Source organism: Rhineura floridana, chromosome 5, assembly GCF_030035675.1.
Source record: "Rhineura floridana isolate rRhiFlo1 chromosome 5, rRhiFlo1.hap2, whole genome shotgun sequence".
Classification (NCBI taxonomy): domain Eukaryota; kingdom Metazoa; phylum Chordata; class Lepidosauria; order Squamata; family Rhineuridae; genus Rhineura; species Rhineura floridana.
The window spans coordinates 52,693,132-52,837,310 of record NC_084484.1 but is presented as its reverse complement, the minus strand read 5'-3'; the positions used below and the strand labels follow the sequence as shown (position 1 = coordinate 52,837,310).

General features: G+C 41.4%; 5 protein-coding genes across 7 annotated transcripts; 2 read left to right on the top strand and 3 right to left on the bottom strand.

Annotated features, from left to right (window-relative positions):
- Window positions 1-33,869: 33,869 nt before the first annotated feature.
- On the bottom strand, window positions 33,870-44,308 carry CHAMP1 (chromosome alignment maintaining phosphoprotein 1). The gene is made up of 2 exons (XM_061626731.1): window positions 44,073-44,308; window positions 33,870-38,224 (listed from the first exon to the last, which is right to left on the bottom strand). The coding sequence occupies exon 2, from the start codon at window positions 38,196-38,198 to the stop codon at window positions 34,977-34,979; it is 3,222 nt and encodes a 1,073-aa protein (XP_061482715.1). The 5' UTR covers window positions 38,199-38,224; window positions 44,073-44,308; the 3' UTR covers window positions 33,870-34,976.
- On the top strand, window positions 43,867-77,448 carry LOC133384887 (F-box only protein 36-like). Its single transcript, XM_061626735.1, has 6 exons — window positions 43,867-43,922; window positions 51,120-51,270; window positions 51,399-51,599; window positions 66,997-67,105; window positions 75,862-76,034; window positions 76,318-77,448. The coding sequence occupies exons 2-6, from the start codon at window positions 51,154-51,156 to the stop codon at window positions 76,474-76,476; spliced, it is 759 nt and encodes a 252-aa protein (XP_061482719.1). The 5' UTR covers window positions 43,867-43,922; window positions 51,120-51,153; the 3' UTR covers window positions 76,477-77,448.
- A 2,428-nt stretch (window positions 77,449-79,876) lies between these two features.
- UPF3A (UPF3A regulator of nonsense mediated mRNA decay) lies at window positions 79,877-94,801 on the bottom strand. Of its 2 annotated transcripts, none has more exons than XM_061629388.1 (10): window positions 94,503-94,801; window positions 93,738-93,844; window positions 91,566-91,672; window positions 90,388-90,486; window positions 90,179-90,289; window positions 87,305-87,360; window positions 87,052-87,210; window positions 84,527-84,684; window positions 83,119-83,413; window positions 79,877-81,442 (listed from the first exon to the last, which is right to left on the bottom strand). In XM_061629388.1, exons 1-10 carry the CDS (start codon window positions 94,659-94,661, stop codon window positions 81,269-81,271), a joined length of 1,425 nt encoding a protein of 474 aa, XP_061485372.1. In that variant the 5' UTR covers window positions 94,662-94,801; the 3' UTR covers window positions 79,877-81,268. The 2 variants fall into 2 exon arrangements, with proteins under 2 accessions (XP_061485372.1, XP_061485373.1); XM_061629389.1 differs by having other exon boundaries at window positions 81,287-81,442; window positions 83,175-83,413.
- A 7,767-nt stretch (window positions 94,802-102,568) lies between these two features.
- On the bottom strand, window positions 102,569-131,930 carry CDC16 (cell division cycle 16). 2 transcript variants are annotated; one of them, XM_061626727.1, is made up of 18 exons: window positions 131,671-131,930; window positions 129,261-129,315; window positions 128,125-128,222; window positions 127,401-127,439; window positions 126,088-126,228; window positions 125,341-125,500; window positions 123,830-123,924; window positions 117,598-117,731; window positions 112,875-112,954; window positions 109,697-109,746; window positions 108,891-108,964; window positions 108,517-108,642; window positions 107,984-108,136; window positions 106,855-106,918; window positions 105,523-105,584; window positions 104,570-104,705; window positions 104,352-104,442; window positions 102,569-103,357 (listed from the first exon to the last, which is right to left on the bottom strand). In XM_061626727.1, the coding sequence occupies exons 1-18, from the start codon at window positions 131,716-131,718 to the stop codon at window positions 103,092-103,094; spliced, it is 1,872 nt and encodes a 623-aa protein (XP_061482711.1). In that variant the 5' UTR covers window positions 131,719-131,930; the 3' UTR covers window positions 102,569-103,091. The 2 variants fall into 2 exon arrangements, with proteins under 2 accessions (XP_061482711.1, XP_061482713.1); XM_061626729.1 differs by lacking the exon at window positions 131,671-131,930 and adding an exon at window positions 130,944-131,047 and having other exon boundaries at window positions 102,580-103,357.
- A 6,724-nt stretch (window positions 131,931-138,654) lies between these two features.
- LOC133384883 (claudin-34-like) lies at window positions 138,655-143,757 on the top strand. The gene is made up of 2 exons (XM_061626730.1): window positions 138,655-138,672; window positions 142,890-143,757. Exon 2 carries the CDS (start codon window positions 142,920-142,922, stop codon window positions 143,748-143,750), a length of 831 nt encoding a protein of 276 aa, XP_061482714.1. The 5' UTR covers window positions 138,655-138,672; window positions 142,890-142,919; the 3' UTR covers window positions 143,751-143,757.
- The last annotated feature ends 422 nt before the right edge of the window (window positions 143,758-144,179 follow it).

The window sequence follows — 144,179 nt, the reverse complement described above, 5'->3', positions numbered from 1 at the left end:
ATTTTCAAATCAAATGTGAATATTAATTTCCTCTGTGTATTATTTGTGATCCCATCTGAATGCCTATTACTTAACTGTAGTTACTTAAAGAGTAATCCTAATCATGCCTACTTAGCAGTGAGACCTATTGAATTCAATGGAACTCACTCTCAGGGAAAAGGGGTTAGGTTTGCAGCCTTAATCCACTTACTACTATGAATTTTAAAAACTACTGGAGTGTTGTTTTTCATTATTCTTTTCACATGGAAAGTGTGAATAATGCGACTACTCACATGAGAGTAATCCTCACTGAATTCAGTAGGCCTTATTTTGAGTAGATATGGTTAGGACTGTGCTGTACATTACCATAATAATGAAAAGTTAGTTGTGGACACATTTCTTTTTTGGTTTTTTGTTTTAATTTATATACCATTTAATTGCAATAAAACCACTAAGCAGTTTACTAAAAAAAGTTAACATAGCAATCATGTCTGCTTTTTCAGTTGTCACAATGAACAAAATTCAGCCAAAGATGAGCACTTTTAAGTCCCTTTGATTTCAAGAGAAGAGATTGGAATACATTGTTAATGAGTGCAACTTTAACTGAATCATGCCCATGTTTGCCAGTGTAATGAAAAAATGTAGTTAAATTTGCTTTCTGAGTATTCTAAATTGGGTTTATTGTTGTTGAATATTTGCTTCAATTCCCACTCAGAAGAGGAAAGAATACCCCAATTTAAAACAAAAGAAAACAGAAGAGCTATGTAACTTTATCTCTGTGTGTGCAATTTATTAGCTTATCCGGATCTGGCGAATTGTTGCAATGCCTGTATTTGGGAATTTCCTGGTACAAATTAATTCATAAATAAGGAGTTGGCAATTTTTAAAATTTAACCATTTCAGATATTCTCCAGATACTTATATAATCAACCTATTTTTTTCTGCTCCATATAGATTTGGTTACGTTAAGCAGATGTGTTTATTGCACTGCCTAAATCAGGTGGTTATGTAACTTGCAAAAAGCTTGTCAGACTAGCTTCTAATTTTGTAAACTGCATGTCTTAAAATTATATATCTTTAAAAAAAAAAACAAGAAGAGCCAAATGGCAATGTTGGCTTATACTACCTGTTCTGTATATGTTTAGTTTAAGTAAAGCAGCCCCCTGTGAATACTTGACTAAAATGATTACCCAGAAGTATGTAATTTTATATTCCTCAAAATTTAAACCAAACCGATTACAGTGTTGTCATCTCAGTGCTATTTCCTTTCATCACTTATTATTATTCATATCTATATCCTGTTCTTCCTCCAAGGAAATAACATGGTATGCATGGTATTCTCTATTAATTAAAACATTAATTCACATATCACAGGAAGGCTAGGTATGCACCTATATGGAGGTGCTCTGAGTGGGTGGTTCCCTGGCCTGGGAATTAGGTGTACAGTTTGTTCTTGGAGGGTTTGTACTCCCCCTGAAGATACAGGTACATAGTCCAGGAGTACTCCTGGATTCCAACTTTTACTGGAGTCTCAAGTGGCTTCAGTGTCTAGGAGGATTTAGGACCAGCTTAATCTGGTTCGCCAATTACAGCCATTTGTAGATTGGGATAGTTTGGCCTCAGTTGTCCATGCTCTGGTGACCTGCCACTTGGACTACTGTAATGTGTTCCATGTTCGGTTGCCCTTGAAGGCAGTCTGGAGGCTGCAGCTAGTGTAGAATATGGCTGCTAGGTTGGTAAGTGGGGCAGCCCAATGGGACCATGTGTCACCAGTCCTGAGAGCACTGCACTGGCTGCCAGTGAGGTACTGGGCCCAATTCAAGGTATATGGACTAGCATGCAAGGGTTTAAATGGCTTGGGCCCCAAGTACCTAAAAGATCACCTTCACTAATATCAACCATCTTGGGATCTACAATCAGCAGGAGAGCCCCTATTGATGTTGCGCTGCAGCCAACTCAGAAGGGACAGGAAGGGGGGAGGCATGAGTTTCAGGCACCTCCTCAGCCAGAAGAAGCAGAGTTGGGGATTGTTGTGTCTGAGCAGGATCGTGCGGGAGGGGGTAGCCTGCGCTCCAGCCAGTTCCCACGAGTAACGCCCTTTCCGAGGAGCCGAGTGCACCACCCCCAGTTGATGCAGAGGACTTGTGGGGGGAAGCTTCAGAGTCAGTGCCAGCTCCTCCTTTACCAAGCAGTTCCCAGGAGGATTCCAGTGTGGCACCACCCCCTGACCTCGAGCCCGTTGCTCGGGAGCAGGTGTCTTCAGATGAGCTGTTGGATGCGCGTCCCCTGTCTCCTCGTTCCCGTCGCCACGAGAAACGGACAGGGCAAAGACAGGAATTACGAAGGAGTCAGAAATTACGTTCAAAAACATTTCCTATATAAGCCTGCCGCTCCCAGTGGGGGGTCATTGAGTCAACTTCCTTCACACGCTGCAGAGCATGTCTAGAGTATAGTTAGGGACTCTAGTGAGTTAGCGTAGGGTTTCCTATGAAGCGCACTGCCTTTGATGTATCCATTACTCTAATAAAACGAGATTTACTTGCACACACACTCCAGCCTCATTCTTTCGGCTCTGGACGGGACAATTGATCATGCTGCCACTGGGGACTATCCGGTGACAGAACCTTCTCAGTGGTGCTTCCCCATTTGTGGAACCCTCCCTAGTGACGTTTTGTCAGCCTCCCTCACTATTCACTTTTAGGAAAATTTAAAAAAAACATTCCTGTTTACTAAGGCTTTTGATGGGTGAAAGTCCCGACCCACGTATCCATGAAGTTGTTAGTTTGGAGTGCGTGATTGCTTTTAGGAGTTTTTAACTGTTTTTAGAAGGTTGTTTTTAACTGTTTTTTGAAGGCTATTTTTAACTGTTTTTAGAAGTTTTAATTGTATTGTTTTAGTATTGATATGTTTGCCCTGGGCTCCTTTGAAGGAAGCTGCAGGATATAAAAATTTTGTTGTTATGTGCCTTCAAGTCGACCACGACTTATGGCGACCCCATGAATCAGTGACCTCCAAGAGCATCTGTCATGAACCACCCTGTTCAGATCTTGTAAGTTCAGGTCTGTGGCTTCCTTTATGGAATCAGTACATCTCTTGTTTGGCCTTCCTCTTTTTCTACTCCCTTCTGTTTTTCCCAGCATTATTGTCTTTTCTAGTGAATCCTGTCTTCTCATGATGTGTCCAAAGTATGATAACCTCAGTTTCATCATTTTAGCTTCTAGTGCCAGTTCTGTTTTAATTTGTTCTAACACCCAATTATTTGTCTTTTTCGCAGTCCATGGTACCCACAAAGCTCTCCTCCAGCACCACATTTCAAATGAGTTTATTTTTCTCTTATCCGCTTTTTTCACTGTCCAGCTTTCACATCCATACATAGAAATCGGGAATACCATTTATAAATATATAAATTTATAGATATAAATTTATAGATATAAATTTAGTTTTATTTATTATTATTGTTGTTGTTGTTGTTGTTATCATCATGGAGCACAATCCAGCCAAGCTTTAGCAGTAACTGTTCTATTAAAGCCACACACACACATATTTAACGGCACAGTTGGACTATCTCTCCTAGTGCCTTCACGCAGATGTTCTCTCTGCTGTCTCATACAGCTCCCAAGCAAAGGAAGTCTGATCCTTGGCTCTCTCAGGTGGCAAAGGAATAAAAGGAGTGGGATAGTAAATGTTTATTTATTCCTTTTTTTTAAATTATTTACATATTGGAGGAAGGAATGAAAATCAGAATAGTAAAAATATATTTGACTGTAGCATCCCTACAGCTTGCCATTGTAAGGGATTGACAACTGAAGTGGAAAAGAGACTTCCTTGGGCAACAACTATGGTAGTGATTAGGATGGTTTAATTCATTGGTTTTTCTAAACATTATGCCTTCAGGGAACCATTTCCACAGCATCTTATCTGCTGCAACATCACTGTGCCATTATTCCTGGGCATGTTCTAGGGTGCACCAGCCAGTCTACAGAGTTGCATAGATTGGCAGGCTTATCTGGACACATTATTGCCCTGTGTATGAACCATGAGAGACCATGCCCAGTACTCTCCTGTAATGTGCACTGCAGGGGAACTGGGTACAGAGGACAAACCATCTTTCAGATAAATGTGTCTCTCATTAACTAACTTCTCAGTGTGGTGAAGTTGATCAGCGAAGTGGGCTGTGTGTTGCTCACTTTCTTGGTAGACTATGAATGCTCACTTCAGGAAACGCATATATTTTCATAAATGTGAAGGCTGCAGCATGCAGTGATGACTTGCATGTATGAATGGGTCATCCGAGATGTAACACCACAGACAGATCTTTTTCATATCACTTCACATGTCATGTTTCTTAACCAAGTTGGTTCATGCAATCAGCTGCCAGTCATCAACTGTGCAATAACGACTGTAGAGAAACTAAGCTTGTAGTTCAATAAGCACTTATCTGGAGGCAAATCCTAGTGAACTCAATGTGGTTTAGTTTTGAGTGGACAGCACTGAGTAGGACTGCATTGCAAGTGGTGTACTTGCCTGTGTGAATCAGCCTGTGGCTTTTGTATTTGTATAATACTGTTGCTTTACCTGAGCCCTTGTGACAGAGCAGGCTGTGCAAACCTAATTAATGAAATGCCAGTGAACAAGTGCTGTTAATCTTACTGTTCTTGCAAAATTCCACTGACACTGTTATTTGTAAAAAAAAAAAATTTTAAAGGAAGACAACCAAAACCTATATTTTCACACTTGTGCTCTTTTTGTGCATGTGTGTCTGTTTAATGCTTTCAGGTTCTGAACTATCTTTCCATTTTTCAGGCTGCCAAGTATTTGACTGCTGCCTAAATCAAGGCCCCACCCAAGGAAACAAGGCTGTGCTTGCTTTGCATAGCAGATGGAAGCTGTCATGCCTAAAAAATCCATTATAACAGGATTTATTGAAAACAAAACATACAATAACTAGCTACCATGCCAGCAAATAAATGTCAAGTCAGTGTTTTGTGTTAATTATAAATAAATGAAAAATAAAGAGCATATTCAAAAACAGGGTGGAAGAGGGGCCACTCTATTTGACCTCATACATACCCTTTAACATGAATGTTTTGTTCCCATGTGCTAATACTGTTTAATTTAGCAGTCTGCTCCCCCATGGATTTTTCCTAGAATTCAACAATTCCTCTGTGCTGTGCAAACCTTTTCCTAATGTGTGTGTGTATACAAGTAATGGCTTGAGTTGCTTTTTGTTTAAGGAAGAGCTTGTGATCCAGTGTGGGAAAGTATCAGGGTCCATATTGGGCTGTAGATAATAGATGATACATTGAAGTTATTTCAATTTGGTACCAAGTAGCGCTCACCAAAAATTCCCAGAAGAGTAGATTTGGGCCTATTGAAGAATTAAGATGTGGAGAGCACTGCCATTTAGGACATGTTTTCTGTGCTTTTAAAAGTTGCAGGTAAAACTTGCCCCACCACTTCAGTGCTATAGGATATTAGGTGTGTGAGAAAAAAAATTACATTTTCACTGTGTCACGATACTGCAATGTTGGTACATAGAAATGTAGGGAAAAGCGATAGTGCTGGCACAAAACTGGTACTGTTATGAATGAGGTTTTTGCTGATTAGCTCATCATGGCACATAAGGGGCATAGCTCAATGGCAGAGCACATGCCTTTTGTGCAGAAGTACCTAGGTATGGCTGAAAAAGGGCCCTGTTTGAAACCCTGGAGAGTGGGTATGGGCCAGCAGAGTCAACACAGGATAGGTGAACCAATGGTCTGACTCAGTATATAGCATCTTCCCCTGTTCCTGCCTTAGAAGCCCTTATTTAGTGCACTCCTAGTATATGAAGAGGTATTTTCCTCCCTGCCTTCCATGTTTTGCACCTACATGAGGACAAGGAAAACAAATTCTCATTCCCCTCAGTCAAGAATATTTGCAGGTTGTGTCCCAAAGGGGCTCAATAAAGAAGCTAAAAAAGGTGAACAGAATTTCAGTCTTGATTGTAAGCAGCCCCTTTAGTAAGTACTAGAAAGAACAATCAAGACTGGGTGAAGAACAAATGGTGAAGTGGTGTGGGTGTGCGTGCGTAACTTGGTTTGGTGGTGATGATCTTGTAGTACTGTGAGAGCTTAACTGAATTATAGGCGAAATATTTTATCTGTCTGGTAGGAATATTAATAAATGTTAAATGCTAGTTCTGCTCACAAAATTTTAACATTATCTCACAATGTGTTTTTCCAGATAAAACGCTTAAGTGGAGAATGAAGAGAATTGCACCATGAATGTAAATAAGTGTCACTCTCTTCAGGGTGGTTTTGGGTGCTACAGCTAATGCATGGATTGTTTTATTTCATGTACATATCAATTGTAAATCTTAATGAACCAGTCATTACAAGATATTTATATGAATCATTAAAAAGTACTCCCTACCGCCAGAGCAGATGTTGGCTTGCTAAGTACCCTGGAATGCTTCATCATAGAGAAGGCAATGAGACAGCACAAACTGGACACATTCCTTCACACAAAACTGCATCTCTAAGCAAATAAACTTGTCTGCTCAGTGAACAATGGAAGTCACCATTGTTGCATATTTTTTCCACACTTTGCTATAAAGGCAGCACACAGCCACACTGAAGGCTGTATTTGGGGCATGGGTGAGGTTTAAGCTATATGTGGTAATAAAATGAACATTACAATACACAAGAGTTGCATGGCTATATTTCTTCAAATGAGGAATGCAAACTTAAAACTGTTTAGCAGAAGCAGATTGTCTTACAATTTATTTTCTTTATGCTCCCATCTAGAAAGGATGCTTTTAGTGACAATCTCAAAGTGCTGGCACACCATGAAGTCACTAAAGTGACAGGTGCAAGGTCACCACCGTTTCACCAAACCTACCCCCACAGGCTTGTTGCAAGGATAATAATGGAGGGAAGGGAAAACCATGCATGCCACCTTGAGCTCCTTGGAGGAAAAGTGAGATATAAATGCAATTTTTTTAAATTTGTATATTTGTTTTTAATGTTTTTAATTGTAACCCGCCCAGAGAGCTTTGGCTATGGGGCGGTATACAAATGCAATAAATAAATAAATAACATTAACAATTAATAGTAGGATGCACACCTTAACGTGGTGAGGGGGTTTGAGAGTGTTGAAGAAGCTGAGAGCAATGCCGTCAGGAGTCTAGACCAAGAAGCTAGATTCCTAGCAAGGGCACCCATGGCGGAATGGTCAAAGCTGAGACACCAGACTAAGATGCATCCAAACTCAGAGGAAGGCAATGGTAAACCACCTACGAATACCTCTTACCACGAAAACCCTATGAACAGAGTATCCAAAATGAAACACAAGATAGTGCTGGAAGATGAGACCCCCAGGTCAGAAGGCACTCAACGAGCTACTGGGGAAGAACAAAGGACAAGTACGAGTAGCGCTGTGACTAATGACACAGCTGGGTCAAAGCCGAAAGGAAGCCCAGAGGCTGATGCGCACAGATGCGAAAGGAGAGTCCGGAGTTGTACAATGCACACAATAGCAACATGGAATGTGAGAAGCATGAACCAGGGAAAGTTAGAAATTGTCAAGCAAGAAATGGAACGTATCAACATTACAATACTTGGTGTGAGTGAATTAAAATGGACTGGAATGGGACATTTTCAATCAGGCAACTACAAAATATTTTATGCAGGAAATGAGAAATCAAGAAGAAACAGGGTTGCTTTAATAGTAAGAAGTGATGTAGCAAAAGCAATTAGGAGCTACAACGCAAGGTCTGAGCAAGTGATATCAATAAGATTAAACGGGAAACCTATTAACATAACCATCATCCAAGTCTATGCTCCAACTGCAAATGCAGAAGAAGAAGAATTGGGGAGATTCTATGCAGAAGTACAGGAGGAAATTGATCACACACCAAAACAAGATATGATGATAATCATGGGGGATTGGAATGCAAAAGTAGGGAACAGAGAAGAATTAGGAATTGTGGGGAAATGGGGCTTAGGTGACAGAAATGAAGCAGGAGAAAGACTTATTGAATTCTGTGAAGCCAATGATTTGTTTCTTGCAAACACAGTTTTTGAGCAACCAAAAAGATGACTGTACACGTGGCCATCACCAGATGGTCAATATAGGAATCAAATTGATTATATAATTGGTAACAGAAGATGGAGAAGTTCCATACTTTCTGCAAAAACAAGACCAGGAGCAGACTGCGGTACAGATCATGAACTGATTGTATCGAAAATCAGAGTAAGGCTAAAGAAGAACAACAAAGCAATCATAATGCCAAAATACAACTTAAATAACATCCCAGAAGCATATAAAGATCAAATAAGGAACAGGTTTGATGCTTTAAAATTAGTTGACAGAGAACCAGAAGAACTATGGACTGAAGTCAGGGACATTATCAGGGAAGAATGCAAAAAGACAATACCTCTTGTTAAAAAGAGAGAAAGACCTCAATGGATGACTGAAGAAACTCTTAAAATGGTTAAAGAGAGAAGGAAAGCAAAAGCAAAAGGAGATAGAAACATGGTCAGAACCCTAAATGCAACTATACAACGACTAGTACATAGGGACAAAGAAAACTATTACAATAGTAATTGTATAGAAATAGAAAAGGACAACAAAATGGGAAGAACAAGAGCCCTATTCCAAAAGATTAGAGAAATGAAAGGGAAATTTAAACCACGAGTAGGGATGTTGAATAATCAATAGGGAAACATACTGACTGACCGAGATGAAATAAAAGGAAGATGGAAACAATACACTGAAGAAGTCTATAAAAGAGATGCTAGGATGACAGATTCATTCACGGAGGAACTGTATGACGAAGAACCAGAAATTTTAGAATGTGAGGTGAAAGCTGCTCTTAAAATTTTTGGAAGAAACAAATCACCAGGAATAGAGGCATACCAATAGAGTTGCTACAAGCTACTGAGACTGAATCTGTCCAAATTTTGACAAAAATTGGTCAAGAAATATGGAAAACTAAACAATGGCCCACAGACTGGAAGCGTTCAATATATATCCCAATTCCAAAGAAAGGGGATCCCAGAGAATGCAGTAATTACTGGACTATTGCCTTAATATCCCATGCAAGTAAAGTAATGCTCAAGATTCTACAACAAAGGCTCTTACCATATATGGAGCGAGAAATGCCAGACGTCCAAGCTGGATTTAGAAAGGGAAGAGGCACCAGAGATCATATGGCAAACATATGTTGGATAATGGAAAGGAGCAAGGAATTTCAGAAGAAAATCACCCTGTGCTTTGTAGACTACAGCAAAGCCTTTGACTGTGTAGATCATGAAAAACTATGGAAGGCTTTAAAAGAAATGGAGATGCCACAGCATCTGATTGTCCTGATGCGCTATACTCTGGAGAAGAGGCCACTGTAAGGACAGAATATGGAGAAACCGATTGGTTCCCCATCGGAAAGGGTGTAAGACAGGGGTGTATTTTATCACCCTATTTGTTTAATCTGTACGCAGAACATATCATACGGAAAGCAGGATTGGACCAAGATGAAGGAGGTGGGGAAATTAGCAGAAACCAGTAATGATTTAAGACAAATGTTGATGAAAATTATAGAGGAAAGCACAAAAGCAGGACTACAGCTGAACATCAAGAAGACTAAAGTAATGACAACAGAAGATTTATGTAACTTTACAGTTGACAATGAAGACATTGAACTTGTCAAGGATTATCAATACCTCGGCACAGTCATTAACCAAAATGGAGACAATAGTCAAGAAATCAGAAGAAGGCTAGGACTGGGAGGGCAGCTATGAGAGACCTAGAAAAGGTCCTCAAATGCAATGATGTATCACTGAACACCAAAGTCAGGATCATTCAGACCATGGTATTCCTGATCTCTATGTATGGATGTGAAAGCTGGACAGTGAAAAAGGCGGATAAGAGAAAAATCAACTCATTTGAAATGTGGTGCTGGAGGAGAGCTTTGCGCATACCATGGACTGTGAAAAAGACAAATAATTGGGTGTTAGAACAAATTAAACCAGAACAGTCACTAGAAGCTAAAATGATGAAACTGAGGTTATCATACTTTGGACACATCATAAGAAAACATGATTCACTAGAAAAGACAATAAGGCTGGGGTAAACAGCAGGGAGTAGAAAAGGAGGAAGGCCAAACAAGAGATGGACTGATTCCATAAAGGAAGCCACAGACCTGAACTTACAAGATTTGAACAGGGTGGTTCATGACAGATGCTCTTGGAGGTTGCTGATTCATAGGGTCGCCATAAGTCGTAATCGACTTGAAGGCACATAACAACAACAACAACAAGTAAATAGCAGCTGCAGTAGTAATCGTTGTAATAAAAATAAATAAAGATAGCAGACACTTTAGGTGTGGCTAAGGGCTTGGAGATCCTTATTTTCTTTGAGCGGCGGATCCTAACAGCATACCGCAAATTGCTTTTGAAGCTCCCCTACGTTTAACAAGCGGTGGGCTATATGGCACTGGGCAGAATGGAGGGGGCTTTGTTCAGTGAGAGAGGGTATACATTTTGATTCATAGAACTACGTATATGACTATTTGATCCAGGGGAAAGTCAGCTCTATAGAGAAGGCTTTTTTAGTACAACAACTAACAACATTGTCCTTCAGCCAGTCCACATCTTCCCTGTTTCCATGCAATACAGATTTAATTTCTCTTAACATTTATGCTGTTTGGGTGGGCAAGAACTGTCAGGACCCCTCCTGTGATCTCCACTCTGTCTCGATTCCAACTCAGGGTCTTGGTCTCTTAATGGTTCTCTCACCGGCCCTAGCACAAATCTCTCAAGATTCCACTGCTAGGCACCACCACCTGACACTCTCTGTAACAATATTGCCTTGAGACTGCGCCTTAGTCTCCTCCTGGCCTATTGCTACTTTGTGTCTGGATGCACTTACAGGCCACAACCCCCCTGTATCTTTGTGTCTATAAAGATTACAGCCCTGTGTTGTTTTGTATACCTGATGATGTTACACTATCTCTTCACCGCTGCCACCATTGATACTGTTTCCCCACCTTGGTATATGTCCTGCCCACGCTTCTGGTCTGTGTAAACCCAGCCAAGGATCAGGCATTTTGGTAAACCAAGAACTATTTATTTATTTACACAGGGAACAACAAGATTACTTAAAGGTTCAATCAACAACCATGTGGTTTCATAAGATGCATTACTCTTTATATTTCTTAGTCATAGATAACCTGCCTCACCACCTGCCTAAATCCAATCCACCCAACAACCCTCTCCAAAAACCCCACTCAGAACTCCAACCCAGAACAACTGTCATCCTCTCATTTATACTTTCAGACACCCAGAGGCTCAGCCAATCACACAACATTCTTCAACATTCCAACCCATGTACTCCCCCCTCTCACTCAGTCTACTTACCACATATACTCTAATAAACCAGCACTTACCATATTTACAGTAATTACATTTATAGGGGCATCACAAGAACATTATACCTACAATTCTCGGAATTATCCTACAATTATCCTACAATTCTGGGAATTATCTCAGGAGCTGCAACCATGCAGAGGGGAGACCCCCTATCAGTTGCTGAAAGAACTATCCAAATTATTTGTAGTAACAACAACTTAGTTTACTTAGCCCCAAATAGATTTATTCCTGATTTGTAATAGGGAAGAGAAGGAAAACAGCCCAGAACAGCTATCCATAAAGACTTGTTGATTAACAAAATTAAATCCTTTATGTTCCCTCTTCTGTCTTGGAAACAGGATCTGGCTGCAGGATGTAACATTTATCTTGAAGTGGCATTTAAGATTCTTAATAAGCGGAATATTTCCATTTTGATCTGAAGCTAGTTAAATTTAGGCTGAATTCCCCAACTTGCAATCTCAGAATTTACTGCTTTTCTGTTTACGCTACTGATTATTCTTAGCGTAGTTGCCATGAAACAAAGCCTGGCTAAATCCCTGTGTAATTCAAATATAATCTCTTTTTCTAATCCTATTGCCTTCCTCTTTATCACAACTCCTGAACCAGCAGTTCAACACGTACACACATACATGTACTATGAAATGGACAAAATTTACATGGAACTATTGTTTCACCATAACTGAGGAGGGTCTGTACTATTCTCACCGATACTGCCCTTACTGGAGTAGCTCAGGATTTCATGGCCTCCATGACAACCATGGGTCTGTCTCAAATAATATCTAGCCCCACGCATGCTGCTGGTCATACCTTGGACCTTGTTTTCTGTATTGGACGGGATGTAGGTGATCTTGGTGTGGAGGAGCTGGCATTAGTTCCTTTGTCATGGACAGATCACTTCCTGGTTAGGTTCAAACTCACTGGAGCTCAAAACCTCTGCAGGGGTGGGGGACCAGTTAGAATGGTCCGTCCCAGGAGACTGATGAATCCAGATGGTTTTCTGATGACTCTTGGGGATTTTCCTGTCACCTCGGCAGGTGATTCTGTCGAAGCTCTGGTTGACCTCTGGAATGAGGAAATGACCAGGGCCGTGGACACAATCGCTCCTAAGCGTCCCCTTTCGCGCTTTGGAGCCAAGTCTTCCCCTTGGTTTACTGAGGATTTGTTGGCAATGAAGCACGACGTTGGCGGAAAACTCTGAGCGAATCTGACCAAACACGGGCCAGAGTCTACCTAAAGACCTATTCCGTGGCAGTGCGGGCCCAGAAGAAATCTTTCTTCTCCGCCTCCATTGCATCTGCGGGATCTCGCCCAATGGAACTGTTTCGAGTGGTCAGGGATCTCTTACACCCTGACCCCCATGAATCTGATGTTGACCACTCAGCAACCCGTTGTTCTGAGTTTGCGCAATATTTTACAGATAAAGTTTCTCAGATTCGCTCCGACTTAGACGCTAAAATTGATACAGTCTCTGTGGATGTAACTTTGGCCCCTGCTTGTCTAATTAAAATGGATTCTTTCCAGCTTGTTCAACCCGAAGATGTGGACAAAATTCTCAGAGAGGCACGTCTGACCACCTGCATGTTAGATCCTTGCCCTTCCTGGCTTATAAAAAATGCCAGAGGGGGACTGGTTGAGTGGACCAGGGAAGTGATTAATGCCTCCTTACAACAAAGCAGAATGCCCCTTAGTTTAAAGGAGGCAGTGATAAGACCTTTATTGAAAAAATCCTCCCTGGACTCCTCAATATTAGGCAACTACCGCCCAGTCTCCAATATTCCTTTTTTGGGCAAGATAATAGAGCGGGTGGTGGCCGCTCAGCTCCAGAGTTTTTTGGATGAGACAGACTATCTAGATCCATTCCAATCTGGTTTCAGGCCCGGTTATGGAACTGAGACGGCTTTGGTCGCCTTGGTGGATGACCTTCGTAGGGAACTGGACAGGGGGAGTGTGTCTCTGTTAGTTTTACTGGATCTCTCAGCAGCTTTCGATACCATTGACCATGGTATCCTCCTGGACCGCCTCTCTGGGATGGGACTTGGAGGCACGGTGTTACGATGGCTTCAGTCCTTCCTAGAGGGACGAACCCAGAAGGTGGTTATGGGGGATGCCTGTTCGACCCCTTGGCCATTGACCTATGGGGTCCCTCAGGGTTCAATTCTATCCCCCATGTTATTTAACATCTACATGAAACCGCTGGGAGAGGTCATCCGGAGTTTTGGGGTTCAGTGCCACCAATATGCGGATGACACCCAACTCTACTCCTCTTTTCCACCTAATGATGCCAAGGAAGCTGTCCAGGTTCTAAACCGATGCCTGGTATCAGTGGTGGACTGGATGGGAATGAACAAGCTGAAATTAAATCCTGACAAGACAGAAGTGCTCCTTGTCAGTCGTAAGGCGGATCAGGGGATAGGGATTCAACTTGTGCTGGATGGGGTTACACTCCCCCTGAAATCGCAGGTGCGCAGTTTGGGGGTACTCCTGGACTCAGCTTTGAGCCTGGAGGCCCAGGTTTCTGCTGTTGCAGGGAGTGCCTTTGCTCAATTAAGATTAGTTCGCCAACTGCGCCCATTCCTTGACCTGTCTGACTTGACTACGGTGACACACGCCTTAGTTATATCCCGATTAGACTACTGTAACGTGCTCTATGTAGGGCTGCCTTTGAAGACTGCTCGGAAACTTAAATTGGTACAAAGAGCTGCAGCCAGAATGTTAACTGGAGCTGGGCTCAGGGAACACACAACCCCTTTGTTGTACCAGCTCCACTGGCTGCCAATATGTTTCCGGGCACAATTCAAAGTGCTGGTTTTGACCTATAAAGCCTTATACGGCTTAGGTCCAGGTTATCTGCTAGATCGTATCTCCCCCTATGATCCTGCCCGGACTCTGAGATCATCCGGTGAGGCCTTACTTTCTACTCCTTCTTTTTCACAAGTTTCTCTTGTAAAGACACAAAATATGGCTTTTTCGCTGGCTGCCCCCAGATTGTGGAATTCCCTCCCCAGTGAAGTATGATTAGCTTCCTCACTTCTTTCCTTCCGTGCTAAGGTGAAGACGATCCTATTCAGACGGGCTTTTAATTGAATTGGTAATTAACTCTTACCTTGTATTTGATTTAATTCATTTTAACTATTTTAATTCTGTATATTTACTGTTTTAACTCTTCATGATTATTTTTGTAAGCCGCCCTGGGTTCTTTGGAAAAAGGGCAGGGTATAAATATTTTAAATAAATAAATAATAAATAAAAATATATCTTCATAGTATAACCATTTTGAATGAGACACTATAACACATTTCCCATTCTCATTACTACTACTAATTAATATTTATTTCTTTACTTAGTTAGCTTATATGCTACTCTAACAAATAGTTTTCTGGGCAGGATAAAAATAACAAGTTACAAATATAACAATAAAAGAATATAGTAAAATATAATAAAAACAGCATTAAAACAACAACAGATAAGATTAAAAAATAAAGAGCAGGGAATGAAAGTTAGGGCTGAACAAAGTTAAAAGCTACTACATAATTTTAAAAGCTTGTGAATTTTTTTAAAAAAGTATTTGCCTGGTGTTTGAAAGACATAAGAACAGATTATTGTAATAAAATAATAGTAATATAATAATAATTTTACCAGGACTGCAACTGTTATAATCAGTAAAGTCACATGTATGCTTAGATGCATTATGTTTAAGCATGCCTAATTCCATATGGATTGTGGTCTGAAGCTATAACTGATTAACAACAAGGAAGACCATTTTAAATCACTGACGCTATGAGTTATGGGCATCTGTGTTTATATTTTCAGTTTCTTTATGTTCTAGTATTTTACTATCAAAAACAAAATATTTAAAGTGGTCTATGCTTTTAGTAATGAGCATCCACATCTAAGTTCACCTTTCAGTATTTACAAAATGCATGTTAGAGGTTTTGCAATATGCCAATATACTTGAATTTAATGGAGTATTAATCAGTAAAAATTCTTGACGGACTTAAATGTTGCTAATCTGTTTCGTTCCAAAGTTAGAGTCCAAATAGAACGTTGACAGTGGAAAACTAGGGGGGAGAGTAGAGTAGGAGAAGGTCCCTAGAAAACACCATGAGCAAGTGTTGCACACATCTGCATTTCCCCCATGCACACTGCTACTGATAGAGGATATCCCCAGAAACAGAGCTACTCACTTGAGCTGGGAAACTATTCTGAAGAGAGAATAGGGCTTTGAGGATGTGTGCAGGGCAGGGGAGACTAAGTATTAATAAATATTATCATCAACTGTGAATTAAGGAATGTGAATGATTTTGTATGTGAGGAAATGTAAAGACCAACTTGGTCCTTACATTGGACATTAAAGGACTTGTGGAAGTTTACTGAGTTGAATCCCTATGAGTTTCAGCTCAGGTTTAGGTGTGCACCTACTGCTGCTTCACCCTACTGCAGGCGTTGGGAATCTATGGCCCTCCAGATGCTGTTGGACTACTGCTGTTATCATTAACCATGCTGGCTAAGGCTGATGCAGACCAGTAACATCTGGAAGGCCATAGGTTCCTCACCCCTGACCTGCTGGAACCAGTTTTCTGCTTTCACTAGTGTGGCCTTTTAGAACCAACCATCTCGGCTTCCATCACAGTGGCTATTTACAACCAATTGTTGTGTGAATAGGAGAGATAGGCTGGTTGTTAATGTGAGGGAGGAATCTGGGGACATGGTAAATGCTGTCCCCAATTTACACTGGAAAGCATACTCATGAGGTTCAGATAAACATATTTCAGTTGATTGGAAAGGTGTTGAAGCTCAGGACCTCTAAGGTAGTGTTATAAGAAATACTATCACAGAGGTCTATCTTGGAGGCAGGGAACCTCAGACCCAAGGGCCAAATGTGGCCCTTGGGATTCTGCCCAGCCATACCCTTTCCCTAGGCTACACCCTGTTCCACACACTCAGGTGCTTTTGTGTGTTCTTGAACTATGATACTACCTCTTGCTTGCCTGGATGGAGAATTGGGAGATGTGTGTATGGGATGTGTACGTAGAAACCACTGACTGAATGTAGCCTACTGTACAAAAGGAAGAGTCGCATCTGTGGCCCCCACCTGCTTTACCTGTGACTCCACCCAACACTGGCATGCAGTCTCCAGAAGGTCACTCACAAAGAAGTATGACTTTTGGGTTTAAAAAGATTTTGCAACCCTCGTCTAGCTGGATAGGTAGAGTAGGGGGGTCTCAGTGAGAAAGGATAATGCAATTTCCCAGGGACATGGGGAAGCATTTTGGAACAAGCCTAACTTGTACAAAGTAATGGGCTCCATATGAACTGCAATGGAATCAGACTGCCAGCACATGACACCAAAGAAGTTGCAGAGCGCATTTTAAAGTGAATTCTGGAGAGAAGGGAAGAGGAAATGGGGAACATCTGGTTAGGGACACCTCATGCCTTTGGGATGATGGTGTAAGTTTTCAGGCCTTCAAAGTGAGAATAAGAGTACCAAGCATACATAAAGAAACAACAAATATTTAAAGAGACAAAAGAATGATAGGGAAAAAATGGACATAAAAGGATGCTTGGAGAAGGAGGCAGATGCAATGTATATGTGTTTGTACATGAATGACAGGTGCCTACAAGCCAAAAATAGGGGAAATTGAGAGCTTGATACTAAAAAGGGAACATGGAAATGTGGTGAAATGGAGAGAATCTGTGGAATATAGTTATCCCTGTAGGGAGATAATATCTATACTAAGGAAGGGCAGAGAAGAACATATTGGGGTAGTGTTGTTTTCTTTATCAAAGGGGGCAAAGAGTCCAATAAACTAAAAAATAGACAATATGATAGAGTGCCTTCAAACAGTTAATCATGAAGTCAATAAGGAGGCAGCAATTGATTTAGTCCTGCATGGTGTGTCCTGGACCTGATGCAAGATGTGTAGCCAACTGAACACCAATCCTTATAGAAAGGACCCAGCAGGGAGTCAGTAAACTGCAGACCTGGTAGCTGAAGATCTGTCCCAGGAAAATTGTCAGAAAGCAGAGCTATAATTATTAAACATACAGAACAACAAAGGCTGCTGAGAAAAGATTAACCATATGGTGTACATCTACAGAAAAAGAATTCTAACAGCTAGCAAGGCAGGACCTCTGTTTACAGACAAAAGGAAGTCCTGCCTCGCCTACTTTTTAGAATTGTTTGAGAGTGTCAACAAAGATATAGATAGGGTAGCTGTAGTAGAAAGACTTCCAAAATTCTTTCAACAAAATCTTCACCAGAGGCTCCTGGCTGAATAAACTTAATAACCATAGGTTAAGAGGCCAGAACCACTTATGGACTGGTAATTGATTAAAAAAACCAAGAGGCAGCATAGAAGGTAGCAATAAGCAGACCATTGTCACAATGGAGGAAATAAATGATAGGTTCTCCCAAGGATATGTATTAGGATCACTGCTTTTTAACATATTCATAACTTGTCTGTAATCAGGACTGAGTAGCAAGATAGCCAAGATTCAATGCAAGTAGTGTTAAGTGATGCATATTTGAACAACCCCTTGTGACGTCCTTCCCTGGCTACCAGCAGACAGGATCATCAGGTTTATTCTTACCCTTTACAGCACTAGCACCAATCTCAAAAGATCCCACTGCTAGGCAGCACCACCCGACACTCTGTAACCCTTTTAGCCAGTAGACTGTGCCTAGTCTCTGCTTGGCTATTCCAATACCTTGTGTCAATGGGTATAGGTAATTTGTAAACCCCCCTGCAGCTGCTTGACTCTGAAGCATACAGCCCTGGGTTTCTCTGTGGGACTGGATATACTTTCCTCCGATCCGCCGCTGCCACCATTCGATACAAACTGTTCAGCCTTGGTTACTTTGCTATTCCCCCTGGTATGTGTATCCCAGCTAAAGGAATCAGGCTTTTATTTAACCAAGAAATATTTATTAAGAATTAGAAATAACAAGATTACTTAAGGAATGTTTCACAAGCGTATGGTTTCATCTATATTCTGTTATGTACTTGACTTCTTACTAATTGCCTCAGAACTCTGACTCACTCTCAACAACAACCTCCAAACACCACCTCACAGCCACCACCTCAATTCACCACCAAACCTCCACACAGATTCAACTGTCATTCTTCCATTTATACTTCCAGCCATTCAAACGCTCAGCCAATCATTCAGCATTCTACTGCTCATGTACTCCCCCTCCTATTTCACTCCACTTACCATCTATCTTCTATATAACCAGCACTTACCATATTTACAATATAAGCAGGAACATCACACCCCTCCCCTAGCCAACTTTGCATAATACACTGGGAAAGAGATGTTGGGGTTTGTGGTGGATAGTTTGATGAAATGGTAAACTGAGTCTAACACATCAGTGAAAAAAACAAGTTCCATGTTAGGATTATTAAAATAGGGACTGAACATGAAACAGCCAGAATCCATAGAGTTGGAAAAATGTGTGGACAAGGGCATCCAAGATGTTCAAAGGGTTGAAGCACTTTACCAATTTGGAAAGTTTAAAGCATTAGGATTTATTTATTTGTTTAAAAAAGGGATGAGTAGAGGTGGGGGACAATCATAGAGGTTTATATAATTGTGAATGCTGTGGAGAACATGGGAAGAGAAATTTTCCTTCCTCTCTTATAATTCTAAAATTTGGGGTAATCTAGTGAATGGACTGGTGGTAGATTCAGGACAAACGTTTTGTTTGCCCTGAATCTACCGCCAATCCATTCACTCAATGTATAATTAACATAGTGAATTCATTACAAGTTGTGGTAATGACCATTGGCTTAGATTCCTTTAATAGGTTATTTGGTAAATTTATGAAGGATAGGTCTGTCTACAAATATGATAGCTAGATAGATGTTCACAGGTGATGTGCCTGTCAATTGCTGGAGAATAAACAACTGCTAATGTTGCCTGTCCTTGTGGACTTCTTGAGGCATCTGAACACGTACTGTTGGAGACCAGATGCTGAATTAGATGGGCTCTTGGACTGACCCAGCAGGGCTCTTTTATTATGGTTTTATTGAGGGGAATAAAAGCAAGCAAGGGAAGATGTCAGAATTAACTATCTTCACAGGCTGCTGATATTCCATCAGCTGGGACCGAGTCTTTCTCTTGCACAGCAGGCTATTTAAAGACCAGATTTGCTTTTTTTAAAATTGAAAGTATGGGAGGGGAGGAAGTGGAAGGGGATATTGTTTTCCATTTAGCTACATCTTTTTGTTTATGGTTTGAGAACTGGGGAACTAGAGCAAAGTGTGCATTTAAGATAGCTGTGTTTTGGGAAGAGAGTATGTGGGCAAGAAAATGTTAGTGAGTGGAAAGGAATTATTTTTACTTTCTTCATGGTTTCTTCAAGCTGAGTAAACCTCATTATTTGATTGTGAGCTAGATATTGATTCATTTTCAGCAAGTTTCCTGAAACATATGGAATAGAGAAGGAGATAAATAGGAACTTTGTTACAATTGCTAAGGCTCATCCACATCACTGACAAAGCTAGTATTATTTATCAACAATGTCTCGATCTGTACAATCACACATTAAGCCACAATCTGAATTTTGCAGTAGATAATTGGCTAGGGAAAATTTGGATGAATACATGTACACCATACCCTGTATCCACAGGCTTTTTTTGTTTAAAACCTACATACATCTCCAGTGGAGTCCTCTCATAACTCTTTATAGTGCAACTATTTTTAACAGGATACTGAACCCTGAATAAGAATGTCATTTGAGGAGGAAAGAGCATTAAAAACATAAAAGAAAATTGAAAGGATTCTTCAAGATTTTGGGGGCAATAGTTAGGCCTGTTGTCACCAAAGCTTCGCTAGTGTTCTTTTTATAAAAAAAAAAAAATAACAGCAAAACGTCATCATAGACAGTACCATATTGTTTGCTGAGAATTACAAAGAGGAGTGTTATTTGACTTTAACACACCTCCTTACTGTAATGGCTGCAAATCACAAAATTAACTAGTCCTAGCAACACATATAGTTCAAGGAAAACAGAACAGTTTGATGGAACAGATGGCATCTATTAAAGGTTGATTATTTACTGCATATACATATTAACTGACATTTTAAGAAGTGTCCCATAATTTGAAATGACTTCAAAGCAATTTACTAAAATGGTAAGTTTTTCTCCTTTTATGTTTAAAACTTTTAGCTGTTAAAGGCCTATAGCTAATAAAAATCAGCATACCTATTGTAAAACTTTAAAAGAGGACATATAGGCTCTGTAACCAATCTCCATGCAGACATTTAATGATTTATTTTCAAGCAATTGTTACAGCACAGCACAGAGATAGACAATATTGTTGAGAGGTTGTTGATTCAAAATTGGTAGGCTGAAATGCTCTCATCAGAAAGCAAAGCCAGCATGTTTTACATAGATAGGTCAGAATACTGAAGGTAGATATATTGAAGTTTAGGACTTGGGTTGTATTCAAGGAAGTTGTCCCATTAGTGCAAGGACTTCTGCCTGCGCAATGGGACTTCTTCTCCTCTCCCCCCAAATCTTCTCTGGAGGGTTAGGGAAAATCCTTACAGATTTGGGGGGCATGCGGAGATAGGAGAAGAAGTCCCATTTCACAGAGAGAAGTCCTTGTGCTAAGTGGACAACTTCGCTTGATATAACCCTGTGCCTTTAGCAGTCGCTACAGTCACAAGCACAACCAATTTTGATTTGTTTTAGAATTATTGTTGTTATTTCCATTTATAGACTGCTTACTATCTAAAAGATCTCAAAGCAGTTTACAATAGAACACACAAGGTACAATAAAAAAATCAAATTAATTTACAAAGCAAAATACATAAACAATATCCATATACATAAAAAATTTTAAAAAATAATTTCAATTTAATGTAGAATTCCTTGCTTTAACCATATTTTCTACTTAGGCTCTGATGTCATAAGGGGAGATCCAATGTCACATCTGCCTGAGATTGAATTCTGACTCTGATACAGTCAAAAAAAGGGAGTGTAGGTGGTGGTTTGGCAGCATATTGGGGGGTGGACCATGAAACAGCTTGGCTCCCAAGGATCTAAAACTGGCTCAGCCACCCAACAGCTGGGGAGAGATTTAGACCAGCCCAAGAGCTGGAATAAATATCCCCCTTGTATTACTCTACCATTGAAAACGTATGCCATGCCTCTTTGTCTTTGGGAGGTAGCATAATAGGGAAAGGAATATCATCAACAACAAAAAACAAATAAATGGTTATGTTAGAACTTTAAGGATTAGTTTTAATTTGTGTTGCACCTAGTGCTTCTAGATTCCACCCTCATAAAATTTCCCCATTATTCTTCCCCATTCATTGTGCTCTCGTTCCCTCTGATAATTTTTTCTGCTTAACCCTGAATGATAGATAACCACTCCATTTTGTAATCTTTTTACCGTGGCAAATTACCGCTGTGGGTGCCAAAAAGCAACACTGAGCACCCCTTGAAACAAGCTCCCTCAGTCTCTAATTCTGCATTTAATGGAATAACTAGAGCTGGCAGTAAGTAGTCACTTTAAAACAATTGAGTGGAAAAGAACACTAACTAATCAGCACAAGGGCTTGTATGATTTATGGAGTTCTCAGAGGCATGAAACCCCAGACCCATGTTAGCCAAAGGCCAGTTTGATAACTGGAATGCATAATGAGAAAATCACTCTGCTTAATAAAAAGCGGGAGGTATGATGTGTTAATATCTCTGGCTCCATAGGTCTCTGGCTAAATTCTAAGGCAAATGTGAAATTCAGTTCTAAGTTCTGCTGAGGAACAGATCCTGGTAGTTAGGTCCTAGGAGCTGCACAAGAAAATGTACCACCTCTTTGCTGTAGTGCTGAGAACTCTGACTCAGTCCCGTATATACTATCATTATGTGTCCCAGTCAGAATGATGCAATTGTTACCCGGCAAGGAAGGAAAGCATGTGTGAAGAAAGACAGTGAACCTCATCATCAGGTCAGATCACTAGCAGGGTAGCCTTTTATACATTAATAGCACAATGTTCATTGTTAGGATGAGTGCGCAGAGGGCTTGCATATTGTTTCAATACCCAGGTAAATGTAGTCTTTGCACTGAAGCACACTATATGTACCACGCACAAGCATGCACACTTGTACCTGTTAGTATGATTTAAGCAATCCAGTGTCAGACGTAGGGAGATTTTCCTTTCACTACAACAATGTCCCAAAGTCCAGCATTTGACTTGCTCATTCATAGGAAAGAATTCAAAGCATGATTTTACACTCAGAAGATAAGGCGGGGTACACTCAGGGATGGAGTGGGGGCCATTGTTTTCCCTGGCACCCCAAGTAACTAGCCTTCTCTTATGTGTAAAGCTCCATCCTGTGTCATTTCTTAGTTATGCAAGAATGTAATGGAATTTTGGAAACTAGATTTGTATGATCTGTATCTACTTTGCATTATGCAGCCACAGAGTGGCTGTATACTATAGCCAGCATGGAATTTTTGTATTCCGCAATGTTAAATTGAAAATAACCCCCATGCCATTCTAATGCTTTCCATAAGCTTACTTCAAAACAAAACCTTACAACTTACACCTTCATCAAACTTATAGTCCTGAACTCAGAAACACTTACTTAACCACCCTCTACATTTTCATGGCGATACACAAAACAGTCAGAGAAAATCGAGAGTTCAAAGTGTAAAAAGAGGGGGGGAAACAGACCCCTATTGGAGTTTTTTTCTGTCAGAGTCCTCATAATTTGTTGAAATTAATTAAAAATCAGCTATGTTCACAGAATACCTGTAATCCTATTACTGACCTTGCCCCATACTCTGATCTTCATCTTCTGCAGTTAAAAGTTTAAAAAATGCCTGGCTGATTTTTAATTAATTGAAGAAATTTAGCATTGAACTCAATGATAAGGTTGGGCATGCTCAGTAAGAACCAACTGTCAGTGTTCTAAAAGCCTGACTCACAGCTGCTTGGTTTGCCTAATCAGGGGGCCACACCCACACCAGACTTTTATTTCACTTGAGACAGTCATGGCTTCCCCCAAAGAATCCTGGGAAGTGTAGTCTGCAAAGGGTGATGAGAGGAGACTTCTATTCCCAACAGAGCTCCAGTGGCCAGAGTGGTTCAACAGTCAGCTGCTCTGATTGAAGCTCTATGAGGGGAACAGGGCATCTCAGCTGCCCTGAGTTCCAGTTTTGGAAAAAGGGCGGGGTATAAATAAAGATAATAATAATAATAATATCTCCTAGCAACTCTCAGCATATGCTCAGAGGCACATTACCAAATTCTTCGAAGCTACACAGGAAGTGGATTGGACTGTGAAAGACCAACCCAAATTGTGTTTGCATTTTGACAAATCTGTAGGGCAATATGATATCTCATAGAGGAGGTCAGGTCTCCTGTTCCCCTGGCACATTCACTATATCTATATATTCAGAAAAAGAATTAGAAAGCCTGGTATTAGTTTCTGCCTCTCCAGTAGCACCTGTAAATCCTAGGTTTGAACTACATCTGAGCTGAAAGTGGGAGATGACTGTTGAAGAGATGGGTAATTCTTAATAACAGAAAATCAAAACATTCCATATCTTTTCATTGTTTAAAAGTACTTGCTGGGCCATAAAAATAAGTCATTTTGTTTGTATTCTTGTAAAGAATCTCTGACCTCTTTAGATAACACTGTTACAAGCAAAGAGGTAGTGGCAACAGCAGCTGAACATTCTTCAGTGCTCTGGCATTGCCTTCCTAGAAATTCCTTTGCAACAGACTCCCACATTTTGGCAAAATATTCACTATTTTGGACTTCTGCACATAAGATAAAATCATTTAAATGGCAAGTTTATATGAAATTTCTGTGCTGTATGAAATGTCACCTAATTGACTCAACTGATTCAAAAATAGTGCCTAAGAAGCCAAATGTTGTTCAATGAGTTCAGTGCGAAATTTTCCACAGCCTTTTAACATGGGCAGTCTAGGAAAAGTCTAGTTCACTAAGGTCCATTTTTTCACAATTTTAAAAGGGTACACACTTGAGAGTCACAATTATGTCTTCTGATCCATGGAGATTTAATGGTGGAAGGCTAATACATCTGCAACAAATGTTCCAGCATATGAGTTTTCAAAATTTTGTAATACTACATTTTCTTCAGTTTAAGACAAACATGCAGCTTCACCTGGAGGAAAAACTTACCCATCAGAGCAGGCTGCCAAGAAGGCTTACTTCCATGAACTATGGCATCTATTTCTTACCTATGTTAATAGGGAAACATCATGAACTCACCCCCTGAAAATATACATCTCTTTCTGGATTGTTGTGCTTACCTGAGGAGTTGAAATTGGTCATAATATTGTCAGGAGCTATAAATGATTACTTGTACATGTTCAAGGAAAATGAAGACACTAACATTTAAAATATATATCTGCTCCACAAAACAGAACAGACCTTTATCAATGTCCATGCCACCAAAAAGAAAAAACTCAAAAGGGATATCATTTTCCTCTTATTCCATCCAATTTAATAACACAGGGTTCTATTTATAAAGAAATATTTTCATCGGTTACAAGAACAAAAGCTAACAACAAGAAAAACAGGAGATTCAAAAGAGTTACTCCAAAAACTTCCACATGTATAACAAGATCACCTGACATAACTTACAGAAATGACTCCACAACAATAATAGACCTCACTGCAGGCAAAATGTCACCTAATGAAATTAGGCTTCTATCCAAAGGCCTCAACTTCTGCCCAACACCTAGAGAGCACAATATAGCACAGATGAAATGTGACATCAAAGAATTTGAAAGGAGATGCAAGGAGATGCAGATTGACTGGATTTTTTTATGATGACTCTAAGAACAACATAGACCTCTACAATAGAGATCCTCTGCTACAGTTTCTGCCACCTAAAACTTGGACACCGAACATAAACAGGAATCCAGTCCTAGAAACCTTTCTCTTATCAATAAACAGAGTCATTAACAACCACATACCAATTCCTACTCATGACAACCTTTCAAAAGAAGAAAGAATAGCCCTAAGGAACCTTCAGATGAGAAGGGATGTTGTCATCAAGCCTGCAGATAAGGGTGGTGCTGTTGTGGCACTTAACACTACAAACTATATGGCAGAAGGTCAAAGACAACTAAAGGATGAAACAACATATAGACTTCTTGACAAAGAGATCACCACAGATCTCAATACTCGTATCATTACATCTATACAACATCTTACAAGTAGGAAACTTCTTAAAGAGGAGACTGCTGGTCTCCTTGTTAATCCAAATCCCACCCCTGGAAGGTTTTACATGCTGCCTAAAATCCACAAAGCCAACAATCCTGGTTGCCCAATTGTCTCAGGTAACAACACAGCTACTGAAAGGATTTCTCTGTACATTGAATTAAATTTACAAAACATGGTGCAAAGCCTCCCATCATATATCAAAGACACCAAGGACTTCTTGCTTACAATTGAGTCTTTAAACAAGCAGTATCAATTCCACAACAATACTATACTAGCTGCTTTAGATGTCACATCTCTTTACACCAATATACCACATAATGATGGGATTCAGGCTTTAAATGAGTTCCTTAACACCAGAGATACGAACAATCCTCCAACAGAGGTTCTCACAACTTTAGCTACACTAGTCCTGACTTGCAACAACTTTACATTCAATAGTGAAGACTACCTGCAACTACAAGGCACAGCTATGGGGACTTGCATTGCTTCATCATATGCGAATCTCTTTATGGGTAAACTGGAACAGGAGATCCTCAAAAAGGCCATCAACAAACCATTTATATGGTGGTGATACATTGATGACATCTTTATGGTCTGGACAAATGGTAAAGAGAATTTAGAACAATGTAAAAATTACATCAGCTCTATCCATCCATCTATTAAGTTTACATTTAATAGTACAAATGACAATCCACACATCCCTTTTCTTGATGTCCTTCTCACCACTGAAAACAACAAAATACAAGAATACCCCGCATTAACATACGCAATGGATCCAGAGTGAGTACTTAAACCGAAAATGTACTTAAAGTGAAGCACTACCTTTTTTCACTTATCAATGCATATACTGCACTGCAATCATATACGGGCATAACTGATGTAAATAATGCATTTATAACTAAAACAAACACAGTAGGCCTTATTTTAAGAAAAAGTTTGTAGTTGGAAACTGATCGGGCAGCGGCGTCATGCCGTTAAGTGTCCGTTCTTGCAAAGCGAGCATACGTAAACACGGGAATGGTGCTACTGTAAATATGTCTGTACTCGCGAGTGTCCATAAAGTGAAGGTCCGTATAGCGGGGTATTCCTGTAGCCACTGATCTCTACAGCAAACCCACTGATGCCCACACCTATTTAAACTGGAAATCCTGCCATCCTAAGAATATAAAGAAAAACATTGTGTATAGCTTAGCTCTGAGAATCAAACTTATTTGCAACACTGAAGATAAATACCAGAGAAGGATCAGTGAACGTAAAGAACACCTTCTTCTGAGAGGATATCCTCCACATATTATCAATTGCAACATCCACCGAGCCTCCATTCTGTCCAGAGAAAACCTCCTCCATCATACTGAGGTGTCAAAGAGCAGAGAGCAACAGATTCCATTTGTGGTAGATTTCCATCCAGCATCTCCTAACTATCACCAAGCAATCAGGGAGAGCTACTCATTGCTGGCAAACTCTAAACATCTTGCTAGAGCCATCAGCAGGCTTCTTGTTGTAGCATTTCACCAGCCTCCTAATTTGCGCAGACTGTGAGAGCTGTGCTTAAGCCACCTATCACCAATCCTGGGTCTCATCCTTGTCACTCCAAACACTGTATCACCTGTGTGTACGTCAGGGAGACAGCCACTTTTACAAGCACTAGGACAGGCAGGACATATTACATCAAACAGAACATCACCTGCAGGTCCTGCAATATAATTTATGTCATCAAATGCAAAAGACCAGGATGTCATATCCAATACATAGGAAAAAACACAACTGACCTACGCACACACTTCAGAAACCACAAATCGGCAATCTTAACAAAAAAAAATGGAGCAACCAGTTGCAAAACATTTCAACACTGAGGGTCACAGCCTGTTGGACTTTTCTATAACAGCGATAGAGATGCAAGCAGATCCAGCAGCATTGACTAAAAGGGAGAACTTTTGGATATACTCTGGACACATTGGCACCACATGGCCTGTACCTGGAGGACAGTACCACCACTACTTATCTTCTGCAAATGAAGCCCCTCTGAGCATTCCATCCTCAAAACTCTATAACTGCCACCTTGGTAACAGCATTTGTATGTTAGCAGCTGATGAAGGCGGAAGCTGAAACGTTTTGGTATTACAATAAAAACCTGTCTTGTTAATCACAATTATGTATACACACACACACAATCTATCTCCCACGAATTGCCCTGTGAAAAGAGAACAAGGACAGAGGATATCAGCAAACATTATAAAGGTGCCTAGGAGATGCTACGAGTAGCAGAACTGTAAGAAAATTGTGTCTAAGAGATCATGTGATAGCTTGCCAGTGCTGAGCTAAATGGCCAAAGGGCTAGCTGACATATGCATGTTCAATGACTGAGGCATCAAGTGGTTTACACATGTCAAGAAGCCATCACAGATCATACACCACAGAAAAGTTTGGATATCACTTCACACACAATGCTTCTGAGTTAAGGCTGTTAACAGAAACAATTGTGATCAAGTGATGCACATACATGTGTGTAGCAGAAAGGTGTGCTTCATCAATATATAATCAGCATCCTCCTACTGTTTTATACAAAATGTCAGGGAGCAGTGGCTCAACTCCAGTGCAAGCTAAATGCTGCTGCCATCTAGCAGATGGAACTAGCCATCATCCTAGAAGTACAAGCAGAATATCATATGCAGGTTATATAAATCATATACAGCTGATATACAGAAGGGTAGGGAAACATTTTCAACTGGAGGGCTGCAGGCCACTTTTGACAGGTGGGTGAGACTGCTCATCTGTCAATCACCTGATGCCCTATGACATCAGGTAGATCCAACTTTACTGAAAGCAGCATGACTTACATTCAGCACCAAATTTATTCAGTGCCAAACATAAGCTGTGCTTGCTGGGAAAAATCAGGAGCACACTTCAAGGCTCCCAGTTGTTCCTTTGTATCCGCTTTACTGTTCCTGTGTCATGAAATCAGGTGAGTGACAGGTGGGGGTAGCCAGGGGAAAACATCCTTGTGGGTCAAAATGGGAAGCCTGGGAGACCTAATTTGGCCTGTTGGTCAGAGGTTCCCCACCCTATATTATGAAATTCATAGAGGGGCAATCTTTTTCACAAGAAGGGCATCCACTTAAGTCCCTTAACACTTCTTGCCACATTCAGCACAATTATTTCCTAGTTGCTCAGCAAGTTCCACTGAGTTGAGTGGGGCTCACTCCCAGGTAAAATGTGTACAGGGTTGCAACTTTGACTTCCAGCCCAACATTTAACTAAAGAAAAAGTAAAGATTAGCCTTTTGCACAGTTGTTCCCCTAATGCTAATGATTAGTTCTGGGCTTGGGAATGAGACTATTTTAGACATCTTGCCAGACACTCTTGCCAGGAGCTGGACACAGGGAGTATGTCCCTTTGGTTTTGTTGAACTTCTCAGAGGCATACAGTACCATCAACCATGGTACTCTCCTGGATTGTCTGGCAGAGATGAGCTTTGGAGGTATCAGCTTAGGGTTGTTCAGGTCCTTCCATGAGGGTTGGCTTCTGGGGTATTGTTGCAGGGCTCCTATCTGCTGCCTCGGCCACTGATGCACGGTGCCTCTATGTTGAGTCCCCCCATACCATTCAACATCTGCATGGAATTGTTGGGAGAGATCAACTGAGGATTTGACAAAAATAGTCGTTCAAAAAAGGAAAAAACCCAAAGTTACTTATATCATATCACCATTATTGGGAGTTAACACCTGTGATATTGATGGTCTTTTAAGTGTAAGCCCACCCTTTCAGCCATGTTGCCTGCTAGCTTATTGGGGAGTTTGGATCAATTATTCTTATAGCTTGGGTCAGTTCGTGGCCGTGACTGAGGTTTTTCTTCCTTTTTTGAACGACTGTATTTTTGTCAAGTTTATTTATTTCTATCCTTTTAATATTTCTTTCAGAAACTGTTAGTTTTAAATTATTTGTTAATCCTTGCCCTTGTTAAGAGATTAACAAATGGTGACTCTATTTGGTAAATTGGGCTGAAAGACAGGTTGTTGTTTTTATATGGTACATGTGCTTTAGGATCAATAAGACTTTATTATGCAACACAGGAAGATCAGATACGGTCAAAACATATTTGATGCTTGTTCCATATGAAGTTATCAGTTTGTTTTTTACATTATATGGCTGTTAGTGGACATTTGTTCATGCATATTTGCCTTAAGAGTGGACATTAGGCTATTTTATAAGTTTCTCACTATATTTTTGTAAGCATCACACTACCCATGAATGCTTCTGTGCAGGCACATGCCTGCACTGAAGCATTCACTGGCAGCATGATGCTTACAGGTGAGGTCAAAGAGAAGCAAACCTTGGCTGTGATGGCAGTGGCGAGGAGGAAGAGGCAACATGAATGAGAAGGGTGGCAAGGGGGCCTAGCACAGCCAGAGCCTAGCCAAAGCTTAGTGAGTGGGCAAGCCAGTGAGTGAGCAGCAGCAGCAGCAAGTCCATAATGTAAGTAGGAGTGTGTGTGGGAGGTTTGGAGACCCATGGATGGGGTGGGGGTTTGGAGACTCGTGGAGGGGGCAGGGGGAGGTTTGGAGAATCATGGAGGGGCAAAACTTTGGTGACCTGTGGAGGGGGAAGCTTGGAGATCTGTGGAGGGGAAGGGGGTAAGTTTAGAGACCTGTGGAGAGGGAACGGGGGAGTTGAGACCAGTGGGGGGAAGTTGGTTTGGAAACCCATGGAGGGGGAGAGGGAAGGTTTGGAGACCTACAGAGGAGCTGGGGGAGGTTTGGAGACCTATGGAGAGGAAGGTCTGGAGACCCAGGGAGGGGGAGGGCAAGATTTGAAGACCCATTGAGTGTTGGGGGGAATTTGGAAACCCTTAGAGAGGCAGGGGAAGGTTTGGAGACCAGTGAGGGGTGGGATAAGTTTGAAGACCCTTGGAGGGTCAGGGGTAGAGCTCCGGCAACCAGTGTGTGTACAGAGGGGCTCTGGCAACCCATGTGGGGTGGGGTTGGTGAGGAGGTGGGGGCCAGCTAGGGGCACCTGGTAGAGGCAATGGAGTGGTAGGGGGCATCATGGCACAGGGGATGCAGAGATAGCTAGGAGGACCTGGCAGAGGTTGGGGGGAAGCCTTAGGGTCCAGAACATGGCTGCAAGGATGTTAAGATGGTGCCTGCCCATGGGATCACATTAGCCTTATTCTGCAAGTTTTGCTGGTTGCCAGGTTTTGGGGGGGCACAATTCAAAGTGATGGCAATTGCCATTATAGTCTAATGACTTGAATAAGGGGGCCACACCTGCACCAGACCTTTATTTCACTTGAGACAGTCATGGCTTCCCCCAAAGAATCCTGGGAAGTGTAGTCTGTGAAGGGTGATGACAGGAGACTTCTATTCCCAACAGAGCTCCAGTGGCCAGAGTGGTTTAACAGTCAGCCACTCTCATTGAAGCTCTGTGAGGGGAAGAGGGCATCTCCTAGCAACTCTCAGCACCCTTCACTAACTACACTTCCCAGAATTCTTTGGGAGAAGCGATGAAAGTCTCAAGTGAAATAACGGTCTCGTGTGGATGTGGCTAGGGACAGCTTTGATTTAAATTTAGGTGGGAGGCTACATGTGCCTGCTGTAGAATAAAAAAGTGGGGGAAACCCTGAAAAAGAATGATACTGCTCACAAGGTTTTCCTTTTGGAAAGGGGCTTCCCCTCTGCCCAGTGCCCACTCATCCAATCTCCTCCCCTTCCTTTCCTGCCCTCTTCCTTCCCTCCGTGCCCCTTCCCCAGGTCAGTTTCACCTATCATAAACATGATTCCACTGAACTCAAAAAGCATGCAAATGATCACGCCTGCCCTCCCCTCCTCCATTCTATCCCTTCCCTCTTGCCCTCCCCTCCCCCCCATGGTCAGTTTAACCTATCCTAAGCATGATTGCACGGGAGTAAATCCCATTGAACTTAATAAGCATGCAAATGTTCAAGCCTTACATCAAACTCCAGTTTCAGATTCAACTGTTAATGTGCCCAAAATAGAAATAGAGCATAACCTCTAGTTTGAAACACAAAAGGCTGTCTTCACCATATGACATTGACCAATAAAAATTGAAAATTTGAAATTAATAAAAATAAATTTGATACAATTTCTAGGATGAATAATGAAATATAATTTTCTAGGTTAGATTCACTGTAGAAACACAGATAAGAAGCAAAGTGAGAACACCATCAACAAACATACAAAAATGTCATTCTCCATCTTTGGAGATGGCAGGTGTTGCCACCATTCACCATATGCTGAGGCACGTTACCAAATTCTTCCAAGCTATACAGGAAGTGGATTGGACTGTGAAGGACCAACCCAAATTGTGTTTGCATTTTGACAAATTTGTAGGGCAGTACAATATTTGAGAGGTCAGGTCTCCTACTCCCCTGGTGCATTCACTTATAGCTACCCAATTTCCTTGCTTTTTAAAGTTTAATAGATGGTATAGATATGTTCTTAAACTGCAAGGTTTTTTGGCTATTAGTGAATATCTATACATAACATAGTAATGGAAAACTCTAGTCCTGTTTTTATTTCCTCAAGGGCAAATGTCCTTACATACTTCAGCATACCTAATATATGATGAAAACAAAATGCAGATCAGGTGCAATTCTTATATAAGGGATCACTATGACCTTCTGGGAATTCAAGCTGTATAAATGTGTTGGTACACAGACAACTGTTACTTTCTCTCCTCAGCCAAATTAATTCCAGCTCTAATTTAATTAATCAATGTCTTGATCAGAGTGTAACTGACATGGGCTTCTCCAATGATTTTTATAGCTTAAAATACATACAAGTTTTATGACAGCAGAGAGTTAAGAACAAATTTAGCAATGCTAAAGAGCTGAGATGACCTCTTTTTCAAATACTGGTGAAAGTTTCACATTTAGCTGCATGTACTGCACTGCTGAAAACTCAATTTGCAATTTAAGCAGACAACTGGCTTGTTTCTTCTGCAGAGCAAATAGTTGCGAGGAGAGACTGCAACAACTGGGCATATTTAGCCTTGAGAAGGGAAGACTGAGGAGAGATATGATAGCACTCTTCAAGACCTTGAAAGGTTGTCACACAGAGGAGGGCCAGGATCTCTTCTTGATCATCACAGAGAGCAAGACACAGAATAATGTGCTCAAGTTACAGGAAGCCAGATTTCAACTGAACATCAGGAAAAGCTTTGTAACTGTTAGAGCTGTACGACAACGGAACAAATTACCTAGGGAGGTGGTGGGTTCTCCAAGATTGGAGGCATTCAAGAGGCAGCTGGATAGCCAGCTTTAACTTGGATTCCTGCACTGAGTAGGGGGTGGGACTTGATGGCCTTACAGCCCCTTCCAACTCTACCATTCTGATTCTATGATAAGAGTTTCAAATAAATCTCTGGCTGGTCACATTCTCCCACCATGTGCATACAGACCATGGGATCATGTCTATACACAAGTGTGGGGAATCTTTGGCCTTAGATGTTGTTGAACTAATATCCCCATTACCCATACTTATTGGTCATGCTTGCTAAAGCTGATAGTTGTAGTTCAGCAACATCTGGAGGGCTAGAGATTCTCCACCTCTGCTATATGTGTAATGCTATACAGCATTAAGAAAATCCCCATTTCATGCTGGCACACAACTCTATCCAGTGCTATAATAGGTAGCTTCTATAGGAGTTCCCATGCTTTGTTTGTCCAAGAGTTTGCACTAGCAGTACAGCATATTTAGACTTCATTTGCTTCTCAGTCTTCTAATGCAAGGTATAAAACTGTCTTCCCAGTGAGGCAACTTCCATGAGTACATGGGCACCTTTTGTATTCACAGTGCAGCAGCAGGCTTTGGGTCTTCTGGTAGAATCAAAGGGTCCATGAAGACTGAGATGTGACACCTTCACAACTCAAAATACAACAGCATAGACACTCCAGATTTCAAATGCTAGGGTACTGAACTTAATTAGGGAATCCAGAGCACTGTGGAGAGGAAAATATTCTGAGTCAATTTATGTATTACCAGAATGGCATGGCTGCCATTTCTTCCTACACAATTCTGCTTAAATCTAAATGTAGAACAAGTATGTGTGATGTGGTATTGAATTTGAATCAGAGAGCTGTGCAATCAGGTTCACATTGAACTTTCTTCTTTGTAAAAATAATATAGAACTGGATGTACACTTTAAATAATTCCTGTATTACTGCACAGAAAACTGAAATAATTCCAATAATCAATATCTGAAGTAATAAAAGCTGGTGGAACATCATCTAACACATATAAATTTAACAATTCCAATGCACAAATTATTTTTATTGTTAAAAGAATAGAAAACAGTCCTTAAAATGAACTTTTTTCTAATCTAAAGGACAATAATACAAGACATTATATATATTTCCAATACATCTGAAGTTTCTCTAGCCATTTTGCACATATTAATTTGCACTTCAAATAGGGTGAGAGCAGAAGCACAACTACTTCAAAAATCTAAAGAATTTACTGAGGTGGGAACACTGCTTTCTCCTTGCAATACTTAAAAATGATCACAACTTACAATTCCAGACAAATAACTATATTACTTCATGCAAGATTTAGTGTGATTTCCATTTTGTGATGCTTCCACCAAGTATTGAACTTATTCAGTATTTTTAAAATAGAAAATTGGAATTGTACAGGTAAACTGGTTGGGCTAGTTGCCAAATTTCTGCTACTCTAATAATTTTAGTGTGCTATCCTGTGATCCCTGGGAGCATGTCACAGAAGCCACAGGATTTTGTAGATCTCCATCTATCCTTGGAAGCTCCCTTCCAGCCACCATGCTATCATTGCTCAGATGGTGGAGGGAGTGGGGGGCCGGTGGATCAGGGGAGGTTTTGAATTTGCTGGATCTCCAGATACACCCTCAAGATATGTGGGAGGGTGGGGAGAAGTATGCTAGGTCCAGCTTCTGTTCCTTCTAGCTCTCCTTTCCCCCCAACCTTCTACCCTGGGCAGTGTAGGACTGGCAAGGCTTGGAACTTGATCATTCTGCCACAAAATAATTTTTAAAACTGGACTGCTCTGTCCATGACTAATCTCTTTTTGTTTTTTAAATGACACCCCAACGTACACACAATCCAGTACAGTCCTATTACTTTGGCAGGAAAGTTTCACTATTTCTGAAAACTATATATAATGGCTACAATATAATACATTTAAGCATACTAGAGCTTATTTAAATCAATGAGTTGTCCACTTAATTTTGCACTGGATTGTGGCCCTCACACTTATTGTTTATTATTTTATTAATTTTATATGATAATATATAACATAATTATTATGTTATTCACATTAGTTCCATGGCATTACTGACTACAATCTAACATATTTGAAGATTCCTCAGCTTCAAAATAAAAATAATTAAATCTGTGGTTCAGTAAGTGATTCAGTAAGCAATGCATTCAATGGTTCAGGGCCATCCACTGGTATTTTATTGGCCTCTTCACCCTGACCAGGTGGTTCAGTCATGGTATCCCCCTGTTTTTTATTGGCCTCTTCACTATGACGGCTTTGGCAATGGGTTAAATGCTTCTTAAAGCCTCTAGGAAAGTTTGATTCAAAACTGCAACGTGGACATTTAAGCAAACTCTGACCATGAGCAGCAACATGGTTTTTAAGGTGAGATTCCAAGAGAAAAGCCTTTCCGCATATGTCACACTTGTATGGACTGTGAACATTATGCTTGTTAACCAAATGGTGCAAAACAGCACCTTTTTTCATAGCCCGGCAACAACAAATTTTGCAATAATATTTGCCTTTGCCACGCTTCATATATTTTGCTATCTCTTCTTCAGAGATAAATGCCTCCTTCTCTTCGGTAAACTGCAGCACACATTGAGGTTGAGTGGGAGTAGCTGCATCAATTTTAGACTCTTTACTGAGATCATTAGATTCTGTATCAAACTGTTCTTGATCACTGTTGGATTCCTGTTCCTTCACCTCAGAGGTATCCATTTCAGTATTTCCACTCTCACTGCTAGTAAGGTCTGTACTCGGAGTCTCCTGATTTTCCTTCTTAGGTTTCTTCTTTGGACAAGAAAATAAAACTTCTTCTGCAGGTTCCCTGGCTTGCATAGGCTGCTCCTTTGGAGGTAACAGACTAGTGAATGGATTCTCACTTTCTTGAGGCTCAGTGAAGAAATCTTTATTACCAGATTCGGTATGCGCCTGCAAGTCTGAAAAAATGGATGCAGCAGGCTGGCTGAAGTCAGAGACTGCACTTTTGTGGGCTTCTATGTCTGCTGTTTCCTTTGGTTTGTGGACATCAGAACCAAATATTTGCTTTGGATCAGAAGACACAGAAGGGGCCAGTTTTTGGAGCTCAGGTAAAAGAGTACTTTTTGGAGGCTCAGCAAAGAAACCTTGCTGTTGTTTCTCAGGGGAACCAGGAGGTGGCTTCTGTGGTTCAGCAAAGGTTGTGTGTTTCTGGATTTCAGGAGAAACTGCAGGAGCCTTCAGAACTTCATGAGAAAGAACAGGTGGTTTCTGAGGCTCTGCAAAGGGAACACGCTCTGGAATTTCAGGAGAAACAGCAACTTGTTTCTGGGGCTCTGGGAAGAAAGTGTGCTTTGGGGCCTCAGGAGAAACAGGAGTAGGTCTGTGAGGTTCAGAAAAGAGGGCATGTTTTTGGACTTCAGGAAAAGACATGTGAGCATCATGAAAGAAAGAGCGTTTTTGTACTTCAGCAGAAACAGGAGGAACAGATTTTTTAGGCTCGGAAAACAGGGGCCGTTTTCGGGGTTCAGAAAACAAAGCACGTTTTTGGAGTTCAGAGGAAACAAAAGGAGCAGGCTTCTGAGTCTCTGGAAAGAAAGGAGACTTCCGAGAATCAGAAGAATATTTCCAAGGGTCAGGAGGCACAGTAGGAGCTGGCTTACGTTGCTCAGGAAAAAAGGAAGGTTTCCAAAGATCAGGTGACATTGGAGGACCAGGTTTTCTAAGCTCAGATGGCACAGGAGGAGGAGCAGAGGATGGCACTGGTGGTGATGACCTCCAGGTGTCAGGAGACAAAACTGGTTTCCACCCTTCAGGATAAACAGAAGAAATGGGTTTCCAGGGCTCTGAGGAAGCCAGACTAGATTTCTGAGGCTCAGGCAAGGAAGTAGATTTCCAAGGCTCTGGCACAAACTTCTGAGGCTCTGGAGACATCATAGAGCCTGGTCTTCGAGGTTCTGAGGCAGGCCTCCTGGACTCAAGTGACATAGATGTGGGAGGTTTGGGGGACCAAGGTGACACAGTAATAGGAGACTTCTGCTGCTCATGAGAAATATTAGGAGCAGGCCGCCAGGGCTCTGGAGCAATATTGGGAGCAGGCCTCCAGGGATCTGGTATTGGTGGCTCAGGTTTTCGTGGCTCAGGGGAAAGTGTTAAAGCAGGTCTTCGCATTTGAGGAATATGCCTGCGAGGTTCTGAGGACAGAGCAGAAGCAGCAGGTTTCTTTAGCTCAGGAGAAACAGCTGGAGAGTGCCTGCGGGGCTCGGGAGACACAGCCAGAGAGTGCCTGCGGGGCTCGGGAGACACAGCCGGAGAGTGCCTGCGGGGCTCGGGAGACACAGCCGGAGAGTGCCTGCGGGGCTCGGGAGACACAGCTGGAGAGTGCCTGCGGGGCTCGGGAGACACAGCCGGAGTGTGCCTGCGGGGCTCGGGAGACACAGCCGGAGCTAATTTCTGTGGTTCAGATGTAGCCACAGGTGGAGATGCAGGCACAGCAGACATTTGAGGTTCTGGGGACACAGGTTGAATTGGTTTCTGTGGTTCTAGAGAAACAAGTGCTGCAGGCTTTTCTGGCTCTGGGATAGATACATGGAGTTCTGGATGTACAACAGGGAAGGGTTTCTGTGTCTCAATGTATGTGGCTGTGCCAGGTTTCTGTGGCTCAGGGGAGATAGCAGATACAGATTTTGGTACCTCTAGGGACTCCACTGGGGCAGTTTTCAGTGGTTCTGGAGTCACAGAAGCAGCTGGTTTAAATGGTTCTGATGACACTACTGGAATAGGTTTTGAAAGCTCAGATGATACAGCAGAGATGAGTTTCTGTGGCTCTGGGCATGCAACTAGAACAACCTTCTGTTGCTCCAAGGATACAACTGAGATGGGCTTTGTGGAGGATAACCCAACATCAGACTTGAGGGGTTCAGAGGTAACAGACTTCTGAGACTCTGGAGAAACAGTAGGTTTCAGTGACTCAGGAGAAAGAGAAGGCTTTTGAGGTTCCACAAAGAGAGGTTTCTTTACGGATTCCTTATCTGTTACTAACAAATCTTTCTGCTCTTCATTCCATTTGTCAGGAATCCCATGGTGTGCTGTGATGTGATAATAAACATTACAATACATCTTGCTGGTAAAAAAACATTTGTGGCAATGGAACAACTTTGCACTTTTTTGGTAAAATATAAGCTTCCCCAATCCTGCAGTATCCATTTCATCACAAAACTCAGGGTGGATAGTTCCCATATGAATCTGTATATTTTCATAGTCGGAGCCTCTGAAATTGCAGTGGTCACATTCTAAGTGCTCCGTTGTTTTACGCAGGATCTTCAACATGTCAATTTTTCTACTGTCAGCTTGCAAAACACTACACATGTTTCAAACTGTAAGCTCCAGTATTTCTGAAATAAAGGTTAAAAAAATAGCACATAAGATTTAGAAAAGTTTGCTCTTATTGAAATAAAAATAACTGAATCACCAGTCAGCCAGTTAATTATATATCCTAAGAAAAATTAAGTCAACTGACTATTTTGAGACAAATCCAGAGTTATTGTGCATACCCCTCCCCCACTTTGGGGGTAAATCACTCTTTGCACAAAGAATTCTGAATATAAATCTCTTCATTGTTTACAAAGCCATCAACAGTCTCTGTGAAGGCAATTTAACCTATTTCCCAGTTCCAGATAGTTCTGTTTCAGAAAGCTTAACAAGTACAGTAGAACCCTGCTTTTCGGCGTTCCACTAATACAGTGGTTTCCAGTTACAAGAGGGCCCCACTCATACAGCACTTGTTCCACTTTTTTGGTGTTTGGTGCCATTTTATTGTTGGTGTTCCACTTTTCGGCGATTTTCACTTTTCAGCAGGGGTCTGGAACCTAACCCGCTGTATGAGTGGGGCCCTACTGTAAACAATCTGCAAAGAACATTGTCCTGGTTCTAAACCCGTTTTATCTATAATAAATAATAAAATAAAATTTTATTTAGCAGACGCCCATCTATCCGACTGAACGGACACTCTGGGCGACGTACAATATAAAATACAATCTCCTTATATACATAATCATCACATTATTAATGTCATAACATCTCATCTAAAGACCATCTTACGCTGATACAGTGTAAAACCTAACCCACCCCAGAGATCCCATAGGCCTGCCTGAAGAGCCAGGTCTTCAAGGCTCGGCGAAAAGTCAACAGGGAGGGGGCATGCCGAAGGTCAAAGGGAAATAAGTTCCAGAGGGTGGGGGCCACGATCGAAAAAGCCCTCTCCCTGGTCCGCGCCAACCTAGTTGTCTTAGTCGGTGGGACCGAGAGAAGGTCCTGTGAGGCTGATCTTGTTTGGCGGCATATTTGGTGATACTGGAGGCGCTCCTTCAGATAAACTGGGCCGGAACCGTATAGGGTTTTAAAGGTTAAAACCAACACCTTGAATTGGGCCCGGTATACAACTGGCAACCAGTGTAATTCAATCAACACTGGGGTGATATGATCGCGGCGGCGGGTCTGCTTTATTTAGTGTGCCACCGCATTTTGTACCAGCTGAAGTTTCCGGACCATCTTCAAGGGTAACCCCACGTAGAGCGCATTACAGTAGTCTAATCGAGAGGAGATCAGGGCATGTACCACTCATATCTACATCCTACAGACTCCAACAGAATGAAACTAGCAAATATATAGGTTGTGAGTTAGGCTTAAAAGGGGCTGATCTCACTACCAAATTATGCTATCTTCTTCCTCATTCTCTATACAGACTGAATGTAGCCTCAGTTAAAACCAGGAGGGTCATTACTTAGTAACACGTCACATTTTCAGGGCCAGCCTTAGGGCTCAGGGCACTGAGCTGAGGGGGCACCAAGGTGAGCTCAGCACCTGTGTTTTTTTTAGTGTACTGTCTGCAGTAAGCTAGGGTGGCAAAGAGCAAACGCCTACAACTTTTTTTTCAAGGTTCTACAGGTTGTCTGGGAACTAATTACAAAATAATCTTCCCTCAATTAGCTTTAAAGTATGTTCCTTTTTTAAATTTCCACTTCGATGTCATTTGCACTAGGTGAAAATAAGTGGAACGCAGCTTTACATTGAGGCAATGATTCCGAGCGCTTAGCACTTCAAATACTATAATCGCTTTAAGAACTATACAATAATAATAAAATAAAGCCATAAACTGTAACAGGTCAGCAGGAGACATTTTTTATTTATAACTTATCTTTATTATTTTTAAAGATAAAAATAATGGATATTCTAAAATAAGGAATGCTTACAAAAAGATAGGAACAGCTACGAAAAAAAGTAAAACCTGTGATAGCTGAGGAGGGAGTGTCGAAACTCAGGGAGGAGAGCTTGCAGCAAGAGCTATTTTGTGTGTGTCCTGAATATAATACATAAGCCTACAATGCCATGAGCCTAAAACTTCACGAAAGTCATCCTTTGTGAGCCCCCCATACTACGTTACATAGGCTTAGGCTGCAATCCAATACACACTGAACCCAATGGAGCTTACTTCTGAGTAGACATGTACTAGATTGCAACCTTAATTGGGATCAGAGATCTGGAGCTAGAGTGGACTGAAAGCACAACAGCAAGTAAAAGGTAGCTTACTTATGATTGGCCCAGACCAAGTAGCCCAAGTTATAAAGTTTGCTGTAAAGATAGAAGGATCAGGGAAGGCTTCAAGGAGGGGTTCTGTGGCAGAGTAGGCAGCCTGTTCTTGTCACAGACAGAACTCCGGGGCAAGAGTTCAAGGAGTGAGTGAATGCCACCTAAGATTTCCAGGCAAAGTACCACTGAAGTGTAAATCTTTTGTGGTAGTTATCACAGGGAAAGATGTAAGAGTAATGTGAGGCCAGGCCTTACTTTCCTGAGTGAGTAGTGGAAAAGGCCAGTAGCAGGCCACAACCAGAAGACCTGTGAGACTGAGCCCAAGGAAGCAGAAAGAAGCTCTGCCAGAAGAGGTATGGAATCTGGAGGAGATACAACCTGATCGCTATTCCCTTATCCCTGTGTAAGAAAAATGAAGCACATGTATCACTCTGCTTGATCCCAGGGCAAGGAAGAGCTGCAGGCAAGAATTCTCACATGCAGTCCGTGCATGCAGTAATTTCGGCATGTAGCCCCCAGCTTGTACACACATGCGTTGGTCCTTATTGAGGGCAGCAGCAAGGCTCCCAACATCACACCTGAACCAGGCCCCATAAATCCTCTGGGTGGCCCTGCAAAGCTGAACACAGGGGTGAGGCTCTCTTCACCCAGGACACTATTTATCCTGCACATTTTCAAGCCATAGAAAAATATTTTGTACTAGGCATACTTTGTTATGACACAGTGACATTCACTCCTACTATACTGAAAAGGTAACCAGCTTTGCAGGTTAAAAGTATAGCCTTTTGCAGGTGTTATTAGCTCCTAACAAGGACCTGGGCCATGCAGAGAAGCTCCACCTTTGATACCACACATTCCATCTAGTGCTTCCACCGACATCCATATACATAGCATAGACAGCTACAGGGAAGGGATATTCATGATAGCTTATGGTTTGTCTGGAGTGAGATAAACCACAAAGCTGGGTTTGGATGTAACGCTAAGCCAAAGCATGACTTAGCTCTCGGTAGAACAGTAGGAGTAGGGCTGGGTGAGGAGCGCAGTGGCTGCAATCTTCATTCTGGAAACATGCATGCTTTCTCATTTGTGCTAAGCCATGGTAATATGCTAACAGGATCATAGTAACCTTTGTCTACTATGGCAAGGAAAACAAAAAATTACAAGAATGTTTGATTTCATGTTCACTACTACATGGAATGATCCAAGATACAATCTTAATGTCATTTTTTAAAAAGCATTATACACTACTCAGTGCATTCAGAGAACATTAAAATGTTTGGCATTCGTACTATCTGCAATGTAGCAGCATACTGAATCAATAGCTCAGGGAGTCAGCAAGATAATAAGATGTTCAATACTCCCGCTTCAAATGTAAAACAAGTCATAAATTTGCTAGATGTCATTCAGCAAATGTTGATTTCTCAGGCCACCATCTGCAAATGGGGATTGTACTGGTTCGCCTCGCAGGATTTTTGTAAAGAATTAATGAGATAATGTATCTGAACTGAACACTGAGTTTATTTTCATGGGTTCTTGCATGAGAATTAAGTAAAATCTTAAGACTGCCAGGTACAGATACATATACAGTACTGCAAACATATTTGTTAGAGTGAAGACCTTAAGAATGTACTTCTACTTGCATGCATCACTTCTCAACCAGATATGGCCCTTGTGACATAGGCCACTTCTTTCAGAAAGAAATGTAAAGCATTTCATCCCACTCATGATTACTTTTACATGATTACTTTAATTAAAGAATTTTGTTGGATTGTTTTTAATATTCTCATTAGCCACTTCAAATATTTGGAGAGGCAGCATACAAAATGTTGAACAAATTTGATGCTACAGGATCCTAGACAGCATTTCTATCCTACAAGCTTTATTACTGCTCTTATTGTGAGTAATAATGCTTTAAAGTTGGGTTTTAAACTATCTTTATATCTCAGAACAGATTGGGCTCTAGAAATGACCTTCCATGCAGGTGACAACAGAGTACCATTTTAGGCAAATGAAAAGCCTCCATATAGACGGGACTAGTCTCACAGAGTCAGTAGTGTCCTAATAAACATGCTGTTGAAACCAGGAATTTGAACCCTTCCCTGAAAGCTACATTAGGAATCCTGTCCCTACAATTTTATATTAGAAACAGGTCTTTGGAAAAATTAAAGCCTTTCACCTGATTAAGGTGGTACTAGTCAAGTGTTCAAGTCTCACAGTGATATAGAAGTGAAGTAAGGATAATTATACTGTTTTTTAAAATAAACAACTGTAATATAAAGTACTAGTATTAGTATGATTTCATCTGTGTCTGTTTGCCCATATGTGTAAAGTAGTTCATGATGCATCAGGAAATCTAAGAACACATCTTTACTTAAAAGAACCAGGGTACCGCTCTAGGAAAATTTAACAGGATTACTTGAATAGTAAAAAAAATGATAACCTAGTATTTGCTATTGCTATTGAATGCATCCAAGCCAAATGCCAACCCCTTTCAAGAGTAGCTTCATGCTGAACAGTGAATTCTACTTCTTCTACCCAGCACTCTAGTCTACCTGTTCTCTCTGCCTCATTTCTAGGGCTCCTGATCCTCCAAAGAGGTCAGACACCTGTTTCAGAACATCCACGGGCACCTATATCATAGCAGAAATCACAATCCAGTGTGTGAGTTTTATTTTTAATGTTTTCTTGGAGCTATTTACACTGTTGTATCCATCAACAATTTAACAAGCCCCAGCTAAATCTTTGAGTGTATATAAACTTTTACTGCTAAGAGAAAAATTGTTCAGTTATTTATTAATTCCTGCCAGCCTCTGGAAAAGGCAGGCTAAGCAACTAGGATAAAATGGCAATATGATATGCTTCCATGAGACCATTTAAGCACTTATCTTTCTGCTGACAGGATAAAACAGCCCAACCCTGTTAGGTGTTCACCTAACCCTGCAGTTAGGTGAAAAATCCAAACTGGTGTTGCCCTTAGAGCAGAGGTAAGAAACCTGTCTGCCCTCCAGATGTTGTTGGACTCCAATGCCCATCAGCCCCAACTTTGGATGGCCAACTGTTAAGGATGATGGACGCTCTAGTCCACAAATTCTAGAAGACGACGTTTCCCGATCTACTCAGTCCACTGCGGGTTAGTCCCAAATAACTGAGCCTCGGATTTCAGCCTTCAGGAAACAATAATCTGCTACACATAAATTTTGCGAAGATGACTGAGCAGCATTTTGTATATGGGCGAAACAGAAATCACTTTATAATTATGTGTGCGCCTCCAGGCACACATTTGTTCGCAAAGAAACCGTACGTTTAGAAACTAACTTTGCCAGAAGAAACTGGTGACGGAGACCTGGCAGGGCTCTGCAGTTCTTTGCAACTAGGAGACTCCAGCAACCCTCGGAAGTATCAGAGCGCGCGGGGGAAAGGGAACGTGCAAGCGCGCGCGGGAAAGGGAACGTGCAAGCGCGCGCGGAAACGCTCTGTGGACGAAAAAGGGGAGGGGACAAACAGGTATTTATGGTGCAGAAAATGGGGGGAGGGGGAGGAGACCGAACCTCACACAGGAGAAAAAACGTCCCTCTCTATTCATGCTTCCCTTCTTCTATTAACGGACCGTGTGAGTGAGCAAGGAAAGGGGAGGAGAAACGGCAAAATACCTACCCGGGAACAAACAACGACTATGGAGAGAGATGCTCCTCCTTCAGCGCTTCCCTACAATGGCGTCTGTTTCCACGAGCCGGGGAAAGCAAAATGCCGAGGCTGAGAGAAAAGAATAGCGGACGAGACCAAGGCGAGGGGAAGTAGCGTAGCCGGACAGGCGCTCTGTTATTGGCTCGCGCCGTCCAGCTGCTGCAGCCCAAGGGCTGCTTGGAGTTTGCAACGCCCCCTGTTGTAGTATTTGGCGCAGGCGCATGATAGATTAGAAGGGGCGCAATGTCGCTGAATGACGTTTCAGGAAGGGAAGAGATGGTTAGAAGTGCAATAATGCCCCCCTTTTTCTCTTCCCGCTCCGGGAGGAGATGGAGGAAAAGGAGCTCGGATTCATCGTGGCGATTTTGTTTATTTGGAAGAGATATCCATGGCTTAGTTCTCGCTTGGTAGTACAGGTGGGGGCTCACATGACTGAGTGCCTCTCTATATAAATAAAATAATTGTTCAGGGATTTATATGTTGGTATGTATGAATAATAATAGAAAAACATATTATTATTATTATTATTATTTAGTTGCATTTCTAAACCACCCTATAGCTAGCAGCTCCCAGGGCAGTGTACAACATGATAAAACCACAATATTTAAAATACAGCAAGTGTGTATTGCGCAGACAATATAAACATTATATAAACAAAGTGAAAGAAAACTAAAAAAAATAAGATTAAAAGCTTAAATACTTTAAAATGCCTGGGTGAAGAGGTGGGTTTTTACCTGGCGCCGAAAAGATGACAGAGAAGGCGCCAGGCGTATCTCATCTGGGAGGGCATTCCATAATTCGGGGGCCACCACCAAAAAGGCCCTAGATCTTGTTACTGTTCTCCGGGCCTCTGTATGGGTTGGGACCCGGAGAAGGGCAGACGTCGAGCGGAGTGAATGGGTAGGAACATAGCGGGAGAGGCGTTCCATCAGATTTGCGGTCCAGTGCCGTTAAGGGCTTTATAGGTAAGGACCAACACTTTGAATCTGGCCCGGAAACATATTGGAAGCCAGTGCAGTTGGGCCAGAATAGGTGTTATGTGGTCGAATTTCTTCGTCCCAGTAAGAACTCTGGCCGCAGCATTCTGCACTAGCTGAAGTTTCCGAATCGTTTTCAAAGGTAACCCTACGTAGAGAGCATTACAGTAATCCAATCTAGAGGTTATCAGAGCGTGAATAAGTGAGGCTAGGTTCTCCCTGTCCAGATAGGGTCGTAGTTGGGCTACCAGCGGAAGCTGGTAGAACGCATTTCGTGCCACCGAGGCTACCTGGGCCTCAAGTGACAGAAGCGGATCTAATAAGATCCCCAAACTACGGACCTGTTCCTTTAGGGGGAGTGTAACCCCATCTAGGACAGGTCTGACATCAACCATCTGAGCAGAGGGCCCCCCAACTAGCAGCATCTCAGTCTTGTCAGGATTGAGCTTCAGTTTGTTTGCTCTCATCCAGTCCATTATCGCGGCCAGGCAGCGGTTCAGTACAGCAACAGCCTCACCTGAAGAAGATGAAAAGGAGAAATAGAGCTGTGCATCATCAGCATATTGCTGGAAACGCACTCCATAACTCCTGATGACCTCACCCAGCGGCTTCATATAGATATTAAAAAGCATGGGGGACAGAACTGAGCCCTGCGGGACCCCATACTGGAGCACCCAGGGACTCGAGTAGTGTTCCCCAAGCATCACCTTCTGGAGACGATTCTCAAGATAGGAGCACAGCCACCGCCAAGCAGTGCCTCCAACTCCTAACTCCGCGAGTCGCCCCAGAAGGATACCATAGTCGATGGTATCAAAAGCCGCCGAGAGATCAAGGAGAACCAACAGAGTTACACTCCCTCTGTCTTTCTCCCAACAGAGGTCATCATACAGGGCGACCAAGGCTGTTTCTGTACCAAACCCCGGCCGAAAGCCGGATTGAAATGGATCCAGATAATCAGTTTCATCCAAGAGGGCCTGGAGTTGGCGAGCGACCACACGCTCTAGAACCTTGCCCAGAAATGGAACATTTGCTACCGGCCTATAGTTGTTAAAGTTATCAGGGTCCAAGGAGGACTTTTTTAGGAGTGGTCGCACTACCGCCTGTTTCAGGCAAGGTGGGACCACTCCCTCTCGTAACGAGGCATTAATTACCTCCTTGGCCCAGCCGGCCGTTCCATTTCTGCAAGCTTTTATTAGCCACGAGGGGCAAGGGTCCAGAGCGGAAGTAGTCGCCCGTATCTGTCCAAGCACCTTGTCCATATCCTCGAGCTGTACCAGCTGAAACTCATCCAATAAAACAGGACAAGACTGTGTTCTGGACACCTCATTAGATTCAACTGTTACAATATTGGAGTCAAGGTCCCGACGGATGTTTATGATCTTGTCTTGGAAGTGCCTCGCAAACTCATTACAGCGGGCTATTGATGGTAATATTGCGTCCGGAGAACCAGAGTGTAAAAGTCTCCGGACAACCTTATAAAGTTCCGCTGGGCGGTTACAAGATGACTGAATGGAGGTAGCGAAGTATTGCTTCTTCGCCATCCTCACCGCCTTCACATAGCGTTTCGTGGATAATTACAGCCGTCGGGAGTTCGTCTCCATTTACCCTCCAACCGTCTCCTTTCTTGCTTCATCACTCTTAGCTCCTCGGTAAACCAAGGGGCCAATTGAGCTCTGCAATGGAGAGGGTGCACCGGGGCGATTGTGTCAACTGCCCGGGTCATTTCCGTATTCCACAGAGTGACCAGGGTTTCGACAGGAAACCTTAGAAATGGGCAAGTTGGTCAGTCACCCAGGGTACCAAGCTGCTTAATCATTCATATTTCTAAGTGGTGTACATAAAAATATACATAAAATAAAACAATAACATCATTATAAAATCAGCTACCTTAAAATGCCTGCTAAGTTGGACTACTGCAATATGTTATACAAGGGATGTCTGCCAAATGGTTGCAGTCTGGTCCCCTGATGTGTTAGTTTTCTAAACGTTGGAAACACAGGTGAGAACTAGACAAATTACCGGACAGCACACAAGAGTTCTCAATATTTTTCTGCCACAGACATTTCCTGGATTCATTTGTCTGGTGTGGAATCCCTGAGCTGTCAGAATATTCATGCATTTTGCAGAGGGTTCTGGGAACAGAGGCCTGGTTTGCACCTTGCAAACGTGACAGCTTTTGGAGAGGAGATCACAGCCGTTTCATTCCTCTCCCATCATTCTGCTGCTGCACTGAGTTCAGTCATGGTTTGGCTTAGTGTGTTATCTGAATCCAGTGTATTAGTTTGGCTCTCTGGGACAAACCGTGAGCCATAGATTATAGAACAAATCTTGGTTACAGTTTGTGGGTAGACTGGAGAGACTAAACAATGAATCCTGGTTCAGATAACATGCTAATCCAAGCCATGGTTTAGTTTAGAGCAGTGGAGCAGCAGAATGACCAGGAAGCAGCAAGGCAATCATAATCTCTGCCAGAGCCCACATGTTCACCCTAAGCCATAGTTTGGCTTTCAGGGTGATGACGAACCAAGCCACTGTGCTGGCCTTAGAAATGGGCAAGTTGGTCAGTCACCCAGGGTACCAAGCTGCTTAATCATTCATATTTCTAAGTGGTGTACATAAAAAGCATACATAAAATAAAACAATAACATCATTATAAAATCAGCTACCTTAAAATGCCTGCTAAGTTGGACTACTGCAATATGTTATACAAGGGACTGCCTTTGAAGATTGTTTGGAAACTTCAGCTGGTGCAGAATTCAGCAGCAAGACTGCAAACCAGAGCAGGATGGTCTGAACATATAGCACCTGGCACGACTGCACTGGCTACCAATTAATTTCCAGGCTCAATTCAAAGTGCTGGTTTTGACTTATAAAGTCCTATGCAACTTCTCCCCACATGAACTAAACTGGATCCTGTGATCATTATCTGGGAGGTCTGGAAAGTGGCAACATGAGGGCAGGCCTTTTCAGTTATGGTTACCCCCCCCTTTGTGGAATGCTGTCTCCAGGGAGGCATGCCTGGTGCCATCTTTACCTATTTTTAGGCACCAGCAGGCAAAGACATTCCTTTCTACCCAGGTTTCTGGCCCTTAATTTGATATTTTCTCAGCTTTGGCCTTGACATATTTTTCTTGGATTCTCCAGCTTACTGCTTCATGGAACCAGATACCCAGATATTTATAGGAGCTGACCTGTTCAATTCTATCGTTTCCCATAAACCAAGGATACCTGACCTTTCTCTTAGAGAATACCAATACTTTGGATTTGGAATAATTAATTATAAGAAGATTTTTTTTACAATACTCCACAAAGCCACTCAGTAGTCTCTTGAAGCCCAGCCAAGTTTGAGAAATTAAGACCAATCTTGGGTGGATGGGATTGTATCGTCCCCAAATACAGTGGGAAGATCAGCCAAATATAGGTTGAACAGAGTACGGGCAAGAACACACCCTTGTCTAACACCACGTGAGGAGATAATCTCCTTAGAGAAATGACCTCAATTGCTGCAACGTACCTGAACAGATGTATTATGGTACAGTATGCGGATCAAGAACAGTAGCCTTTTCTCAATAAAGTGCTGTTCTAATTTGCTCCACAAACGGTCATGAGAGATGGAGTCAAAGGCAGATTTTAAGTCTATAAAGGCTGTGAAAAGTTTACCTCCTCTTGGTTTAAGTGTTTATACACTAAGTGGGTCAATACCATACAGTGATCAAGGGTAGAACGTCTGGCTTTAAATCCTATCTGCTCTTCCCCCAGGATGTTATTGTCATTTATTCATGTTTTCAGTTTAAGACCTAAAAAGCTAGCATATACCTTCCCTACTATAGATAACAGGCTGATAGGTCGATAATTGCTTGGATCATCTTTGGGGCCTTTCTTGTAGATTGGAACCATGTAGGCTATCAACCAGGCTGTGGGAATTATACAGATTTATTTATTAGAGTAAAAAGGGAGGCCAACAATGGGGCCCACCAGCTGATATTACTTTTCAGCAGCTCCGAGGGAATGCCATCTGGTCCAGGAGCCTTGCCTGACTTTAACTGGAGTAATAGTTCTTCAACAGTGTTAATATCAACAGGAGGCCAGTTGCAGATATCAGGGTGCAAATAGGGGGAAGAATTAGAATTAGATATTTTCAAATCGTGAAAAACTACACAAAAATAATCTTCCCAAGTATTTGCTGGAATATGGCAGTCAGGACTTCGGTTATCACTTAAAGCTCCAGAGACAATCTTCCAGAAAGATTTAGAGCTACGTGTGACAGATGCTGCAATCAGCATTTGCCATTAGTCCCTAATTGCCTCATTCTTTTTGCGGTGTAAAAGCTTCTTATATTCTTTCCTTAACGCATAATATGAGTGCAGAAGTTGGCGTTCATTATTTGCACGGTAGAAGCGGTAAGCAGAATGAATTCTTCTTCTAAGGTTAACACACTCCCTTGTCAAACCACTTGTTTGTTCTGTCTGTCAGGTGCTTTGTAGTGCCAGCTGAATTCTGGAGATAAAAATACATATTCCGCATCACCTCCTTAAAAGCCACTATACCCTTTGGCGAACTATCTACTGTTATTTGTTCTAAAGCATTTATTATATGAGGAAAATGAACAAAACTATGAAAGACTTGCCCTGTTTTATTAGACCATTTGATCTTTTTGGAGCTGAGCATAATAGATGGACTGGAAGGTAGGTGATGTGGCGTGTTCAGCTTTAGCATGCCTGGTATAGCAAGAGATAGTTCCGATGCCAGATGATCGCTGTCAGAGCAATCTGCTACTCTAAAAGCCCAAAGTTTTTAGATCCTTATGGATAAGAATGTAGTCAACTACACTCAATCCCCTAGAGGAAATGTAAGTAAACTCTCCCCAGTCATCGCCAGCACTGGAGCCATTTAGAATACCAGGTCAGTTTTTGAGACAAATTGAAGCAAGCCTACCCCCGCAGGGTTTAGAAAGGTATCTTCTGAGTGATGTAAACTGCCCTTGAGTTGACCCTTACCTACAAAGAGATGGACACTTGGGGTGGAAACGTCCACCAGATAAGTTACAGTCATTGCATTAAAATCGCCTGCAATTATAGGGAACGCATGAGGAAATTTAGCCATCCATAACTTTCAGCTTTAAGCCAATTTAGCATAGCTTCCTCCCTGCAGGCCACTGGGGGAAAATAGACATTGAGCAGAAGCAGGGTCCGCTGAGTGGTCCTCATCTCCAGGGTCAATGCCAGCAAAGAAGAATTGCAGTTAGGGAGATCTGTTACCTTAGCATCAAGAGAGGAGGAGACCAGGATGCTCAATCCCTGACTAGCTCTACTCTTGCCCTTATTTGGGAGAGCAGGCAGACAAAAGGTCACAAACTCATTGACATATATATGGTCATACCACCATGTCTCTTGGAGCAGGATTATGTCAAATCTGTTCAAATAAGCAAGGAAGTTTGAATCCCTGTATTTAGATCCCCCACCCTTGGAAGCTCACAGGATGTTGCCTTGGGGAGGGCATTATCTGTGGCAGCCCCTAAGTTGTGGAACTCTCTCCCCACTGAGGTGTGTCTGGCAACTTCATTCTATAACTTTCAGCAAATGCTGAAGACTCACCTCTCACCATGGTCTTCAACACCTAAGATGTGTACTTTTAGGGCTCACCCTTTTTGTGTGATGTTGTTTAGGTTGTTTTTAACTGTTTTTAATTATGTGTTTAAATTGTTGTAACCCGCCCTGGGACCTCTGGGTGAATGGTGGGTAATATATTCTTCTTCTAATAATAGTAATAATAGATGAAATAAACTCCCCCTTTGTTCACTTTCTCTCCAACCTCCAGTTAACTCCCCCAATCTCTCCAGCTTCATGAAGCCAGAATTTAAAACAGAGAGCAAAACTAGCATCCTATATGTGGCTTTTCAAGTAGTGCACAAAGAAAAAGCTGAAGAAGATGAGGAGGTTAATCATTAGCCCCGAGTCTTGACTTGTACTTACATGGCTGTTTCTTCAGATACTTTAAGCATTTTATCCACTAAAATCTGTTCTCTCTTTCCTCTCCTTAGCACATCCTCTCCTGCCCTGAATCCATGGATCTGCATGAATGAAAATGATCTTCACCACCAGGACCTAGAAAAACTGTTTAATCTGATGCTTAGAGGCCTTCTCTGTGAGGTCCTAACCATCAGGACATTTCTCTGGTCATCAGTTCCAAGTGTAGGTATTGATGGCATCAGGTATTGTTTTGTCTAATGAGACAGTTGCAGGGAGACTCCATCACCTGGCATATGTTTTGTCAGCCAAATCACCCATGATGCACACCTCAGGCTGTTTCTATCTTGCAGGCAAGCTGGATGCATGGTATAGCATCATTCCACACTTCTGGTGACAAGCAAGGAACCAGCATCTCAAAGGGTCCCTTGATCCAGAATGTTGTTGTTGTTATGTGCCTTCAAGTCGATTACGACTTATGGCAACCCTATGAATCAGTGACCTCCGATAGCATCTGTCATCTTGGATGTCTGGCATTTCTTGCTCCATATATGGTAAGAGCCTTTGTTGTAGAATCTTGAGCATTACTTTACTCGCATGGAATATTAAGGCAATAGTTCAATAATTACTGCATTCCCTGAGATCCCCTGTCTTTGGAATTGGGATATATATTGAATGCTTCTAGTCTGTGGGCCATTGTTTAGTTTTCCATATTTCTTGATAAATGTTTGTTAAAATGTGGACAGATTCAGTCTCAGCAGCTTGTAGCAACTCTATTGCTATGCCATCTGTTCCTGGTGATTAGTTTCTTCCAAGTATTTTAAGAGTAGCTTGTACCTCACATTCTAAAATTTCTGGTTCTTCATCATAGGGTTCCTCCGTGAATGAATGTGTCATCCTGGCATCTCTTTTATAAAGTCTTCAATGCATTGCTTCCATCTTCCTTTTATTTCATTTCGGTCAGTCAGTATGTTCCCCTGTTGATTATTCAACAACCCTGTTGTTGTTGTTATATGCCTTCAAGTCGACTTATGGCAACCCTATGAATCAGTGACCTCCAAGAGCATCTGTCATAAACCACCCTGTTCAGATCTTGTAAGTTCTGGTCTGTAGATTCATTTATGGAATCAATCCATCTCTTGTTTGGTCTTCCTCTTTTTCTGCTCCCTTCCGTTTTCCCCAGCATTATTGTCTTTTCTAGTGAATCATGTCTTCTCATGATGTGTCCAAAGTATGATAATCTCAGTTTCACCATTTTGGCTTCTAGTGACTGTTCTGGTTTAATTTCTTCTAACACCCAATTATTTGTCTTTTTCGTACTCTGTGGTATCCGCAAAGCTCTCCTCCAGCACCACATTTCAAATGAATTGATTTTTCTCTTATCCACTTTTTTCACTGTCCAACTTTCACATCCATACATAGAGATCAGGAATACCATGGTCTGAATGATCCTGACTTTGGTGTTCAGTGATACATCTTTGCATTTGAGGATCTTTTCTAGTTCTCTCATAGCTGCCCTACCCAGTCCTAGCCTTCTTCTGATTTCTTGACTATCGTCTCCATTTTGGTTAATGACTGTGCTGAGGTATTGATAATCCTTGACGTTCAGTGTCCTCCTTGTCAACTGTAAAGTTACATAAATCTTCTGTTGTCATTACTTTAGTCTTTTTGACGTTCAGCTGTAGTCCTGCTTTTGTGCTTTCCTCTTTAACTTTCCTCCATGAATGAATCTGTCATCCTGGCATCTCTTCTATAGAGTTCTTCAGTGTATTGCTTCCATCTTCCTTTTATTTCATCTCGGTCAGTCAGTGTGTTCCCCTGTTGATTATTCAACATCCCTACTCTTGGTTTAAATTTCCCTTTCATTTCTCTAATATTTTGGTATTGGTTTCTTGTTCTACCCTTTTTGTTGTCCTCTTCTATTTCTATACAGTAACTATTGTAATAGTTCTTTTTGTTCCTACATGCTAGTTGTTGTATTGTTGCATTTAGGGTTCTGACCGTGTTTCTATCTCCTTTTGCTTTTGCTTTCCTTTTCTCTTTAACCATTTTAAGAGTTTCTTCAGTCATCCATTGAGGTCTTTCTTTTCTAACTAGAGGTTCTAGTTCTTCCCTGATAATACCTCTTACTTCACTCTATAGTTATTCTGGTTCTCTGTCAACTAAGTTTAAAGCCTCAAATCTGTTCCTTATTTATCTTTTTATTCTTCTGGAATGTTATTTAAATTGTATTTTGGCATTATGATTGCTTTGTTGGTCTTCTTTAGTTTTACTCTGATTTTTGGTACGACCAGTTCATTATCTGTACTGCATTCTGCTCCTGGTCTTGTTTTTGCAGAAAGTATGGAACTTCTCCATCTTCTGTTACCAATTATATAATCAATTTGAGTCCTGGTAATGTCCTCGTGTACAGTCGGTTGCTCAAAAACGTGTTCACAAGAAACAAATCATTGGCTTCACAGAATTCAATAAGTCTTTCTCCTGCTTCATTTCTGTCTCCTAAGCCTCATTTCCCCACAATTCCTAGTTCTTTTCTGTTCCCTACTTTTGCATTCCAGTCCCCCGTGATTATCATCATATCTTGTTTTGGTGTGTGATCAATTTCCTCCTATACTTCTGCATAAAATATCTCCAATTCTTCTTCTTCTCCATTTGTCGTTGGAGCGTAGACTTGCATGATGGTCAGGGCTGGTGCTATCATTAGGCCAACTAGGCAGCCACCTAGGGCGCAGACCTCAGAGGGGCACAGTACTGACCTTTGAGGGGCACAGTTTTATACAGATTAGTTTTTTTAACCCTTGTAAAAAATGCAACTGACAATTTATATTTTTTATTTTAAGATAAATACCACAACAGTGCTATGGAATATAATTAATTATAAAGTCTTATGAAAAAATTCTATATTCTGTTTTTTTATTTATCCTTTTTATATGTATTTTTATTTTTATTTTTGAAATTTAGTGATATTTTTGGTTAAGAAAAAAATCTCTTATTCTTAGTTGGCTACATGTGATGTTTACAGCTGGATACATTATGTCATGTGACTCATGTCGTCAATCGTCATCGAGTGAGTAACAGCATGATATAAACTCTAAGACAGAAGGTTCACAAATTGGAGATATTTCTGGAAAACACACAGGAAAAAGAGGATGCCAAAAAAAGTGAGAGTACTGCAAAGTCTGCAAAAGAAGGTGGTATTGTGCCTGACTTGAATTACAGTGACCCTGCTAACTGGCCTAACTATTGCAGTGATAATTTGCGACAGCTTATAATACAACATGGACCACAGCAGGTTGTATCACATGATTTTTCGAAAGACTAAAAAAAAAGAAGATTTTCTCCTATACACTACAACAGGAGACTAGCAAATGGTGAAGAAGTGTGCCGTCAATGGTTGATATATTCAACCTCAAAAGATGTGTTTTTTTGTTTTTGTTGTAAGTTGTTCAGCCAAAAAAATGGTGCATCAACCCTACAAGAAACAGGTTCAAAAGACTGGAAGAACATTGGAGCAATTCTGTCTACACATGAGAGGAATACTGACCATTTAGAGAACTATCAGACCTGGAGAGAACTTGAATTGGGCTTATCTAAAGGAAAAACAATTGATGATATTAACCAGCAGAAAATTAGGCAAGAAGAACAATACTGCTGACAAATCTTGAAACGCTTGATTGCTTTGGTCAGAGTTCTTGGCATGCAAAACTTGGCATTCTGTGGTACAACTGAAAAGTTGTACAGTGCTAGCAATGGAAATTTTTTGAAGTTTGTAGAATATCTAGCCCTTTTTGATCCTATCATGAATGAACATTTGCGCAGAGTTAAAGATCAAGAAACAATGGTTCACTACCTAGGAAAAGATATCCAAAATGAGCTTATACAGCTTCTAGCAGGTGCTATAAAGCAGAAAATTTTAGCACATGCAAACTCAGCCAAATACCACTCAATTATTCTGGACTGCACACCTGATGTTAGTCATATTGAACAAATGGCAATGATTGTATGTTATGTTGATATACTCAAACCATCAGATAGAGATGTCTGAGCCTGAGGTCATCATAAGAGAACATTTCTTGGGATTTATTCCACTAAAGGAGACTACAGGTGCCTTTATGACAGAAACTCTTCTTGGACAGCTTGAGCAAATGGGATTACCAATTGAGAATCTGTGTGGTCAAGGTTATGATAATGGGAGTAACATGAAAGGCAAAGCAAATGGCGTACAAAAGAGAGTCCTGGACAATAAACCCACATGCCTTTTTTGTGCCCTGGTAGTCAGTGACGCCGCTAAGTGTTGTCTGGAAGCAACTAGTTTCTTCAGTTTGGTTCAACAGATCTATAATTATTTCTCTGCATCGACTCAGCACTGGCAAATTCTAACTAACCATGTATCAGACTTAGGCATAACTGTTAAGCCATTGAGTGAAACAAGATGGGAGAGTCGGATCGATGCTTTGAAACCACTGAGATATCATCTTGGTAGTATATATGATGCTTTAATAGAGATCTTTGATGACACAAGCCTAAAAAGTTTATCTGGAAATACTTCCCGAATTGAAGCTAAGGCCCTTACTGATGCCATTTGTAAGTTCAAGTTTGTGGTATCCCCTGTTACATGGTACAACATCCTTTTTGAAGTCAATCTTACAAGCAAGCTACTACAAAATAAGGAAGCTAATTTAAATTCAGCTACAAGCCAATTGCAAGTGACCAAGAATTACCTTGTGGGCTGCAGGTGTGATGAGGGTTTTCAACAAGTTTTGATAGATGCTACTGAGATTGCAAAGGAGCTAGAAATACTACCAAACTTTGAGACAGAACAGGTTAGAAAAAGGAGAAAGAAACGGCAGTTTGAGTATGAGGCCCAAGAAGAGGCACCGCAAGATCCAAAGCAGAAATTCAAAGTAGGTTTCTACTATGCTGTCTTAGATATGGGCATACAATCTGTTGAAGAGAGATTCCAACAGCTACAATATAATTCCCTATTTGACTTCCTGTATGATATATACAGTATCAACAAAAAATCTACTGAAGATGTACTTAAGGCCTGCAAGAATCTGGAAAAATCATTGATGCACAACAGAAACAAAGATATTGATGCTGAAGATCTGTACTGTGAACTTATAGCAATAACTCAAGGAGTACTTCTCTTCATACTACAACAAAAACTCCTGGATAATATGCCTAATGTTTCTGTTGCTCTAAGGATCCTTCTCACACTTCCAGTGTCAGTGGCAAGTGGTGAACGCAGTTTCTCAAAGCTCAAACTTATAAAAACTTACATACGCTCAACAAGTTGCAAAAGAGACTAGTTGGCTTGGCAACTATATCAATTGAACATGTCCAAGCATCAGCACTTGACCTGAAGGAATTGGTGACAAAATTTGCAAAGGAAAAGGCACGCAAAGTGAGATTCTGATGTGCCTGAAATTGAAACTTTTAAGAGACTTAAATTTTATCATCACAATTCACAAGATTATTCAAAATGATTTGTATGCTAAAACATTTTTTTTTTGTATTTGAGAAAGATAATCAAAGATTGTTGTATTACTTATTCTTGAAATTTAAAATAAATTTAGCAGTTTCAAGTTTTGTGCTTTTCATTTTTTCTACAAGACATCTGTTTTTGAAAATTGAAGTTAGCAATTTTGGGGCGTGTGTGCAAGCAGTTAGCTTTGCCTAGGGTGCAAAATAGCCTGGCACCAGCACTGATGATGGTTATGTTAATAGGTTTCCCATTTAATGTCATTGATATCACTTGCTTAGACCTAGCATTGTAGCTCCTAATTACTTTTGCTACATCACTTCTCACTTTTAAAGCAACCCCATTTCTTCTTGATTTCTCACTTCCTTCATAAAATACTTTGTAGTTGCCTGATTGAAAATGTCCCATTCCCATCCATTTTAATTCACTCACTCCAAGTATTGTAATGTTGATACGTTCCATTTCTTGCTTGACAATTTCTAACTTTCCCTGGTTCATGCTTCTCACATTCCATGTTCCTATTGTGTGCATTGTACAACTCCAGACTCTCCTTTCACATCTGTGCACATCAGCCTCTGGGCTTCCTTTCGGCTTTGACCCAGCTGCATCATTAGTCACAGCGCTACTTGTCCTTGTCCTTTGTTCTTCCCCAGTAGCTCAGTGAGTGCCTTCTGACCTGGGGTTCTCATCTTCCAGCACTAACTTTCCCTGTTTCATGCTTCTCACATTCCATGTTCCTATTGTGTGCATCGTACAACTCCAGACTCTCCTTTTGCATCTGTGCACATCAGCCTCTGGGCTTCCATTTGGCTTTGACCCAGTGGCATCATTCTCCAGTAGCTCACTGAGTGCCATCTGACCAGCAGGTCTCATCTTCCAGCACTATCTCATGTTGTATTTTGGATACTCTGTTCATAGAGTTTTCGTGGTAAGAGGTGTTCAGAGGTGGTTTACCATTGCCTTCTTCTGAGTTTGGATGCACCTTAGTCTGGTGTCTCAGCTTTGACCATTCTGCCTTGGGTGCCCCTGCTAGAAGTCTAGCCTCTTGGTCTAGACTCCTGACGGCATTGCTTGTTAGGCTCTATGTCCCGAAGCAACAGGTTACTCGAGGCTTGTAGCTTGGAAAACACAGAGATGTGCAAATGCACAGCGCGTCTGGGTAGTAAGATGGTCAGAAAGCACTCCAACACTCTTCGGCTTCGTGCAAGCAAAACAAACTTTATCAGAGTGCATCGATACAACAATCACCAACATAAACTCTCCTACATTCATCCCCCCACACAGACTGGCTCTCTGAGCTTGTGTTTTATAGCCAAGCCCTTTGATCCGGTGCAGCTGTGTGTCCTTCACATAATTACAGTGCTTCAATTAACCCATTCCCAACACGAGGAATGACTCAGCGAATCAAGCCAACAGCCCCCACCTCATTCCACGATGTTGGGTGCTTCTGTTGCTCCGCTTTTACATTTGTTACGTTTTACATTTTTATTTACAACAGTTTATACAAACAGTGTACATTCAATTTGTCAGTCCCATTCGTTTTCCTGCCATTTTTCCCTTATCCATACGCCATCCTGTAGCCTTGCACGGATTGCCTCATTTATAGGTGTGCATCCTTTCACGTGTACTTTGCTACCTGTTCCTACGTTGTTTATTTTAAATCTCTCTGGCGGTTTTCCAAGGTTTGTTCTTTCTGATCTCCTTAGACTGGGTGCAGGTTCATCTATGGGTTCTGTAATTTCTGTCTGTACTATGTTTTGTTCTTCCTCATTCACACACTCACTTTCCTCTTTATCCTCTGCCTCTTGTTTTACATCTGTTACAGATGTTTCCTCTTTTTCCCCTCTCCTCTCTTGCTGGGGATTAGGCTTTATGTTACTTTCCTGTAACTCTTCTTGATTGCTATCTAATATTATTTCTGTGTGTGTGTTATTGTTGTCCCAATCCTGCTCCTGGGTTTGCACACTCCTACACACTAGTAAACGTTTCTCTTTTATCAACCACACTCTATGACATGCCCCCTCAAAACCGAGATAGTAACCTTTTAGTGCTCTTGGACCCTGTTTCCCTTTCCTTTGAGGCTTTGGAATGTGAGCCCAACACACAGCACCGAATTTCTTTACATGTTCTAGATGAGGTTTTGTTCCAAACAGCATTTCATAAGGCGTACAGTTTACAGCACTTGTATAAACTCTATTCAATAGATAGTTAGCATACATTGTACATTTACTCCAAAATTCCCTAGCTAGTGGGGAGTCTGCTAACATTGCTCTCGCTGTGTCCTGTAAAAATTTGTCGTACCTCTCTGCCATCCCGTTTTGAGGGGGGGAAAGAGGGCTGTTAGTTCATGTTTTATTCCTTTATCGAAGAGGTACTTTTGCAGGTTTGAGGATAAAAATTCTCCTCCTCTATCAGACCTTAGTCCTGAGATCCGTGTTTTGAATTTAGCCTCCACCCATTCTACAAAGTGTTTCAGTTTCCCAGCCGCTTCTTCTTTGTTATCCAGCAAGTAAACAAATGAGAACCTCGTGTAGTCGTCAACTAACACATAATAATACCTGGCGTGGCCTTTAGATTGCTTAAAGGGACCGGCCAGATCCATGTGTACAAGCTGAAACGGTCTCTGCGATCTGTTCAGCTTTTCTTTATGGATAGGAGCTGCTGTTGACTTCCATTCATTACAAACATCACAGCTCTCATACTTAGTACAGTTTTTAAACATTAGATCTGCACTGTGTTTCTGTGTTTTTAGAAGCGTTGAATAACTTACATGACCCAACCTTTTGTGGTACATGTGAATACATTTGTCATGAGTTGGCTTATTTCCTACTGCATTTACGCGTTTTGGGGATTTGTCATTTACTATAAACAATGCCTCTTTAAACTCTCCTTTCACACATATATTACCGCCTTTACATATTGTGCATTCCCCTTTTTCAAAGTGTACAACATAATTCATGTCATTTAACTTGGCAACAGACATATTTCTATCCATGCTAGGAACATAAAGAACATTAGTTACTAGAGTTTGTAAACAGGCTAAATACACCACTCCTACCCCTTTTACTGCTTGACAGCTTCCATCTGCTAAGTAGACCTTTTGTTGCGTTGTTGGGGTCATGGATTTAAACAGTTTTTCATTAGTGGCCAGAAAATGACTTGCTCCCGAGTCGATCACCCAGGATGTTCTGTCCATTTCATTGTCTCTTTCCTTTGTTCTTACGACATGCACTGTGAAAGGTTCTTTCTCGAGTTGTTGTGTTCTTCCCATCCTCTCAGCTGGGCATTTTCTGCACAGATGAGTCTGGGAACCACATCTGTAACAGCGTCTCACTCCATACACTTTGGATCCTTGCTCACTCCGCTCCAGATTTTCTTTGTGGCTACGTCTGCTTTTCTCCTGTCAGCGCTGTGCCTCTTGAAGTAACTTGCCTGTAATATAATTCATGCTGAGCTCTGCATCTGGCAAAGTTTCCAGAGCGCTTATTACACAGTCCCAGGAATCATTTAACATGGATAGCATTATTTATGCCATTTGTTCTTGTGTATGCTGCATGTCCATTTCTTGCAGGTCAGCAAACAAACATTGTAGGTTCTGTAAATGCCTCTGCATGGACTCTCCTTCTTGGTAACGCATTTGATACAGTCTTTTCGCGAGTAGGACTTTGCAGCCCACTGTATTCCTCACGTGTATGTTTCTTAAAGCAGCCCACACACCCTTCACAGTTTGTATTCCTCTTACATGTATTAATTGTTCATTCTCCAGAGCAAGGATTATTAGAGCTTTTGCTTTCTCCTCTGCTCTTATCCACTCTGGTGGTGGGGGTGCAGGGGGGTCATCCTCTGCAACTGTGTGCCACACACCCTCCTTCACCAACAGCATCTCTGTCTTTACCTTCCAGTAGGCATAGTTGGTGCTTCCCAGCCTTTCCAAGGGAATGGATGCACCTCCAAATGCTGCCATCCTTTGACCCCTCAGCTTCTTACGGCTTTTGTTGTTCCTGCATCCTTCTCACTGCTCCAAAAGCGCTGATATGGCTGGGCCCATAACCCTCTGTTAGGCTCTATGTCCCAAAGCAACAGGTTACTCAAGGCTTGTAGCTCAGAAAACACAGAGATATGCAAATGCACAGTGCATCTGGGTAGTAAGATGGTCAGAAAGCACTCCAACACTCTTTGGCTTCATGCAAGCAAAACAAACTTTATCAGAGTGCATAGATACAACAATCACCAACATAAACTCTCCTACATTCATCCCCCCACACAGACTGGCTCTCTGAGCTTGTGTTTCATAGCCAAACCCTTTGATCCAGTGCAGCTGTGTGTCCTTCACATAATTACAGTGCTTCAATTAACCCATTCCCAACACGAGGAATGACTCAGCAAATCAAGCCAACATTGCTCTCAGCTTCTTCAACACTTTCAAAGCCCCTCACCACGTTAAGGTGTACATCCTATAGGGGATATCCAGAATATATAGTAGATACTTGACATAATGTCTCCTGCAACCGATGAAGTGAAGCCTAGTCCCTGAAGGCTTATACTGAGTAGATCTGTTAGCCTTTAAGATGCCACAAGACTATTTAAGTGTGTTCATTAATTTTTTTTAAAAAAATTGATTGATTCCTCAAAGTGCAGTGTTTACTGGCCTCTGCTGGCTGATAAATTAAAAGCAAAAAGTACAGAGTTAGAGCTGAACATGCAAATATCTTTATTTGTTGGAGAGATAATAAGATATACCTTCAAATAAAAGACTATTATTTTGTGTTATTAGGTCACTAGAAAGGAAACTAGTTTTGCTTCTGTGTTGTACAGTGGTTGCTTGTTTTTTTTCTCATGCTGGGATATATTACTTCTGCTGCTTCAAGTGATGCACACTTGAAGGAATGTCTTCCCATTATCTGCTGACTTGTGTCTTAAGGTCTACAAGGAAGGCCCTGCTTGTGGTCCCATTGACAAATGTGATCTGTCATATAGTGATGCCATGCAAGCCTTCTTTGTCATGGTGCCTTGGTTTGTGGAATTCTCTTCCACTAGAGATATGGCTGCCTTCACATCGACTGCTTTCAAGCAGCAGGTGAAGATTTATATTTTCCTTGGAACATGGAGGTGGATGAGTTCAAGAGCTGGTTTATCTGCTGTTGGAATTCATGTTTTATTGAATTTTTCTTGTTAGTGGGTATTACATTTGTGGTTTTATGGTTATTTATGTCTGATGTGTTTTATTGGGACATCTTTATATTCTACCCTGGGAGCCCTTCTTTTGAAAGTCAGTTTGAAAATGGAAATAATAATAATGGTTTTTAAAACTTGCAAATGGGAAGCTTTGGAAAGCACTGAGCAAAGGGCTAGCAAACCACTTCTTTCTCCCCTCCCCATCAAAAGGGGAGCCCAGGAATGGAGAACTGCTGCATGTGAGAAACATCCCTCTCGCAGCTGATGTTGACAAAAAGCAGGATTTTTTTCCTTCTCCACCCCCTTATGGGAGGAGTAGAAAAGAAACCTGCTTTTTGCAGATTGGTGTGAGATGGATTTTTCTCTCGTGTAGCAATGCCTGAAAAAAAAAACAAGGCTGCTTGATTTTACTGTGTGTGCCTCTTCCCTGCTGGGAACAACCACATACACCCAAAGCAAGTAGCCCCCTTTTTTTCCAGGCATCATCTGGTCAAGGGAAAAGTCCCATGAGTGATGCCAGCTGATTGATAGGTGGGTATGGTTTGGGGGAAATGGCCTTATTGGCCATTTTGGATCCTCTGGCAGGCCTGGATTGGCCTGTGGGCCAGAGGTTCCCCACCCTGGTGCTATGGAACTGTGAGATGGGGAGGGCTATCAGCCCAATTGCTCCTGGATGTCTTCTTCAGCCACACAGAACCCAAAAGGTTCCTTTGTTTTCTGAGGACCTACAAGTGGTGAAGTAGGCTGGAGAACAGGCTAAAGTGTAGGTGCCACAAATCCTGAGACAAATAGCACATAACTGTGTCTTCTACATGGTGGTTGCAAAGAAAGCTTGTTTCTGCACCTCCATTGCATCCTCAGTGAACCACCCAGTGGACCTTTTCTGAGTAGTGGGCTGGTGTCCAGCCCTGAAGAGAAATTAGCTGAGCACTCAGAAGCTCACTTATTGTAAAGCACTTTGAGTATTTTATGCCACACCTGATGCAGATCCTGTGGAGGCATTTAGAATACCATCTGGTCAAAGTCTGTGGGATCATTTTCAGTTATTGGAGCCTGAGTAGAGAATACTTGAAGGAGTCAGGGCCACCACATGCTTTCTTGACCCTTGTCTGTTGCAGCTTTTAAGATCTAACCAAGAGACACTTACTGGGTGTAGTGGCTAGAGTGCTGGACTACAACCTGGGAGACTAGGGTTCACATCCCCACACAGCCAGGAAGCTCAATGGGTGACCTTGGGCCAGTCATTGCCTCTCAGCCTCAGAGGAAGGCAATGGTAAACCACCTCTGAATACCGCTTACCATGAAAACCCTATTCATAGGGTCGCCATAAGGCAGGATCGATTTGAAGGCAGTCCATTTTTCATTTTTGTCTGTCTGCCTGCCTGCCTGTGTGAATTTTTTTCCCAAACTCTTAGGCAAGAATGGTGGCAGGCAGGCTGAAGTCTGTGTTGTTGCCATCATGGGTGTGTGCGCATATCTTCTCAGTGGTGCCCCCCTCCTGGTGTATGGGACATGTATGGGACATCTTCGCGTAGCTTGAGACAGGAGGTGAGACGACTAGAGCGCCGGTGGCGGAAATCCCGCTCCGAAGATGTCCGGACACAGGTTAGAGCAGCAGTAGCTGCCTACCAAGTGGCAATAAAGGTAGGAAAGAAGGCTTTCTTTGCTGCCTCTATTGCGTGTGCGGAGTGTTGTCCCAGGAGGCTGTTCCAGGTGGTCCGAAGCCTGGTTGGTCCAGTTGCTCAGGAACCCTTGGAACAGTCAAAGGCCTCCTGTGACCTATTAGCAAAACACTTCGCTGATAAAATCGAACACTTATGGAGCTCGTTCCCGCGCGCCGTGGACACAGTTGATGAACCAGAGTTGGCCAGTTGCAAGCCGGTAAATTGGGATCAGTTTCGGCTTCTCCCTTCTGAGGAAGTGGACAAGGTGCTTTCATCTGTGAAGCCAACCACTTGTCTTACTGATCCTTGCCCTTCGTGGCTCCTTGTGAGCTGCAGAGAGAAATTGGGCGAGGGGATCAAAGCGGTGGTAAACGCATCCTTGAAAGAGTGTGTGATGCCATCAGCCTTCAAGGAGGCAATTGTAAAGCCCATCTTAAAGAAGCCCTCCTTGGATCCCCAAGTGTTAGATAACTTCCACCCAATTTCGAATCTACCATTTCTGGGCAAGGTCATTGAGCGAGTGGTGGCCAACCAGTTGTCAGCACACTTGGATGAAACGGATCATTTGGATCCATACCAATCGGGTTTCAGGACTGGTCACGGAACTGAAACAGCCTTGGTCGCTCTGGTTGATGATTTGAGGAGGGCATTAGATAGGGGAGAATCCACCTTTCTTGTCCTCCTCGATCTCTCAGCAGCTTTTGATACTGTCGACCACAGTATCCTTCTGCTTCGCCTGGAGGGATTGGGAATTGGAGGCACTGTATTACAGTGGTTCCATTCCTTTCTCTCCGACAGGTACCAACAGGTAGCGTTGGGGGAGGAGGTATCAGACCCTTGGCCTCTCAATTGTGGTGTGCCACAGGGCTCTATCCTCTCTCCCATGCTATTTAACATCTATATGAAGCCGCTGGGAGCAATCATCAGGAGATTTGGGCTGCAGTGTCATCAATATGCAGATGACAGCTCTATCTCTCGTTTAAATCTTCACCACAGTTGGCTGTGGAGACCTTGTCCAAGTCCCTGGAATCCGTGAGTGGATGGATGGGAAGGAACAAGCTGAAGTTGAACCCTGATAAAACCGAGGTACTACTTGTGGGGGACAAGAGAAGGTTGGGTGACATTGACCTGAAGTTCAATGGGGTGAGTTTACCCCTAAAGGACCAGGTCCGCAGCCTTGGGGTTGTGCTTGATTCCAGGCTCTCCATGGAGGCTCAGATTTCGGCAGTGAGCCGGGCAGCCTGGTACCAACTACACCTCATACGAAGGCTGCAACCCTACCTTCCTGTTCATCAGCTCCCACTGGTGGTACACGCCCTGATCACCTCTCATTTGGACTACTGTAATGCGCTCTACGTGGGGTTACCCTTGAAAACGGTCCGGAAATTACAACTGATACAAAATGCGGCGGCTCGACTACTTACGAATAGTCACCGCCGAGATCACATCACACCAGTGTTGTTCGACCTACACTGGCTTCCAGTTGTTTTCCGAGCCCAATTCAAGGTGTTGGTATTGACCTTTAAATCCCTATACGGTTTCGGCCCAGTTTATCTCACAGAGCGCCTTCAACACCACCAATTATGCCGCCCGACAAGATCGGCCACACAGGGCCTTCTCTCAATCCCGCCAACAAAAACAGCCAGATTGGCGGGTACAAGAGAGAGGGCATTCTCAGTGGTGGCCCCCACTCTTTGGAACTCCCTCCCACAAGATCTCCGGCATGCCTCTTCCCTAAATGTATTTCGGAAAGCCTTAAAGACCTGGCTTTTTCAGCAGGCCTTCAGGGTATCCGGGGAGGGTTAATCGATATAATTGTAATGCCTCCTACCCAGTTTTAATATTGTTGTTGCAGATCTATTGTTTTTATTGTATTACTGTATTTTATTAATTGTATTTTAATAATTTTGTAAGTCGCCTAGAGTGGCCATTGGCCAGATAGGCGACGAAGAAATTAAATTTATTATTATTATTATTATTATTATTATTATTATTATTATTATTATTATTATTATTATTCCTGGCTGAGATTTGGTTGTCCCCCATATTGCTGACATTTAAGTGTCAGCTTATCTATTCTGCAAGAATTTTTGTAGTTGGCTGCTCATGTTAACAAAGAGATTTTATTGTTCTCTGCATTGTGTTTTAAAGATGGTTATCGATCTATTGATTTTAAATACTGTTTTATGATGTTTGCATTATGTTTTAAGATTATTGTTGCCCATCCTGTGCTATAATAAATAATAAATGAGTCCTGATAAACTGATGTTAAATCCAGATTTTAAAGAAACCTTTGTTTTTTTAATGGCTAGCAGCTACTATGTGATAGACATAGGTTACCTGCCTGGGTGGAGCCTAACCTGCCCTGGGTTCATTCTGGGAGGAAGGGTGGGATATAAACTTAATAAATAAATAAAATAAATTATAAATAAAAATAAAAGTCATGGCTTGGCCATCAGCCAATGAAGAAGATGAAAATCTGAGTTTTTGCAACTGATAGTGAGTGAGGTTATGTATTGTCTTTTACTTTAAAAACTTTCATTGTCTGACTCAGTTCATGATTGCTTGCTTAATTTTGTATGCTCAGCCTTTAAACCTATAAACAGATATATTGCGGGGGGAACCAACAGTTTTGAGCACTCTCTCCTTGCAAGGTAACTGGCCCTTTAGCATGTCCTACAACTCGGGCAAGCGGGGACTGCCAAACACCCCACTGCAATGAATGACACTTGGGAGAAAAAAGCACACATAGGATCAGGCTGTTAGTGGTTTTTGTTTGTTTGTTTTTAATATTTCCCAACTAACAATGTAAACATTGAACACCTGAGTCTTCCCTGGGTAAAGAAAGTGACCTCAGGAATGCAAATAGTAGCCATCCATCCATCATCATGTATTTATGAAGCACGTGGAGCGGGCTGAGATCAAGTCCTTTTCATATAGAGTCCATAGAAACAACCTTGGGAGTCTGTGATTTCCACTGCATGCTGAAAGCAAGTAGGCAAAGACAAAATGACTTCCCTGCTTCAGGATAAACTCTGTGAAGCATACACTCAGGCACCTCCTCCCAGTAAAGACTTCCATAATTTGACCATCACAAAAAATGAGGTAAGAAGACAGATTTCTTGTTATCCCTGGTTAGAATGTATTTTGCCAAAGAAAGCCCAAGAGAGGTGGGAAGGCTGCACCTGCTGGATATAGACGCCAGCTGTGTAGCTATTAAAGGCACAGAATCTCTGTCAGGAAAGACAAGGTAGCAACCCCAAGGTTGGTTGTTCAGGCAAATTTGCTAGGGGGAAACAAACTTTTACTCATATATTCATTTTTATGCACACTTTCCCCTAACATATACATTTTTGTGAACAGTGTTCGGTTGAAGAATTGCATTGCAAAATTTGAATAAGTGCAAATTTCAGAGGATGGCTGTGTTTCAGTTCTCATATTGATTCAGAAAGTGTGTATTTTATAGATTTGGCTGACATGCAAACTGAATTGAAATTCTTACCCATCCCTAGTCCTAGGCAAAGTCCTCCATTTTCTGCTTTATATCTAGACTGATTAGACTGCTGGTGAAATGAAAAAGAGCATAATACTCAATCTGACTCATCCTCTTAAACCCAAATGCTTTAGGTTATCTGGCAGTCATGGAGAATTGCATTTCGCTCTAATCAAGAAAGGATTTGCCCAAGAGAAGTGAAGAAACGCCATAAAGATTTTCTCTTGGATGAACAATTACACAGCAAGTATCAAAGGGGCAAAGAAACAATGCAATTCTGACACACACACACACACACCCAAAAGTTGTGGTATTGTGTCTAATGGTCACATTCCTGCTTTTAGAACCTGATCCTTTGCATATTTATTTCTGAGTACACCCCACTAAATTCAGTGGGATTTACTTCCTAGTAACAGATAGGTTCTATGCATGTTTACTTGGAAGTACATCACAGTGTTGAAGAAGATTTATTCCCAATTAAGTGTGCATAGAACCACAGCCTTGGAATTAATATTTGGGCTTCAATCATAGGCATACTTACATGGAATGAAGTGCCACCAAACTCAGTTGGTGATTACTTCTGAGTAAACTTCCCAGGATTGGGCTTCAGGTCTTAGATTCCTTTTATGTTTTCTGATGAATAAACTTTGGCTGTGATTCTAAGTACCTGAATCATTGGAAATTACTGTAGTCAACTTGTAATGGTGGTTACTCTACAAAGATTTTTTTTAAAAAAAAAACATGCTAGAGAAAGGGTACATAGAAAGACTGTGGTGAAAGCCATAAGACAACCAAGTTACTGACAATTGACAGCAGCTGTCAGATCTTAATAGCTGAGAAGTGGACTTAATGTGAGCCTGGGGAGAGCCCATCGATCAGTGGTAGAGCACATGCTTTGCATGCCAAATGTCTAGCTTCAATCCCTGGATCCTCCAATTGAAAGGCTCTGATAAGAGGAGATGAAAAAGACATCTGCCTTAGGTGGCCAGCTGAAAAAAGAGAACAGGGTTGAAACATAGGGCCTGATCAGATGCCAGTATAATTTGGATCTGATGTTTTTTGCAGATCCTTTTAATTTGGACCATTTACATGACTTTTTTCCCAGCGCGAGTACAGTCAGCTGCTTTTGCCTTTAACTCCGGATTAAATCAATGCGACAAAAACCCAAAATTGCTTTTAAAATCTGCACCTGCACTTCTACCGTGTATTACCTTTTAAGCGCCTTTTTTTGGCTGCGCAGTTTCTTCGCCATTAGATCCTCCCTTTTCTCCGACCCTTTAACTGTCTCTGGGCATCATTTTGTTTCCTGCCCTTGATGAAGCAACTTCTGGTTTCTCTTGCCTTCCTTTCTCCCACTTTCTCCCGCTTCCCCCAATACATTTCCTCTCCCGCTCCTTTAAACAAAATCACATTCATCCAAATTATTCACCCTAGAATATCTAATTCTGTGAAAGCTCTCTGCATGTGATGTGAGCAGGTTTTTTCCTCATCCCTTCATTCTCTCCCTTCTGCAGCGACACCAACAACTCCCTGAGGGTAGCAGGGAAGAGCTGGAGCTCGGGAGACTCCCCTTCAGCCTTGGCCTGCTCTCTTGCTTGAGCTGCGGGGGGGGGAGTAAGCCACTATGTGCTGCTCTCTACACCCAGGCTTGGAGCATGCGCAGCCACGGTAAGGAGGCTGGCGAAGGTGCCCCTGGGGTAATTTATAAGCACCCAAAAGCTGCCTTGGCATCTCATCCCAGCATCTGCTCCACTCATCCCACTGCGATAATATTAAACAGTCAATGTTTCCTTTAGTAGGGCAGCTGTAGGTGATTCCCTTTCTTTCAAGCGCCTCTTCCTCCCTTCGTTTAGGGAAACACCGCCCCTTCCCCGCCTCCGCAGTTAACATGCTAATGTGTGGGCGCGGCAACAAGGAAACGCTGATAGCAATAAACGCACACGCGTGTGAATGCTAAAAAGAAAAACAGCCAATTTATTCGTAGCGAGGGTGGAAGTATGTGAACTGTCAAAATCAATCACGATGGAAAAAGCAGCATTTGTAATGCGGATCTTGGCTCATATGTGAACCAGCCCATACTAACTGAAATACCCTCTCCTGCACAACTGTTAAAGGAACAGGAGCCCTGGCCACTTGTGCACACCTGGCCACCTTATCTCTTTCTGAGTCTGTGGAGAATTCAGCAGTCAGAGGTGACAAAACTGTACTGGTTGGACAAAATAGTCTGACCTGGTATAAGGCAGCTTTCTCTGTCCTAGAAATAACTATAGAGAAAGAGGATTCCCTAGAGCACAATCGAGAATACTTTCCCATCTGTATCTTACTTGACAGTCACAATCTATTTCTGCACATCTGGGATTAGGGGGAATTGGGTTTCATGTAGGATGAGTAGATGAAAAACAGAGCAAGGCAGAAGGTTTGCAGAAGGTGTAGAACTGGAGTGGGAATCTTTGCTTCTCTAGATGTTGCTGCACTAGAACTCCTATCAGCCTCAGCAAACTTGCCTAATGGCCAGGGATGATGGAAGTTGTAGTTCAGCAACATCTGGAGAGTGAAAGATTCCCCACGCCTGGTATAGAAGAAGGAATCACAATGCTTGCTGCAACTCACATGACAAGCTATACTTGCCAAAATTCCCTCTTCTTTGCATCTACTACAGATGCAGGAGCCCTGCCCTCTTTTTCTCCTGGCCTTCCTAGTTTCATGAAGAGGGTAAAGTGTTAATCTTGGCTTGAGTCTCTGCATTTCTCATTTTAGAAATCCAGCACTGGTTCTGATTTTTCCAAGAATTCCAAGAACAATGGTGAAATAATGCAACAGCAAAAACAAACGGCAATTGCAGAATCCATGCAACGTGCCAGTAAAGAGCCGCAATAGCTATAAACTCCAAAGACTCCTGCATTGAGTAGGGAGTTGGACTCGACAGCCTTATAGGCCCCTTCCAACTCTACTATTCTATTATTCTATTATTCTATTATCCTTACCCACACTCCTCAATTGAGCAAACTGGCTCATTGAGTGATTTGGGAAAGGGGAAATTAGTCTATAGAAAGCAATAGGATAGCTAGGCTATTGCTATAGTCAAGAGGGAAGAAGGCATATTATTTGCAGTGTAACCCCATACATGTCTATTGTAAGTAACACCTACTGTGTTCAGTAGGGCTTACTCCAGATTACCCTAACCCTGCTTACCTGGGAGTAAGACCCATTGAATTCAATATGACTTACGTCTGGGTAAATGTAGTTAAGATTGCAGCCACAGTTATTTATAATCCAATTTACCCAAAATGTTGAGGGCAGACTAGAAACATAAAGTGAGATATACTGTAAATAGATCCCTGGAGGTCCAGACTATTCAGGGGAGTAGCTGAATTCCTAGAATCTTTCCAGACTAGTCCATTTCATAATTTTTATTTTGGTGTTTATATTAAGGATTTAACTGCATTTCCTTTCCTTCTCAGGATGGAAAATCAAAAGTACAAATCACGTTTTAAGTCAATCTGAATTTCAGATCAACATCAGATGGTTTATGCAAATAAACTGATGATGATGATGATGATTTATTAGATGTGTTAGTTGCTTGTTACCCAAAGGTCTTCAAGAAACTTAATACACTCTTAAAGATACAAATCAATATACTGTACCATAAAAACAAAACACAAAAATATAACAGCCAGCAGAAGCGTTGGCAGCACAGTAATAACAACTTCTTACAGAGCAATCTAACTCAGGGGAAGCCGGGGAAATGGTGCTGGCAGAGCTGGTGGGAAGCTCCGCGGCATCCATTTGCCTTTTGAGAGCTTCCAGGCTGGTGGAACATCAGCTCAGTTGGGAGCTGCACACATGAACGGAAAAGGAAAAGGCAGCTCTCACAAATACCCTACTGTTGAGGAAGTGCTCCCCAATGACTGTCATATAATTATTTTCTTAGACTGACCTTTTTCTTGGCATAACTTTGGCCCTGATCAGGACCCACAGGAGTGCTCCAAATGGATGTTGGATGTTGCATAAGTCCCCCCCATAGGCCTCTTCTCTGACACCCTCCCAGAACACCCCTTTTTTGGACCTTACGCTGGCTTCTGCTGACACCCATTCTGTCAAGCTGGGCTTCCCTGACAGACCCCAGGCTGGGCTGGCAGCGTTCTGGTTCAGCCATGGCTGAACCAGGGTAAGGGGCTTCTGCTGGTGGAGGTGAGACCCTGCTGGCTCAGCTGGGGGTCCACCACATCCAACTCCCCTCAGCCCGATGTAAACATGAGTTGGATTGCAACGTAAGTGTAACAAAAGCCTGGGGAAAAAGACTAGCCTGACACCAAAAAGTTGTCAATTAAGGCACCAGGCAGAACTCACTGGGAAACATATTCCACAGATGGGGAGGCACAACTGAAAAGAATGGATGGGAGAAAATGGAGAACAGCTGCACTGGGCTGTCAAAGACATGGAAAAAGGAAAATAACTTTATTAACTAAAACACAGGAGTAGAGAAACACAGTAGTTAACCATACTGATTAACAGCAGTGAAATGCTTTTAAAGAAATGCAAAAGGAAGCTACCGATGAAATTAATTGTAAGAAATTAAAATTAAATTAAATTAAATTAAAAATATGAAACTAGCACTAAATATCATACTTATATGAATACTTAAGAGGATTATTTTCCCCTAGAGTGCACTACTTTTTATTTTAATAGTTATTTTTGTTGAATTTTGAACAACATCAGTAAACAAGAGACAATGTACAGAAGTATACATAACAGTTTGCCCACAATGGAAGCACTTGCTGGGCATCCACCTATAAACAGTGCAATGAGTGCCCTACAGTCACCAGCTGCTGGGGAGCCCAACAGACAGACACATGCACACACACGCACAAAACGTCTATATTGAGGTTTTGGTAATATGCGAATACATTTTCAACTTAATTGATCAGCTAAAATTCTTTAATCAGTAGCTAGCTCTAATTTTAATGGAGCCAGACTGCTCCCTGTATCATACTGTGGCCATCGATCGCATAGCCAACTTGTAAGCTACCCTAAGGAATAGATATAACGGTGACCTTCTGAGTATAAACATACATAAGTGGCATAAGTATAAGCTATCTTCAGTAGTTACCATCTGATCCCAACAATTTTGTGTGTTTCTTTTTAAGTTCATCCTATACCTTTTCCCTTCTTGCTCTCCTGCCATTTCTTATGTCTCCCTCCTTTTAGCAAATGCCCATTGCATAGGGCCCCAACATGTCATTTGTAAAATCAGGTCTTCACTCTTACATTTGGGCAGTTCCAGGTTGTCACTGTTTTGGGGAGGGATCCACTCACATACAAATGCAGGTTGCACAATTAAAGCTGATTCGGAGCTCTTACACAACAAACCCAGCTCCCCATAAGTTTGGACTTTTTGTGATAAGGAAAGTGAGAGTAAAATGTGCTAGAAAATGTTGGATAATATTTGCTTGATGCAATGCTGTCTAACCTTTTTGTGAACAAATCAGAATGAATGTTGCCGAACCTTCCTGAAAATAAATTGGTATGAATGCTCAATTAACAGGTCATCTGGAAGTGTCCTTAGTTCCCTATGAAGCATCAAAAGGCAATTACATTCTGCCATATATATTTATCTGTCTCATTTCTCCCATGGAAACACTTGACACTAATGGAGCACAATGCCAAGCAATCAGTACATTCACTGCATAGGGTTAAGTTTAATTTCTTTTTGTCCCCCTTTGTGTTTTAGGGCATTCATTCATTCTGTAGAATTAGCTGTTTGTACTGGTTATGTACTTAATGAATAGTGCTAGACCACATGGTGTGGTAGCTATGGAGAAATCCATTCATCATTCCAAATACCTTAAGCACACACAGCATGCCCTCATGTCTTTCTGATAAATATTATAATTATACTCCAAGCCAATTTTGTTTATATTTGGAATCTAAAAAGCTTTCATAGTGCAAAGTAATGTAGCATGTGCATTGTGCATAAGAACAAGAAATGCTTTGTATGTAGTTGATGAGCGACAACAATGGGCCTTTCATTGTGACATGCCTGGGCAATTCAGAATTAGTTTTCTACTTGTCATGGCAGTTTGCCCTTTACTCTGTGCTAGATTGCCCATTCTTAGTATGGTAATGTAATTCATTGGGGTGGCTTTAACGTGTTTATTGAATGTCTAGGTACTGGCAATTGGGGGTGGGGAGGAGGAGATGCAGTGAATAGTGAACTCCTTTATGGGGGATTCATGATTCTCAATAAAGCCGTGGAGTGACCCACCTGGTGCAAATGTGCTGAAGTAATTGAGTTCTGCCCCTGATGTTGCTTTTATGGTCAGCAAAAGCATAATTGAGACTGTTCTTCTCTCCCAAAGCATGTTGTTAATGATCCTCCCACTAATAGCTCAGGAGATAAATATTATTTCAAAGAGGTGCACGTATTCTTGCTCCGTCTTAGCTATAATGCATCTTTTGAGAACAGATTGGGTGGGGGAGGGGACTTAGGGACACAGAATTTTTAACACTTGACTAAATTACAATTCCCTTTTTTATTTTGGTGGAAGAAGAGGAAACCATGAGAGTTAAAGTGGTATATAATCAATATTGGTCACCATGTAAAAAAGAGCTTTAAGGAACTCTTTGTATGACATGGCCACATGAAAGAATAGAATGTGTTTAGCCATCTCTTCACCCTGCAGGCTGCAATGGTTCCTCTTTCCCATTCTCATGCTGGCTTGGATCTGCTGGCAAGAACATGGACTGCAGTGTACAAAAGACTGCCACTCTTCATCTAGCAAATGCTACTATCCTAGCAGCTCCTCACTTGATAATCTTTACCATATTAAACACACAGCCTTCTCTTTCATTTTGGTACTCCACTACAAAGTTATTCTATTGCTGATGTGTCTTTTTTTCTCTTGCTAGTTGTAGCCCAATATCTAAAGAGCTGAATAACAAATTATGTAGAAGAGCAATCAGTGCTGAGCTTTCATCCAGTTGCTGTCATGGGAGAGGGCTTTCTGTATACATGAGGTGTTTTCTCCTAAGGATAAGAAAATCCTGTGTGTATCTTCTTGGCTGAAGGGTCCTGGAAGTACTGGCAATACATCCAAGACTGAAGTGTCAGCAGAGATAGGAAACATCAGTTTCCAGCTTATTTTGGTGCAATCTAAGCCATGAACCCCAGTTTAACCATGTCAGTTTATCTGCTGTGGTTTTCTTCCATGCATGTGTAGTTGAGGATGCTGGGAACACTTGTACGGTATATATATGTAAGTTGAATATAATTTAATGTGGAAGTACAGGTTCTTTATAGAAGGTAGGAACGCTTAGCTATCTTTCTTGGCGTATGTATGCATGTGTGTGAGACAGAGTGTAGTATTTAATCCCCCAGATATCACAGGCCTCTGTTCTACACACTGGTCATGTTCACACACAATGCTAAGCCAAACAACAGCTTAGCACAAATGTACAAACATGATGGCTCCCGGGTAGGAGCTGGCACCTGTTTTTAGCTCAGTGCAGCAGCTAGGCCAGGGTTTGGCTTCGTGTGTCATCCAAACCTGGGATGTGGTTAAGCTCTCTCCTTCTTAACCACTATCTGTAGTTAGAGGCTGAGTCTGGGGAAAAGAGCCCAAATGCCTTGCTGCCGGCAACGGAGAGAGAAGAGCAGCAACTGTGCTACTGCTGCCGATGCAAGGCAAGAGTGGCAGCTGTAAGGCCTGGGGAAAAGAGGAGGGTGGCATGACGGCATGGTATCATAGCACAACTAACTTCAGCTGTTGGAAAAAAGGGGGAAGGGTGGGTGGCAGGGATGGAAACTATGGCCTGGAAGGAGTCAAAGGAGGCCAGTGCAGAGTACTGAAGAACATTTACATCGCAGAAGGAGCAGACAGACCAGTACAAACTCGTTACAAATCCACATTCAGAGAGTAAAATGCTTGTTGCTACATACACCCACAATAAGACCCCCAAATGGAGGTGCCCTAAATGATATATTCCATGTTATAAATACACACTAACAGAACAATCCAAATCCTGTTTGCATCATGCTGGGGCTTGGGTGGAGGTGTCTCCCCCTCAACCCTGCTGCCCTCTGCAACGTGATGGTAACACCACTCTGTTGGTGTAGAGCTCCCTCTTGTACCCACTGAATGTTTGTGCGGGTGGAAGTGCTGCTTGTGGGCTTCCATGCTGGCAACAATCGGTGGAAAGCTCCAAAACAGGGCTTTCAGGAGATGGGGAGGAGCAGCACTTATGCAGCCCATCCATTGGATTCTGAGCTGGCCTCTCTGCTGTCATGTGATGGCATAGGCCTGACTGTTGCACCAGCTCCAGGCCCTTTACTCCATCTAGGAGGAAGGGCAGGATGTAAATAAAAGAAAGAAAGCCCCACCAGGCTAGAGTGGGGTAAGGCTGGGATTGCTCCCTAAAAGTACCAAACATATACACAAAAAATAAAACATCTAATACAGCAAATCCAAATAACAGTATAATAGCAGGAGCAGGAAACAATCCCAAACAAACTAGCAATAGAGAAAAGGAACATTAACAGCAAATATTCCAAACCAACTTATTCCAAATGTCTTCCAGTAGGAATCAGGATTTTTTGTGGGGCCTGACATCATACAGCCCCCCGGGCTCCTTCTGGGAGGAAGGGGTAGGATATAAATTTAATAATCAAAATCAAGTGTCAGGCCTAGACAAGCACATCTGGGGAGGCCGTTTTATAAAAGTGCATGGCACAACCACTAAAAATGCCCTACTTCTCATGGATACTAGCTGGACTTTGAATAAACCTTAGATACTGAGCAAACAGCATGAGATTATAAGGAGGAAGATGTACTTCAGGTACCCACTGGCCCCAAGTCATTTAAGGTTTTGTTCGTAAGAAGCATCAAATTGAATTGAGCCCAGAAACTAGTGTAAACCAAACAGCACAAAAGTAATATGTTTTGTTGTTGGCAATGTTTCTGTTTAAAATACTCTCATTTGTGTATTATTATTTTACTCAGAGCAAATGCAAAATGTCTTTGGAACCAAAATGCTAGACTACGTTCTCAATTTGTGTCAAGGACACTATGACTTCCTATTTCGAATGCCTGAGAATTTGATCATACACATCTTGTCATTTCTTAATACAGAGGATATAAGGCAATTGTCACAAACATGTAAAAAGTTTCAGCAGGTAATTATTCTGACAACTATTTCAAGGCACATATTGATGTAATCTAAAGAATTTTAATAATATACTCTCTTAGTTTAAATGGAACTTTACAAAATAGCACGTACAATCAGTTACTAGTGGCAGTTACCATGTGCAACTAGAATAATATTGGGTTAGGAGTTAATCAAAAGATCAAGAAATTATGCTGTAGACTGAAAGGTAAACAAGTCTATTGCAAATAAGATGAGAGTCGAGCCTACTCGTATGTATTATGTATTATACATTGCAAATATTTGACTTTCAGCTTTGCAATACTGAAGAATTTTGGGAAAGAAGGATGCAAGACAAATACACTCTTGATGTACAAACAGTCAAGTTTCCAGCTTACAAGAAACCAATTAATTTCAGCCAAAGACCAGGCTATTTGACAAGGATGCAGAGAAGGCAGACCACATTCTTCTAAAACTGACTGCAGATGAGTGATTATCTTGCAAGACTCCTGCACTCCTGTTCAGCTCAAACAATCCAGGTACTGAATCTTTTGAAGATGGACTGGCTTTTGCAAAAGTCCACAGGGCTGGTGTGGACTAGGAATGAAAAAAACCCAAAAACCCTGCATCCAGTGATGGGTGTAAAGCATGCAGAAGAAAAAGCCAAAGCTATACAGCAGATATTCCAAAACTTTCCCCCCAAGGACCATATGAAAATTGCTAAGGGTCTTGGCCGACCACTTTTTTTTCCTGTCTGTTGTAGCAATTATGATGCTGTATGATTTTTAATAGTTTTTAAAAATTTCTTATATTGTATTTTACTGTATTACAATCTAAATTCCACAGAATTCTATAGGATTCAAATTGTAAAGTTTCTTCACAGACATGCCATGGACCACCTGAATGAAACTCACAGAACAGTGGTGGTCCATGGACCACAGTTTGGAAACCCCTGCTATAGAACAACATCATACAATCTTATTCATAATAAAGAACCGACAACTTAGTTTTTTGAACTATACTTTACAGCATCTGTGGAACTTTGGCTCCTTCTTCAGTACTCTGTGATACAGAAGCACATGGCATCCCCCTTTTCAGATGTCTAAGAAGTCATGTGTTCTGGAAGCTGAAAGTGTTCAGTTCATGAAAGAAAATGGCTTTTCAAGTTGTGTGTTATTTCCCAAAAACATGTTAAGATTTTTAAAATAATTACACTATTTCTCTCAAAACCAGAGGAACATCAACCCTCATCTGGATAAAATCATGTGCAACTGTTACATTAAGTAGGCCCACCTAACAGGAAGAGAAGGACATTTACATTTGCATTGCCATTTTTATCCTACAATGCAGATAGGGATTGCACTACATCTTTTGTTTCTAGGTATGTAGTTGCATCCAATCTGCCTGTGCCATTCTCAGTGCAGCACAGGAAGGCACTCATGATGGAAACATTTTTCCATATGCAAATGTTAGTAGGCTTGAGATAGCTTCCAACAAAATAAATAATAAATCAATATGGTGAGATCCAATAGGCTGCCTCTCTTTCTGCTTTGATATTAAAAGCCTGTCTATACAAGAATATATATATTTTCTGCTGTTTTGTATTATATTGGCACTGCTATTGCTTTTGATTATAGTAGTAATAGTATTACCACCACATATTTTTCATAGAAAATAATATACATGATATGAAATAAACAACAAAGTCTCAGAACAATAATCACTAAAGCAGCAGGACTAAGAACATCCACTCAATAGCTATAAGCCTTTTGGTATATTTGGTATCCTTTCTAGAAAGCAGTGGTGTGCATCAGATGAATCCTGAAATAAAGATGGGTGTGCGCTGCATAGTGCCTTGGTGAGGCAGACATCCAAAAAATGCTAAAGCAGAAATAATATCGCTCAATAACATAACACGGGGGGGGGGAGGCAGGGGAAGTTATAGCCATTTTATTTCCCAACAGTGAATGAGGGGGGAAATGAAGCCAGTCTAGACAAATCCCAAGCCAATCAGGTAGCATACAAAGTATCTTGGACTGAGGTGGCCTGTTTCCTGAACAGTTTCGGGGATTCCCAATTCCTGAATTGGGGTCCAAACTGAATTTTGTGGTAGATGCATGCTCCTACTAAAAAGCCTCCAAAACAGGCAGGAAATGAAGTGAAGGGACATGTGACCGAGGCAACCTCTCAGAAATTAACTGCAATTCCTGCCTGTGGATGCCTGGTAGTGGATAAGACCCAGTTGATGGACTATAATGTAGGGACAACAGTACAGCTTTGGGCCACAGAGGGGTGGTAATTTCATAATCTCTCAGAACAATTGCAAGAAACGCCTTGTTCTGTGCTCCACTGTTACCACATAGAATGTAAACAGTGGTGAGCTCAAACAAAGAAGGGTTACTGTCTGAGGTATGATATCCAGGTTGTGAAGGATAAAGTTAAGAACCAGCTCCATACGTTGGGCCCAGAAGCTAATTAACAGCCAGCACAGTTGCTACAAAATAGATTGAATATTTTCCTACCTCTCCTGACTAACAGAAGGTGGGCAATGGCATTCTGCATTAGAGGAAGCTTATGAGTCATCTCCAAGGACAGCCCACATGACAGTATTCATTCCTAGAGGTTACAGCATAGCAATATACATCTTCTGAAAGATATACTGTAGTCTATATAACTGATGTAGCTAATAAAAAGCTGTTCCTGGCACTGTTAACTCTTGTTACTCCAGAAAGACCCCTAAATTCGTAACATGAACAAAACAGCCAGCCAGCCAGTTCAGTGCAGCTGAAATGAGCAACACAATGTTGATGCACATGCAGATCTACAACTGCATTGGCTACACATGTGGAAGCCTACTTTTGCAGATGAATTGAGGCAATGGGATTACATCGAAATAGTCTAATTTATCTGCAAAACAATGGAAAAATAGCTGAAATTGAGAGCTTCATCAGGAAACTAAATACTAAATAATCAGCATATATACATTCATACACAGAAATATCAAACCAGTACAGTACTTTTGACCTTGCTGTTTTATATTTTTAATCAATGAATCATCTCGTAATCATTTTGGTACAGTAAGAAAACACATCAGGCCAAGCACTGCTCAGATTATCAGATTTCAGGTAATATTCCAGTGGCTGAAGGTCCTTTATTTACATTAGTACAATCAAATGCTGATAGTATGATTAGTAATAAAAGGTTCAAGACATGATGTAAAAAAGTACTCAAAATAAGATCTGTGTTTCAGACAAAAAAAGTATCAGCACTGTCAGAGTGATGCTCTGACCTCAAGGCATGTGTAGTTGCGTATTGAAGATACAAGAAACAACAAGAATATAAGAATATAAGCAAAAAGTGGATTCTCCAGAAGCGCAATGAACAGAGGAACTGTTGTAGCTGTTTATTCCCTCAAATGCATTCTGTTCCATAGCTTATTTTGTATCAACATATGTGTTTCCACTGGTGACATGTAAAAACATATTATATGAAATATTAACATACAAAATGTCACTAAAATCACATATTAAAAATGGCAAAACCTTTAAAAATGCTATCTCATGAAAGTCAGATACAGCATTAAATATTCAGGCTTATGTAAACATTTTTTCTGGTTTAAACATAGAAACTCTTTTCAAAGGCGAAAGCAGTTCAGAAACAAAAAACACTGACACTTACCTGATATTCTAGCAAATGGCAGAGCAAACTAGATAGGACAGTGGTAACCCCCTGTCTTAGAACATGGGATTCTACTGAATTCCTAAAAAGCAGAATGGGCAGAAGGAGATGCTGACTCTTCCCCTGACCCCCCTTTCCCCCTGAAATTCCCCCTAAGCTGTTTTTCTCCTGGTGAGGTTTTGAAGTAAACCACCCTGGAAGAAAAGCAGTTGGGAGGCAGGAGTGACTTGCTCAGATGCTTACTGGGAGGAGTAGGAGCAAAGCAGTAAGGCTGGGTTGTGTGGATGCAGCAGCTGAGCCAATCCAGTACTCCTTTGGGTGCACCTGCACAGCCCCATCCTTGCCACTACCTTGCCCGTCCCCTTCTGGTAAGTGGCAGTGACACCACTGATAGAAAGCTATTGCTGTGCTCTATCCCCCCAGGTGAGGCACTTCTGGCTGGAAGAAGCAGAGGTTTAGCATTCCCATCCCACCAGCAAATGCTGCGTTTGAAATCATCCCACCATCCTTTATTGGAATTTGGCACAACCCCAAATATAATAGAACAATCATGCTGCCTTTCTGCCTAATTTGCCCCTGAAAACCAATGTAAATGCAATGAAGGACTGACGCTGGACATAAATGTGCAAATTATTAACCTCATCCTGCAATTGTGCATTTTAACCACCCATGATCCTGCAGGGAGTTGAGTAGTGCCCTGTAATAATCATTTAAACATTACCTTAATTACAAGCATATGAGTAATTCCAACGAAGAGATGGTACTAGTTGCTTATAGTTCTTTATGTAGTAATGCACTTGCTAAATTGGGACTAAACTACTTACTCCTTCCAGGACCAGGCTACGGTACTGGTGGGTTTTTTTCCTCCCCACGATATAAATACAATCACACTCTGTATAATGCCTTATTCTCATGGTCTCGTTGTGCTAGGAGGGACCTGTGAGTTAATGAAATTTATAGAACACATGTAAAATGCCTCAATTAAAACTGATGGAAATATATGCTTAAAAAAAATTCCTCTAGAGTGGAAAAGGTGTGATATTTTCTGAAATGTGTTATACAAAACGCAAACCTGAAAATATGCTAGAAGCTTACAGATCCTGAATTCTAGTGTAATATCCAATAAGACTGTATCATAAATGCCCTTCTCACATCTCAAATCACAGTATGCCCTGTGCCTATGAGAACCACGCCTCTCATGATGCACAGAAATACATATTTGATTGAGTAACATGTCAGTGATCATGACAATGAAATCAATGCAAAAACAGCCTTTAAAATTCATGCTATTGCTATCATAACATACAATCAAATATGTATCTATGTGCATGGTGGGGATGAAAGGTGCTTCCACAGCTGGAAACAGAATAAAATGCACCTCTCATTTGGCCCATTTGATTCACAGATTCTTTCATTTTTTCACGAAACAATCATATTCTCATTAACTTTATGTAACATTGAATGTGGCCTAAATTATTACTAGAAAACGAAAGAAAAAAAGTAATTCTTGGTAATGCTGGGCTAATTCTGAGAGCATATAATATTCTGTGGGGACACTTAAATGCTGAAGTTTCTGTCCATGTTGTTTTATTCTGCCTCTTCACTCTTCTCTGAACCACCTCCAGTTGAATTGTCTGCCTCATACTTTCTATCATAAGCCTCTTCTGGAGACTTTTCAGTGCAGTCATAGGACCTACTTGTAGACCCCGTAGGTGTTCGAATGCGAACTCCTGGCTGGTACAGTTGCATGGCTGGTCGATCCTGTGAAGAAGAAAAACAAAGAAAGAAGATTAAGTCTTAGAGAAAGCAATTTATCCACACAGGAGATCTCAAAATGTCTTAATTGAGTTGAGACAGAAAAGAGGACTTTGACAATTTATATTTAATGAGAAATGGGAAAAACTAGGTTATAATGATCTGACTCTCATCTCACTCTTAGTACTTTAAGCAAATTAAAAGGATTCTGGACAAATTCAGATGGCGGTTTGGGGAGAAAAGTAATGCTTAAGAGCATGGTACCAGAGTGATCAACGGAAAATTTCACAGCCCACTATCAAAGTTTAAATTCGATGTAACAATTAGGAGAAAGCCAGATGCAAACAAATATGGGCACAAACATTTTCAAACAGGAAGATAATCCACAGTTTCCAAGATATAAAGTTAGCATAATAATTTGTAAGCTGACCTAACAGTTTAAGAGCCTGATTTTATAATCTCCTCCTGGCTAGCATGTGCAGTGTCCTATCTTGTGGCATTTTGCAAGAGGCCTAGACTATGGCATGAACAATAGCCAAACATGAGCAAGGAAGAAGGCAACTCACTTATATGCAATCCTAAAGGTCTTACAGTGTGTTTGCGGAAACTTTGGCCATCCAGATGTTGCTGAACTATTCCCATCATCCCTGACCATTGGCCATGCTTGCTAGGGTCAACGGGTGTTGTAGTTTAGCAACATGTAGAGGGCCACAGGTTCTTCACTTCTGCCTTGCAGCTAGCTTGTAGTTAACTATGCTGGCATAAAGCAAAAGCTCTAATCCTGAACACGCTTTTTGAGGAATAAGCCCCATGGAGGTCAGTGGAACTTAATTCTCAGTAAACATGCTTAGGATCATGCTGCACATTCTTGATAAATCAAAGTAAGAGTGCAATTCTAACCATGTCTATTCAGAAGTAAATCCTACTGAATTCAGTGTGTCTTACTCCCAGATAAGAGGGAGTAAGATTGTAGCCCTCATAACAGGATTCCAAATGACAAGTAGCACAGTGGGTTGTCTGACCCACAAAGGATGCTGCTGTAGCTGTGTCAGTGCAAGCCACTCTTTGCACCACTATAGCTATACATATCCATAGCATCAAGTGGAAGAGTGATACCTGTGTATAAATTACCAATTTCCAGGGCTATATCATCAGCTAAACTGTTTTTTACTTTTCTTTTGAAAATCTTCAGAAAAATAAGATTCTTTACTTTTTTAGACAACTGAAGTCATGATTATATATTTTTTTCTATTAGAACTAGTATCAGTGTTACTTAGCTCAGACTATTTTGGCTAGCGATTCCCTTAGTAGTAAGTAATATAGTAGGTCCAGAAATAAGGGCACTATCTTTTAGAGTGATCAGATGAGAATAGGTTCTCATGGACAGCATAAGCATTCTGCCATATGTTTATTAAAATAAGCATTTTTTAAAGAAACAAAAAACCAGATTCTAAGAGGGGCTTCATAAAAGCATGCATTTTAAAAATGCAAACATACATTAGCAGCAAAGACAGATTCCAGTCCCTATTATTGTAACTCCTTTTGCTAAGTAAAAAATGGGGTTTTTCATCTGAGTGAAAATCAAACTTTTTAAAAAGTTCATGCTGAGATGTAAGAATCAATCCTGTATGATCCTGAAGTAATTTTACTAATGAAAGATTATCCTAAATGAATAAAAGAACCTTATTTCTTATGCGCTCCTTTTTGGATGCCATGTCATCACACTTGTCCTCTTTACCCAGTTTGTCTACTGTGTCCACAGTGAAGCTGTAGTTGTAGTTCACTTTCTTCCCTCGATCTTGGTTGTATCCTTTCCCCCACTTCACTTCATCTTCATTCCTTCTCACAAATTTGTCAAATTCATAGTGAGTTCTGTGCTTTCGGCTATCATCCAATCTATACCTTTGTCTTTCAGGTTCTTTTTCACGAAATCTTCTCTCTGAATCCCTTTGTTCTTTATCACTATCATTTTGTGACCTGTGTTTAAAAAAAAAATCCAAACAAAAAAATCAACTACTTAAAAAACTCAGATAACAAGACATATAATGCCAAAACAAAGCTCGCAATTCACTTAGTGGTATTGGAGTAAAACCAACCATACTGATAGCACAATCCTAGGTCTACTCAGAGGTAAGTCTCATTGCCTTCAATAGAGCTTACTCTTGGGTAAGTAGGTATTTACTTCTGAGTAAATATGCATGGGACTGCATTGCAAAAATGTTTTACTATTATTAATGTCAAAAGGGAAGGTTTTTCTGAATTCATTACTCTATTTTTCATAAGGTAATGATTTAGAGAGTAAGATTCTAAGAGCCCCAGGATAATACCAATTGGTTACATCTGTTTTTCTACAGCTTGCCTAGATTTGGTTTCCAAACACTGGTTCATCAGTTCCTAAGAGTCTGATATTATGAGCAACTTCGATGGCAGACAAAAAATAAAGCCATGTTGATGCAGAAGAAAAAAAATCCCAGATAGTTAATCAACTGATTGGTGTTTACAGCAAGCCTGTTTGAAGGTGCACTTCCAGCACCAATCAGCTGACTGGTGCACAAAGTGCATCTTCAGAGAAAGTTGTTGTAATTGCTGATCAGTGGTTACAGCAACCTCCTTTGAACTTCGACAGGAATCAATCACCTAATGCATTATGATGATTGACAGGTGACTGACTGACAGGTAGGTGGCCCATGGGGGTGGGGAAGATCACAGTCTGGTCCACTGGCTAGTTTCATTTCCCTAGCTCTGGTTTAGTTTTACATCCAAACCAAGCCATTGCCTGCTTCAGCATTGAAACTCTTAGCACCCGAGTTCCTGTCAAACTGACATATTAATGGAGTAAAATCATTAGAACATAGAAAAATTTTATTTTTATTAACTGTATTTTAAGCCACTTTTCTGAGCAAGCCTATTTAAAGCAGCTTACAACATTTAAAACCCCACTACCGGTCACTACAAACCCACAATGGAAAGAGCTGAGAATTGAGTCATAAAAGCTAGTTGTTTTAATCTACTCCATAGTAAGTTAAAGGGATGCACTGATTTAAAATGCCTTGAGGATGCAATTACATCCTCAAGATAAATGCTACTTACTTTTCCTTAAGTTCCTTGAATGAACTTTCCAGGGGTTTTGATTTTATACTGCCATGCCCAGGTGATTTCTCCCATTTGCTCTCTTCTATGTCAGCTTTTTCTTTTTCTCTGTGCTTTTCTGTAGTTTGCTCATCACCTTTCTCAGGTTTCTTAAGCAGCTAAGAAATTTTTAAAAAATATTTACCTATTATAAACATGTTTTCTATATCTTTACCAATCTTAACATCTTCTGAAATATACTGAAGTGTAGGAAAATCCACTTATATCATATTTGCTTGACATTTCCTCAGCTCCTCCAAAACAGTACCCATATGACAGAATCGAGGGGTCACCAACCTTTTTTGGACTAGGGGGCACACTTTGAATTTTGAGAGAGTGATGAAGGAACTAGTCACAAAACGGCTGCCATGGGGTTGTGGCAAAACATAAAAGTGGCTGCCAGAGGCATCGCATATCATAATATGGCTGAAGAAGAGGGGCATTGAATAACACAAAATTAGAGAGAGTACAGTCATTGCTGCTTCTCTACCACCCCTATTCCCCAAATAATCGCATGTTTGTCATGGGAAGTCCTGCTGGTCCTGATTGTGGAGATACAGCTGTTCAATGCACAAGTATCCTGTTTTCCCCAATGACAATCCTAAACCAAAGCCTATGCTGCCATCCTGTACCCACTTACCTGGGAGCAAGCCCCGTTAAACACTGACAGACTTACTTCTGAAGTAGACATGTATACCATTGTCCTGTAAGTGAACTATATATTCCCTGCACAGTAGGAGACATGCTTAAGCCTCTTTGCAAACTTTTCACAGTTGCCATTTGGGAAAGGCATTCTTTAACATCCACCCACACTTATTTAGTAGTGTCTGCAGAAAATAACTTCTAGGGAGTGCCTGATTTCACATGAACCCACCACAGGAAAGATGCATCCTGGTTGCTAGGTAAAAATGAAGGGCAATCTATGGAGATTTCAAGAACTACTAGAAAATAAGAAAGAAGCAGGAAAAGTGCAGTAAAACGGAGGTGGAAACAAGCTGTTTAGGAAACCAGGGGTTCCTACTGCCTGGTGTCCAAACAACCTACTTAACAATCACAGGTCTGACTTCACTCATTGGCTAAAAACACTGACAGGCAAGAGTTGGCCCCTTTCTGTGGGTGCCAATGAAGGCCTTCATGGGTACCATGGTGCATGCAGGTGCCAAGTTGGTGACCCTCAACATAACCCTTCACGGCTAGTTAAAAAATACAGTCACAGTAAAGCATTTGAGTGAGTCTGCCTGATTTCAGTGGAAGAATGAAGCATAAACTTAGATATCTCTTGCTGAAATAGATTATTAAAATGCTTAGCATTGACTGAAGAATACCCAGAGTTCTTGATGCAAGACAGTTCTGCTACTGTGGGTCAAAACACCTTGAACAAGAAATGTCACACCTAGATCTTTCCCTATTCTCTGATAACTAAACTGTAAAAGTCACAAGTCTCAGAATACAAATTCCTCCAAGTACTTCTTATATATTAAGATGAATGTAAGTTGAATGGTTAATGTGCATAATAACTGGCCATTGTGCACACTCACCAAGCCTCATGGAGCATGTGCACATAATCCTTTCATGAAGAGGGAACTGTGCATAGTTCCAGGTCAATATACATAATATCGAAGAGGCTCTGGGAAACATGTATGTATTGCCTAAATTTGTATATTCTCTGGTAATTATGCCTATTTGCCAAGAGGCCTAGGAGAATGTACATATATTGTCTGAATTCTGTACATTCTCTGACCATTATCAATAATCCCACAGACTTTGAGGAATGTACCTATCTTGGCTAAATTTTGTACATTTTCTGGCCATTCTACATAATTCCCAACAGGCCTTGGAGAATGCGCATACACTGACTGAATTTTATATATTCTCTGGTCATTATGCATAATCTCAGACATGTGCACATTTTCTGGTCAGTATGGTCCTAGTCTCCTAGGAACATGCCTTTTTTGCTATACCTTGTTCAGAAGTGTACTATCAATGCCCTCCCGGCTGCTTCCATAACCCACAACACACCCTCCCAGCAGAAAGGGGGAGGCTCCAAATAAAGATTAACATGTTTTCTGCAGTCTAGCCCCCTTCTCACCGTTCTCACCTGTTCCCCAGTCAGATGAGCAGCCAGTTTTAAAACTTCCCTCTCCCTCCTACAATTCTTATAGAAATTGTCCCATCCCCCACTGTTATTAAGCTAAGGAAAAAGCTTAATAGCAGTATGAGGTCAATCATCATGGGAATTGTAGGGGAGGGAAGATTTAACCAGCTGAGGAAAGGTTACCCAGTAGAGAAAAGAGGACTGAGAAAGAGTGTGAAGTACCTCCTCTTTGCTGCGGTCCTAAGCCATTTGCTTGGAAGCAAGTAATTTTTCAGTAAAATCAATGAGACTTCCACATGTATGCATTTAGGATGAGGACATAACATACCGTAACTTTAATACAAGTGAAAGACTGGAGATAGCAGTGGGGGGAAATCTATTTCAAAATTACCTTAATCCTTATTTCTTTTTCAGCCATTTTCTTTTGCTTTTCAGCTTCTTTTCTTTTACGCCTTTCTTCCTCTCTGCGCTTCCGTTTCTCATCTTCTCTTAGGCGTTTCTTTTCGGATTCTCTCCTCCTTCGTTCTTCTCTTTTCTCTTCTCGGACTCTCTAAAATGTCAGAAATATTTTATATAGATTTTTAGCAATATTCAAAAGAACTTGAAACACAATGTTTAGGGCTTAGTCCAAAACACAAACATACCTGTTTTTCTAATTTTCTATTTTTAATGTATTCCAAAAGAGGTGTTGTTCTTCTAGCTAAAACACAAAAAAGTGATATAGTATCTCATTCCTAATATATATATATATTATAAGTGAGGGTTTTTTTTATCATTTAGACTTTAACAATTTAACTACTAACACACTGTTTCATAATGGGACATATAAAGAGTTCTCATTTATTACCAAAAAGTCATTCATTCCTTATTGTTATGGAGTTTAGAAATCAGTAAAGCTAGACATATATCTGCAGTCACTTGATATCTGTATTTTTCTCACGGAATAAACAATTTGAAGAAGGAAAATTTTGTATTGCACAATATTTTTCTTTTATTTTCTGCCTGTTTTGGGGTTTTGATTGCTTGCAGTGCTCTTAGATTGGCCTTGAAAAGTTTGTCATTACGTGAAATACACATTTGTGCAAAATTCATGCTATAGATTTGTGCAAAAGTACATAATAGCTAGATAACACTTAAACCCACGAAAATGATTGGGAAAAGATTTGCCTGCGTATTATATTTTTAATCCTAGCTGAATAGTGATAGAAATGAGTGGGAAAAGCAACCTAATGTACCGCTTGGCCAACATATCACAAGTATGACGAATGACCATGGAGTTAACTTGCAATTTCTATCTACATACAATTTTGCTGATAATGGGTCATGCACAGTTCAGCTCTGGTGGTGCCTACACTGATTAAACGCAGCAGGTCAGTTGCAGGTAAAACCAGTAGTAATATTTATACAGCTTTTTCCAAAGTGCTCACATGCATTTTCTCAATAATCCTTATAACAGGGGTAGGGAACTGGATCTGGCCAGCAGACCAATTATCTCTCCCACCTGTCACAGACCAAGCTTGACAGGTGAATGGGACCACCCACCTGTCAATCACCTGATGTCACAATGCAGGTGATCCTTTTTTGCCCACATGTGTCTTGCAGAGAGCTTTGCAGAAGGCTCAGCAAGACCCTTTTGTGAAACCCCTTGCAAAATGTTGTCTTGTAGAGCACTTGCAACACCTAACAATCAGCTGATGATTGGATCATGGTGAGCACTTTGTGCAGAGCTCTGTAAATCTCCTTCTGGATGAGCCAGGTCGTAACCTGCCCCGCACCTCACATCATATATGACATCAAGCACTGTGCAGGTAGGTGCAGCTTGGCCAAAATGGCCTCGTAGGCCAAACAGGGAGGCTCGGCAGGCTTAAATAACTTAAATAAATAAATAAATAGGCCCACAGGCAGGAGGTTCCTCACCCTGCCTTATATCAACCCTGTAAGGTAGTCTGTTATTATAATAAATATTAGATATGGGGCTAAGATACAATGGTCTATTTAATGCCACCCAGTGAATACACAGCAAATTTAAATCAAGTATGATCAGCTCATAGCTCTTGCTCTTAACTAGCTGTCATATTCAATTCTGCATTGACCCATAGTTAATGATTTGTATAGCAAAGTCCTTAACAATGTCTAAATTTATTGTGTTAAATTTTGGATCAAAACATAGTATATGCTATAAACAGAGATCAAAATTACTGTTCCACCGCAATTCCTATAAATACCTAATTGATATATTATTGGAGCAGCATGAAAACCAGTTCCACATGATCAGATCAGCTGTAGTGGTCTGTTGAATGGTGTGGTTCTTTGAGAGAGGGGCTGTCAGTTCAGCTGACTCACATGTCCCCTTTTTACATATGTTACTCAGTTGTACAGGACTAGACAATGGGTTAGAGCAGGGATGGGGAAACTATGGCTCTCCATATGTAGCTGGAGACTCCCATCATCTTTGAACATTGGTCATGCTGGCTGGGACTGATGAGAGTTGGAGTCACTCACATAATTCACAAATCTGACCTCTCATATGCACGTACGAAGGATTGAAATGTCATGGAAACGCCTTGTTTTCTCTTTGATCATGTTGCATATTGTTTAGCCATTTTTTGTTCTCCATGTTATTAACCATCTGCTTATCAAAGTAATTAGGGTTTCTTCCACAATTTTGGTAACATGAGATAATAGAACACACTGAAGATTATTAATACCCACAAAAATGGTTCATTTATGGTTATTAACAATTACCTAAGATACTAACAACAAGCCATGGGTTTCTTCCTAGAGAGATGATGATCATCATCATCCAATACTGAACAAGCCAGGATCATTTTAACCCCCTCCAACACAACATACCTTGAGCGTACAAAGAGTTTGTTTTCCCCTCGCTTCAGTTAGGATCTGACTCCAATGCCAATCCCTTTTAGCAAAACTTATCTTTCAGTGAAACTTCCCATTTTAAGATTAACATAATGAAAGGCAGAGCTGAAACATTACAGAGCAATCTCTTCTTTATTGTAGAACAATCTCCTCTTGATTGTAGAAGTGGCACAGATTAGGGGGGAAATTTTATGTCTTTTTAATAGCTAATGGGTGTCATTTATGATCCTAAAGATATTGACAAGGCTAGTGCAACACAAAAAATCTGCATTTGTACACAAGGAAATGTGAAATAGAGTAGTTTTAGGTTTAAAACCTATTACATTTATACCCCTAGTCTACCCACCAACAGATCTTGATCATAAACAAAAGTCACTGAGATTATCTCACAAACCTCATAGATATATGGACCTAGTGAAGTACTGCAGAGTGCTAGCATTCCAATTTTACTCTTCTGCTAATGTTAAAAAAGTTAAAAAATGAACAGGGGCTGCTCTTTTTATTAAGATGTTCTGTAATGATGCTAGAGATAACCATAATTTAATATTTGTAACCTCAAGAAATCTAATAAGCAGGTCAATTAAAATATCATATAATTTGGAAATGTTCAATAATAGAGGGTGGAAATCAGCTAAACAGACCAATGAGCTCTCTTGTTTTTGCCTCAATTTCTCCCAGCAGAGTCTCAGGGTTGGTGCATATTTTTTCTTCTTCAGCACAATAACTTTCTAAAAATTTTCTATATTCTGGATCTATGATAGAAAAAACACAGAAAACAATGTCATATATAGTGAATGAGAAACTATCCCTTCACCACAGTAAAATGTTTCTGCCATGAAAATTAGTTTACCATCTTCTATGCTTCCAGCTTTTGCATCTTTCTTCTTCAACTTCTTTTTAGAAATCTTTTGGAAGGGTGCAAATTCAACAACAGCAGGATATTCTAATCCTTGAAAGAATCACAGATTGGTTGAATGATGAAAGTTAACATGCGCATTCTGAGACTGAGGGAAACATAATCTGAGGTCCTCTTGAGTACAAATATCTTTATTAAAATTGGTAATTTTGTTTTTGACTTCCTTAGTTTATCATAAAATGCCTTGGTCCAGAAAAGAAAATGTGCATGCTAAAACAAGCACAGATGATGCCAATGCAGATAGATATGCACTGGGTTGCTCAAATCTGCATCATGATGCTCACTGAAACTCCACTGCTTTGGCTCATTGTATTTGCTGGTGCAAATGCAAATCTCCATCCACGGCCACTAGTGTGCATATGAGCAGAGGTGGTTTCGGCCAATTTAAGGAATTGCCCCATAAGTCATTTTTATTTCTTTAAACTTGGCAGAAATTATACACCATAGCTCAAAACAATCAATATATCAACAAAGATGCCAGTGCTGAACAATCAAAGCCCACTATTAGAAAATATATGGTACAGTTATACTTTATTTTAAAGTGATTCATTCAGTTTCTTGTAATTCATATGATAATATTCTAACTTAAGAGTGAGGCATACATCTGTAAATAAATAAATAACAGTTCACTCCACAGACATTAATTTTTCTGCAAAATGTCTGTGTCCTTCACCTGGTTACAAAATAGAACATTGTCCTTGTGAATTGCAGGCCTCTCATTTCCAGCCATATTTCCAAGGGTTCCAGCAATGGAAATTAATGTGCATGAAAGGATGGCTTTGTTTAAGATTACTGCTTCCAAGACAGCATTGGATGATCACCAATGAGGCCCCATCTAACTTGGTGCTTTTACGAGTTTACTGTAATCTAAAGTTGTGTGTCACTGTGGAGGCTGTAAGAAAGAATTCTCTGGAATTTTGACGGCAGCACACACAAACATGATTTCTAAACCTTTGGTAAGACTGCACTTATGAAAGATTTACCTAGCTATTTTTATTTGTCATATGGCAAAATTAGCTATTGTTGAAGAAACACAAACCAAACACCCCTTTGAGTATGTAGAACTAGTTGTGTGGGTCTTTGATTCCTGGACATAGTAATGAATGGGTTACCTTTATTATCTATGAAGACATAGCCATCAAAGCGATCTCTAAAAAGAAGGATGTCATCAGGATTTCTAAAATTAATATATGCTCTTGAGTAGAGATGAGGATAAAGACTGCAACAAGAGTGAATGTCTTCTGTTATTTATGTTTATCTTCTAAAAGGAAGACTAAAAATATAAATTACATTAATACTATTTATTAACATTCTATTAATTTTTATCCACATTTAATGTGCATTTCAAAGTAGGCAAGCCTTATACTGTATGCAGACACATCAAATTAATGGTAATGGTAATGAAATAGATTTCCTAAGTAACAAACTCTTAGAAGCCATGGGATGCATTGCTGCATGCAGAGTGAGCAGAATGTGGTATAACTCTCCACTAACTGTCCGTGATTCAACCAGCCCAACTTTTAGCCAATGTTCTCCTGCATCTCACCTTCAAGGATACAGTGTCTTCTATTGCGGATCAATTCATCCTTTGGCTAGGAGTAGTTTGAACTCATCGGGCATGAGAAACAGTGAATGCTGGAAGGTAAGATATGGTTGGGCTTCAGCTGAATGAGAATGGGCTGGTTTCATTGCAGTGTGCCTACAATAGCAGTGCACCAAGCAAAGAAGAAAAATGATGGAGAAAGGGAATTTTCTACTGAATCCTCTTTGCACCCTGGTTTTCATGGATGCAGGGTGTATGATAGTAGTCTGATTTAGTGCAAAATCAAACAAGCGAAAATGACATAACTAGAGCACAGAATCTCTGTCCCCCCCTTTGGTGTCTGGGACTCTGATATTCCCCCATGATGACATTAAAAATGCTACTGAGATCCCACTTTTGACAGGCATTGGCTCCACTCAGGAGCTCTGGCTGGGATCTCCCGAGTGGAAACAATCCAAACAGAGCTTGCTTTTGGCACCAAATTTATACGGTCAAGTAACATTTTGAGGCTCCTGATTGTTCCTTTGCTGCAGTGTCTTTATCTGTCCCACACCTGATGGCATACATGATGTCAGGTGTGGGACAGGTAGGCATGATGTGGGGGAAATGACCTCATGGGCCAGATTAGGACTCCTATCAGGCCTAAGTAGGCCCATAGGCGAGAGGCTCCCCACTGCTGCTTTGGCCAATCAGCATAATTATGTGATCAGGCAAGTACAATTCTACAAGCATGCAACTTAAAAATGGCTTCATATCCTTACTAAATTTGCAAATTGTGGTTGTGCTGCTGGTTTTTGCTCTTCCTCCCTACCCTGAACATTTCATTCTGTTTGTATAGTCACAGACTTGGGAAGGAAGATGAGGGAAGATAGCCCATAGAACATGAGCCCTGAGAGGAGAGCAAAAGAGAATCCTATGCTAGGAGGCTCATATCATCTGCTCCTGAAAAGACCTCCATTAGCCTAACAGAGCCCATCTAGGACATCCTCTTCTCAGAGACTTCATACAGACTTGTATACCCTGAGGGTAAAGCAACAGAAAAGTATAGGGCCAAGACTGTTAGCTTCTAATTATTATGTTTTTATATTTTATGTGACGGTAAATATTGTTTCATTTTCTATTGAAACCACTTTGAGATGTATACCAATGCCTTAAATTAAGAAACATGGAACAGCATTCCTGACAAGTTGAATTGTTCTTCCCCCTCTTAACTGCAGGCAAGAGTGGCCCTGGATGCCTTTCCTGGCTGACAAAATCAGAGGCTAATATAGTTGTAGAGGAATTTTTGTGCACTTACACAGAAACCTCTCACTTAAGAACATATTATGTGAACTCCTACTGGGAGCAAGGGTGGGATATAAATATAATAAATAAATAAATGAACTAGACCTAAAATGTGCATGAACACACAGGCAGCTACAGTGTGGATCTAATTATCACAATATATAAAGTAGATGTTTATGTACTCTTTTTCATTGTATTCTCAAAGGGCAGTGTGCCACACCCAGATTCATGGGTAGAAATGCATGATGCTATAGACTTATATCATGGTAAATAATTTTTAAAAGACAGCTACATCTATTTAAAATGCTTTAATATTATATTTGTTACCTGTTATAACAAAGGGTCTTATAACTCCATTTGTTCTGAAAACATACTATACAACAATCTGGATGCTGTTGGTATTAATGGCAACATATGCCTCCTTTGCTCATAGAAATGCTAAGTAAGTTCTCCTCACCTGGGATCAGAGGTACAAAATTCAAAATAATCATGTGCAGGAAGCGGATGGAGCTGCTCCTCCAGCTGCTCCTTGGTAAAGCTAGGAGGTAGCCGGCGTATAACTACCTGTAAAGCATCACATATCAAACTGAGGACACAGAACACTCAGTACTTTTCATTCCAATGCCTAACTGCACCACCAAAACATACATATTATTTATAGGCGATGTTTGGAAAAATATACTCCTCCTGTTAGTATTATTAATAATTTCAGTAGATTTCTTAGAAGAAAAGATGATTCCATAGTCTCCAGATCTGGCCTCAACACACTTATTCTTTGTGCAGCCTTAACCTTCATGCAGTCTTTCCCCAGCACAATCCTTTTCCAATTTAAACTGGACTGCATAGTTTTTGACATCTCCGTGGATTCCCTTCCCCCTTGGGTCCCATTGTGATGGTGAATGGGGAGGGATGATGATGATTAGATACTGACTGCCTCTTTAACAGCAGGAGAACTGGAACTGATATCAGGATCACAGCTTGCCCAAAGGTTGCAAAGGCGGTCTATGCCTCTGACCAGGGTCCTGAACCTTGACTAAAGGCTCTAGCTGCTGAACCTGCGGGCGCAAATGCCTTCATCTCCGCAGGTCTCTCCGTCCTTCTACCTCCTTCCCTTACTCACTTTTGCACACCCATAGCCACAGATGTGTCCCCTCCTGCCCCCCTCACAATCATCTCCCCTTCCTGGCGCTGGGAGAGCGTCCCGCCCCCACCGACTTCTCACTTTACTCAGAGCTGCTCTTTTTTCCTCCCGCTGCTGTTTGCCCGGCAGCGGCAGGTTGGAAGGCGGCGGCGGCGGAGGCAGCGGCGGTGACGGCCCCGGGGATGGCGGAGGGGTCTCCGGCACACGACGCGGGGATTCCCGCTGAAGCGGAGCCTCCATGGATCTTGGGTGGGTGACAACCCCGCACAAACCCTCCGCTCGCCCGTCCGCCAGCCAGCAGCAACAGCAGCGCCGCTACCGCGCATCAACGCCGCTCCGGCCTCTCTTCGCCCTCATCCTTCAGCCAACCGCCAACCGGTGCTAGGAAACATCGCGAGAACAGTCCATCCTTCTTAAGAGGGTCTCGCGAGAGGAGAAAGGAGGGGTGGGGCGCGGAGAACGGAGGAGAGCGCCGAAGAACGGAGAGGTCGGAAGCTTCTGCCGCAGAGAAGGGAGCAAATGCACAGTCAGGGGCTGTTCACCGTTATCTTTCGACGACACATTCCATACAGCTCTGCAAAATGACAAAAAAGTCCCAATGATTTCTTATTGCCCAATAGCCCATTGTGGCTTATATATGGATTGTATGGCTTTTCAGAATGCCCATTTTCTTTGTCCAGGGGTACGCAACGTGGTGCCTCTGGATGTTACTGGACTCCAGCTTCCATCATCCTTGAGCATTGTCCATGTTGGCTTGGGATGATGGGAATTTATTTGGAACCCAACAACATCTGGAGGACAACACATTTCCTACCCCTGCCTTAGTTTATAAGTCCCTTCACAATCTCTCTTCCTCTCTGCCTTTCTCCTCTACTTCAGATTTGCAACTAATCACAGCTACCATCAGTGCATTTATCCACCTCTTTAGTGGAATGTCATAAGTACATTTTGATTAGAAGTAATGAGGACCCTTTGCCAAAATGGAGAATCTAGTTTGAATATATGTATATATAACATTTGCATGTACTTTTCAAGCCAAATGGTTTCCAATACAGGTTATGTCAAAATAAAATAAAAATAATAGAAAATCACACATCAAAAAACATTAAATAGTAACAGCACAGACTTGTGCTAAGTGCAAAATTCCTATGCCATCTTTCAGAACTATCCGTAAGAGGAGTGACTTCTGCCAGGTTGTTCATTTTGTTGCTTTATATAGATGAAGAATGGAGAACTGGTGGCTCTCCCGTTGTTGTTGGACTCCCAGTTCCCTTCAGCTCCAGCCAATGGCCAAGGATGACAGGAGTTGTAATCACAGCAACATCTGGAGTAGAACCACAATTGGGTCCCCATATCTGATATAGATCAGTGATAAACAGCCCTTTCAGTTCAAGAAAGTCTCACTCTAGAAATGAGGCTATTGAAGGTCAATATAGACAGAATCTTATCACACAGTTAATAAAGCAACTTTTCTGTGGCTTTAAGGGCCATCATCCCCTCTCCCTTGTTGTTTATATACCACCTTTCAAAGAAACTGGGCAAATATATACATCTACTCAAATACTATAGAAACTGTGGATGGAAGTAATGACAAGGTGAGGATATCTTTATTTTCAGCATTGTTATCTGAACTTTCTATAAAAATGAAGACTGCAAACAGTACAAAGGGTTTTATATATATACACACAGAATCTGCAACAAGATGTTGTAGTGTGTGCTTGCTCAGGGTTCCAGTTGCTCTATTCCCTAACTCTCCCCCCCTTTCTTCCCCATTCCCTTCATTACATGCCCACTGAGTATGGTCAGTCTGTAGGCTGTTTAAACGGGGCAGACAGACAGACATACACACACACACACCACATTCTCCATTGATTTCTATGGGGAAATATTCCCTTCCAACCATAGAGACATGTAAAAATAGTGTCTTCGTGTAAACCAGGAAATTAACTATCCAATAAGCTGTTTATCTTTACCCTTTTTATTCCTGTGTATCTTCCTTTTCCAGTCCTTCTATTGCATTCCAGCCACACACACTTTCGAGTGTTCCTCTCTCAACAGTCAGCCAGCATTCGAGTCAGCATGCTCAATCCTCATTAGGCTGCTTTGGTGGGATCTTCCCCTTAAGAGTATTTTTCTGAATAACTTTTGTACAACTACAAACCTTGGGGTCTGCTGATATTCCCTTTTGTTAATGGTGGTGTGGTTGTCACTACACAAGTGCCATCATGCAAAGATTTATGTTTATTATACAGCCACAAGAGTGGCTGTATACTATAGGCAGCATAGATTTTCTGCATTCCATAATGTTAAATCGAAAATAACCCCCATGCCATTCTGATGCTTCCCATAAACTCATTTCAAAATAAAACCTTACAAAACTTATACTCCTGAACTCAGAAATACTTGCTTAACAACCCTCTAAATGTTCATGGCGGTACACAAAACAGTCAGAGAGAATCGAGAGTTCAAAGTGTAAAAAGAGAGGGGAAAAACCAGAGCCCTGTTGGACTTTTCTCTCTGAGTTCTCATAATCTGTTGAAATTCATTAAAAATGAGCCATGTTCACAGAATACCTGTAATTCTATTACTGACCTTGCCCCATACTCTGACCTTCATCTTCTGCATTTTAAAGGTTAAAAAATGCCTGACTGATATTTTAATTAATTTAAGAAATTTAACTGAATGATAATGTTGGGTATGCTCAGTAAGAACCAACTGTCAGTGTTCTAAAAGCCAAACTCACAGCTGCTTGGCTTGCCTAATCAGGGGGCCACACCTACACCAGACCTTTATTTCACTTGAGACAATCATAGCTTCCCCCAAAGAATCCTGGGAAGTGTAGTTTGTGAAGGGTGCTGAGAGAAGGCTCTTATTCCCCTGATAGAGCTCCAGTGGTCGAGGTCCACTCAGCCTTCCATCCATCCGTGTTCGGTAAAATGAGTACCTGGCATATGCTGGGGGGTAAAGAAAGGCTGGGGAAGGAACTGGCAATCCCACCCCATATATACTGTCTGCCTAGTAAACATCGCAAGACGTCACCCTAAGAGTCAGAAACGACTCGCACTACAAGTGCGGGGACACTTTTACCTTTTAGTTCTGACTGAAGGTCTGTGAGTGGAACAGGGCATCTCATAGCAACTCTCAGCACCCTTCACTAACTACCCAGGATTCTTTGGGAGAAGCCATGACTGTCTAAAGCAGCCTTTCCCAACCAGTGTGCCTCCAGATGTTGTTGGACCACAACTCCCACAGGCCTCAGCCATATGGCTGAGGCTGATGGGAGTTGTGGTCCAACAACATCTGGAGGCACACTGGTTGGGAAAGGCTGGTCTGAAGTGAAAGGTCTGGTGTGGAGGCGGCCAGGAACAGCTTTGGTTTAAATTTGGGTGGGAGGCTACATGTACCTGCTGTAGAATAAAAAGGTGGGGGAAACCCTGAAAAAGAATGATACTGTTCACAAGATTTTCCTTTTGGAAAGGGGCTTCCCCTCTGCCCAGTCCCCACCCATCCAATCTCCTCCCCTCCCCCTCTTCTCTCCCTTCCTGCCCTCCTCCTTCCCTCCCTGCAGCTCCTCCAGGTCAGTTTCATCTATCCTAAGCATGAGTGCACAGGAATAAATCCCACTGAACTCAATAAGCTTGCAAACGATCAAATCTACCCTCCTCTCTTGCGCCTTCCCTCCCCCTTCCTTCACCCCTCCTTTCCTTCCCCATTCCCTTCCAATCCCCTCCTTTCTGCTCCTCCTACTTCCCCTCTGCCCTCCCCCATGGTCAGTTTTTCCTATCCTAGGACTATGACCTGGGAGACCAGGGTTCAAATCCCCACACAGCCATGAAGCTCACTGGGTGATGTTGGGACAGTCATTGATTCTCAGCCTCAGAGGAAGGCAATGGTAAACCACCCCTCAATACTGCTTACCATAAAAACCCTATTCATAAGGTCAACGTAAGTCAGATTCAAGTTGAAGGCAGTCCATTTCATTTTCAAGCATGATTGCATGGGAGTAAATCCCTTTGAACTCAAGCATGCAAATTATCAAACCTGCCCTCCCCTCCTCCTCCTTCCTCCCCTGCCCTCCCTTTTGCCCCTTGTCTCCCCCTTCCTTCATCCCTCTCCCTTCCCTTCCAATCCCCTCCTTCCCCCTCCCCCTCCTTCTGCTCCCTCTCCCCCCTTTCTCTTTCCCTCGACTGTCCCCTCCCCTTCCTCCTCTCCCATGGTCAGTTTTACCTATCCTAGCCATGATTGCATGGGAGTAAATCCCTCTGAATTCAGTAAGCATGCAAATGATCAGACCTCCCCTCCCCCTCCTGCTTGCTCCCCTCCCCCCCTCCGCATCCCCTGTGGTCAGTCACCTATCCTAAGCATGACTGCAGAGGAGTAAACCCCACTGAACTCAATAAGCATGCAAATGATCAATCCATTCTCAGCAAACTTGCACGGGATCCCATTTCTTACCTCCCAGATTAAAAAGCAGAGAAATTCACTAATAGGCGAAAAACCTTGCAGTTTAAGAACATACCTATACCCAACAGATATTTCTATCAAACGTTTAAAAGCAGGGAAATTGGGCAGCTATAATGAATGCACCAAGGGATCAGGAGACCTGACCTCCTCTCTGAGATTGTACTGTCCTACAAATCTGTCAAAATGCAAACACAATTTGGATTAGTCTTTCACAGTCCAGTCCACTTCCTATGTAGCTTGGAAGAATTTGGTAACGTGCTTCTGAGCATATGGGGAGTGGTGGCAACACCTGCAATCAGCCCAAATAACAGAAACAAGACATGTGCTATGCTAATCTTGTGTTAGCAGGGAGGAAGCAACATTATTAAAATGGTTGATATAGTTATTATTATTATTATTATTATTATTATTATTATTATTATTATTATTATTATTTATTAAACTTATATACCGCCCGACTAGCAAAAGCTCTCTGGGCGGTGAACAACAAAAATACTAAGATACACAATATAATACAATAAAAACATATAACAATAAAAGTCTAAAATCAATTACAACAAATGAAAAATCAATAGCTTAAGTTAAAATGCATTGGGAAAGAGGAAGGTTTTAACTTGGCGCCAAAAGGATAGCAGTGTCGGCGCCAAGCGTACCTCCTCAGGGAGACTGTTCCACAGTTCGGGGGCCACCACTGAGAAGGCCCTAGATCTTGTCACCACCCTCCGGGCCTCTCTATGAGTCGGAACCCGGAGGAGGGCCTTCGAAGCAGAACGCAGTGAGCGGGCAGGTTCATATCGGGAGAGGCGTTCCAACAGATATCGTGGTCCCATGCCGTATAAGGCTTTATAGGTTAATACCAACACTTTGAATCTGGCCCAGAAGTTCAGATAGTCACTTTAAGTATGTTTGATTTACTTTGCAATTTTAGTGAAGTAGTAAATAATTTTCTTTTGCTTCTGTTTCTGTGTACAGCAACACTTTGCAACACTAACAAAACCTCCAAAAAGAGTTGTGGAATAATGGCACTGACTATTCTGCAGAATAGTTTCCAATGGACATGAGGAATATCTCAGTTTGCACTAGATAAAACACTGAGAGGTGAAATATATTCTAGCAAAATTCTAGGTGTGATCTATGTTTATAATTGACCATGCCCACCTTTCCTTAAGTGGAGTAGTTTAAGCATAGCAGGCTGAACACATGCATCTTGGACAGGCCAAGCTTGTTTTTTTCCAACAGCTAGAGTCATTGCTTAAGTAACAACATATTGTAATCAGTCTGATTTTACATCAAACTGAAGTTTCAGATTCAACTGTTAATGCGCCCAAAACAGAAATAGAGCATGACCTCTAGTTTGAAACAAAAAAGGCTATCTTCACCATCATATGACATCGACCAATAAAAAGGCTTTGAAATTAATAAAAATAAATTTGACACAGATTTCTAGGATGAATAATGAGAGAAATATAGTTTTCTAGGTTAGAATCTATGTAGAAACAGTAGTAACACAGAAAAGAAGCAAAGTAAAAGAACAACAAACATACAAAAATGTAATTCTCCATCTTTGGAGATGGCAGGTGTTGCCACCACTCACCATATGCTCAGAAGCACGTTACCAAATTCTTCCAAGCTACACAGCAAGTGGATTGGACTGTGAAAGATCAACCCAAATTGTGTTTGCATTTTTACAAATTTGTAGGGCAGTACAATCTCTCAGAGAGGTCAGTCTCCTGCATTCACTATAGCTGCCCAATTTCCCTGCTTTTTAAAGTTTGATAGAAATATCTGTTGGGTATAGGTATGTTCTTAAACCGCAAGGCTTTTTGCCTATTAATGAACATATGATATTGAAAGCAACAAATCAAAGTCAGTTGAACAAAAACTCACACATTAAAAGGCTGCATCAGAAAATGCCTCCGGGAAAACAGAAATCTTCGGCCTGGTCCAGTTTTACAATGGAATGAGGTGGGAATAAGGAAGTAAAAGTTCTGATGTGATAAAATGGACTGTACCACTTCAGTCTGCAAACTACAGGCAAGGAAAATTTTTAATGCTTCCCTATTTTAAAGACTCCCTGCAATTAGAAAACTAGTGCAAGAGGGAATTAGCTGGGTTAAAAGCTCTTACCCTGTAAATTATTGTTACAGCATGAAAGTTACACTTTATCCCCTCAGGATTTTCACTGCCTCATTCTGCTGCACATATAGACCAGCAGCTACCAACAGGCGAGCACTGATGAGGACGGACAGTTGCTTGTCCCAGCGTCAGCATACAGGCTCTGCCCTTGTGCTCACCAGCTATACTTCCAACAGAGCAAGGCCTCAGTGGGTTATCAAGAGCTGGGCAGAAGGAAATGACTGAAGGCAATTCTTAAGATAATTGGTATCTTGTAAGACACTTCGAATACAATTTTAAAAGAAAAGCAAGCTATAAGTATTAAATCTAATCTGGTTCCAGACTGTTTACAGCTTTCAAGTTCCAGCTCAGCATTTTGAATTGGACCTAAAACCAACTGCTAGTCCTGTGCCATTGGTATAATAATGGCTTTATATACTGTCATTTGCCCACTCCAGTTAATAAGTTGAAAGCTGCATTCTGCATTAAGTGTCTTGAAAAGTCACTCAAACAGTGCTCTAATCTGGAAGCGAGTGGGCTCTTGGCCAGAGCCTGAGCTCTGCAACTCTATGTTTCCTTATAGGACTTGCACCATATTTGTCATGCTACTCTGGATATGTTAGTCAGTAACTGCTTATGCAATGCCCAGAATTGGACACCGTGCTCTAGCTGGTCAGACAAAAGCAGAATAGAGTGGGACTATTACTTCTCTTGATGTGGGTATTGTACTTCTGTTGATGCTGCCTACAATTGCATTAGGTTTTTTAGCTTAACAAGAGTGTCTTTTTCTACCAGTTTGATCCAGACATTCATATCCCTTTATTGATGCTTCAAGTCAGATTTATTGGCAATCCAATGTTTACATGAATATTTCAAAACAGTCCTGGTCCCATCAATCACCCTGGGATTCCTGCCCTCAAACACCCTGGCTGGCTGGAGGGCAGGTGGGATGCTGTGTTTCCCCAGCCTATTGGGCCACTTTGACATGTAGGTGGAGCCCCCCTCCCACTTTCAACTTCAACCTGATGTCACTATGGCAGTAAGTGGCATTACAGAGGAAAACCCAAGCCCAGCCAAGCTAAGCTTGGAGTTAGTACTGCTTTTCAGTGCAGATTTCAAGCCCTGCTTTTGTCAGGGGTTGGCTGCATTACAGAATTCCTCATGGGAAGTTCATAGCACAGCTAATTCCAGCGGGCTTGTTCTTACAACCAATCAGCTGAATGACAGCAACATCAAGCCTCCCTTGCTAATGAACAATGAGGAGCGTGCTTTAAGGCTCCCAAGTGAACATCGGCAGCTGTGTCTCTATGTGTCCCACACCTCATGTCACATATGTCATCAGGTGTGGGTAAGGTGGATGTGGTTTTTGGGGAAAACAGCCTCATGGGTCAAATTTGGACCTGTACCAGGCTCAATTAGGCCTGGAGGCTGGAGGTTCCCCATATGGGCTGTAAACGTTTGTAGCATAGCAATACCTGAATTCTCATTTAACCAATAACCTGCATTTGAACCCAACATATCTGTTAGGAAAATAGTGTGAAGAAACAGCAAGGAATCTAAAATAAGTGACAAATATAGGCCAGGCAAAGTATTTACTACTACACTCAAAAAGACAGCAACAATTCAATGGAAAAAATGAATTTAAGTGATAAAAATTATTTTTCACAATTGCATGTAGGGGTCGAACAAAGTAATGAAAACTTTAATTCTTATTTCAAGAATAAAATACAGTATCAAACCCTGAATTTTGCAGGAGGTTGTTATGACACATATTTAACATGGAAATATAGAACGTTAGAAAGCCAAAGAAGGAATTCATGAGCTCTTGGGCACAGAAACAAACAGATAGTAAACTAAGTAATTTTTTCAAACATTCACAGTCTTTTAATAACAGAAATCACAGGATGCAGTGAAGAGTTTAAAAATACATATATTATTTTGCAGAATAAAATTGGTATAAACAAATATATTGTCACAGTCATGGGCAGTTCTTTGACATCAACAGTACAAGTATTGCAACATATAAAATAGCAGGCATGAGGTGACAAAATTCACTTTACATAAGGAAGAATCTGCACTAGCATTTTAAAGTCAGGTACTGTGATCCGACATTGATGTTTCTAACATCATATCACTTTCATTCATTTCAATGTCAAAGGTTTCATCTAATGGGGGAGGTGCTTCTGTATTTTTCCTCTGATGTGGTGCTTCCAGTGCAATGATACTACTTTCTTCTAGGGTTTGCCTTTCTATATCAAATTCCAATACGTCCCATGCTGGTGAAATAATGTTCTTTAATGTCTTCATAGTATGCACATCAAAGTCATAGCATCTTAATTTATCCTTAATTGCAGTTCCTAAAAAGAGATTATCTAAGTCAATATTCTCAGCATTATGAATTAATTTCTATCATGAGATGACTTCCATTGTTAGCTTATTATTTTCTCTCCAGTCCTATCAACTCTTAAGACAGTGTTCACTATCTATAGTTCATTATTTTATTTTTATTATTATATTTATTACCTTCTTTCCTCAAAGGAGCTCAAGGTGATGTACATGGTTCTCCCCTACCTTCCAATTTTATGCTCACAACAGCCCTGTGAATTAGGCTAGGCTGAGAGGTGGTGGTGACCTAAGGTGACCTTGAAGGCAGAATGGGGATTTGAACTCTGGTCCTAAATACTACACCACACTGGTTGTAACCTATAGGTATTTAGCCAATTCAGAATGTGCACAATAGAGTTTGTAATTCTCCTGCCAAGAAAATTAATCTTTAGTTGGTATTATGAAACTGTTTTTCCAACCTTAGCACTATTGTTAAACTTTGACAATCACTCACTATGGTGAAATATCTGCATACAATACATACTCTGTTATAAACTGCTTAGAGGTTTCTTACAATCAAGTGGTATATAAATTTTGTTAAATGAATAAATATTGATTAGGGAGAAGCAGTAGTTCAGTGACAGAACACATGCTTTGCAAGACAAAGATCCAAGGTTCAATCTATAGATTCTCCAGGTAGGATCGAGAAAGATTCTTGTCTGAAACCATGGAGAGCTGCTGCTAGTGTAGACAACGCTAAGCTAAATGGACCAATGGTTTGACTTGGAATAAAGCGACTTCCCACTGTTCGGAAACCAAGCTGTTAATTTCTTACAAACATAATTTCATAAGCCATTGACCCTCTTGGGGGATTGAACAAATGGCTTACCAGTGATAAATATACCAGTGCTCTTCATGAATAAATGTGCTAATGCTCTTCATGAATATAACTGCACATCTATACTGAGAGCCACAGTGGTGTGGGATCATTTGGGTAGCTACAACAGTAATAAAGTGACAACTTACCAATGTAGGCTTCAGAATCACCAATGTACATTTCTATGCAATGTCCAAGCATGGTAACTGAAAATGTATCATCCCTTCTAAGACCAAGGGCCTGATTAAAAAGGAAAAATTACAAAAATCAAGAAAGATAAAAGAGGGTATTGAAAACCTTATACCAATTCCCCCAAACAAACATAGTATACATACTGTAAACAAACATACAAATATAGTATACGTACTGTATGAAAATAATCAATTGCACTTTCAAAGTTTCCCATCAGACTGTGTATGTATCCAATGGCAGAATAAGTAGAAGCATTTTGAGGAATCAATACAAGAGCTTGACGATGGTATTCAAGAGCTTCTTCATACTTCCTATTAACATAAACAAGAATAATATTGTTTCTTTCACATTATTAGGAAATACGAAATGGTAAACATTTGGCCATAAAAACACACACACTACACTTGGCTGGATTTCTGTTGAGATTACTTTCCCTTTCAAAGAATCTTGACTTAGCATTGCATGCAAACCAGGAAAGTTTTAAACAGGCAATTGTTAGTTGCTCAACAAGCTAACTTTAAACCATGGGTTATGAAGCTGGCTTTTTAATTAATCATTGTTTTAAACTAGAACACTGTGATGCTAAGCTGAGATTCTTTGAAACTGAAAATAAACCTAGCAGAAGTCCTCCTCCCAGTCACATGGGTGAAAAAGGAAGGACAGATTTCATGAGCCTGATGCTTCTTAATCAAGGCTCGTCCTATGTCGTGCTAAACCATGATTTAGCACTCATACAGACCAGCCTACAGGGTGAAGAAAACAGAAGGGAAGGGAAGCTCTGAGATGGGGAGAAAAGTGTGGAGTAGATGTTGGAAAACTGTATCCATGAGTTTTGAAGGACACTGAAGTTTCACATCCTGGCCACTGAACTCTATCTGGTACCTTGGGACTCAGCTTTCACTGTTCTACCATGAGGACTAGAAACTTGCTGTAAAAAATGTAGCAGCTGAGATTTTTAGGATGCCACATGCCACATCACACTCCACAAATACAGGATAAGCTCATAAACATGCCAAACAATATATACCATTAAGTGTATACACAAGGCTTAGTAAAAATTGAACCCCATACAACTGATGAGTATTTAAAATAATAAGTACTGTAAAAATGCTTTGCTTTTCCACTTACTTAAGCTTTCTGCACACATGTCCCAGATTATTCAACAAAGGTTCCCACTTATCAACTGTCACCTGTAAGATAGCAGGTTTATATTTAAAGGCAAAATTTTAATGCCTCTCATGCAAAATCCTGATTAAAGTAAACCAGCTATTCCATTGGCCATTTAAAAAAACTCCCATGCAACAAAGGATGATATGCTATTAGAAAATGTTCATGCAGTATACAACTTTTCACAATAAATAACTAGGATACAGAAAGTTTTGGTGGGCCAGAGGATTTTTGAAAAACTTTTTTCCTTTGAATGGCAGACACACAATCTTCATTCCATACTGGAAACTACTTATAAAGCTCCCCTCAGTTTCATAAAGAGGCTTGCCATACATCATTGCAGCTGTATTTCTATTTTGAGAAAAAACAAATCCAAATCTTCTTTGGGTCATATGATTATTTGGATTAAGATTTAAGACTTGGCAAAAAAGGTCATTATAATACAACTAAAAGCTAAAGAATGGGCTAATAAAAGTAATGTGGCATGTCATGAAAAAGCCAGAATAGCCTTGAATCTGCTCTCTGGGATTCCCTCTAGAAATTGGGAAATATAGATATGAAGCTATGCCAGAGCCTGGTATCAATCAATACCTGCATGCAGGGTAGCAACAGTATAGGGGGGGAAACGACAACTTCCTCAGTTCATGCTGGTTACTGACGTGCTCTGCACAGGTTTTGTACAAAAATCTCCTTCATCTGCCACTCACTTTACAGGGCAGTCTTCTCATTGCCCACTTGGATGAGGAAAATCAAAGGACCTCCATTTCTCCCCACAAAGCATCAGGTTGCCCACATACCAAATTATGCTGATCTCACTTCCAGCCTTCAACAAGAACAATCTGGATGGCAGAGCCTGGTTTGCTAGATACTTCAGAAGAGCAGAGCCTTGGCTTATGATGGCATTGCTTAGGTAACACTACCCTTCTGTTTTGCTTTTTATGAAAATAGGTTATGTTTATCTCCCAACTTTACAGCTCTGTTTTATACTGTTGTTACATTATTTTTATTGTACTTCTAATATACTGTGCACCATTTTAGGAGCTCTAGGGCAGAAAAGCAGTAAAAATATACTTTTAATCACAAAATAGACATGTGTCTGGTTGATTGCGGCATAAGTGGGATGGTGGTGATCTGCATATGTATTGCTTCTGGGATCTGGATAGTTTTTAGGGAGTGTGCTTGGTGGGATTCTTCACATGTGGTCCTTCTGGGTCCTGCTTTCAAAATACTAATGGCAGAGGCTGAATTATGGCTAACCATATTATTAATTTTTTTAATGTATAGTTAAAATACCTCATTTCCAATGGCTTTGATCTTGTCTAATGCATCAAGAAACCACTTTTCTGCAGTTTTCCAGCTGGAATAAAGAAGTCACTAAGATAAAGCAGAGATCTATGTCTGACGGATAGGCCCCTTCAAATTGACAATTTATATGTTTTATTACATACAGGATGTTGTGTAAACAAAATGTCATCACTATTCAGCATTAATATGGTACCTATAGTATTTCTTTCTTAAAAGGCACACAGATTTATGTGATTTTCCAAAATGATTTGTTAAACATGTAAAAAGAGTTCCCATGAGATATAAGAGTAGTGATAAGTACTTAAGTTTTTTAAAACCACATCTGATCATTGAAGGAAAAAATAATGTATTTCAGTCACTGTGAAGAGTGGTGCAACTGCAGGGCATTGCCAGTATGGTATAGTTTATATATTAAAGAGTTAAAGCGAGACATTAATGCTAGTACTATCTAAGGTCATCAGGTGAGCAAGGGGCTGATAGAAATTGAGAACAATTACTGCCATTGCAACATTTTAAGTCAGTGCATGGAGAATGGTGTTCAAGTTTTGGAGGAGCTACAGAGCAAACCAAACCATGGGAAGCCAGAGGGATGTGGGGCAACAGTGGAAGAGCCAGCAGAAAGCTCCGCAGCATCCATTCCCTGTTTGAGCCACTAGGCTGGCTAAATGCTGGTTCAGTCGGAAGCCACACACCAGAACAGCAGAAGCCAGCTACCGTAAATACTCCAACTGACATAGAAATAATCTTACTCTTGATCAGGACCAGCGGGAGTGCTCTGAGCACAAGGAGGATGGTCCTCCTCCACCACACCTCTGGAACGCCCCGTTTGGGGGCCTTTTGCCGGCTCTCCATCCACTGGGCTGGGCTTTCCCAGCAGACCCCTGGCTGAGCTGGCAGGGTCCTGGTAGCGCTGAGCCGCAGCTGTGATGAGGGGCTGCTGCCAGTGCAGCCCAGCAGTGCCAGGAGCCTGCCGGCTCAGCTGGGGGGTCTGCCACATCCAATTCTTCCCAGCCCAGAGCAAATTCAAGTTGGATTGCACCCTTACTCAGGAAAGGAAATTATGCATATATTATACTGTACAAAGACAATTCACAGTGTAAAAAAAAACCTAACTTACTCTCCATTTTGAAATGCTACTACTCCAACTTCATGCATAACAAAAGGGTCTTCAGGTGCAATACTTAAAGCTTGGCTGAAAAACCGTTCAGCTAATTTTGAATTGTTGGTTAAGCCATACTCTAGCCCAATATATAGCATTGGCAAATGGCAGCTGCAAAAATAAAGAACAACGATAATATATAAAGTTATGAGGACATTTAAGGAACAGGCAGTAGCATTGCATTTTATTTAAATAAAACTTTGATCCATAGTTTTAAAAACATTACAAATATGTTTCAATGAGGAAAAAAAGCACAATTATAAAGATTCTTTGTTTCGATAAAAACAGGATGAACCAGTATTCCACAAGCATGATCCATAATATTGTGCTAGTAACCAATGTATAGCTTACCATCTGAGAGCAATATTAATTCTGCTGCACACAATGAATACATGTCTGAGGACAGATTTTTTCTATTAATTACATATTCCTTTACTAAGGCAGTTTTATTGAACTCCATTCATGTTACCTAGCAATCTGATTTGACATACCCTTTCATCAGCTGGGCTGCTGTGAAGTACGCAGCCATTGCTTGGTCATGCTCACTTTCAACAGCAAATGAGTGTCCATATGCTATCCATGCTGGTCCATATGTTCTCTCAAGTGTAGTGGCTTTGCTGAAATATAAAAACAAGGTACATTAAATAAGAGTCTATAATACTGAATGTAATGCTTATGCAGTAAATTTAAAGTACTACTACTCTAAGAACAGTAATTACTAAACTGTGCTAATTCCAGTCTTCAAAACTATCCTAGTAGTCTGAACCTTACTTATTTCATATAGGGTTACAGTACAAGGTTTCTTAAAATATTAAAAGTACTAGACAGTGACCCTTAAGACTAAATAAGAGAAAGGAAAACTTACCTAAGATATCTTCTGGCATGTTCATTTTTATGGCCAACCATGAGATAATAACATCCTACAGCAAACCAGGAGACCTGGAGATATTGTGTTTTAATTTATTAATAGATGTTTTCCCAAGTGCAATAGATGCACCGTAGTTACCAATATTTCTGCAAAGGATCTATATCCCTTTGCCAAACAACATGCTTTGTGGGACTGTTTTCTTATTCTTCTAGCACTTAGTCCACAATATTTTGTTGCTGAGAAAAGGTGGCTTTGTTGAGCACCAAACATATGATCTATGATTATCTGTGCTGTGTGGATTGTGGTTAAACAACTTGTGGATATCGTATATGATGAGTAACAACCCGTTCTCTACCATACCTACTCTATTTGTGAAATTTTAAATATTTATTTTTACTATTTTTATGGTTGAGCATTCTGTACTATTTTAGCTCAAGAACATTCACATAGCCTGTACAAAAATATAGTACTTACCAGTAAGGCTAACCTTTAGCTTTATATTCTACTACATGTCTTAACTTTATCCAATGACTTTATCCAATGAATGTGTCCCATCAGTGCAAGGATTTACATTTGCACAACGGAACTTCCCTCCTGTCCTCCCCCCGCACCCTGCCCAAATCTGATCTGGAGGGTTGGGGAACCCCTAAAATAGATTTAGGGTGTGTGTGGGAATGGGGGGGTCATTCCATTACGGAAACAAATTCTTGCAGTAATGGGACATGTTTGCTGGATACTGCCGAAACTTTTGTTGATCATATTTATACCATATTTATGGAAAAAAGAACATAACTACAACTTACAGGATTATTTGGGTACAAATCCACCAGTTTATGGGAAAGATAAAAAAGTTCTAGGAAGGAGAGAGGGAGAATAAATACATTTAAACAGTATCTTTGTTAAACATAGTAGCATCTCATGTTGAATGCTAAAATAAAAGAAATAATTACACCTTTTGTTCACATTTTGATTTGACTGAAAATGATAAACAGAATAAAGTGGTCAACTGCTTTTACTTAAACTATTATATCTAAGACACTTTCCAGTTTTTAAGTCTCTTTTCAAAGGCACTCAGAGACCTTGTTCACAAGTCAAAATATGGCTTACTAGAATTATTGAATTGAATTGAAACTTTATTTTTAGCCCGCCTTTTTTCCAAACTGGAACTCAGGGCGGCTTACAAATAGAACTACATGTAGTTAAAAACATACAATTAAAATACAATTAAATTATGCACAACCTTAAAACCGTGAAAGGCACTTAAAAATCTAGAAACAATGTAAAATAATACAAATAATAATATAAAACAATAAAACAAGCCTTGTAAAGCCCAATACTAAACACCTTCTATCCCAAAAGCCTGTCGGAATAAAAAAGTCTTTACTTGCCAACGGAAGGATGGCAAGGAGGGGGCCATTCGTGCCTCCCTAGGAAGGGAGTTCCAGAACCTAGGAGCAGCCACCAAGAAGGCCCTATCTCGTGTCCCCACCAATCGCACTTGCGAGGGTGTTGGGACTGAGAGAAGGGCCTCTCCTGAAGATCTCAGGGCCCGGGCAGACTCATATAGGGAGATACGGTCTGACAAATAGCCTGGACCTGGGCCGTATAGGGCTTTATAGGTCAAAACCAGCACTTTGAATTGTGACTGGAAACAAACTGGCAGCCAGTGGAGCTGTTGTAACAAGCGAGTTGTATGGTCCCTGTAACCAGTCCGTTAATACTCTGGCTGCAGCTCTTTGTACCAGTTTAAGTTTCCGAACAGTCTTCAAAGGCAGCCCCACGTAGAGCACATTACAGTAGTCTAAATGGGATGTAACTAAGGCATGCATCACCATAGTCAAATCAGGCATTTCCAGGAACGGGCACAGCTGGTGCACTAGTCTTAACTGGACAAAGGCACTCCTGGCCACGGCCGAGACCTGGGCTTCCGAGTTCAGAGCTGAGTCCAGGAGCACACCCAAACTGCGAACCTGTGTCTTCAGGGGGAGTGTAACCCCATCCAGCACAGGCTGAATCCCTATTCCCTGATCTGCCCTTCGACTGACCAGGAGCACCTCTGTCTTGTCTGGATTTAGTTTCAATTTGTTCGCCCTCATCCAGTCCATCACTGATGCCAGGCACTGGTTCAGGACCAGGACAGCTTCCTTGGATTTAGGTGGAAAGGAGAAATAGAGTTGGGTGTCATCCGCATACTGATGGCACCGAACCCCAAACCCCCGGACAACCTCTCCCAGCGGTTTCATATAGATGTTAAATAACATGGGGGACAAAACTGAACCCTAAGGGACCCCATAGGTCAATGGCCAAGGAGTCGAACAGGAGTCCCCCAACACCACCTTCTGAGTTCGTCCCTCCAGAAAGGAATGGAGCCATCGTAACATGGTGCCCCCAAGTCCCATCCCAGCAAGGCGGTCCAAAAGGTTACCATGGTTGAATTATGCGAATGTGTTGGCTCCTGGAGAGGAGCTTGCACCTGGTTTGCTCCTCCCCAGTTACTTTAGCACAGGGTGGTGTGGCAGCTATGCCAAGGCTTGGCTTAGTGTGCAGTCCGAACCTAAGATTGCGGTGAAGGGCTCTCATCATAAACCATGATCTGTAACCATAAGACAAAAACCTGGCCACAAATTGTGGTTAAGGAGGTGAGATATTAACCACAATCCCAGGTTCGGACATCACCTTGTTTTAGCTGCTGTTCCATGCCATATTAAAAGGGCTGAACAGGGGTAGGAGAACAAAGCAGATATAAGCTCCTCCCTGTGGTCTGGATAAGCCATAGCCTACTTATCATGTCATGCAAACATTTATAACCTCACCAAAAGGTATTTTCCACACAATTTTGACTTAATATATTAAGATTTAGCATATATATATCAATTTAAACAGTAGTTACTATTAGCATTTAGTGGTCTGGTTCCTAGTTTTCTTTATAGTAAGAAGCCAACTTGGTTGCTAGAAGATGTATCAGTGGTCATCATATCTTGGTGTGGGCAATTCCTTAGCCAGATTTCACTGGTACATTTAACTCTTTTCTAGTGCGGATGACTCATCACTACAAATTATTTTCTGACTCTCCGCTACAAATGTACATATCTCCCCTTTAAAAATTAAAAGCAAGAATTAAATTTAAATATTGTACAATGAGGAATATTAACCGCTTAATAGTATCTTAATAGCTACAAATTATAAAGATGTACAATGCAAATATGCAGTCTTAACAGGATGAATTCTCTGCTTTAAAATGGGAAAATGTATTCATTTTTAATGCAGAGCCAGCAGAAATGTGTAGCAGTGACTTATTCACACCAGAGAACAGTTCAATAAAAGAGTGAAATCCTGCTAAAAATCCCTAGGTTGATATTAGTAGTTGAGATCAAATCCATCAAACATATCTTAACATATTAATATCAGCCTACAAATTTCACATTTTATTTATCAAGGGTTGCATTCAATGTTACCCATGTATGAACAGAATGGATTTCTACTCATGTAGCAGGACTTCACCTTCCTCTCCTTCCCGCTGCACCCCCCCCTGGTACACTCTCGTAATCAGCTCCAAAGGGTTGCAGCACCCTCAAACAGCATGCAGGGGAGAGGAGAGGAAGGTGAAGTCCTGATGAATAAGTAGAACTCTGCTTGTGCAGTGTTGCACTCTGCCCTACATATCCCAACCTTCCTCCAAGAGTGGAACACATGGTTCTCCTTTCTCCTATTTTATTTTCACAACAACCCTGTGAAATAGGTTAGGCTGAGAGATAAAGACTGGTCACCCAGTGAGTTTCAGGGCTGAAAGGAGATTTGAACACAGGTCTCCTTGATCCTAGTAATCACTGCACCATGCTAACCTTTCCTCTACAAATTGGAGTAGAAAAGCCTATTTGGGAGTTATTGCAAAATATACAGGGTTTAGAGAAAAAAGAAAAATAGACTTTGAATCCATTTAAAAATAATGAATATTCAATATGTATTAAAATACCTTCTCACCATTTGCTTTATTCAGCTCCACAAGTGTCCCGATATGCACAGGTAAACAACTGGCATGGAATGGATCCTTGTCCATTACTCTAAAAATAAGCCCAAATAAAACCCTCAATAAAAGTAAACTAATAAAGTCATAAATAGGTCATTGCTCTTGCAGATACTTTTGTATAATCCAAAGCACTCAGTGGGACTAAAAGACTAGCTTTTCTCATAGCATTTAGCTCCAGGTATTAGTTTTATTTTATTTATTTATTATTTATTTATTCCAATTCATAATTTTTTTTTTACATTTGGTAGCCATTGAGTCCCCAGCAAGCCAGGCCCCCACCTCTCTGAGGCTTGGGGGTAGGGTTTGCATAGAAAAATCAAGAGGTAAGAATGCAAGTGCTTAACTCTTCTCTCATCAGCTACTTTGACCCTACAACTCCCCCCTCCACAGCCAGGCTGTGTCTGTTTCTGTGTGAAAAAAACCTATGTGGAACTCTTAGCTTTAGAGATAGCTTTTCAGAATGAACAGGGAATGCAGAAAGTGTGGAGAGGATAAGTGGCAGTGGCTAGGGATCTCACCTTACTAGAATGAGGCAAGTCGAGGAGTACATGAGAGGCGAAAATGCTTTCCAACTGCTGTCACCTGCATTAGCTACTGATGAAAAGGAGACCATATATACTACCTTTTAAAGAGGGAGATGTGAATTGTTCCATTGCTGCGCTGAAGTTCATTATATAAATAAGTTGCATATTTAGGAAAGGTGCCTTAACAAGATATAGCCATTTCTTTTAAAATATAGCAATATAAAAGAGCTCATTATAATTTCTATGGGAATAAATCGCCTTCTCTGATATGCTTCAGAATCTTCTGGCTTGGATTGTAAAGTAAGTTATTTTAGCAAATTCCACAGAAATAATGTTTTTCAAGCCTTTCCCCCTACAGCCACCTGTGCCCACCCCCAAAAGCTCCCGAGAGAGTTGAAGGGCCTCCTGAATAGTGTGAGATGGGACTTCCCCCCCAATATCCCCCCCAATATTGGGCTGTTCGTCCCTCTCCCAGCAATCCCCTGGGCTCTATCCTATGTTGTCCAGGAAGCGGGGGGGGCAGAGATGGCTGCTGGAGTAGGAGGGGATAGGAAACTTCTGTGAAGTTCTTTAAGGTAATTTATCTTAGGATATAAGCCAAGTTCTCCTTTCAAAATATAAACTGCCCAATGATATGCAAAGCCACTGTCAAGACAACATGGGCCTTGCTACAGTCATTCATTCTGGTTACATCCAGACTAGACTACTGTACTTTATTACATTTATATCTCACCTTTCTTCCAAGGAGCAAAAGCTGGTGTACATGGCTCTTCCCTTCCCTATTTTATCCTTACAATACTCTTGTGATGTAGGTTAGACTGAGACACAGTGATTGGCACAAGGTCATCCAGTGTGCTGCATGGCTGTGATGGCCCCATCCTTATGGAATGTCCTTCCATGCGAGACACACTTGGCTCCCTATCTGGCTGTTTTTAGATGGGCTTTAAAGACCTGATGCTTTAGTCTGCTTTTAATTCAATAATGGTGTTAGTCCATATTTTATTAATGTAGTTTTAACAGTGACTGATAGTTTAGGTTTGTATCAAAATGGAATGTTTTGTACTGCAGTTTTACTTTTATTATGATGATGATGATGATGATGATGGCTGTTACTTATAAACCACCTTATGGTGCCTTTTTGCCTTCAAATGCAGTATAGAAACATTTTAAATACATAAATACATAAGTACATAAATAAATAGCATGATGTTTTCAAGTTCACTGAGGCACAAAAAGACGGCAATGCAAAAAGAAATGAATAAAATATTGCATAGATCAATATATTCTATGCCCCATACTACCTATTCTACAATAAATGGCCCTCCCTTTAGAGTTTCTTATTGCCCAACATGTGAGAGGCAGCAGAAAGATACTTTTTTTAAAAAAGAAAAAAGAGTCATACTTTCCCAAATGTTTTAAAATTACTACAGTACTGTCTTGCTTTCCAGCACTCTCCTTACAAATATATTCCGATCCCACAGCTCAGTGGTAGATCATCTCTTTTGCATGTACAGAGTCCTAGGTTCAATTCCTTCCATCTCCAGCTTGGGCTGGAAGTGACCCCTGTCAGAAACTCTGGAGAGTTGCTGCTAGGCAGTATAGATAATACTGAGCTACACAGACAAATGGTCTGACTCAGTATAAGGCAGCTTCCTATGTTCCAATAGGAACTTGGCACAGAGTATCATATCCTGTGTTTCAAACTAAATAGATACCTTCATGCTATTTAAAGTGGTTTTTCACCCTCTTAAACTAATTAAATATGCAGGATAATTTAAATCTTTCCACTTCTCCCACGCATTTTAGCATGTGTTTTTAAGTTGTTTTTAAAATGTGTATATTTGTTTTTAAATTGTTTTTTTGTGTTTTAAAATGTGTATATTTGTTTTTAATGTTTTTAATTGCTGTAAACCACCCAGAGAGCTTCGGCTATGAGGCGGTAAATAAATGTAATAAATGTTGTTGTTGTTATGTGCCTTCAAGTCGATTACGACTTATGGCGACCCTATGAATCAGTGATCTCCAAGAGCATCTGTCATGAACCACCCTGTTCAGATCTTGTAAGTTCAGGTCTCTGGCTTCCTTTATGGAATCAATCCATCATCCTCTTTTTCTACTCCCTTCTGTTTTTCCCAGCATGATTGTCTTTTCTAGTGAATCATGTCTTCTCATGATGTGTCCAAAGTATGATAACCTCAGTTTCATCATTTTAGCTTCTAGTGACAGTTCTGGTTTAATTTGTTCTAACACCCAATTATTTGTCTTTTTTGCAGTCCATGGTATGCGCAAAGCTCTCCTCCAGCACCACATTTCAAATGAGCTGATTTTTGTCTGCCTTTTTCACTGTCCAACTTTCACATCCATACACAGAGATCGGGAATACCATGGTCTGAATGATCCTGACTTTGGTGTTCAGCGATACATCATTGCATTTGAGGACCTTTTCTAGTTCTCTCACAGCTGCCCTACCCAGTCCTAGCCTTCTGATTTCTTGACTATTGTCTCCATTTTGGTTAATGACTGTGCCGAGGTATTGATAATCCTTGACAAGTTCAATGTCCTCATTGTCAACTTTAAAGTTACATAAATCTTCTGTTGTCATCATTTAGTCTTTTTGACGTTCAGCTGTAGTCCTGCTCTTATGCTTTCCTCGTTAACTTTCATCAGCATTCGTTTCAAATCATTACTGGTTTCTGCTAAGAGTATGGTATCGTCTGCACATCTTAAATTATTGATGTTTCTCCCTTCAATTTTTACACTTCCTTCATCTTGGTCCAATTCTGATTTCTGTATGATATCTTCTGCGTATAGATTAAACAAATAGGGTGATAAACTACAACCCTGTCTCACACCCTTTCCGATGGGGAACCAATCGGTTTCTCCATATTCTGTCCTTACAGTAGCCTCTTGTGCAGAGTATAGGTTGTGCATCGGGACAATCAAATGCTGTGGCACCCCCATTTCTTTTAAAGCATTCCACAGTTTTTCATTATCTGCACAGTCAAAGGCTTTGCTGTAGTCTATAAAGCACAGGGTGATTTTCTTCTGAAATTCCTTGCTCCATTCCATTATCCAACGTATGTTTGCGATATGATCTCTGCTGCCTCTTCCCTTTCTAAATCCATCTTGGACATCTGGCATTTCTCGCTCCATATATGGCAAAAGCCTTTGTTGTACAATCTTGAGCATTACTTTACTTGCATGGGATATTATGGCAATAGTTTCATAATTGCTGCATTCTCTGGAATCCCCTTTCTTTGGAATTAGATGTATATGGAACGCTTCCAGTCTGTGGGCCATTGTTTAGTTTTCTGTATCTGTTGACAAATTTTTGTCAAAATTTGGACAGATTCAGTCTCAGTAGATTGTAGCAACTCTATTGGTATGCCGTCTGTTCCTGGTGATTTGTTTCTTCCAAGAATTTTAAGAGCAGCTTTCACCTCACATTCTAAAATTTCTGGTTCTTCATCATATGGTTCTTCCGTGTATGAATCTGTCATCCTGGCATCTCTTTTATAGAGTTCTTCAGTGTATTGCTTCCATCTTCCTTTTATTTCATCTCGGTCAGTCAGTGTGTTCCCCTGTTGATTCAACATCCCTACTCGTGGTTTAAATTTCCCTTTCATTTCTCTAATCTTTTGGAATAGGGCTCTTGTTCTTCCCATTTTGTTGTCCCTTTTTATTTCTATACAATTACTATTGTAATAGTTCTTTGTCCCTATGTACTAGTTGTTGTATAGTTGCATTTAGGGTTCTGACCGTGTTTCTATCTCCTTTTGCTTTCCTTCTCTCTTTAACCATTTTAAGAGTTTCTTCAGTCATCCATTGAGATCTTTCTCTCTTTTTAACAAGAGGTATTGTCTTTTTGCATTCTTCCCTGATAATGTCCCTGACTTCAGTCCATAGTTCTTCTGGTTCTCTGTCAACTACGTTTAAAGCCTCAAATCTTATTTGATCTTTATATTCTTCTGGGATGTTATTTAAATTGTATATTGGCAATACATAAATAATACACAAGAAAGTAACATGTTCATAGCACAATTATCTGCTGGCTTCCACAATATAATAAAATATCCCACATATTGAGTTTACCCCTGTAAGAGTGATTTCAAATAAATAATATTACACAACACAGGCTTATATCTGTACTTACAGAGAAGTAAGCTTGTAGCACATTTTGAAATCACAGTTATAGTAATGTCTTTCTGCTAAAGACACTACGACATCCAGGTTGTCTTGAAGACCATTTACAGATTCAGGAATCAGTGTTTCACTTGGTTTATTATACTGAAAGACAGAAGAAATTTCAATAAAGAACACAGGAGTTGGCTCAGATCAATAGTAACTCCATTGCCAGAGAGCTCTGGTACACCTTCACTGTGTGTCCCCCACTATTACAATTTGGTTCAAAAGTCTCTATTTTGTCTGGAAAAGTTGGCTGGCAAGACCTAACAAGGTAGAACAAAATGCATTTGCAAGTTCTTGCTGACATGTTCTATTCAGATGGACAAGGGAGTTGTCCATTAAACCAGTGCTTAATTTCCCACCACTCCAAATCCAAACAAGGCCATACTATCTCACTTATCAGTTGGCTATTTAGAGCCCTGAGACAGAGTGTCTTCAAAAACAGTACTATAAAAGCAACATAAAGTCAAGCAACCCCCACTTTGTTAACAAAAAACATCCTTTTGCTCAAATGAAGATCACTCTTCCAAGACTACTGCACTCTTTTGTGAGTCTTTGTTTTTAAGGCAATAACTGCCTTAGAGTTCCTGAACTATGTATCTCTATTCATTCCTCACGCAATGAGGGTGAGAGAGGGGACAAGATACGTCCCTCTGCCCTTTCTGTTGCACCCATGTCACCAGCTTGTTGCCCTCCATGTATCAAAGGGCAAATATCTGCTGTGGGGAGCCTGCTGTACTTGTAGAGGTTCTCTGTGCAATTAGGGTTCTAAATGTGCTGGAAGCCTCTATGAGTACAGCAGTCTTGCTGCTGCAGATGTTTTCCCTCCAATGCATGGGGAGCAGCAGGAAAGTGTGATGGGGACACAATGAAAGGAACAGAGCTAGCTAGAGCAACACAGCTCTCCATTGATTTGATTCTAATTGTGTGAATATTTGCATATGGTTAGCGAGTTTTCCAAATGTGATAAGGGCTATGCTGCTGGTAGACACTCTGCCTGAGTACCTTTTGGATCTCTTTGGTTGGAGCCCATTCTTGTACCTCTGAACTTTAGGTGGTTCCAGCAGAGGTCCTGCTAACATAGCCTAACTGATTCTCAACTCCCAGATTTGTTCCCCTTTTGTCTACACTCTAGCCTCTAGTGGTCTCCACCAAGGCAAGGTTGCTTTTTCTGCCTCTCATTTTAGATTTACTCCAACGCTAAAGATCCCCATTCTTCCTCCCTGTGTTTCTGACACAGCATAAGGAAGGAAACGTATAACACTCTCCCACGAACTTTCCATTCTCCATTGCCTTCTTCTGCTCACCACAATCTCACTTCCAATTTCCTTCTCTACCCCTTCCTTCTTTGGGACAGCCTTCAGTAATTAATGCATAAATTGCCTTTTATTTTTTCAATACAAATACCCTCAGGTTCTAGAAAAGCTCTGATCTCATTTGTGTTAACAGGAATATTCTGCTACGCATGCTGTGCTCCTATGTATTTTGAAAAATATGCTGCTCCCTGAGCCAACTCAACCAGACTAACAGAATAGAGCCAGGACTACAGCGGGGAGAGGGAGAGGTTCCTCCTGGTGCTTGATCTAAATTCCCTCCAATCAACCAGAAAGAGCTTATTTCCTAAACACAGAGAAGTAGTTTGCAGATATGTAGAGATCTCAGCAGACACAAATGTTTCCAGTTTTTTTCCGGGTCTTCGCATCTCTAGTCCTGAGCAAGCATAGTAATACCAATCTAGAGGTGTAGAAGGTTCCCACATTCTGCATTACCATAGAATGTGACTTAGTAAAATAATTTTGAAAGTCTTTGGATTAACAAACTTGTAAAATTAATACATAACCTAAAGTCCTATTGTATCAAAGTTGTTTGCTACAGTTCCAGCATGAGGCCCATTCATGCGTGTACCTAAGTGCTTTTGCTTACATTGGTACAGAGAAGTCTGTTTTTAACGCTTGCTTAAACTGTACAGGCAAAAGATAATAAAAAGCATCTGACTGCACACAAGAATCTCTAGATTTTTGTCAAACTCTACATATAACATCTTGCCTTCATGGGCTGCCATATGGCTGTCCATGTTTATATAATGTTGGTGTGTTGATGCAATTTGAGATGAATGGGTGCCTGATTATATGAATGTATGTCTGAGTGAGTGTGTATGTTTATATGCTGTATATATGGCTGTATATATAGCTGTTTTTATACGTCTAATTGTTGTATATTTTAGTTGTATTATGTGCTTCGGAGAGAGTTTTATCCATCAGGCGGGGAGACTTGAGGGGGCCCCAATTACCGTAGTGACGGGCAAAGGAAGGTATGGCGCTGTGAGAAGGACGTGCCAGGTAAGGGGAACGCGGTCCAGACATGTTGTGGCTGTGCCTTGTTCCGGTCCTTCCCACACCCGCAAGGTCGTTGGTAGTCCTATCAGCCAACTCTCAGATCTCCAGTTGCTGTTATTAAATGCCAGATCGGTATATAATAAAACCTCCCTCGTCCACGATTTGATTGTGGATGAGGCAGCCGATCTGGCATGTATAACCGAGACCTGGGTGGGTGAGCAGGGAGGAGTTGGTCTCTCTCAGCTCTGCCCACCGGGGTACTTGGTTCAGCATCATGGTAGATCTGAGGGTCGGGGAGGTGGGGTTGCTGTCGTCTATAAGAGTTCCATCTCACTCACCAAGCACCATGTTCATTCAGTTACTGGCCTGGAGTGTTTGCACCTTGTGTTGGGCCAGAGGGACAGGCTGGGAATCCTTTTGGTGTACTGCCCACCCTGCTGCCCAATGGCTTCCCTAACTGAGCTGGCGGAAGTGGTCTCGGATATATTGTTGAGGTCCCCCAGACTAATAGTACTGGGGGATTTCAACATTCATGCCGAGACCACTTTGTCTGGCGCGGCTCAGGACTTCATGGCTTCCATGACAGCCATGGGGCTGTCTCAATATGTTAGTGGTCCAACACATGTATCGGGGCACACTCTAGACCTTGTTTTTGCTACTGAGCAAGGGGAAAGTGATCTGGATGTGGGGAGTTTTACAACACTCCCTTTGTCATGTACAGACCACTGCTTGCTGAAGTTTAGACTTTCAGTAACCTCTTCCCTCTGCAAGGGTGGGGGACTTATTAAAATGGTCCGCCCCCAGAGACTAATGGATCCTGAAGGTTTTCAAAGGGCTCTGAGGGATTTTCCGGCTGATAGGACTGGCGCTCCTGCTGAAGCCCTGGTCGCTCTGTGGAATACGGAGATGACCTGGGCTGTAAACACGATCGCTCCTGCACGCCCTCTCCTGTGTAGAGCTCATACAGCTCCATGGTATACTCCGGAGCTGAGAGCGATGAAGCAAGATAGGAGGAGGCTTGAGCGGAAATGGAGACGAACTCCCGACGGATACAATTATGTGCTGGTTAGTGCTTCGACTAAGCTCTATGTAGGAGCAGTGAAGGCAGCTAAAAAACATCATTTTGCTGCCACTATTAAATCATCTCTTTGCCGCCCAGCGGAGCTCTTTCGAGTTGTCCGGGGGCTTCTCCATTCAAACCCTCCGGACACGGTGGAATCATCGGAGGCCCGCTGTAATCAGTTTGCCGATCACTTCCAGAATAAGATCTCATGTATCCGCCAGGACCTAGACTCTCAAGTTATAGCAGTAGATCCTAGTGAGATGTCCGGAGCACAGTCTTGTCCTGTTTTGTTGGATGAGCTTCAGTTGGTTCAACTCGAGGACGTGGACAAGGTGCTTGGACAGGTACGTGCAACCACTTCGGTACTGGATCCTTGCCCCTCCTGGCTGATAAAAACTAGTAGGAATGGAACAGGTAGCTGGGCCAAGGAAGTGATAAATGCCTCTTTACGAGAGGGAGTGGTCCCGGGCTGTCTGAAAGAGGCAGTGGTGAGACCACTCCTGAAAAAGCCTTCCTTGGACCCAGACAATTTTAACAGCTACAGGCCAGTGGCGAATGTTCCATTCCTGGGCAAGGTCTTGGAACGGGTGGTTGCTGGCCAGCTCCAGGCGCTATTGGATGAAACTGATTATCTAGATCCATTTCAATCGGGTTTTAGGCCCGGTTTTGGCACTGAGACAGCCTTGGTCGCCCTGTACGATGACCTATGTCGGGAAAGAGACAGAGGGAGTGTAACTCTGTTGATTCTCCTTGATCTCTCAGCGGCTTTTGATACCATCGACCATGGTATCCTTCTGGAGAGGCTCGCGGAGTTGGGAGTTGGAGGTACTGCTTGGCAGTGGTTCCGCTCCTACTTGGCGGGTCGTCTCCAGAAGGTAGTGCTTGGAGAACATTGCTCGACACCGCGGGCTCTCCAATATGGGGTCCCGCAGGGGTCAGTTTTGTCCCCCCTGCTTTTTAATATCTACATGAAGCCATTGGGAGAGGTCATCAGGAGTTTTGGAGTGCGTTGTCATCAGTATGCTGATGACACACAGCTCTACTTCTCCTTTTCATCTTCTTCAGGTGAGGCTGTCAATTTGCTGAACCGTTGCCTGGCCTCGACAATGGACTGGATGAGAGTTAACAAACTGAAGCTCAATCCAGACAAGACTGAGATGCTGTTGGTGGACGGGTTCTCTGATTGGATGGTGGATATATACCCTGTCCTGGACAGGGTTACACTCCCCCTAAAGGACCGGGTTCGTAGTCTGGGAGTCTTTTTAGACTCTTCCCTCTCACTTGAGGCTCAAGTAGCCTCGGTGGTTAGGAATGCGTTTTACCAACTTCGGTTGGTAGCCCAGCTACGTCCCTATTTGAGTAAAGAGGACCTTACATCAGTGGTACATGCTCTGGTAACCTCACGTTTGGATTACTGTAATGCGCTTTATGTAGGGCTACCTTTGAAGACAGTTCGGAAGCTACAACTAGTGCAAAATGCGGCGGCCAGATTGCTGACAAGGACCAAGCGGTCCGAGCATATAACACCTGTTCTGGTCAGCTTGCACTGGTTGCCAATATGTTTCCGGGCTAGATTCAAAGTGTTGGTATTAACCTATAAAGCCTTATACGGTGCGGGACCACGATACCTTGCGGAACGCCTCTTCCGATATGAACCGGCCCGTGCACTACATTCTGCTACGAAGGCCCTCCTCCGGGTTCCAACTCACAGGGAGGCCCGGAGGGTGATGACAAGATCTAGGGCCTTCTCAGTGGTGGCCCCCGAACTATGGAACAGTCTCCCTGAGGAAGTACGCCTGGCGCCGACTCTGCTCTCCTTCCGGCGCCAGGTCAAAACCTTTCTATTCTCTGAAGCATTTTAAGTTACACTGATTTAATTTTAAAAATGTTTATTGTGTTGGATTGTTGCTTGTATTTTAGTATTGTTTTGTTATTTATTGTATTTTTATGCTGTTTTATGTTCACCGCCCAGAGAGCTATTGCTAGTCGGGCGGTATATAAATTTAATAAATAATAATAATAATAAATAATAATAATAATCATAGAATTAAGCTGGAAGGTACTTTAGAAGACATTTAGCCCTATGCCCTGCTCAATGCAGGATCATCTATCACTCTAATTCTACTTGTCACCTATCATTCTAGTCTCTCTTCATTGTGGTTGTGTACTTGTTCTGAAGACTAAAGAAAAGCAGCACCACTTCTATCCTAAAAATAAATCTTAACATTGACTAGGGACTTGTGACAAAAGGAAAACACTCATTCATCCAGACAGCCACATAGCTCACACATCAAATGTTTAGTCAAATTTAATATAATTTAAGTACTCTGCATTGCAACACTGAACTTGCCAAAAATTAGCATAGGTCACTCTGGGATGTTATCTCTTCTCTTCTCTCCTCGCCTCTCCTTTGAGTGCTTTTGCTTTCACTTTATAACAATAGTGATGGTTATCCCTGACCTAACCCATGCCTTAAGTGATTGTCTGAACCTGATGTTAGTTTCATATTTTGACAACTTTTATCTTGTAGTTATAGTTGTTCTGACTCTTCTATCAATTTTATCAACAAATATATTATGCCATATCTGGATACAGCGAAAGTTTCTTAGGAATGAATTCTAATAGAGCAATAGTATATAAGGTCAGAATTACTGGTGCTAAACACAAAGTAGAACCAAACCATGGACTCTAAAATGCAAAATACAGGCTATTAATTGTATCAAAGTCTATGTAATAGAAACTTATCAAATGTACACTTGAAGTCAAGATAATTTATTTTAAGATATAATAAGCACTATTACCTTTTTTAGTTTGTTTTCAAACAAAAAATGTAGTAATACTTGTTCTTCTTCTGTGCACTGTTTTCCAAGAGGTAGAGATTCCAGCAGTTCTTTTTCTGAATACATCAGTAACACAAGTGAATTCCAGTACAACAGTAGAGTATAGACAAAGATAGGTTAAAATACCTGAGTGTTCCTAATTCTCTAGACAAATCTACACTGTACCAGAATCTTACATCTCACTATAATCTCAATATAACATACTTTGTGATACTGTGTGACGCAGCAGCTGGCACACCTTTACCTGAGCATTGCTCACGTAGCAATCTCATGTTCAGTGAAAAGGCATCAAAGTAATGTACATCTGTACCATTGTACAAATATGTACAATTTGATCCCATACAATGTACCATTTGATCTATATAAATTACTCCATACAATCATATAGTGCTACAAAGAAATTATATAGTTATTTGTTCTACAGCAATATATCCAAAACTTTTAAAAGTTGGGCTCCCCTTCTGACCTTCTTCTACCCTGTGTCTTCCTCCTCCAAATCTTACACACTGACACAAATAACCCATTCCAGAGGTGAGCATGTGAGGATTCGTGTACAGCAGCATGTCCTTTTGGGTAAAAGTCATCTCTGCAATTCTAATGTGAATTAATGAGGATCATTTTCCAAGGAAGGCATTCATTCTATGTTGATCTTAGCTGGTAAGGTCAATGGATCTACTCACCTTGAAATCCTGTCCCTCCCTGTAAAGTTGCCACCTCCCCTCCCTTTGCGCCACACCCAAAAAGGGAAGATTACTTCACATTTTGATAAACACTATTCTATAGCCTATTCATTGTAAGGAGAGAAAGAAGATAATGGTGGGATTCATATGCCAGTTTGAGGACTGGATTATGTATTAGGACTAAATGCCCATCCTGCAGGATCCCCAACAGCACAATAAGTACTGAGACAGGTCTTACCCCAATTGTAGGATTACCTTCAAATTCATTTTTAATGGGAAAAATAAAATCATTCACTTAGTCATTCACTTACACAGGAGATACACAGGAAAAAGTGAAAGGTACAGCACTCGGGGACGCAACTGAGATGAGGGCTACTAGACTGTGCCGGTTGCTGTCACATGATGGCAAGCAGGGCTGCTTCAGGATCCAACAGAACCTGTGCCAACCTAGCCTCCCGCCCCGCAACACCCTATTTCAGGGATTTCCTCTGGCTACTCCCACTAGAGATACCACCACTGGCCTCTGCCACTCGCCCACTATTTGGGCAGGCACTCCTTGCCAACACAGCTTCCCTGGGGGCACACCTTTGCTCCAAAATCCCCTCTAGCATGGCAGGTTGGAGGTTTGGATTACTTTGTCAGCTTCATATAAAAACCAGCAAAATTACTTTTAAAAAACAAACTGGTATCTCTAATCAACAGCTGCTATCATTTAATAGTTTATTAAAACATTTTGGATAAAGAGTAAGAACTTTTTAAAAAACTGGGTTAGGAAAGCACCACTATCCAAACCTTCTTCTGCTGTCAGCATGTGGTGTGATGTTAAAAGGTCAAATGCTTCAAAGCAGTAAACATCAAGTTTCAAGGCCTCTTTATAGCTGAATGTTGCCAAGGTTCTATTATCGAGAGCATCATAGATCTTCCCACGCAAAAGACAAATAGAGCTCTTGATCTGGTGGGAAAGAGTGGGTGGAGGTCAAAGACTGAATCAGTATTTGCAATTTGATTCTGAGCACAAATTAAAACTTAGAAGTAATAATCCATTTCATCTGTGATGGATGTGACTTATCATCTAGTAGACTGTTGGTACACTGTACTACAGGCTTCATCATGCTTCATAAAATTAATAGTTAGGTGCATTACATCTACACAGTGGGTATCCATGGTACAGTCCAGGTGTGGGGAATCTTTGGCCCTCCACAAGATGCTGAACTACCACTCCCATCATCCCTGAACAGGGGCTATGCTTGCTGGGGCTGATGAGAGTTATAGTTCAACAACATTTGGACTATGTTTCCCACACCTGGTATAGCACACAGGCTGTCTGCATGATTCATGCATTTGTTTACTCTATGTATAAACATCATGTGAACTCCTATAAAGATGCAAGACTCTATTTTTACCAACTAAAAATGTTAAGACTTAATGGAAGTCCATAACAAATTAACATTATCACAATATCCTAGTCATGCTTCCTATGCAGCCATTAAGGTATTATATGCATATATTATTTTATATCTATCTGTATTTTTTACTCACTGAAGACTGTGAAACCTCCCAGTCACTGGAACAGTCCTTTGGACCACTTTCATCTTTAAAATGTTTTTCAAACAGTCTTTTATTGATTGGCTCTTCCATGTCAAGAATATCAAGAGCCTGCTGATATTCTTTTGCAGCATACTGTACAGAAAAACTCAAAGTCAGAGGTGTAGCCATGTAGGAAGAGATTTTTTAAAGCACCCACTAGCAGGTTATATGCTTTATATAATACATATTCAACAACAATTTTACACATACAAATGGATAACATTTCTGGTTGTTACAAACATACTAGACCTCTTAATCTACTAGTTCCTCCCAGTCTCTATACATCACATACAAGTTCTCTCAATTCATCTAATTACCTTATTTTTGCCTGTCTCTTTTAAACCTACTGCGTTCTCCATTTTCCCTCTAAACTATTGCAGTCATACTTTCAGAGGTAAACTCTGAAAACTCTGTGCCTATCTTTTTGTTCTTCCTCTTTTGCCACCCTATTCCCACTGTGTATTATTTAGATGGAAACATTCAGGAAAGGAAAGTGTGTTTCCTTTATTTAATACTGTCAGCTGTCCTGAACATTGATTGGACACAGATTTAAAATAATTATGGAACCTAAAACTATTGTTTGAATTGCAGTATTATTTTAAACTAACAGTTACACACACACAAAAACAGGTTTTCACATTTCTGTCTCAACTGCAGAAAATCCCTTCTGCTGTGTGATTCCCTTATACATACTGGCAACTTAATGCAGAATGGTTCCTATATAAGTTTTATTACTATTATTTATTAAATAAATAATAGTAATAAAATACAAAAACACTAAAAATACTCGAAGACACTTTAAAAACAGACTTAAAATATATTAAAACAAAACATTTTTAAAAACATCTCAAATGAAAACATCTTTAACAAACAAACAAAAAGCTTTAAAAAATCTTAAAAAGCAATTCCAACACAGATATAGACTAGGATAAGGTCTCAACTTAAAAGGCTTGTTAAAACAGGAAGGTCTTCAGTAGGCAATGGAAAGATAACAGATATGGTGCCTGTCTAATATTTAAGAGAAGAGAACTCCAAAGGGTAGGTGCCACAACGCTAAAGGTTTGCTTCCTATGTTGTGCAGGACAGACCTCCTGATAAGATGGTATCTGCCGGGAGCCCTCACTTGCAGAGCGCAGTGACCGACTGGGTATATAAGGTATAAGACAATCTTTCAGGTATCCTGGTTCCAAGCTGTATAGACTTTGTATACCAAAACCAGAACCTTGGACCAGTAAATATTAAGTAAATAGTAAGTAAATACTTACATGACATCTAGCTGCAAGATATCGACAAGCTTCATATAACTAAGGGAGAAATAAAAATTGTTTAAATTATTTTGCACTTTGAAAACATGTAATTCTTTATTAAGAGTAAAGATTGTGATATAATGCCTGACATAGCATTGTGCTTCCTACTTCCTTCATTCTCAAGAGCCTCTGTTTATTGATTTTCACCCAGTTCCTTTGATACATTCTTCATTCCACCCATCAACTCTTTCATGCCTTGTATAACTCAACTAAACACTCTCTTTTTGTCATCTCTCTGCCTACAAAGATGCTGCTGACTTCTTTAATCTTGAAAAATCCTATTTATCTGTTAAAAGAAAAAAAATAGGAAACGGAATACTATCAATATGAATAGTATTATGCTACTTTGCTTTTCTGTAACAAATCCCACAGATGGCTTCAGCAAAACACCTGTGAGCAGTCTTGCAGTTTATTTTACCACTTTCTTCTGTGCTATTTGTACTTTCCACTGTACTCCCGTTGCTTCCACCATACTGTAGTATTGGTCTAACTGCACTCAGTAACTACAATTTCAACAGTTCCGCATGTTGTGTTCCGTCTCATCGTCATTTGGTACTTCGACTTGCCTAGGTTCCACAGTAGGTATAGAAACCAGTATGTCTGGCATTGCTGTGTTAGAAAGTTATACAGAAAAAGTAAAAGGCTAAAATTAAAATAACAAGACTGTTCTGCAGTCTCTTACCTTGTCTAGTTTTCTTGACCTAAGGGCATGTGCTGCCCTGTGGTACTGAGATGTGAGGTAAAGACACTGAGCCAGCCAATAGATATCCTGTGGATCTTCTAAAAATAACCACACAACTTTATTAAACATGATCTAAACCTCACACACTCATGAGCTATATCTAGCTTGCATAGAATATATTTAATTCACAGGACATTCAAAAACAGTAACACTTACTTTATGTAAGGTAAATATTTCTACAATGAAGAAATTAAAGTACAATATAAAATCCCTATCTTCATCCATCTAAGAAAAATGTTTCAGCATGAAGATAAACTAAGCATCAGAATTTTTCATAACATGTAGCAGTATTTTAGACACAAGGGTGTAAACAATAGCTGTATCACTGTAGTGTTGGAGATAATGTGTAACAAGCACAGGCATTCCAACCATTTGCTAGGAAATTATATATACTACACTGGAAATTCTCTGTCAAAAAATATTTGACGTCAGTGTAAGCCAGGCCAGAGATACTGTATCTCAACGACTGTGACACACTACAACGTTCAATGGTTTTATTCCTATAAATCAGTAGTGGAGAATAATTAGGCCTGCCATGCCTCTCCATTTAACCCACCAGACAGTTCTGGTTAAGCCACATCCACTGCCCTACATGTGATATCTTATATGACATCAGATGTGAGCCAGATAAAGGCACAGCTCCCTGCCAAAAGTGGGGCTTTCAAGCACTGTCAGCTGATTGTCAGCATCTGCAGTGTCCTGTGCTTTGCAAGTGCTGTCGGTAAGATGATTATTGATGCTTGCAAAGAATTGTGTCTTTGCCTTTGTAGTTTGATTTCAAAGCATGCAGGTAAAGGAAAATGATGTCACTGTGATGTTAGGCAGTTGGCAGGTGGGCACATCCACCCATTTGTCAGAGTCTGCCCACAGGGGATAGAAGCAGGTAAGGCATCAGCCCTGTTGTAAATATTTTAAAGTGATCAACCCAAGCAATCCAAGCCTGAAAGATAGGCCATGTCATTCAAACGAAAAATGAATATAACACAGGAAAGGGAAATTCATTTAGAGAAGACTTCATAAAAAATAGTTGTAGAAAAGATGAGTGCTATATAATTAAACTTAAACATGTAACTTACCATGAGACAATGAAGCTACTTTATCTGCCCAAAATAGAGCACTTTGATACTGTTGCTATTTTCAAGGACAAAGGACAAATGTTACAAGTTGGTTATGTGTATTTATTACATTTATATACCACCCTTTATCCAAGGGGCTCCAGTTAAAATACACGGTTGTCCTCCCCCACCAATGTTATCTTTACAACTCTGTAAGGTAGATTAGTCTGAGTCAAAGTGGCTGGCTCAAGGTCACACAGAGAGTTTCACAGTTGAGTGGGCATTTGAACCTATGTTTCCCCACTCTCAGTCTGCCACTGTAATTACTATGGGTTTAAGCTTGTACTTGAAAACTAATTTGTTTTGTACAGTCATCAGAAACGAGATCTCCAGTTTTGAGAATACTGGAAGAGAACCCTTCTCAAAAAATGCACAGTCTTGGAATACACTTCATGTGCTATCTTCAGACACATGATATCCCGGCATCTCCTCCTCCAAGTAATCGTTATACTTTTATTCAAGGTCTCCTGGTAAAAGAACTACAAAGTACTGTTTACCTCTCAGTTACTAAATAAAATGTCTCTTATGTTCTCCTCTAGCCAACTGAAGGAAGCAGAACAATATATTGTATAGAACAAATGATGCCAAAATAACTGGAGCAGATACCTCAGCACACAATCAAATAACAGTTCAATTCCAGGGAAACAGTAACACAACATGACATAATGTGTCTTATATCAGGGTTACATTTCTAAATGGCTCCACATCTTTGTGCATCCCAGGATTCCCTGTGCCTCATGGATGCACAGCCAAAGATCAGCACAAGGTGTTATGTAGTTAGTCTGCTAACAGGAGTAGCCAACATGGTGCCCTCCAGATATTGTGACTGCATCTCTCATCATACTGATCATTGGCCATGCTGGCTAGGGTTAATGCAAGTTGGAATCTATGACACCTGGAGGACACCACATTGACTACCCCTGTATTAACAGCACAATCCTATCCATATTAACTCACAAGTCAGTCCCATTGAGTTCAGTGGGGCATATTCCCAGGAATATCCTGTATAGGATTACAGCCCAAGTGTGTTTTTATCATAGGCTTGGATTGTGAATCTTTAGGTCTAAAAGCCACCAGTTTGTATATATATGTATTTTTTTGATATAATTTAATTTTTTAAAATCTTCCTTTTTAAGGTTACTAGTCTCATGGATACAGATGATTTCTGACAACAGAGGCATATGATGCAATTTGCAATAAGAAGAAACTATGTTAGAGCATCTACCAATACACTTCTATGATATACTTGAAATATATTTTAAGTAAGACTGGCACATAACTAGATGCTTTGTTTGTTTGTTTTAAAGACTAATACAACTTGGCTTCTTTACTGGATATGCAAATAAAAAATGGCTATTTTTTTCTCCACCAGGAGAGGAGCAATCTTGTCTTCCTGTATACAGTCCATTTCATACACAAAAATAGTATGAGACGTGATGATATGATTAGCAATAACATTTATATAACATTTTTAAAGAGTCTAAAGTATTTTGCATGTTATCTTGTTCACCCTTACACCTCTAAGAGACAGATCAGCAACACTATCATTTTGCAATTGGGAAACTGAAGCTAAGTGACTTGTCCACCGCTATCAAAAGTTTGAGACATCCAGTTACTGCTAAAAGAAGGGCTACCGCTTTTTACCTGAAGGGCTCCTGTGCTTTTAACTGCTGGCAGTGGTACCCAGTGTCCATTAGGATTGGTAGGGCAGAAGGCAGAGAGGCCACCAGTAAGTGGAGCCAGAGCCAATGACAGGTAGAGTCAACTATACTTCTAGTTTTGCTCCATCTTTCTTCCTGTTGAATTCTACAAAGGCAACATTGACACTAAGGAAGAGGAAGCTGACAGCCAACACCACCCCTGGACTGGCTGTAAGTAAGGAGGTGGGAAAATGAAAGCTGATTGAGATTGGTAGGTGAGTGCCCCATTCGTCCTAATGGACCAGCCTCCAATGCTAACTGGGAAACAATCTGGAAGGACAGCACACCAAGGCTCAGAGTTGTACATTTATTTATTTGTTTTTACATAAGGCACATTGATGAGCTATAGATTACAAGATCTAAAACGCACTCATACACGTGGCCCAAACAGCTAATTACCAAGGGCTGATTTTCACTGGTACTGCTGGTAACAGAAGAAGCTGTTTCACAGCAGGTCAGACTGTTTCTCCATCTAGCTCAGTTCTTTCCTGACTAGCATGCAAAACCTGTGTGCGTTACTTGTCACACTGAACGACAGTCCCTAAGCGTGGGCGGATGTTCCGCCGAACCTAAAAAATACACCTCCAGCCCTGAGGGTCGGTCGCAACCAAGCAACAACGGGGACACAGGAGGAGAGTCTCTCTTCAACAAGCCTCTCTGCCTTGGCTCACCTGGTCTATGTACTGCCTCACTCGCTTCCTCAGACGTTCCAGATTCATTTCCCTGCAGAGCCCGCGGGGGAAGGCGGTTAGGGGAACTGACTAGCTGTTTCTCAGTCCGCTGCAGGCAGGCAAGCGCGCGTCCGCGCCTCTGTTGCGTGCACCGAGAAGCTCCCGACTCCCAAGCCCTCTTTTCCCAACTCCCCTACGCTTCCTCTCACAGTTGTTCCAGAAAGCCGTATAGGTCCATCGACAATTACACTCCCCACAACTTTGCCCTAGTGTAACCTTCATAATTGTACCCTTCCTTCCACCGGAAACAGGGCCCTTGCGCGTGGCGTTCCGAGAATTTCCAGAAGCGGGGAGATTAGAACGCGTTTCTGGTGGTTTTAACTAGCGTGGTGGGAGTCAGAGTGAAAGGAAAATTTGTAATTTTCTCTGGAAGGCGGTCGGGATAGGTACCACAGTAAAAACATTTTGAGAAAAGATAGAAGCAGCAGACTCTTCTAACTCCAGGAGCGTCAAGCAAGTTCCACGCATTCTGACGTCTAATTTTTTTAGTCTTAGCACGGGAACTAACATGCATAGTGAGGCTGCGTCCAAACTATACACTGAATGCACATTATCCCCCCCCAATCCTAGATTGTATATATAATAATAATAATAAATTTTATTTTTCAGCCGCCTATCTGTCCGGGTTAGGGACACTCTAGGTGACAAACAACAAGAATAAAAACAATACATATAGATCAACATAATCAAATTTTAAGCTAAAAAACCATTCATTAATTCAATTGTAACATAAATTAATCTGTCCCAATCTTGTAGGCCTGCCTGAACAGCCAGGTCTTCAAGGCTCGGCGATAGCTGGACAGGGAGGGAGCATGTCTGAGATCGAAAGGGAGAGAGTTCCAGAGGGTGGGGGCCACAACAGAGAATGCCCTCTCTCTGGTCCGTACCAGCCTAGCTGTTCTCACCGGTGGGACCGAGAGAAGGTCTTGCGAGGCTGATCTCGTCAGGTGGCACAATCGGTGATTCTGGAGGCGTTCCTTCAGATATACTGGGCCGAAACCGTATAGGGTTTTAAAGGTCAACACCAACACCTTGAATTGGGCCCGGTAGACAACTGGTAGCCAGTGAAGATCTAATAACACTGGGGTGATATGATCCCAGCAATGGCTATGCGTAATCAAGCGTGCTGCCGCGTTCTGTACCAGCTGTAATTTCTAGACCGTTTTCAAGGGTAACCCCACATAGAGCGCATTGCAGTAGTCTAAGCGAGAGGAGACCAGGGCATGTATCACCTGAGGGAGCAGGTGAACAGGAAGATAGGGACGCAGTCTCCGTATCAGATGTAATTGATACCAAGCTGCTCGGCTCACTGCTGTAATCTGAGCCTCCATGGACAGCTGGGAGTCAAGTATGACCCCAAGACTGCGGACCTGGTCCTTCAGGGGTAAACTTACCCCATCAAGCATCAGGTCAGTAATTCCTAACTTCCTTTTATCTCCCACAAGTAATACCTCAGTCTTGTCGGGGTTCAGCTTCAGCCTATTCTCTCCCATCCATCCACTTACGGATTCTAGGCACTTGGACATGGTATTCACAGCCAACTCCGGTGAGGACTTAAAGGAGAGATAGAGCTGAGTGTCATCTGCGTACTGATGGCACTGCAACCCAAAACTCCTGATGATTGCTCCCAGCGGTTTTACATAGATGTTGAATAGCATGGGAGAGAGGATAGAACCCTGTGGCACTCCACAATGAAGAGGCCAAGGGTCTGAAACCTCATCTCCCAATGCCACCTGTTGCTGCCTATCCAAGAGATAGGAACGGAACCACTGCAAGACAGTGCCTCAGTTTTCCCTGTTTCCCCCCTGTTTTCCCCCCTACTGAATAACTGTTATAACTTCATTTTCCTGGAATATGCATTTTGTCTTGGGAAAGCAGGAAACAGCTCCTTGAAATCTTCCTGCTGCCAAAAAGACCACTACAGTGGAATTATTCTTTGTGTTGTTCTGAGCATCCTAACTGACTAAGAACTCTACAGAGCAGTTTCTGCGGTGCCCAGCTCATAAAGCTTCAGGTCTTCTCACATGCCAAAGAGCTTATAAAGTAATACATTTAATATTATAGTATTAAGCACTGTTCATTCTGTAGCTCTGCAGGGTTTGGTTTCCTTTGGATGTTAAATTGCTGGTTACTTATGATGTCTTTATTCTCTTTGTTTGACTTACAAATCTACACGCAGAGAATATTTTGGAAAGTACTGACTGCTGAAGCAGACAGCAAAACTGCTGAACCTGCACCAGATTCCCACATAGGCAACTGCTTAGATCAAGGATGTTCCCAGAAGGAAAAAGTCCTTTTGAAGTTTGAAATATTATATTTGCCTTATAGATGCTGGGAAAGCAGAAAAAAACACATTTTCTTCAGTTAAGGTTTTATCTTTGCTTTAAGATTGATTTTAAGGAGCAAAACGATGTAGGACTCATGTATGAAAATGTACTTAGCAATATTGGTGACTGAGAACAAAAACAAATAAATAAGCCACTGTGCTTTACAAGGCAATTTCCAAAGCTCAAAGTTGATTCTGTGCCCAAGTCTGCCTGGCCTGAAATTAGACTCGGTCAGCAAGAGAAGGCAGCCACCATTCCTTCTTTCTCTCTTGCTCCCTCTCTCTGGGCGCTCTGCCAGTAGGCTAGGGAGAAATTGTGAGCAAATGTTTCTGCTCACGTCACGTGCCTTCTATCTCTTTTGGGGCAATGCAAGTATGCCACAGAGCAGTGTAGCCAATGTGGTGTCTGTCAAGAATAGCTAACTTTGAGTTAAAGTTGGTAAAGCTAAAATGGTTCAACCAGAGGGAATTCTGGGAGCTTTGTGGATCCCTGGGATACTCTGCTGGAGAAGTTCAAGGGCCAGACAGGCAATTTGCTAATGTCAAGAAGATGCAACTGAACCTTATCTGTTATCTCTTTTCTGCTTCCTGAGATCTAAGTCAGGGAGAGTGGGTATTGCAGATCAGGACCACTGGGTGGGACTGTCTAGCCCCCCTTATCTTCAAAGAAGGTGATAACAGAAGGGGCACCTAGGATGTCTAGCCCCCCCTATCTTCAAAGAAGGTGATCACAGAAGGAGCACCTAGGATGGCTAATTGGGCCCCCTCCCTGTTGCCAGCTAAACCCCATAAAAATGAAGGATGATCCTTCAGTTAGTTGTTCCCGTTCCCGTTCTCTAATTCCTGTTGACCTGCATGACTTACAGTTACGCTGTTGGGAACCAAGCGTTTGCTGAAGTGATTATGCAGTTAGGACAGGCCAGGTTTGTTGCTTTTCTTTTGTCTGTTTGAATCTCTCACTATTGTTATGCCAATGTAACTCTTGTTAGCCCGGTTGAGGGCACTTAGCTTTTAAGGAAACAGATACTACTCTCTTGTGTATGTACCTTTCTTTTCTTCTAAATAAACTACCCTTTTATTAATGGTGTGTATTGCTTGGGACTAATGACTCTAAATTCAGTCCTTTGATCACTGGATGCTACTGACTACCGTTGGTTAATGTGAGTTAATGCTCTAGAGCAGAAGGAGTAACAATAGGTCTGCTCTAGGTTCTCCATTAACACTCTGAGGTCTGTGATGTTCCTATATTAATGTATATATGGTAAGTGTTGGTTGTTTAGAAGATACATGGTAAGTGGAGTGAAAGAGGAGGGGGAGTGAATGGGCAGTAGAATGCTAGATGATTGGCTGAGTGTTTAAAATGGCTGAACGTATAAAAGGAAGAGTAAGGGTGGAATCTGGGGGGAGAAGAGAAAAACTGAGTGGGTTGTTTGGTGGGTTTGAGAGAGTGGTTTGCCAGGAGAGAGTGGAGAAGGAGGGGGGTGGAGTTCGGATTAGTATTGAGTAAAACCATATGCTTATGTGCCTTAAGAAGAAATCTTGTTAATCTTGTTAGCTTTGTTATCTTTAATAAATACTTAATTTGGTTTACCAAAGGCCTGATCCTTGGCTGGGGTTTCACAGACCAGAAGGGAGGGTAAGGTAATGACCAAGGCTGAAGGGAAACTGTAACAAATGGTGGCAGCGGTGAAGAGAATAACAATACCAGTATTCAGAGTCTCTGGGAATACTAGTATTAGGACGTGGCTGGTGGTTGCCTAGCAGGGGGATCTGTTGAGATCTGTGCTAGAGCGGGGAGAGAAACAATAAAAAAGGACAGTCCGGACTGGTGGAGTCCCTAGTGGTGCCTAGTGACAGGCAGTAGCCATGAGCAGGTAGGAACCTGACAGGGAGAGCCAGGGAAGGGCGTCACAAGGTCCCCTTCCTCAGAGTAGGGAGCTAGAAAAGGAGTGGTGGCAGTTCTACTGTAAAACTAATCTTGGAAGCAGGAGAGTTTGCCTGGGAAGCAGTGACCCAAGGGAAATGGGACTGTTCTCAGAAGCAAAGAACGCCCTTGGGGTGCTAAGGTCAAGGGACCCCAGGTGGGCAATCTTTGACAGTGTCCTCCAGATTTTGTTGGATTCCAGCTCCCATCAGCACCAGCCAGCATGGCCAGTGATGTGAGACGGACAAGACTTCTCAGAGGTCCAGAGAGGCCTAAGCTTTTGAGGTTCCTAGCCATAGTAAAAGCATAAAATAATGCACAAAAACAAGACACCAAAAATGTGGAGCTCTAAGCTGAGAGTGTGTGTCACATTTTGGTCCAATGCACATAAAAACAAGTTGAGAAAATAATCAAATGCCAAAAGATTAAAGAGGGTCTAAATTTTGAGGCCCACTCTGAGTATGAGGCCCAGGCCAAATGGCCCTCCTGCCTCCCCATTCTGATTGGCCCCATCAGGACGATGGGAGTATCTCAGATTCACAGCATTTGCACTGAAATGTATGGAACTAACACAAGTTTCACTTCTAACATACAAATATTCTCCCTTCATTGTCTTAGGAAACAGGCTTTAACTTTTTGGACATCTTGACCATATAAATTGCTTAAGCTATCTAGCTTGGTCTAAGTGATGTGGAACTGTGACAGAGATTTGATCTTCCATGGAAAGGAACAGAGCTAAGATCTTCTCCCTTTAATGTCCAAACTAGATGTGATGTTGAAGATATGTAATAGATGTTTAAAGGGTTAATTCCTGGTGGGAAAAGATTCAAATTGGGACTACTGTGCTGGCAGAGGGTGGTTTAAGTCTCCCCACACCCTTTGATGAACTCCTCCAGCTTGTATTTGTCCCACTGGAGCAAACAGGTACATCACTTACACACAAACACCCAATAGCTCATAGAGAAATCAGTAGGAATGTTGTAGAAGGTGGCACAAGTGGATCCTCTCAATCTCCTGGCCTTTGCTAGACACAGATTTATGTTAAATAAGAGCAGGGAGGAATTATCAGCACAATCCTGTTGAAGAAAGTTGCTGCAATTCAAACTGGTGTTCAAACCTATCATTCTTGGAAAATTCAGCAAGTGTCCACTGGAAACAACTAAGCATAGTGTTAGGTCCAAACCCAACACGCGAGCCGTCACTGTCTTTCTCAGCTCGCAAACACCCGGGAAGGTGCGGAGTTGAGCGCAATTATCCACTACCAGAGACCAAGTAAGACAAACACTGATCCTTTGCAAAGGGGAACCCGATACTTACAAGCCAAAGGCTGTTCAGAATGGGAACCCCGTTTATTGATAGAGCAGAGAATATATAGCCTTTCCCCAGAGGTTACAATATTGGGGAGCAGCGTCATAAACTACAAAAAAAACATTAATTGTCACCATAACCTAAAAGATATGTAGAGAAGGAGGTGAAGGGGTGCAGGGGAGGAACATTAGCAGGGACATCAGAATTTCTTTCAGACTTGGGTCTGCATATTTCACATGTCCTTGAGATAAGCACTCTGCAGTTAGAAACAAAAGATAGATATGGGATGGGGCATCAGTTGCAACCGGGCGCCCCTTGAGTGGCGACAGCCTTAGTATTGCCAGGCTTGCATTTCAAAGACTTACATGTCAAGGTTTATAGGGCAATAGGGAAACTTTAACATTTCTTTCATGATACACTTTGCAACTATATGCGAGGTATTAGGTTTGGGTAGGATACAGGAAACGGGGAGGGAGGAATGTTTCCAGCTTAAACCAGCTTTTATTCATTGAGCCTCTGGAATGTGAAAAGGTCAGGTCACCAGGAAATAAACCGGTGTGTTTTATATCAAGATCAATTTAATATTTCATCCCAACAATAGCTATTTTTTAAAAAATCCTGTTGAGCTTATTCCAAAGGAACTGGCAGTTTGGAGTGTTTCTTTCCAGGTTTTGTATCCAATCTTTCCATATGCTTACACCTAAATAAAAGGTGTCTTTATAAAGTCTCTAAAAACATATACACACAACATGCTGATGAAACCAGCTTTTTGCACTGTCAAGAATTCACAGAACAATTATTTCCCCAAGGAAATATGTATTGCTCAGGACCTAATCTCACTAGTTTCCACTGCATGGACACGTCGGCTGTAGTTTAGCTTTATGTGTTCAACACTGTTTACATAACTTTTTTTGCTACTGGAGCCATTCTGACTTTAACCACAGGAATAATTGTCTGAATGGTTATAATTACTGGTTTATAGTTTATTTTAACTGATTTTAACCTTTGTATCTCTTTTGTACCCTCACTGTATACTACTTAGAAACTACAGCATTAAGCGGTATGTAAATTGTTGAAATAAATAACATTCTAATTTCCTTGAATACACATTCTGTCTCGATGAAGGAAGAAACTGAGTTCCCTGAAATTTCCAGGTGCCAAATGTTCTGAATGATCAGCACACTGGAGTTACAATTTCTGTTGTTCTGAGCATTCAGAAGAAACTGCATTCTAACTGCCTCAGAACTCAAAGGAGCAGTTGCTATGGTGCCCAGCTCAGACTAACTCCAGTCTTTTTTCTGGTCTCCTCTCAGGTCAGGAATACATAAGAAAGACCTGGTAAAATCTCTTGCATACTAGAGTCCGGTTAAAGAACCAATTTCATGTAAGTATATGCTATTCAGCGCTCCTCATAAGAACATAAGAAGAGCCTGCTGGATCAGGCCAGTGGCCCATCTAGTCCAGCATCCTGTTCTGGGTGACTTCAACGTGCATGCCGGGACCACTCTCACTGGAGCCCCTTGGGATTTCCTGGAAACCATGGCTTCCTGGGAACTGCACCTCAGTAATACTGGGCCCACCCATGTAGCTGGTCATGCTCTCGACCTTGTATTTGTCCTGGGAGAGGAGAAAAGTGCTCTGAAGTTGGGAGTGGTTCTTTCAACTCCTGTGTCATGGTCAGATCACCATCTGGTAAACATGGACTTCATGCTGCCACACCCTCTCCGCAGGGGTGATGGACCTATTAGAATGGTCCGCCCCAGGCGCCTGATGGATCCTGATGGATTCCTGACTGCGCTAGGGGAACTGGAACCTGCTGAAGGTTGCCCGGTTGAAACCCTGGTGATGGAGTGGAATGGAAAGATCACCAGGGCATTAGACCGGGTGGCTCCGAAACGTCCTCTCCCCCTGAATAGAACTCAGTTAGCACCGTGGTATACACCACGGCTGCGTATTCTGAGACAGGAGGTGAGACGACTAGAACGCCGGTGGCGGAAATCCCGCTCCGAAGGTGTCCGGACACAAGTTAGAGCAGCAGTAACTGCCTACCAAGTGGCAATGAGGACAGAAAAGAAGGCTTTCTTTACTGCCTCTATTGCATCTGCAGAGTTCTGTCCCAGGAGGTTGTTCCAAGTGGTCCGAAGCCTGGTCGGTCCAGTTGCTCAGGAACCCTTGGAACAGTCAAAAGCCTCCTGTGACACTTTGGCTAAGCACTTTGCTGATAAAATCGAACACATACGGAGCTCGATCCCGTGCGCCGTGGATACAGTGAATGAATCGGAGTTGACCGGTTGCATGCTGGTATGCTGGGATCATTTTCAGCCTCTCTCTTCTGAGGATGTGGACAAGGTGCTCTCGACTGTAAGGCCTACCACCTGTCTAACTGACCCTTGCCCATCGTGGCTCATCATGAGATGCAGAGAGAAGTTGGGTGAGGGGATCAAGGCGGTGGTAAACGCATCCTTGAAAGAGGGTGTGATGCCATCAGCTCTCAAGGAGGCAATTGTAAAGCCCATCTTAAAGAAACCCTCCTTGGATCCCCAAGTTTTTAATAACTTTCGCCCAATTTCGAATTTACCATTCTTGGGCAAGGTCATTGAGCGAGTGGTGGCCAATCAGTTGTCGACACACTTGGATGAAACGGATTACTTAGATCCATACCAATCGGGCTTCAGGACTGGTCATGGAACTGAAACAGCCTTGGTCGCTCTGGTAGATGATATGAGGAGGGCATTAGATAGGGGAGAATTTACCTTCCTTGTCCTCCTCGATCTCTCAGCGGCTTTTGATACTGTCGACCACAGTATCCTTTTATATCGCCTAGAGGGATTGGGAATAGGAGGCACTGTATTACGGTGGTTCCGCTCCTTTCTCTCTGATAGGTACCAACAGGTGGCATTGGGGGAGGAGGTTTCAGACCCTTGGCCTCTCAATTGTGGTGTGCCACAGGGTTCTATCCTCTCTCCCATGCTATTTAACATCTATATGAAGCCGCTGGGGGCAATCATCAGGAGATTTGGGCTGCAGTGTCACCAATATGCGGATGACACTCAGCTCTATCTCTCATTTAAATCTTCACCAGAGTTGGCTGTGGAGACCGTGTCCAAGTGCCTGGAGTCCGTGAGTGGATGGATGGGAAGGAATAGGCTGAAACTGAACCCCGACAAGACCGAGGTACTGCTCGTGGGGGACAAGAGAAGGTTGGGAACCGTTGACCTGAAGTTCAATGGGGTGAGTTTACCCCTGAAGACCAGGTCCGCAGCCTCGGGGTTGTACTTGATTCCAAGCTGTCCATGGAGGCTCAGATTTCGGCTGTGAGCCGGGCAGCTTGGTACCAACTACACCTTATACGTAGGCTGCAACCCTACCTTCCTGTTCATCAGCTCCCACTGGTAGTACATGCCCTGGTCACCTCTCGATTAGATTACTGTAATGCGCTCTACGTGGGGTTACCCTTGAAAATGGTCCGGAAACTACAATTTATTCAAAATGCGGCGGCTCGATTACTCACAAACAGTCGTCGCCGGGACCACATCACGCCAGTGTTGTTCGATCTACACTGGCTTCCAGTTGTTTTCCGGGCCCAATTCAAGGTGTTGGTTTTAACCTTTAAATCCCTACATGGTCTCGGCCCAGTTTATCTAAAGGAGCGCCTACAACGCCACCAATCATGCTGCCTGACAAGATCGGCCACACAAGGCCTTCTCTCAGTCCCGCCAACCAATGCAGCTAGGTTGGCGGGCACTAGAGAGAAGGCCTTTTCAGTGGTGGCCCCCACCCTCTGGAACTCCCTCCCACAAGATCTTCAGCACATCTCTTCCCTGAATATGTTCTGCAAGGCCTTAAAGACCTGGCTTTTTCAGCAGGCTTTCGGGACTTCTGGGGAGGCTTAATATTCTTCTGTTTTAAATGCCTCCTATTATGTATTGTTTGCTCTTATAATTTATATATTTCACTGTATTTTTATATTGTATTCTGCCATATTTATTGTATGTACGTCACCTAGAGTGGCCATTGGCCAGATAGGCGACACACAAATTAAATGTATTATTTATTATTATTATTATTCTCACAGTGGCCAACCAGGTGCCTGGGGGAAGCCCGCAAACAGGACCCGAGTGCAAGAACACTCTCCCCTCCTGAGGCTTCCGGCAACTGATTTTCAGAAGCATACTGCCTCTGACTAGGCTGGCAGAGCACAGCCATCATGGCTAGTAGCCATTGATAGCCCTGTCCTCCATGAATTTGTCTAATCTTCTTTTAAAGCCATCCAAGCTGGTGGCCATTACTGCATCTTGTGGGAGCAAATTCCATAGTTTAACTATGCGTTGAGTAAAGAAGTACTTCCTTTTGTCTGTCCTGTATCTTCCAACATTCAGCTTCTTTGAATGTCCACAAGGTCTAGTATTACAAGAGAGTGAGAAAAACTTTTCTCTATCCACTTTCTCAATGCCATGCATAATTTTATACACCTCGCTTCTCCATAAACAGTAAAAAAAGTCTGGAGGCAGCTCTACAGGGTTTAGTTTTCTTTGGATGACAAATCACTGGATACTTAAGATGTCTTTATCGTCCTTGACTTAGAAATCTACACATAGAGTATATTGAAAGTATTGACTGAACCTGCACCAGTTTGCCCGCAGATATTTTTGCAGTCCAACTCCATCAACCCCAGCCAGACTTGGCCAAGGATCAGGGATGTTGGGAGCTCTGGAGTCCAAGAAAATCTAGATTGCCACAGGTTCTCCATCCTTGTGTTAGTCCTTCATAGCTCTCAAGGCAACCTGTTGCCTCCTGAACTGATTTTAGGCTGTCCCTGACACCTCCTTAAGCTGTCCCATTGTCCCATGAGTTTTCTCCATCCTGTTTCCTCCATATTTTCAAGGTGCTCCCCACTTTTTCTGTGTAGTTCCATAGCAGTATTTTATGAGATAAGAATAAGATGACTTTTTTCTTTTTGTATGGCTTAGAGAAAGGAAGTCCCGCAGCCCCAGCTGTCTGAGAGCAAGGTCACATCCACAGCATCCATTTAAAGCTAGGATTTTGGCATGGGATTGGATGTGTGTGGCACACTAAAGTCAGAAAGGATACTTTCCAGAACAGTTGTATTAATGCATTTTTGGAAACTCGGCTGGATCTTACCCAGCATATTGATAATGGAGAGGGAAGGAAGGGAGCATAAAAATGCAGAGAAGGAAAAGTGGATTAGACAAGAGCCCATGCCATGAAAAGTGTAGAGGGACTGTGCAGCTTCCTCACACACACACCCTACGTCTGAGCAGAGTGTATAAGTCTGCAGGGAAAAGGCTGTGCACATACACCTCTGTGCCTGAAGGGCTCCAGCTCACAGAAATCTATGTGCATAGTCTTCACTGAAGAATTGAAGAAGAGTGACTCCTGGCATCTGTAACTGAAGATATAGCAGACTTTTACATTCTTATGTCTCAGGATGGGAAGTGGAAAATCTGTCTTGATGAAAGGTTCTTCAAACAATAGCATTGTCTTGGCTGCGTATTGCTATTTGCTGAGACTTTAGAGGATGTTCATAGAATACTGTGTGTAACCATCTAATTAAATGTTGTGTTTTGTCCCCCCCCCCAGATACCTGTTGTTTTCAGCAGTACTTCAGCTATGACACCACTGCCGGCAGATAAAGGCTCCCTGGTTGTCAGATTGCTGTCCAGGGTTTCTTGCTTCCAACTGTGTGCTTTTTTCCTGGCTGTTGTAGGTTGGGTTGTATGTATTAGTTCAGCAGCAAGCATCCAGTGGAGAGTATGGCATGTCGAGAACATCATGGGCAGCCACTCTGGCTTTGTCGGGATTGGGATCTGGCACGTCTGTTCTGTGCATGACACTATTGATAAAAGAAACATTTTATGTTCACCTTTAACTGAGGAACATGAATCCCTGCCCACTGAAATTGCTCAGGACCTAATGCCATTAGCTTCCATTGTCAATACTCTGACTGTGTATTTTATGTCCTTTGCCTTGTATAATGTATTCAAACCTGGAACACACAAAGATTTTATCTTTACTTTTTTTACTATTGGAGGTGTACTGAACTTAGCTGCAGGAATATTTGTGTTCATTTCCGTTTCCTGGAATATGCATTCTGTCTTGGTAAAGGAAGGAATCAAACTCCCTAAAATGTTGGGATTGCCTGACGTTCCCAAAGAACAGTATGTTGGGGTTTCTATTTATTTGGGGTATGTTGCTGCAGCTTCACAGTTGTTAAGTGGATCACTTGTTCTTGGTGAGGCATGTTGCTGGAGATTCAGGGAAACATACACTTTGGCAGAAGTAGTTGTACATGATCCAGAAAATGCAATGAAAAGTGAGAGCCACCTTACTTGTTTAAAGTGTAAAAAGTGTGGTTCTAACATGAGGGATTGGAGATCTATCAGTCTTATGCAAATAGGATCTATGCCAAACACACCACTGATGTGGCTGCAGGATGATTAAGATCTGAGAACTAGCTTTTTTTTTAAAGGTAGCATGCTACCATGCTTCTATTTATTATTGTATTCATGGTTTTTCTCTGTGCTCTCATTTATTATATTGGAATTATTGTTTTAAATTAAATGCTGTTATTTCCCATCCTTACTGTTATGTCCTTTTTCCTAATGACAAGTAAATGATGAGTAAAAATGGAAGTGGTAGGTAACGTGCCTTTCAGAGAGGCTTGCCTGTTGTTACTGATGGTATCAGTGAGGAATCCCTAACAAGCTTTCAAGGAATTGAAGGCTTCCCAGAACACATTGGGGGGGGTGTAGTGGATAATGGCTTATACCTGGAGTCACCAATGTGATGCCAGTGAATAGTATGGTTCCCCTGCAGATTTTGGGGCAACAGCAGAAGCTGCTTGCCTATCCTGATTTTTGTTGTTTGTTA

Excerpts from the sequence above, each read along its gene's own strand:
- LOC133384887 (XM_061626735.1), top strand. The coding sequence starts at position 51,154 with ATGAATGAAAATGATCTTCACCACCAGGACCTAGAAAAACTGTTTAAT. Across the intron at positions 51,271-51,398 it reads TCTGGTCATCAGTTCCAAGT|GCAAGCTGGATGCATGGTAT; the intron begins GTAGGTATTGAT and ends TCTATCTTGCAG. Across the intron at positions 51,600-66,996 it reads CATTTCTTGCTCCATATATG|GTTATCTGGCAGTCATGGAG; the intron begins GTAAGAGCCTTT and ends CAAATGCTTTAG.
- LOC133384883 (XM_061626730.1), top strand. The coding sequence starts at position 142,920 with ATGACACCACTGCCGGCAGATAAAGGCTCCCTGGTTGTCAGATTGCTG.
- CHAMP1 (XM_061626731.1), bottom strand. The coding sequence starts at position 38,198 with ATGTGTAGTGTTTTGCAAGCTGACAGTAGAAAAATTGACATGTTGAAG.
- CDC16 (XM_061626727.1), bottom strand. The coding sequence starts at position 131,718 with ATGAATCTGGAACGTCTGAGGAAGCGAGTGAGGCAGTACATAGACCAG. Across the intron at positions 123,925-125,340 it reads CATGCTGACAGCAGAAGAAG|AAAAAGAACTGCTGGAATCT; the intron begins GTTTGGATAGTG and ends TGATGTATTCAG. Across the intron at positions 104,443-104,569 it reads CAATTGATTATTTTCATACA|GCCCTTGGTCTTAGAAGGGA; the intron begins GTACGTATACTA and ends CTTTTTAATCAG.
- UPF3A (XM_061629388.1), bottom strand. The coding sequence starts at position 94,661 with ATGGAGGCTCCGCTTCAGCGGGAATCCCCGCGTCGTGTGCCGGAGACC. Across the intron at positions 93,845-94,502 it reads AAAGAGCAGCTCTGAGTAAA|GTAGTTATACGCCGGCTACC; the intron begins GTGAGAAGTCGG and ends GATGCTTTACAG. Across the intron at positions 84,685-87,051 it reads AAAAAGAAATAAGGATTAAG|CTGCTTAAGAAACCTGAGAA; the intron begins GTAATTTTGAAA and ends AAAATTTCTTAG.